This window comes from Ruditapes philippinarum, unplaced genomic scaffold (genome assembly GCF_026571515.1).
Source record: "Ruditapes philippinarum isolate M1 unplaced genomic scaffold, ASM2657151v2 ctg2167_1_1_1_1, whole genome shotgun sequence".
NCBI lineage: Eukaryota > Metazoa > Mollusca > Bivalvia > Venerida > Veneridae > Ruditapes > Ruditapes philippinarum.
In genome coordinates, this window is record NW_026852183.1 from 45085 (window position 1) to 185398 (window position 140314).

At 33.5% G+C, this 140314-nt stretch overlaps 3 protein-coding genes and 1 long non-coding RNA gene across 4 annotated transcripts; all 4 read right to left on the reverse strand.

Annotated features, from left to right (window-relative positions):
* Positions 1-33804: 33804 nt before the first annotated feature.
* LOC132751872 (uncharacterized) lies at positions 33805-41564 on the reverse strand. The gene is made up of 5 exons (XM_060742083.1): positions 41444-41564; positions 37157-37279; positions 36475-36552; positions 34340-35060; positions 33805-33896 (listed from the first exon to the last, which is right to left on the reverse strand). The coding sequence occupies exons 1-4, from the start codon at positions 41535-41537 to the stop codon at positions 34933-34935; spliced, it is 423 nt and encodes a 140-aa protein (XP_060598066.1). The 5' UTR covers positions 41538-41564; the 3' UTR covers positions 33805-33896; positions 34340-34932.
* An 855-nt stretch (positions 41565-42419) lies between these two features.
* LOC132751881 (uncharacterized) lies at positions 42420-67896 on the reverse strand. The gene is made up of 3 exons (XR_009628736.1): positions 67764-67896; positions 44850-45036; positions 42420-42475 (listed from the first exon to the last, which is right to left on the reverse strand). It is a non-coding gene; the product is annotated as an uncharacterized LOC132751881 (long non-coding RNA).
* Positions 67897-78504: 10608 nt separating this feature from the next.
* Positions 78505-112830, reverse strand: LOC132751861 (rab3 GTPase-activating protein catalytic subunit-like). The gene is made up of 27 exons (XM_060742073.1): positions 112759-112830; positions 111788-111840; positions 110457-110532; positions 109851-110010; positions 109419-109497; positions 108164-108283; positions 106804-106969; positions 105701-105800; positions 105188-105217; positions 99812-99881; positions 99023-99091; positions 97841-97914; positions 97243-97335; positions 96325-96485; positions 95980-96063; positions 94716-94888; positions 93659-93713; positions 92016-92184; positions 91935-91980; positions 91575-91899; positions 91379-91488; positions 89123-89204; positions 85948-86053; positions 82561-82779; positions 80972-81072; positions 80087-80305; positions 78505-79494 (listed from the first exon to the last, which is right to left on the reverse strand). The coding sequence occupies exons 1-27, from the start codon at positions 112771-112773 to the stop codon at positions 79249-79251; spliced, it is 3201 nt and encodes a 1066-aa protein (XP_060598056.1). The 5' UTR covers positions 112774-112830; the 3' UTR covers positions 78505-79248.
* A 3629-nt stretch (positions 112831-116459) lies between these two features.
* On the reverse strand, positions 116460-118629 carry LOC132751888 (uncharacterized). The gene is made up of 2 exons (XM_060742101.1): positions 118593-118629; positions 116460-118029 (listed from the first exon to the last, which is right to left on the reverse strand). The coding sequence occupies exon 2, from the start codon at positions 118004-118006 to the stop codon at positions 117089-117091; it is 918 nt and encodes a 305-aa protein (XP_060598084.1). The 5' UTR covers positions 118007-118029; positions 118593-118629; the 3' UTR covers positions 116460-117088.
* Between the last annotated feature and the right edge of the window lie 21685 nt (positions 118630-140314).

Sequence of the window (140314 nt, forward strand, 5' to 3'; positions counted from 1 at the left end):
TCAACTCCCAGTAAAAAAAACATATAAAATACGCAAATAGAGACAGAAGTTGCAGTTATTTCTGATATATCTGCATAAGAATTGTGTCAGGAGAATGACTGCCATGATGTTATTTAATCTAAGGAAAGATTTAGTAATAAATACTAGAACCAATTTCCAAGATATTAGGGCTTGGCAGCACCACCTGACATAAAATTGAAATATTCTCAGTTGGAAAAAACTAGCATGTAATTTTTTAGTTAACACTATTATTTTAGATATTTCTTTTATCTCAAATCCATATATACATTTAAACAACAAACTCACTTATTATTTACACCCAAAACAAAGAACGCTGGTCATTATTTACACCCAAAACAAACACACGTCATTTATCAACCACTTATACGAAATATCTTTTCACGTATACGTCTTTTATACGTAACAATACTAGACACCTGGCGAGCCCAAGCTCTTAGCAAAACAATTTATGATCAAACAAAACAATAAAATCACTACAAAATGAAGAACACAGAAATGACAACTCTAAGATACACTATAAACCAAAAACATTCAACCAACAAAATTAACTTCACCAAATCTAATCAGCATCAGGAAAGCCAACTAAGCACCCAATATTTACATATATCCTCAAAACAAAGCATCGACTAATATAATCTTGACAAGACAAAACATTCAACCAATATCAACCAATTATATCCTCACAAGCAGATATAACTCAACAACCAAAACAACTAATTACAACCAGTAAACCCTGATAAATTAAGATCACCACAATTGTATTCAACCAACTTCAACAAATCAACACAACTCCCTTCAAAACAACAAATTATCTTCTCAACAAAAAAATGAACGCTACACACTATCAGTGTGTCTCTCCTAAACTAATGTAAAACCTCTCTCTAAACTCGCATATTTTCTGTTTTTAACGATTTTGACATGAATATGTATATAGAGTTTAATATACGCACAGCAACAGGTTTACATTGAAATATGATACACTTCAGTGTATCGCTGTAGGAAAACATTAACTCTTTGTAAAAAGAAATATCTACAGTGAAACTGTATGATTATTCTGACAGCCCCCTACTCAAGAAAACACTCCAGTGTTTTCAAACAATTTGAATAATCTACAATTTCCCATTTCAGGTATCGAGTCTACTTAGGTTATCTGCACACACGTTGTCCTTTCGTTTTACAGCTACTATTCTAAACTTAGAGTTCCGTAGAAATAATGCCCATCTCATTATGCGGCCACTTTCAACTTTACACTTCTGAATATATGTTAAAGGAGCATGGTCTGTATGCAGCTCAAATTCTTTCCCGTACAAATATTTGTTAACTTTCTTTATTCCAAGTACCATTGCAAGACATTCCCTTTCGATAACCAAGTAGTTTCTTTCTCTAATTAGCAATCTCTTACTTGCGTAAGCCATTTAAAGTAGACTATCATCAAACTGTTGAAGAAGTGCAGCCCTAACTCCAGTTTCTGAAGCATCACATTGCAAAACAAATGACTTTGAAAAGTCTGGAAGTCGTAGTATTGGTGATCGTGTCAATATTTGCTTCAATGTCGTAAAGGCTTTTTCATGTTCTGGTTTCCATATTATTTTATTTGGCTGTCCTTTCTTTGTAAGATCTGTCAAGGGTGAAGCAATTTCTGCAAATGAAGCAATGAATTCTTCTGTAGTTTCCAGCTAAACTAAGAATTGATCTCAGTTGCTTCTTTGACTCAGGTCGCATAGCGTCTCTTGTTTTACTCAATTTGTCATCTTCCGTTTGCATTTGACCTTTGTCAACAACATGACCAGTAAATGGTATACTTTCAAATCCAATCATACATTTAGAAGGTCTAACTGTGATCTTTGCTTCTCGTATTCTTTCGAACAACTGTCTCAACATTTTCATATGTCTCTCCCATGTCACTGTATGTCCAAGCGCATCGTCATCAGTATCATTCACTCCGGAAAGCAACTTCCGCATCATTCTATTAATTGTTGCACCAGAATTAACCATTCGAAATGGCATCTTTCTGAATTGGTAACTACCTTCTGTTGTAGAAAATGCTGTAAGATGTCTTGATTTTGCTTAAATTGGTATTTGCCAAAAACCTTTAGATAAATCAATTTTTGTGAAGAACTTATCTTCTTTTAGTTTCGCCATCACATCCTCAACATTACCCATTAATTCTGTATCACACTTTGTTACAGTGTTGAGTCGTCTGAAGTCAATACAAAAGCGGTTTGTATTAACCTTTTTCTTCACCAAAACAGTTGAAGAATTATGATCAGAATTTTTTTGATTCGATGATACCACATTCAAGCATTTTCTTAATTTCATCCTCTACCGCGGTCCTTTTTGCATATGGTATCGTATATTGTCTAACACGAATTGGTCAATCGTGTGAGATTCAAGATCTGTAGTTCCAGGAACATCAGTAACAAGATTGCATTTGAGAAAAATGCTATGCAACCGCATTAATACAGCACTAAATAGTAGTGTAGGAACAGATTTTTGTTGTTTCTATACAATTGAAGATTGTCATAATGCATAGATTCCTGACCTATCTAATTCTTATTATGAGATTAGTGGTTAAATCTATTGTTAATCCAATAAAAGATCAGAGTAGGAATATATCAATGCACTTGAGTCTAATGCATTTGGTGGTGAAGGTCATATTTCACACAGCCTAAATCAAAGGCTACATGAAAGGACAAGACAGTAAGACACTTTGTCAAAATCAAGGTTAGCTGACACCAAAGTTCACTTTACATCTTAATCTGTGTACATGGTTCAAATTTCATAGCTGTACATCAAAGGACAAGAAAGTAGGTCACATCATCAAAATCTAGATCACCTGATATCAAAGTTCACTTTACAACTAAAACTGTGCACATGGTCAAAATTTCATTGCTGTACATCAAAGGACAAGAAAGTAGGTCACTGTTCCCTTGGGCAAGGCAAAATATTGACCCAAATGTTAAATTCAAAACAATCTTGATACAGGTCAACCAAACAACATTTCAAGTAAAATATCTAAGCTGTAGCTTTCTCCCATTCAGAACACATTTCTTTTATTTTCTGTTTTTACTATGTGCACATAATGAGAATCACTGCCCGGGCAGGGCCAATTTTGACACCAGGGGACAATTTGAACAACTTTGGTAGAGGACCTATAGATGATATTATATAGCAAACATCAAAGCTCTGTACCTTGTACCTTCAGACAAAAATATTTTTTATTTTTTTTTTAACTTTATGTACATAATGAAAATCAATGACCCCCAAGGCTATAATTTGAACAATCTTAGTAGAAGTTCACTTCGCAAAGTCTCATGCCATATATTTAACCTCTAGCCTTTGTAAATTCAGAGAAGAAGATTTTTCAAGTTTTTACTTTATACATATAAGGAAAACTATCGCCTCTGGGGCAGGGCAATTTTAACACTAGGGGCATAATTAAAAACAACTTTAGTAGAGGACCCATAGATGATATTATATACCAAATATCAAAGCTCTAAGCCTTGTACCTCCAGACAAGAAGATGTTTTAATTTTTCACTATATGTACATATTGAAAATCAATGACCCCTGAGGGTGGGACCAATTTTGACCCCAGGGCTATAATTTGTACAATCTACACAATGTTTCATGCAAAATATCTTAACTCTAGCCTTTGTAAATTTAGAGAAGATAATTTTTTAAGTTTTTACTATATACATAGAAGGAAAACCTACGGCCATCGGGGCGGGGCTAATTTTGACACTATAGGCAAAATTTGAACAACTTTGGTAGAGTACCTATAGATGATATCATTTAACAAATATTAAAGCTCTAAGCCTTGTACCTTCAGACAATAAGATTTTTGATTTTTTACTATATGTATACATTGAAAATCAATGACCCCCAGGGCTATACTTTGAACAATATTGCTAGAGGTTCATTACACAATGTTTCATGCAAAATATCTAACCTCTAGCATTTGTCAATTGCTAGAAGAATTGTTTTCAAGTTTTAATATAAGTTTTTACTATATAAATATAAGGAAAACCAATGACCCCCGGGACGGGGCCGATTTTGACCCCAGGGCTATAATTTGAACAATATTGGTAGAAGTCTACCAGACAATGCCTTATGCAAAATATCTAAGCTCTAGGCCTTTTGAATCGTTACAAGAAGGTATTTTAAGTTTTTTCTATATGTACATATAATGAAAATCAATGACCGCCGGGGCGGGGCCGATTTTGTCACCAGGGCTATAATTGGAACAATGTTGATATAGTCTACCAGACAATGCCTTATGCAAAATATCTAAGCTCTAGGCATTTTGGGTCTTTATAAGAAGATTTTTTAAAATTATTCTTATAATTCCTTTTGGTTACCATGACAACCAGATTTCTGCATGGAATGAAATTCTTTGAACAAGTTTGGAAGCCCTTTACCCAAGGATCAATCCTGCCAAGTATGGTTGAAATTGGACTAGTGGTTTTTCACAAGAAGATTTTTAAGTTCACTATATAATCTATAGAACACACACACAAACAAACACACACACAAACACGCACACAGGTGAATCGCTATATGCCACCGCATCGCAGATGCTGCGGTGGCATAAAAATATCCTCAAATTTTTGAAGCAACGTATTAACTTCTGATATTTGTTTAATTGATAATTGATCATTAACATTAACATCTCTGTACGTCTTTTCACCATGTGTTCCTACTAGTTCTAAAAGATTTTCATCATCAACTACCCCAGTATCATTATTATTTTCGGCTTCTATTACAGCTACACTCGCACAAATGCTATCTTCTCGTTCTTCGTATTTCTTTAAAAGATTTATGTGGTACATCCTAATTCTATCACCTACTTTAACTTTGTAGTCAAACTTGTTAACTGCTTCACTTACAACTAGACTGTATCCTGTCTAAAGTCTTGCGTTCAGACAAATGCCCACCCACTATAGATTCATGAGCTAATGACATAACTCTTTTGTGGTATTTACTAGGAACAACTATTTGTCTTGTTTCAGACTTCAAATCACCTTTCACCGTTTCAAATATTCTAGTATACAACACATCTTTTCCTACTTCATATCTAAATTTGTTACCACTTTTTGTTTTCATGATCTTATTTTCCTTCGCATACTGCCACAAACGCCGTAACGTATTGTCATTTGATTGTTCTTTCTTAAGAACATCTACCGTAATTTCGTTATTTTCGACCTTTGGAACTTAAAAAGGTTTCATTGCTTACTTCTCTTTGTCTGCCTGTGCTCTAGTAACAACAGCAGCTATGTTTGTTTCTTTTCGGCTAACCCACTTCCCATTTGGCTTATCAAGTTCACCCTGAAAACTGCCTAAGGCCAAGTCACAAATTGCTGACTCTAAAATAGAGAAAATAAGAATCCCTAAAGAAAGCCCAACACGTCAAAATTGAAAATGTTGCAGGCTCGGTTTGAAACTAAAACCATAGCTTCTATTTCACCCTTATAATAAGGTGTGTCAATGCCTATTTTTGCCATGGGCCCCACCTTGTATTGCTATCATCACACAATTTTTTTCAACATTTGATCTTCTTCGACAAACTTCTTTTTTACTACTGCTAACTCGCAACCAGTGTCTCTAAGAACTTTCATCTCTTGATTACCAACATATCCTAGTTTCAGATCCAATTGACGTTCACCTTCTAATGATTCAATTGTACAGCTACTTGTAATGACATGCACATATTTACTAACTTTCCCCTCTTCAATACAACCATCATAAGAACTTGTTGGAGAAATTGACATTCATAACCCCGATATTTTCTTATCATCTGATCTACCATCACGTCTATTTTCTCCAGGCCTACTACGCCAGTTTCTTGGTGAAGAATCCCGATTTGATTTAAATTAATTTCTATTTTGCTCTCCATAAGACATTGCAGCAGCCCCATATCTTTTCTTAGTCTGATCTCGACAATCTCTGGCCACATAACCCTCACTATTACAAATGAAGCATGTAACTTTTCTATTTTCTCTGTGATAGTGCTGTATTGATTTCAATAGATTACCTTGATTAAGGCGTATTGGTGATTTATTTGAACAATTGGCAACTTTTGAGTTTTACTATTTGTAATTGTACCGCCATGAGCCTCTAAGTAATGTTCGGTCAAAGAGATGACATCTCTACGATCCTTTGGCTTTCGATCCTTAAGAAAAAGAGCAAGCTCTGTTGAACAAACTTTGACAAAGCTCTCTTATAATAAGATCTTTCAATTTATCTACTGTATCAGCAGCGTCGGCCATTTCTGTCCATCTGCTAAAGTACCTATCTAAGCGAGCCATTAATTGGTTAACAGTCTCCCCTTGTTCCAGCTTACTCTCTCTTAATTTATTTCTGAAACTGTCTTCTGTTAATTGTATCTTTTCGAAACTGCTGTTTTTAATTCTTGATAATCTGATGCTTGCTCAGGGGGCATACTAGTGTAAACTTCAAGACCTTCCCCCGTTAATGTTAGGGATGTTGCACGTATTCATTATCCCTCATGTACAGACTCAATCAAACCGAGTCTGCAATTCTCTTGTAATTTTGTTGTGATTACTGCTTCCGAGGGATCACTTTGTTTTCAGATTTTTAAGCTTATTGTCCATGTATCTTCTTTCCATCCTTGACTAATTGAGAATCTTTCAAAACGCTCTATATAAGCATCTATGTCATCTTTTGACTCTTCGAATTTTGGCAATCTTGGCCTCAAACCGTTGCTAGGTGCGGTATCAAGGCGATACTCAGCCTCGATTTTTAACTTCATCAATTCTATTTCTTGCTCTTTTATTTTCAACTCTACTTCAGCATGAAATAAACGTTTCTTTTCCTCACGTTCAGCTTCTTTTTCTAAACGCTCGGCCTCACTTTTAGCTTCTTTTGCTTTAGCCTCGGCCTCAAATCGCCGTTTATCTTCCTCACGTCTAATATTTCTTTCTTCTCTATCAAGATATTCTGATTCTTTCTTTTGAACATAATCACTTAAATCCCCGTCCTTCAACCCAAGCCTCTCACCCTATGATATCCATTTCTCATAATCCATAATTGCATAAAACCCGTTAAGTAAACACTTTTTACTCACCAAAATGGTGTATCTCTGTAGCACCGACAAGTGCTTACCTAAATCTAATCTCTATATAACAATTCCACCTACCGTGCACCGGCAATGAACTGTATTAACAGTTACAGCCAGGACATCGACAATAAATTCTTGTAGTGTTTAACAACTATGTAAACTTTATGATAACAACCAACTGAGCACCGGCAGCAAAAACTATTTATCCAACTATTACATACACTTTTATGAATAATCACCCACTGGATACCGGTTATAAACTTTAATCAATTACAGATGTCTAACAAATTATAAGCTATATCTTTATCATTGATATAAACTTATAAACACAATGATTCAAACAATCACAACAAATGCCTTCCCAAAACCACTTAAAATCAAATCTATCACCTATACACAGTATTCAACAAAAGGTGCTCTCCTGTTAAAAGTGCAATTAACTTTTCAGTATACATAAAATTTAAACACAGTCCGTCACCGCTTCTCTACATATAAACCTCTATTTAAACTCTATTGTACAGAGAGTTTACTTGTATATAAAACTACATGCAGGTTTATCGATTTTCGCCTAATAGTCCAGTCAATTTGTGAAAAAAATACTTCAGAAAATGGGAAAAGCACCAACCTTGGTACAAATGAACTTTGATATATATAAGAAAAATTGAGCATGGGACCCATTTTTTAAAATCCAATATGGCGGGAAAAATCCAAAATGGCCGCCATACTAGTTTAAAAATTTCAAAAAAGCTTTTTTTTACTAAGAGAACTTGATAGATAGCTATTGGGGTATTGTTATCAGAAAAATAGTCGTTTTTAGTATTTTAACATTGCTTTGTCTTTTTAAAGCTATTTCACTTAACACATTTTATTATTTCTGTTTGTCATTTGTTTTCACGACTCAGATGAAATAAAATATTGTAGATGTCTGTCATCGCTGTCTTCTAAAGATGTTAAGACATCATTTTTTTCAACAGTCTTTTTTGTTAACATTGTTAATTTATCACAAGGAAATACTTATCAAACAGATTAAAAAAAAAAAGTATTTAAAAATTCTAGCATAACTCAAGCAAACGGATATTAAATATCTGCCCGTCAAGTCAGGTGTACGCCTTGCAATTTTATCTTGTTGATGGCTGTGAAAGGGATTAAGCATAACAGAATTATAAGCTAACATGTGTTAAATTTTAACAGTCAGTTAGTATTTGAATTGTCATTTCATGAAAATATGAAACTTTATAAAAGTGCATTTTTTAGAATATGTGAAATAACACAAGAGGGCCATGATGGCCCTGAGTCGCTCACCAGAAACAACGGCTTTACAGTGTTGGAAATTATTTTTTAAAAGAATTTGCTGAAAGGCAAGTCCAGCTCAACTTTAACTTGCCCCTCTAGTAATATGCTTTCACAACACTGATTGGTTCAGCTTTTTTTCTTCATAATAAAAAATAGGGCCACTAAGATGGCCCTAGATCACTCATCTAACCCATCATTTCATTATTCACAATATAAATTGAAATATTTTGCCCTAATATTTTGGAAAGGCTTTGGTAAAAATATGTATATTGCAAGTGTGTTCCTATGAGACTATGTAGAATAAATGCAGAATAAATGACCACTGGAGCAGGATTAATTTTGACTAAACATTTTTTTTATAACTTTTTTGAATGAAAACACAAAATGTCACATGCAAAACATGTAAGGTGTAGATGTTTGAGGACAACAAATTTTTAATACATTCTGTATGGTAACATAACTGTACCTAAAAAAAGACAATAGGTCAAACATTGTAAAAAATATGTAAAGTAGGCCAGTTGATATCAAAATTCAATTCAGCATCATAAATTACACCCCTAGTCCAGATTTCAAGTCTGTATGTCAAAAAACACAAGAATTAAGGTCAAATTATATCAAAAATATCAAAAGTAGGTCAGTTGATATCAAAATTCATTTCGGCATCAGAATTTACAAACCTGGTCCAAATTTAAAATCTGAATGTCAAAATACAAGAAAGTAGGTCAGCTGGTATCAAAATTAAATTCAACATCAAAAATTACACAAATTACACCCCTGGTTCAAATTTCAAGTTTGTACATAAAAGACAAAAAAAGTAGGTAAAGCGATATCAAATATATCAAAAGTAGGCCAGTTCATATCAAAATTCAATTCAGGATCAGAAATTAAACCCCTTGTCCAAATTGGCAGCAGGCACATCAAAAAACGACAAACTAGGTCAAACAATATCAAATAACAATATCAAAAGTAGTCAGTTGATACCTTAATTCATTTCGCATCAGAAATTACATTCCTGGTCCAAATTTCAAGTCTCTGTACATCATTCCAAATTTCAAGTCTCTGTACATCAAAAACAAGAAGGTATGTGCAATGGTTTCAAAAATATCAAAAACGTTCCACTGATACCAAATTCAATTATGCAAATGAAACTCAGGTTCAACAGTCTGTCCCAAAATTTATTGAAATGTGCTTTTTCCAAGTTTAAATCCAATTCAAGAAAAAAAAAATGAAAAAGAATACAATTTTTAACAAAATTCAATAACAAAATTGAGCATACAAACTCATCTTTGTTAGTCAGGTACAGAAGAAACAAATTTAATGTTTCTTTAGGCCTATTTTCTTCTGGTTAATGACCTACAACTGACCTTACAATGATGCAATATGATGTCCGATTTCTAGTGTTGAATCATAAACAGGTCATGACATTAAGACTTTCTCCAAGCCATTGAACCTCTTTTGGAAAAGTATTTTTAATGACACATATAATCATTATATTTATATTGTGACCTCCTATAGTGTGAAAGAGTTTAAAACATAACATATCTTCTTTGTGTGAAGTCAAAACACGTTTATTTTATATTCATAAAAAGACTGTGTATCCATTGTCAATATTTTTTAATATTAAATTTGAGCATAGAATATCTTTAAACTATAATTTGAAGAAATGCCATGACCTGGGCAATTAAAGCTTTAGCTTAAACAGGGTCAATCAAATTAATATGACTCATGAGCAAACTTGATATAAGACTACCTAAGAATGCTACAGACAAAGTTTGGTGATCATCCATCAAATATTTCAGTAGGAGATGATGTTCAAAGGTTTTTCTATATTTAGCTTTAGCAGCCCCTTAAATGGGCCCATCAAATTAATATGAACACACTTGATAAAAGACTACCTAAGAATGCTACAGACAAAATTTGGTGATCATCCATCCATTACTTCTGTAGAAGGAGATGTTAAAAGGTATTTCTATTTTCAACTTTAGCTGCCCCTAAAAGGGGCCAATCAAATAAATATGAACAAACTTGATAAAAGACTACCTAAGATTGCTACAGACAAACATTTAATGGTGATTTCAGTAGGAAATGATGTACAAAGGTTTTTTTCTATTTTTAGCTTTGGAGGCCCCTAAAAGGGGCCAATCAAATTAATATGAGCAAAACATGATAAAAGAATACCTAAGAATGCTACAGACAAAGTTTGGTGATCATCCATCTATAAGTTCTGTAGAAGAAGATGTCTAAAGGTTTTTTTTTAGCCCTAGAGACCCTTAAAAGGGGCCAATCAAATTAATATGAGCAAACTTGATAAAAGACTACCTAAGAATGCTACAGACAATTTCACAAAGTTTGGTGATCATCCACCAATTAGTGCTGTAGAAGAAGACATTTAAAGATATTTCTATTTTTAGCTTTGGAGGCCCCTAAAAGGGGCCAATCAAATTAATATGAGCAAAACATGATAAAAGAATACCTAAGAATTCTACAGACAAAGTTTGGTGATCATCCATCAATTAGTTCTATAGAAACAGACATTTAAATGTATTAAAAATTTTATATTTTCAGCTATAGCGGCCCCTAAAAGGGGCCAATCAAATTAATATGAGAAAACTTGATAAAAGACTACCTAAGAATGCTACAGACAAAGTTTAGTGATCATCCATCTATTAGTACTGTAGAAGAAGATGTCTAAAGGTTTTTCTATTTTTAGCCCTAGAGACCCCTAAAAGAGGCCAATCAAATTAATATGAGCAAACTTGATAAAAGACTATCAAAGAATGTTACAGACAAAGTTTGGTGATCATCCATCATTTAGTTCTATAGAAACAGACGTTTTAAGGTATTTCTATTTTTAGCTATAGCGGCCCCTAAAAGGGGCCAATCAAATTCATATGAGCAAACTTGATAAAAGACTACTCAAGAATGCTACAGACAAGGTTTGGTGATCATCCATCCATTAGTTCTGTAGAAGAAGGTGTTTAAAGGTTTTTTCTATTTTTAGCCCTAGAGACTCCTAAAAGGGACCAATCGAATTAATATGAGCAAACTTGATAAAAGACTACCCAAGAATGCTACAGACAAAGTTTGGTGATCATCCATCCATTAGTTCTGTAGAAGAAGATGTTTAAAGGTTTTTCTATTTATAGCTCTGCTGACCCCAAAAGGGGCCAATTGGAATGACATGAGCAAATCAAGTGTGACTGTCACAAGGATGCTACAGACCAAATTTGAAGTAAATCTGCCCAGTAGTTTCAGAGAAGAAGACGATTGTTGACGCATGACGACGGACGACGGAGCATCCCCCTTTGATACTAATAGCTCACCCTGAGCCTTCGGCTCTGGTGAGCTAAAAACGAAAACCTGGCAGACATATATAATGTAAATTTGGTCAAAGCAGAGATGTAGATGTTACCTGGTCAAAGTATGCCTTACAGAAAATAAATTCATTCTAAACTATCCCTTTTCTTCATGTGAAAAAGTACATGACTGTACATTTGTTGTATAAAAATGGAATGATAATTTTGTAGAAAATTGCAGTTTACAGACTCAGATTTTGACACACCTTTGATGAAATAACTGCTTTTAAACATTACACATTAGTTTAGATTGATTAACTGCATACTTGACACCAACTTTCAAGACTAATCTAGTTAGAAGTTATACTGACTCATTATTGTAAATAACATTAACCTTTCTTTACCTTCGGGATGTATCAAAATTGATATAATACCCCTCTGTCTTCTTTTATGCCATCACCACCCTTAATTATAAGTCATCCTATTTTGGTGTCCCTAATGTGCCACAAAATATCATATTTAGTTGCTGGGGCCTCCGTTTGCAATCATGTTTTCTCATATTTTTAAATAAAATTCCAAAAGGCATGCTCTTAAAAGTTTTTATTTTAGACATTACAAAGTCAACAGCCCTTTATATGAAGACTCGGCATTTCCGCGCTATAATGAGATCAGGGAAAACAATGGACAAACGTGCTAGATAATTTGCCATATCTTGGCAAATGTTTGTAAAATTCAAGATACGTTACCAAGTCTTAGGTTTAGAACGAATGGGACATTGAAAATAATATAAGTACGCCTTGCTACCCATAAAACATCAAATACCTAGGGTATTTCTCTTTTAATTCTGACAGCTCTTGATCATGATAATGAGAACAGACTTTGTGATGAATGTGTTTGTTATTATTGAGAGTCTCAGTCAGTATTTCGTGCTTGGTTTTGATGTTATAGCTCAGCAGTTTCCAGACTTGACAACAAATTCCAAATTTTCGTTGACATGCTTAAACAAGATCACGATCAAGAACGTAAATTCCAAAATAGGCTATAAAAACAGGTTTTGTTCCTTTGGGACAGATTTGATATGATATGTGCAATTCTTTTTATGATATGTGACGTAATTACGAACAATTCAATAGAATGAGAATGATTGTTGAGATTCAGTACAGTTTCGAAGCTCAAATACGATCAAGATAATGGTTATCTTGTTTGCAGTTAAAAGGTCCCAAAGAGCAACTTTACAAAGATAAAGAGCAAATATTCTAACTAAGGCTCTGTGCTACCAATCCCAGTTTTGTAATTTTGTTCTAGAACAAACAAAAAAGTGACATTGACCTAAATACCTAAATAGCAAATACAAAGCTGCATCTAAATTTAAGCTACCCTCACAGCCAGGTTAGAGTCAAAAGGTGAAAGCAAACTCAAATTATTACGTGAATTTACGTGGGTTTCTTTTTTAAGCAAAAGTGATCTTGACCTTGTGAACACACACCTTGGTAGCAATACAAAGTTGCATCTTGATATAAGTTACCCACATATTAAATGTGATGTCAAAGCAAACTCAAGTGATTGAGCAGAAACTGAATTTCTATTTTTGTGCAACAGTGACCTTGACCTTAGTCACATGCACCAAGGTAGCAACCCTAAGATTGATCTTGATAAAGCTACCAATACACCAAGTTTGTTGTCAATAGGCCAAAGCAAACTCGAACTATTGAGCGAAAACTGAATTTCTTTTTATAGCAGCGGTGACCTTGATCAGTCCCAAGCTGCCTCTTGATATAATCTACCCACACACACAAACTTTGGTGTCTATAGGCAAAAGTAAACTCCAGTTTAGCGGAAACCAAAAGTTGACGTCCGCTTACCTGCCCGCCTGCCGACTTCGGCATATAACAATTAGCGGTTTTCGTTGAAACCTGATAAACAAATTTATATGACTTTTATGAACGTTGGTCTCTGTGGTATTCATATTTTGTGATTCTTGTGATTGATTAAGCATGTTAAGTCAAGGTTGTTATTGTTATGTAGTCTAAGGCTGTCAATCCTTTCAGGACCATGTTTAACATAAACTTTAAATGAAAGTCTTACCTCAGATAGACTTCCGTCAACTAAAGAGATACTTGATATCATTAAAATACATGAAATAGGACACTTAGCATCACCCATAGAATTTCAATATGCACAGAGCTTGTAAAGCGCAAAACTACACAGTCACTCTTTAAATATCCTCGTAACTAAGTTTATTATTGAACGTAAATGATGAAATTTAAAAAAAAACTTTAAAGAAATACGCAGGCAAATTAATGACAATACCAAAATGAACTTATGTACTCAAATCACGCTAAAATGACATTTGTAAAAGTGTGAATTTTGGTATAAATTTTATTAAATTTGAGTTTTAAGAGTAAATATAAACGAAATTTAGCCGCCGACAGAATCTCCGATGACTGTCAAGTGCATATATTTTGGGGATTTACAGATAAATGAATGAAAAATTCAAAACGGAGAAATGAAAATGTTACCTGTGTCTCCCTTTAATAACATGAAAATAAATATTTGGGTTATATCTTTCAGGTTGCAATCACTCTCAAATTGAATCATGAAAGTGGTGTTACATATATTAGATCTGAGAGCTCAATGCCTACAGGACCGTGTGTGTATTCTATGCCTAATGAGGGTCAATCCACCCTTTCAGGCACTATATAGTATCTTTGATACATACACTTTTGTTCTTTCATTTTCATAGTATCATAAGATTTGTTTAACATGGAATTTAGGTAATATTTGGTGCTAGCAAAATATTGTTAATTAAGCTGAAGGAAATATAAAACTTCCAGCTTTCTTTGCATTTACAGGAATGGAATATGTTAAGACATTCTATTCTGTTTGTAAATTATGTAAAATCAGACATTACAATTTGAATACTTCTTAAATTATATGGTAAATTGCTCACAATCTACGCATAAAGCATTTTAACCCTTTCACTGCCATAGGGACGGCTTATGCCGTCCCTGTTATTTTCGGCGTATTTGCCATATGGACGGTTTACCCTTTTTATTTTAAAAATAAAAGTAATATAATAAATTAAAAAATAAAAAAACAAAATTAAAAATAAATATAAAGAAATTAACCTGACAATTTATTTACACAACAATTTTTAAAAATTAATTATTTTTTTACAAAACAAATAAAATTATATTAATTAAAAAAAGTAAACTTTTAAACCCCCTGGCAAAAAAGGGGCCCAATAAAAAAAAACCCCGGCAGCGAAAGGGGTTAAAAGGGATTATCCAAGTTTTTTGACTGTATCTACTTAATACCCCCAAAATAATTGAAAATGAGAAAAAAAACAAAAATTTTCAAAGTATGAAATAGACTGTTTTGTAATTTCAGTAACTTGTAACCATAGAAACAGGAACAATTAATAGCATTATAATTGTAAACTAGTATCTTTGATTATAAGGTAATGCAAATCTCTAATGTAAAGTGTAAACTGGGGTAATTTCCAGTATAATTGTAACTATAAATAGCCTCTACTGGAAAAGAAAGGTGATAATTTCATGTAATGGCGGCCATTTAAAAAAATTGCTGGTATGGCAACCATTTTGGCATATATAAAATGGGTCCCATGCCCAAAATGTTTCTTTTGTCTTTATTAACATCTGTGCCAAGTTTCATGTTTTTCCCATTTCCTGAAGTATTTTTCGCATATTTTGTTACAAATTGACTGGACTATAACAGCTTTTACCCTGCTCTTTTTTACCAACAGATTGAAAATGATCTAAGATTTAACAAAAAAATTCATCAAAGTTTAACAAACAATGTTGTGCCAGAAAACATTCCAACGTAAAGGGAATATCCCGGACGAGCCTCCAAATTGTCAGGAGAATGACTGCCTTGATGTTTTTTAATCTTAGGAAAGATTTAGTAATAAATACTAGAACCAATTTCCAAGATATGAGGGCTGGGCAGCACCGCCTGACATAAAATTGAAATATTCTCAGTTGGAAAAAACTAGCATGTAATTGTTTAGTAACCACTATTTTTAGGTATTTTATCTTTTTCTATCTCAAATCCATATATACATTTAAACAACAAACTCTGCTTATTATTTAAACCCAAAACAAATAACTCTGATCATTATTTACACTCAGAACAAACACACGTCATTTATCAACCACTTAAACGAAATATCTTTTCACGTATACGTCTTTTATATGAAGCAATACTAGACACCTGGCGAGCCCAAGCTCTAAACAACTTATGATCAAACAAAGCAATAAAATCACCACAAAATGAAGAACACAGATAACTATTTTTACAACTTTTAGATACACTATAAACCACAAACAATCAAAACCTAATCAGCATCAGAAAAGCAAACTAAAGCACCCAATATTTACATATATCCTCAAAACAAAGCATCAACTAATATTATCTTGACAAAACCAATTATTCAACCATTATCAACCAATTATATCTTCACAAACAGATACAACTCAACAATTAAAACAACTAATTACAACCAATTAAGATCACCACAATTATATTCAACCAAGTTTAACAAATTAACAAAACTCCCTTCAAAACAACAAATTCTTAACAAAAAAATAAACGCTACACACTATCAGTGTGTCTCCCTTAAACTGATGTAAAATTTCTCTCTAAACTCGCATATTTTCAGGTTTTAACGATGTTGACATGTACATGTATTCAGAGTTTAATATACGCAAAGCAACAGGTTTACATTGAAATATGATACACTTCAGTGTATTGCTGTAGGAAAACATTTACTCTTTGTAAAAAAAATATCTACAGTGAAACTTATTATTAAGGAGGATCAATTACTAAAATCAATAAAAAGTTCAAGTCGAATAAGTTAAAAGAAACTATCTGATATATCTGCTTAAGAATTGCAAGGGTAAATTTTTAAAATCGTTACATAAAGAAACTGCATAAAAAAAATTGAAAAATGTTCAAGTCGAATAAGTAACAAGGAACCAGTTCCTTATTTCTTATTCAACTTCGGATATGGAACAGAAGAAAATATGGAAAAGCAGAACGCAATTGTAATTATTTTTGATAAATCTGCATAAAAATTGCAAGTAACAATCATAAGAATCATTGCATAAAGCATAAGCATACAACTTTTTGGAAAAACTGTTCAAGTCGAATAATGAACAGAAGAAGATACCCAAAGAATGACACCAGTTTCCATTATTTCTGATAAATCTGCATTACACTTGCAAGGATCACTTAATAAAATCATTGCATAAAGCATCTTCATAAAAAAATGAGAGAAATGTCAAATGGAATAAGGAAAAAGGAACCAGTTCCGTATTCCTTATTCGACTCCGAATAAGAAGATACGATACGAAAGACACCAGTTACATTGTTTTTTAACTCTGCATTAGAATGGCAAAGAAAACAAAAGTTGCAATTATTTCTGATACATTTGCGAATGAAGAGCAAGGAGCCGGTTCCTTATTTCTTATTCAACTCCGAAAAAGGAACAGAAGAAGATACCAAAAAGAAAGAAATCTGTTGTAATTATTTATGATAAATGTGCATAAGACATGCAATGATCAGTCGTTAAAATCATTGCATAAAGCATCAGCATAATACTTTTCTTTTAAAATGTTGAAGTCGAATAAGAAAATAAGGAACCAATGATGGTTTTAATGATTGATCCTTGCAAGTGTAATGCAGATTTGTAAGAAATAATTGCAACAGGTTTCTTTTCTTGGCTATATTCTTCTGTTCCTTATTCGGAGTTGAATAAAGAATAAGGAACTGATTCCTTATTCGACTTTGAAATTTCTTTCAAAATATTGTATGTAGATGTTTTATGCAATGATTTAAATCATTTATCCTTGCAGATTTATTAAAAAATAAACGCAGCTGATGTCTTTCTTAAAGTATCTTATTTTGTTCCTTATTGAGTTAAATAAGGAATAAGGAACTGGTTCCCTATTCCTTTTTAGACTTTAACATCTCTTTCAATATTTTATGCAAATGCTTTATTTAATAATTTTCATGATTTTTCCTTAGAGAATTTATCCAATTATTCTTATGCATATATATCATATATAACTGCAACCGCCGTCTCTATTTGCTTATCTTCTTCCGTTTCTTATTCAGAGTTGAATAAGGATTGTTTAATGGGTTCCTTGTTCCTTATTCGACTTTAACATTTTTTCAAAATATTTTTATGCAGATGCTTTATGCAATTATTTAAATCAGGTATAAAGAACGGGTTCGTTATTCCTTGTTCGACTTGAATATTGTTTAAAAATATGTAGATGCGAGTGCTGTATTCTTTGATTTGGATGATTGATTTGTGCAATTTTTAAGCAGATTTTTTTTTAAAAAAAAAGGTTGAAGTTTGCTGATCAACCATAATTTTATTTCATATAGATACTAATTCTGCTGTTTCTTATTTAGATTTGAATAAGGAATCAGGAACTAGTTCCCTATTCCTTATTCAAAAAAGTATTACGAAACTGATTCTTATTCTTATTCCTTATTCTTTAATCTGCTCAAAGCTTGTCCCTTACATGTTTTCTGCCGACGAAAAACTGAATATTCTTCAGCTTAAATTTCGCCATTACTGACGGGTTCCTGTGAGGCCCGAGCTCAATTCTGCAGAACTCAATAAAACGGAATTTTGAAAGGGGATCAAAGGTTATGAAGCCTGCGGATCCAAATCAACGCAACCAAAAATAGTTGCATGATTAGGGGTCCGACACTTTTGAAGCTTGTATAAATGTGTCTGTCGGGAATACTCTTATATTCTGCCGGCGTTAGTCAGAAAGTTGAACTATAAACGGTTTTTTAGCTCATCCCGCCATTTCATGCTAATTCCTGTGAGCTCCATGTTCAATCCTCTGAACCACATATGGTACATGGTTAGGGGGCATGATCATGTGTCCGCTTGTTCAAGTGTATTTTGCCGTCATAAAGCTAAAAAGCGAACTCTGAATGGTCTTTTTTGCTTAAATCTCGCCATTTCCGCCTGACCATTGTGTGTCAAAAGCTCTTTGCCTCATAAGGTGGCATGGTTATGGAGTCTAACCCTGCGTCTTTTCGTTTTAGTGTGTCTGTCAGGAATACGGAAATGGCAACATTTGAGTTATACTGACGATTTATATTTCGATTTTTTTGCAAACTACCGAAGTTTCCCCGATGGAGCGCCGACCAAGCGACCATATTGGATTCTACAGAATTATGCCTTGATTTTACAGGTGACAATCCAAAATGGTAATATTTTAGCTGAAATTACTATTTTCGGCTGAATGTCGGCAAAATACCAGAGCTTTTCTGACGGACACACATTAACTGGCACACGGACACATAATACACGACACACAAATTAAGAAATGTCCCTTTAGATTTTTCTTTATCAGTAGTATCCATTGTTCTGGGTGTTCTGGGTAAATGGAATAGCAGGAGATCGACGTAATACCTATTATGAAATTGCATAATACAAGATACCGATGATCTTTTTCACAGGTTTTACCGTTTCATCTCTCTGGCTGGCCCGAGAGGCGGGAACATCCGGACTCAGAAAACAATTTTCGGCTGCTCAGACTGTCTGGATTATTTAACGACAGTTATTTCCCCTCTTTGATCCCGATACCTTGACCTTTTGCATAATGACTATTTATGGTTGTTATATGTAACAACAAGAGCACCGCTAGGCGGAACATTATATGCCCGAAAATGTTTTTCTTTAGTAAGGATGAAGCATTTGTAAGACATTGAAATTAATTACAGTATTACCTCCTTCAAAAACCAATCCTCTTTTATAGCAGAAGAACCTTATATATACAGTTGCTGTTTTCAAAGCACCACCATCAGGTTGTTTTCTTGTAAGTACAAATACTACGACGGATGAACGGAAAGACGCCATGGGTATAAAGCTTTTCATTCCATAGAATTTTACAGCTGTTGGTTGAATAATACTTAAGTTATTGAGCGGAACTTTTCAGTTTTAAGGTAATAGTAAGGTTGACCTTTGACATTGTAACCCCAAAATCAATACGGGTCTTCTACCTAATATAGACAGTCATCCTATGAAGTTTGAATACTGTAGGTCAAATGGAACTTAAGTTATGCTCCGAAAAACATTTTCAGTTTCAAGGTAATAGTGACCTTGACCTTTCACTTGTGACCCCAAAATAAATGGGGTCTTCTACCAAAATGGACAATCATCCTTTGAAGTTTGAATACTGTGGGCCAAATGAAACTAAGGTTATATTCCGGAAACCACTTTCAGTTTTAGGGTAATAGTGATCTTGACATTATGACCCCAAAATCAATAGGGGAATTCTACCCAATACGGGCAATCATCCTATGAAGTTTGAATACTGCGGGCCATATGGTACTTAAGTTATGGTCATTTTTCAGTTTGAAGGTAATAGTGACCTTGACCTTTGAACTTGTGACCCAAAAAATCAATAGGGGTCTTCTACTCAATATGGACACTCATCCTATGAAGTTTGAATACTGTTGGCCAAACGGAAATAAAGTTATGCACCGGAAACCATTTTCACTTTTAAGGTTATAGTGACCTTGACCTTTCGTGTCTTTTTCTCCATATGGACAATCATTCTAGGAAGTTTGAATACTGTGGGCCAAATGGAACTTAAGTTTTGCTCCGGAAACCAAAGTGCTAACGGGCGGAAGGACGCCAGGGGTTAAAACATTTTATTCTTTCGGGTATAATAATAAAACGTGAAATCAAAACATGAGGATAGAAGTAATGGACCACAAATATGCACATAGAAATAAATCGTTTAAGACATAAAAATAAGTTCAATCCCCTGCTGTGACATTAATTGTTCACCTGGACCTGGTACTGGTACGCTACATGTCAACTATTTAGGTGATCATATTAACTTCTTTGAACACCTGTCATGCCCGTCCATCATATATGACAGGTGCTTTAGATGAATGTCATTGTATAGAGAACAACATTCCGGAGTTAGCATTTTTTACCTCAATATACACATGAGAAGTTTAAAACTCAGCATCCTTGAAGAATGTTGGAATATTTAATTAAGAAGGTTAAACAAAGCAATCAAACCTTATGACTGTCTTTTCTGTCAGTTGTAACATCTATGCTTGTACTGTCTACACTGACTACGGCATCGAGTGTTGAAGCCTGAAAAACGAGTCATTCTTCTATAAAATATATTACTTAGTAACAACCAATTGAAATGATTCAACGTAAACATGTAATTTTTCTAAGTCAATACACGTAAAAGTATGTACTATAGATTTTTTAATAGTGAATCTTTGTGTTTTGGTTTTTTGTACTTTCATACAACCGTCATCGTCGGATACCCACGGTTGATTAACATGTAACATAAAATGAAATCAACCGTCGGTGAAATGAACCAAATTTTGTCACAAATACATCAACAGATGTAAAAATTCGACCAATTTTGCAATTTATATTAATCGACAGCAAAGGTAAACAACTATCAGAAACAAAATAGCAGCGTTCACGGTATAAACCTGTTTCACGTGTCTTGCCAATATAAATGGCAAAACTATCCCCAAATTAAATTATTCCACAAGCTGAAACTAAAATAATAATATTTTTCTAGAATTATCTTTTCATCAAACATCGTATAATACAAGCGTTTTGATTGGTTCAAATCGCCTCAAGAAATCGTGAGGCAACCAATGAAAAAGCTGTCTTTGACGACTGGAAATCGGCTCATAACGGCTGATAAATGTTAACGGTTCGGCCGTGGCTATCCGATGATGACGAATAATCAGACTTTGTAAGCTATGTCTCTTAGTCAGTAGTTGTTGCTGACATGTAGCCCTATCATATATTTTCCAATGTTCCTTATATAAGCTAAATGAAACAAATAAACTCTACAATATGCTAAAATTGTAACCGACAGAAAATACTTAAACAAATATGAACAAAATATACCAACATCAGCACAATTACTGTTAGTAGAGATGCAATCTACTATTAATCTTGTTCCAATATACTACTTTGACAGCTGTTCTCTTAAAAAAAACTTGCAATGTAGTACAAGGGAAGTCAATCAGTGTTTGCATAGAAATGTCCGCGATAAAGAAAGCACAATGGACTGATATAGTGATTGTAAAGAGTATTTACCCATGACGCACTAAAATGTTTGACGACATCTTTGCATTCTCCTAATAAACCCTCGATCCCCGACATCTGAACCTGAAAGAAGTAACTTGTATCTTTTTTATTTTTTAAACATTATTGCATCAGGGTTGTTAAGATTTGCTCTTTTAAATATTGTATTTTGTGTTTTGATGAATAGGAGATTACCTCTGATAACATTACTTGACTTGGTACTAATTCTGAAACTGTTGTGAGATAATAATTAAAGCGATCGTTTCTTTGCATAATGGATGGCGGTTATTCATGCCGAAATTGAAACTATTTTCCGACATGTACAGGACCAAAACTTCCTGCTTGGTTTTAAACATGTCAGAAAGCATACGGACTGATTTTCAGAAATATCTTACACTGTCCTGCTTGAACGCACCTTTGTCATTTATTGTCTTTAATATGAATGCATATGTGTTGTTCTGTACAGACTTAATTTTGTCTGTGTCATGAATCTACCTAGGACTGACCCTGTCACTGCAAAACAATGCCTTGTCTCATAGGCATAGTTCTGCATTATAGTGTTTTAAACTACAATGACCATAATTAACCTTTCATTTAAAACACTTATTCGCTAACCGAACAACTAAGTCAAATTAAAGATACCAAAGAAATAAGTATAAAATAATGATTGGGGCGAAATCCTTGTTTTTGAAACACATGCAAAAACATCCTTCTGTTAGTGATGATGCAATTTGTGGGCACTCCTGACGTTGAACATGTGCAAGTTATTACCCTTGTAATGACAATTCCAATATAAAACCAAATGCAGATTAAGTGTTGAAAAGAAAGCATAGTATCCGATCGAACACTTACTACGCACTGTCAGGGATGACGCACGTACGTTATGGATAAAAAAAACATGCGTATACGTACAAAAAATCCTCGACGTACCTTAACACACACAACACTGCGTCGACCTAGAAGGTCGCATAAAGCGTTGTTTCAATAATGCAGTACAAATAATAGACTCATATGTGAAGAAGGATGACCGCATGCATCTCCCATGAACGCAATGCAGACATTAGTCAACTATTCAAACAAAAATAAAAAAAACAGTTGTCAGTGATAACCATTTTCTAAGCAGTCTTGCGAGTTAGACTTAGAACTTGTCAGCCGAGTACCTGGTAAAAGTCCCACGACACAGGTATTTAAATATGTGTTGGAAACATTGACGTACGACTGTCCTGCGTTCACGTGAGATGTATTCCAAGACAACATATCAAACCCTTTCACATAAGAGTCTTTACAAATTCTGCTTTTCTGTTAAAAATAAAGCAAAGGAAAATACACATTACGGTTCTCGCGACATTTCCTATCTCTCTGGCTTCATTTACATAAATATAAAATAATAAATGTTTGAAGTTTAAAAATGGATTTTTATTAACAGAAATACCAGAAAATAATTTTTTATGGAACAGAATTAATGTATATATTTTATCTTTTTTGATGACATTGGAACTTGGATTATGCCTGATTTCATTTTGCTTTACGATATTTAAACATGCATTATACTTGATCTCATTTTGCATTATTTCTTTCAAACTTACGCAGTGACTTATTCGTTCATTGAGTGGTAACTATTGAGTTTCCATAAGTCATTTACCGTACTGTTTTAGAATATTGAAAATTTGATCACGAGAGAACACGTTTTTCCAGAAACTTAGTTAGTTTTGTATTACTTTTTTTATAGAACTCATTCAAAATCAATTATTTTTATTCCTTACTTTCTTTTGTACACCGTAAATTACACGAAATTTACTAGAGAACAGTTTAGCCACCGCATCGTTCCTGCGCAGGCTGTCGAGCAGTTTACCAGTTCTTTTGCAAGGAACTGATTTCTTCTGTACACACAAGAGCAGAGGTACAGTACGAATGACCGTAGAAATGATTTCATGATCAAACACAACGAAAGTTAAGTGTGCCGTTTATGAATCGAACCCGAGTCGCCCCATTCACAGTCTAATGTTCTACCTATTGTACTTTATTATACATCCACGCGAAAAAATTGCGGGACCAGACGGGATCAAACAGGATGTTTTATTTGTGATCAGTGAATATATTGAAGAACAGTTCTGTCAAAAAACGTCTAATTCGCCGGCAAGTTCTGATCAAAATTAATAATTTATGGTGAAATCGTATCGACAAAGAAAACGGCTGATCTGTAGCAAATTAAAGAAATATGCAATTAACCATAAAGCATATTAAACATGCCAGTTTGATGGTTCAGAAAAGAACACATGTATAAGTAATGCCATGATACTGTATTCATTACATGCATGATGTAATTCAGAAAAAGGTAGGGTTTCCATTTTCAAAAGGAGGTACGGTGCAAGCAAAATCATCAGGTAGTTTGATAAATCCACAAATCCTGTTCCATAGTTTTTATATCAGTTTCAAATCTAATTAATATTTTTTTTAGACAAAGTGTTTACAAATCTGGGTCAAAAAGAAGCGCCTACACTTATAACTAATAAATAAATTCACTAATAAATAAATTCACTAAGTAATTGGTAAACACCATCAACGAATACAAATCTTGAAACACTAAGAATATCATACATCCTAAACAAAACATAACAAATTGTATGAACAGTTATCACAAACTTTAACCAAGAATGCATTTGTGAAAAAATGCTATGTCACCGCATTATTTTAACAGAAGATTTTTTGTTACAATACAATTATAAGCTTTGCCATAATGCAGTAGTGTCTGGTGAATTTTGGGGTCAAGGTCATATTTCAGAATGTCAAACCATAAGACACATGTGCAGATGTGTCTAATGTTAAGATACAAAGGCCATAGTGCAAAAAATAGGTATTAACTGTATAACATAGCTGTATTAAACTTTGAAATGCAGGTACAGTAACTTTTCTTAAATACCATCTTTCAAATTAAGCATTACCAATTTAAAAAAAAAAACATAACCACTATTATAAACATGGTGTGAATCATAATGTTCTTATGATGTGCTCAGATTGTTTCATTTAATATCTCTACAAAGCTCACAAATGTCTTGCTAGAGTTCATGACCTGAATCATTTCATAAATACCTCTGAAAATCTTGACTTTTAAGCTTACTCCCAGCTATTTAATATTTTACATAAAAATTGCATAACATGTATTAGGCCTCCCAATGTAAGTTGTTTCCTTTCACACATAAATATTTTTAAGTATTTTACAGTATGTGCATAATGAAAATCGATGACCCCGGGGAGGGGCCAATTTTGTCCACATGGCTATAATTTCAACAATCTCGGTAGAAGTCCACTACACAATCACGACAATGTTTCATGACAAATATCTAACCTCTAGCCTTTGTCAATTTGGAGAAGAAAATTTTTAACGATTGTGTTATATACACAAAAGGAAAACCTATGACCCCATGGCCGGGCCATTTTTCACACTAGCGGCAAAATTTGAGCAACTTTGGTAAAGGACATATAGATGATATCATATACCAAATATCAAAGCTCTAAGCCCTGTTCCTTCAGACAAGAACACTTTTAAAGTTTTTACTATATGTACATACGGAAAATAAATGACCCCTATGGTGGGGCCGATTTTGACCAAAGGACTATAATTTGAATATTCTCGGTAGAGGCCTACTACACAATGTTCTATGCCAAGTATATAACCTCTAGATTTGTTAAGATTTTACTATATACATATATGGAAAATCTATGACCCCTCCCCTCGAGTGAGGCCAATTTTGACACTAGAGGCAAAATTTAAACAACCTTGGTGGAGGACCTTTATGTGATATTATATACCAAATATTAAAACTCTAAGCCGTGTACCTTCAGACAAGAACACATTTCAAGTTTTTACTACATGTCAGAACATAGAAAAAATCAACGACACCGGGGCGGGGCCAATTTTGACCCCATGGCAAATTAAAAAAAATGTAGAGGTCGATGCCTTTTGCAAAATATCTAAGCTTTGGCCGTGTGGTTCTTTACAATAAGCGGTTCTAAATTTATTGTTATTTATTTTTTGGTTCTTTTGTATGGAATCACATTCTATGGACAACTTTGGAAGCCCTTCACCCAAAGAACAATCCTGCCGAGTTTGGTTGAAATTGGACAAGCGGTTTTTCACAAGAAGATTATTTAAGTTCAGTATAAAATCTATAACACACACGTACGCACGCACGCTCGCGCGCACACACACACACACACACACACGCATACACACACAGAGACAAATGAATCGCTATATGCCATCGCAGATGCTGTGGTGGCATAAAAATTATCGAAATACAGATTGTAAGTAATAATGTGAAGGAACCAAAAATGAGAAAGTCAAAAGGAGCGGAGACGGGTAGAAACTATCTGAGAGGTCGCCATTTAGGGAAAATTTAAAACAAACATTTCTATTGGCTAAATTTACATAAATTGGTATAAGCTGATCCAAATAAGGATGTTGAATCTAACTATTAGTAACGAAAAGATAATAAAAAGGGGAGAGAAAGCTTAATTTGTGAAAAGATTATGTTAAGTATTAGGGTCCAACAACATTACTTATTCGGCTGAGAGTCTTTTATTAGTTTGAAAAAGTCGCATAATTTACTGCGGAAAGATTAATTTTGCAAGTATCAAAAATTATGGCAAAGTAAATAAAAACATTCACATGCATATGCTAAACAATTTGGTACCCATTTTCTTTTCTTTTTCAATTAATTGCAAAAACATTGGTTATTTCGTTTTTTGTTCATTCCACGAATAATATTTTCTTATCTCCGTAAACAAATAATGGACTGCTCATCTGTTTGATGTCTTATTATGAAGTAGCTTTTTCAGACTTCATAATATGGAACAAGTGAAAAAAAGCAAATGATGACGTATCGAATTCAGCTTAAAACACGTTGTCCATCTATTAACAGGGGTACTATTTTGCATTGGACAAAATGCATTAGCATAAGGACCGTATATGGTTCCAGTATATTCCAGATCGTTTTAATTTCAATTGATTTACTTTAGTGTTTATAGTAAAGGAACAACTAAATTTTACGCTAATGATACACGTAAAAGTCAATCATTAACAATTATAGTAATGGAAATCATAGAACATTAAACAAGATTTTTTCTCTTATTAGTTTATACATGTATCAATGGTAGTAAAGATAGCTGAATATAACTACCTGGGAAGGTGTGATTTACTTGGCAGTTTAGCAGATAATTAAATGTATAGATTGATAAAGTAAAATAAGACTCGTTTTGTTTTGAGAGTCACAATATCGAATTTAATAATGATTTTCAGACCATTCTCGTTAATAACAAGTACATATCAAGTCATAATCATTGTGTCAATAGCCTGTGCTCTGTATGAACTCAGCTTGGGGATAATGTCCTTTTTATAGATACCAACTATGTGAAATGGTATTAGCAAATACTTTGGACATTTGCGTGACAATTACCTTTGGTATCAAGAGAAAACCACAAATGACACCGACCGGAGGCCATCAATAGCAGGCGGCGGTTGTCCTAAATTTTGAGCAACTACAATTCCTTTGTCGGTCAATGAAGCAAAAACAGTTTGCTAACGTTGGCAAGAGTGCCCAACGATTGAATGTTTAACATTACCTTACCTGTGGTTCTCTGTATATCGGGTCACGATGAACCATCTTGTCCGCGGTTACATTTTACATTTAACATAAATGTAAACATAAAGATCTTGTGAAAAATAAAAGAATCTGACTTTCCTAACTACTTTAAATATTTAATACTAAAGAAATTATAAATGCAGGTTCCAATATTTATTCAATTTATGTACATTGCAAATCTTTCCTTACAACCTAATTTTTCAGTACCTTCCTTTACGAAAATCATGGTTTGTGCAAGTGTATGACATCTCGACCCCTTGACATCTCGACCCCATGACACTTAGACCCCTAAGACACTTAGACCCCTTAAATTTACTGGACATTTCGACCCCTTATTCTATAATGTACTTGAACACGATAACTTAGACAAAAAATATGCATAAAGACGTAAATATAGTAAAAAATAATTTTGATTAAAAGTTTGATTATTATATATATAATCTAATAGATAAACTGAATAATAAGTGAAATCATATTAAACCGTTATTTGTTATACACAATAATTCATCAAGTCAAGTATTTTATGTAAAGTAATAGAAACACACGCACTACATTTAAACAGAAAGTATATATACATGTGTTATGTATGTATGTATACATAATATCATAAATAATAGTAATTGCAATAGAAATAGTGAATGTTATTTGTTATGATAAAAATATCTATCAGTCGTTTGGTAATTCACCTTTTTCTGAGCAAATATTGTCATTATTTCCATGTGCATTTTTTGCTAATTTCTGTAAATCGGACTACTAATATCAGAAAATCTAAGGCTTTTTGGTTCTTTAAATACTATATTTTAATAAAAAAAACATGTACGTGTGTTGTTATACATGAAATAAAAATATTTTTTGAGGACGTTAGTATGGAATTAATTTAATATCAACAACGTTTTAATCATTAATAATAAGAGGATATTTTTTCGTTTGAGTGAAATATGGAATATATTTTCATGAAACATGATAAAATGCCACATATTTTCACGAGCCGGGACGGCGAGTGAAAATATGTGCCATTTTACATGTTGAGTGAAAATATAAACCATATTTCACAACGAAAAAGTAACCTTTTTATTTAATTTCATTATCAAAGAAAAATAGTTACGAACCCCATTTGCTACGCAACTGCAATTGGATTACGCGCAGTAATATAATTATTGCCTTGTTTTGCACGCGATATTTAGCGATCCAAATAAGGATGTTGAATCCAACTATTATAGTACATGTAATTCTCGAAATACGTTTAAAATTAAAATTAATTGAATTTTCAAATTACAAGCATTTATTGATTGATTGGTATTTTGTTTTTTGAATTCATAATGTCAATACCATAAAAAATGAGATCATCGCTACTTTGTCAAGTCAATTCAATATATAACATAAATTAAGTAGACATGTGAAATAATTTATTGCCAATATAACATGCATGTGTTTGTCGCACGAAAAATAAACTAAATCTTTACAAACTTGTAGCAATTGTAGATATGAATTAATACGCAATACATAAATCGCGCATTTTCATAATTATCATTATCATAATTCCTTCACTTTTAGTCTGGGGGTCTTATTTGATACATCATGCCTATCTGTTATTCTGAAGTGCAAAAATTGAGATAAGGGTCGAAATGTCTTACCCACTAGGGGTCGAAAAGTCATGTTAAAAGGGATCTAAGTGTTTAGGGGTCTAGACGTCATCTTAATATCGTAAGGGCTCGAGAAGTCAAGGGGTCTAAATGTCTTACTTGCGTTTCCCGACACCAATCCTGATACAAGTATTTTATTATTAAATCTAAATCATCGCCGACCAAGGTAATTCGCTGGCGAAAAGTTAAATCTGACCCAGCTTTGGCAAAACTGCTATTTTCAGTTTGAGCAATTGTTGAATTAACCTGATACGTTTTCCATTGTAGGCCCAATGGCTTCATGATTACGTCTTTTTATTTGCACTTTATGGCACAATTATCTCACGATTATGTGTTTTTGTGTACACACATTAGACCGAAGAGTTCAAGCTAATTGTCTTATTATCATCTTTGGCGCAATGAGGGGGTAATCAGATCCTTAGTGATAAATACAGGCCATCGATGAAATTCAAAACCTGTTTTGTCCCAATACAAATATGCGCATTCTTTATTTAAATGCATGAATGAGTCAAATCATACATTCAGTCAAACGCTATTTTAATTCTAAATGATTGAAAAAAAAGTATTTATTTACGTGAGATAAAGTCATTCGAATTAATATTTGTAGTATATATTTGTTTTATGCATTAATTGAACAAAGAGAAGAAAGTACGTAATAATCCTTGGAAAATATTCAACTTCAAGTAAAAGTATTAATGCCTGTTTTATCTTAAATTACTAACATATTACATATTTTCTATTTTCCATTGTTTCAAATGTATTCGGTAAGCAACATTGCCATTTATGAAGCAACAGTAAAAATATTTGCAACAGGCAACATTTCAAAATGATTTCTTTCTTTTGTCTTCTTTTATGTAACCATACTGTGAAAATGTTTTTATCAAACCTAGTTTTTAGTCTGATCATTCAATTATTATAATGCAATTAAAATTTAATGATTTTAAGCATGGTAAAGGGCTCTGGAAACACAACAGTTCTCTACTTAGAGATATTCAATATGTTAATGAAATGAATAAAAAAAAATGCAGACGTTAAAAAACAATATGCCATACCTGTTTATAATTTCGAAACAATTGAAAGTGTTCCAAACGAGGATATACAATTTGTAATAAACGCTCAGTTATATTTAGAAACTTTATTAATGGAAATAAGAGGTAAATCTATATCCTACGGTTCTTATAAGAAAAAAGCAAGTAATGAAAGGGAAATACAGATAAAAAAAGTTGTTGAAATGAACTATTCAAAATATTGAAAAACTCGAACAGCTGCGTAACGAATTCAAGAAATTACAAGAAAATAAGTTTCAAGGTTACATTTTGAGATCAAAAGTGGACTGGGTAATTGATGGAAAGAAACCAAGTAAATTGTTAAGTAATCTTGAAAAAAGCAATTATGTTAATAAATCTATCACAAAAATCATGAAAAACGATGGTACTTTAATAACAAAACAAGAAGAAATCTTAAACAAAACCGCATTTGTTTATGAAACATTATATACGTGTACCTCACATGGCTTAGAGGATAATATGTTATTAAACTTTGTTAAAGATATAAACATTCCAACATTATCAAATACAGAGTCAAAATCGCTCGAGGGTAAAATCAGACTAGAAGCATCTACCGTTTTAAAGAATATGAAAAATAATAAAAGTCCAGACTCATCTGGATTTTCAGCAGAATGTTATAAATGTTTTTGGAACAGAATTGGCGTATTTGTTTGTAGGGCTCTAAACCATGCTTTTATATCCGGAAACTTATCTGTAACACAAACACAGGGTATAATAACATGTATCCCTAAAGGTGATAAGCCAAAACAATTTTTAAAAACTTTGCGACCGATAACACTGCTTAATACAATTTATAAAATTGGTCCTGGATGCATGGCGAATAGAATAAAAATATACTTAGACAAACTTATTAACAATGACCAAACAGGATTTATAAAGGGCAGATTTAAAGGAAAAAATGTAAGACTAATTTATGATATAATGCAAGATACAGAGGAGAATAACATTTCTGGGCTTTTACTCCTTATTAATTTCGAAAAGGCTTTTGATTCTTTGTCTTGTGTTTTTTGTAGATAAAACGTTGTCACTTTTTAATTTTGGAGAAGACATCAAAAGATGGTTTAGCATTTTCTATAAAGATGGGATTTCAGCAATATGTCAAAATGGATTTTTATCAAAGTTCTTTAGCATTCCAGCGTTGGTGCCGGCAAGGTGATTCGTTAAGTTGTTATATTTTTATTTTATGTGCTGAAATACGTTCGCAGAAAATTAGGTCAAATAACAATATTAAAGGAATTAAAATGAATATGGTAGAACATAAACAATTATTCTAGGTGGATCGGCCTCTTCTTTAAATGAAACCTTAGACACATTGTCCACTTTTACTTTTATTTCTGGTTTGAAAGTTAATTTTGACAAAACAAAAGTCGTCTGGATTGAAAAAGAAAAATCTAGTACAAATAGTATAAAAACAAAATGGAAATTATCTTGGAGTCAGCAAACTTTTGACATGCTTGGCTTCAAGTTTCATGTAGATTTGTCAAAAATGCTAGAGTTAAACTACAAATCTAAAATTGCAAAGCAGAAAATATTTTAAAACTGTGAAAGAGAAGAATAATTACACCAATTGGAAAAATAGTTGTCATTTAAACTCTTGTACTGTCACTCTTAAATCACTTGTTTGTTTCTTTGCGTAATCCTCTAAAATCTTATACTCAACAAATAGAAACTTTATTCTTTGATTTTATATGGCAAGGCCCATGCAAATATAAAAAAAAGACGTTTTGATAAAAAATAAAAAAGATGGAGGTCTTGACATGATAGATTAAAATGCGTTTATATCTGCCTTAAAAACTACTTGGATTAGACGAATCATTACGAGCTACGGAAAATGGTTAGATATTGTTTCTAAACTAATAGATATAAATAAATTATTAAATTGTGGCTCTCATTACCCAGAAACCATAGCGAAATCATGTAAAAATTTATTTTGGAAAGATACTTTAAATGCTTTTGTTCAATTATGTGAAAAAAATATCCCATGTTCCAATAAAGTGTTGGAATATCCATTATTTTATAACCCAAATATATTGATTGGTAAAAAAAGTATATTTTTAAAGTCAGGGTTTAATGCTGGTGTCCAGTGTATAAGTGACTTGTTTAACATGAATGGGGATTTATATGAGATCCATGAATTCAATAAAATTTATAATTTTGAGTGCTAATTTTTTTGCATTTTCAAGGCATATGTAACGCAGTAGTTATATATCTTAAAAGTGTTGGTTATTCTATTAGTAGTTTAAAATATGTTTCAAGACCTTATATTCCACCAATACTCTCTCAGATTTTAAAAAATGAAAAGGGTGCACAACCTATGCATAATATATTAAAATTAAATAACCGTACAGCTGTTTGTAAACTTAAATGGGAACAAAAACTTAATACTAAATTTGAAGATAAAGAATGGAATAAATTTTTTTCACTTATTTTTGACACCACTAAAAACACGAATTTACAATGGTTTCAATACAGAAATGTACACAAAATACTTGGCACAAACTAACTTTTGTATAAGATACAATACAAAGATAATCCAAACTGCAGTTTTTGCAACAAATTTTCTGAAAGCTTGGAACAACTTTTTTGGGACTGTGCAGTTGTTTTCAATATGTTTCGTGGTCTTTTTGAAAATACTCATTTGCATTTGATAAGAATATAATTTTTTTAGGCATACAAATGTTGATTATGAAACCAATCTTTTGCTTTTGTTTGAAAGAAGTATATATATTTTTGTAAAATGAATTTTAAAAGGCCATCTATAGAGGCTGCTAAGCATTATATTAAGTACCAATACCAAATCGAGAGAGAAACACAAAAAATTAGTAACAAGGTAGATATTTTTGACAAACAGTGGGACAGTTTGAAATATATTTTCATTTCTTCATATCAAGATTAGTATGTGATAGGGACATTGTATTATTGATTATGATGATTATTAATTTTAAATACAATATGACTAGAAACAGTTTTCATTCATTAGACTACAGGTTACAAAACTATATATTGAAAAGTTAAGTGAGATTTTACATTAATCACAGGCTTCTATTTTTTTTAAAATGTACCTTGTGTGTGTTTGTTTGTTTGTTTATATGTATATGTGTGTGTGTGTGTCTTTGTATGTATGTATGTTTGTATATATGTATTTATCTATGTTCAAAATAAACGGGGTTACCCTTTAAGGGCCTCAAAAAAACATTTCAAAATTATTTCAATAGCGCTTTCAATGCTTGTTGTGCTTGTCACGAGCAGAATGTTTTAATCATCAAGCAAACATATCAAATGACGTGTCGTCATGTATAATGAACGTTAAATGACAACTTTTTCGTGGCAAAACACAAAAGTTATTTTGATTGTTTAAACCGTAATATAATATCACGGACATTTAGCATTATTGCATTATTTTAAATTCTGCAAGTGATAAAACGATACCCATAAAAGGGATGTTATTATGTTAACACGAATATTATCATTTGACCACAAATACTCGTACATGCAATATATTCACGGATGTTCATGAAGTTAGAGGATTAATGTGTGTTCGATTGATGCATATGTAGTACAATTGTATTGATACACGATTCTAATTGATTATAATAGGGATAGTGAATCAAGAGAATATTGAAAGCAACAAATACCTTAACTGTTATGTCTTTTGCCATTGTGCGACCTGAAGTATGCTTGTCCAGCTCTCTGCCATTGATGTCGCGGAGTTGCTCTAACAATTTCTATCAAATGAAAAAGAGAATAAACATTCAATTTGCAGAAGGATCATTTTAAAAATATTCAAGAAACAAACAAAAACTTCCCCAACTATGTATGTTTGTTTGTTTGGTTGATTGGGTTTCAGGTCACATCGACAATGTATAGGTCATGGCGACGTTCAAGCTTTACTGGTGGAGGAAGACCTTAGATGCCCTACCGTGCATTATATCCGACTCAAAACGGGTACCTAAGTAATAAGTAGAACCACCGACGTTCAGTAAGCTAGCTTGATAGCTTCATTACATGAAAGAATCCAAAGTCCCTGTCGGGACGAACCTACAGCGGTAATGGGCAAGTGGTTCGAGTCAACGATCTTAACCATTCGGTCACGGACACCCGTGTATGTATTCGTGCACGCAACGTTTATTCGTTTTTGAAAATTATTAGAAACTTAAAATGTACTAACTTTATCCGGATCTCCAACATAAACAAATTGTATTTCGACACCTTTCTCTCGAATATCAGCCACTTCTTCTTTTTCACGACTGAAATACTGGACAAGAGGGTTGCAAATGCGGGACAATAAACGCCCAAATGTAGATTTGTTTGAGTATAAAAAGTAAATATTTCAATTTCGGAATAGACCCAATCAAAAAGTTTTATCTTCAATATTCTAATGATACAAAATAATTAAGGTACATGATTCATAAAACTTTCATAGAGGCAGGCAACATTATATTCGACAAATAAAAGCTTCTTATGTAAGTCAAACCTGCACTGTGCATATCGTTTTATTATGATCACATGTTCACATTTCTGCGAAGTAAATTGTATTCCCTTCAATCGGTTCAAAAGATGCAAACCGGACACGAAATTGGTAACAGACGTACGGATTGTATTACGAGAATATAAGAAGGTTTACATATGTATGAGGTAAATGTGTTTTATATTTGCATTTGTGTAATTATTGAATTTGAAGTATGTTATGATACTGTTTCCGGTGTTTTTCTTACACTTTTTTATCGAAAACTTTACAGCAAGTCTTGCAACAAATGGGTATTAGCAAAGTTGTTTTACTTCTCTTTTGTTTCCATTATGTTTACGTTTAGCATCGAAATCAGTTGCTCTGCCATCAGTTATAACAATAATCTCACGTAATAATGTGTTGTTCGTAGTTGTAACATAATCTACAAATTAAAGGAAATAATTGGGAGATTCAATTTCAAAATAAATCTTGTTCCATTAGAAGACTGGTTTTGTCCATAGCGTGATCATGTTTGTAAAACAAGTAGAGTTATTACATTTTTAAACCTATTCATCAAGGGCATTATTAAATGATCTAAAATAGTTGTATCTATATGAAAACATTTCCAAATGTCATCCCTGATACCTTATGACAACAGTTTTGACTGTTACAAATACCAATGAAATAACTGTATACTATCAATGATGGTTTAATTACCATCAACTAATGTTTGTATATATATTGTCATGTGTAACTCATTTCAAAAGAAAACAGTTTGTACAAAAATCAACAAATGTTTGGTAGTCCTCATCAAGTTTCAAATCACACTTCGTCATTGACATGCCCTCTTTGAGGGTCTATTTAGAAGTATGAATTAAATTTGTAATATGTTAACCTAAATGCCTTAATATTTCAGAGTATGTTGATATAAAAATTCAAAGTGGTAAGAAAAGCTGAGAGGACTTACAATAACAAGAGAGCTGCTGATAGAAATAAAAATCATTTTAACTCTTGCAAAACCTGACTGCATCATCTATATCTTATTTTTACCCCTCACTTAATAATATATCAGAGTATGTTAATATAAAAATTCAAAGTGGTAAGAAAAGCTGAGAGGACTTACAATAACAAGAGAGCTGCTGATAGGAAAAAAAATCATTATAACTCTTGCAAATCCTGACTGCATCATCTATATCTTATTTTTACACCTCACTTTATCAAGTGCTTTAATATTGGTCATTCCTGATATCCCAATCACTGTTTTTTAACCATAAGACAAAATAACATAATTGTGATAACAGAACTACTTAAATTGGTTTAGAAGAAAGATAGAAATATTTAATTAGGAAACTGATACTTAGTACATTATTTGTGAATTCTGATTCTACTTTCTTCCAAACCAGTTCCGACATTATTAAAATATAATGAACAAACTATTTTTAACTGTAAACCTGTTGTTGAATACTGGCGTATTCTTATTTCATGAACATTTAAAAAAGTTGCATATTGAAAAGGCATCATCATGAACCACCTAAATTCTGACAAAGGTCAAAAGTTCATGAATTATCTAATTGAAAACCATCTTATTAAAGTTTAGATCTTCGAGTTTTTACATAAGTTTAGAGCTTCGCGTTTCTACATATAAAAGGTAGTATTAATATTAAATTTAGATTTTAATCTGATGTTATTGTATTAAAGACACGATCAAGATTAAATCCTTTATTTTAAATCACATATTTTTATCTACAGCCGAAATATCAAGTCGTTAACTCTTTCGCATGCTCTCGAGATACGTGCGAGAAAACTTTTTTGGAGAAAATATTGAAACCTTGTTATTCGTGAATAAAATTACTTACTGCATGGGCTTAATGCGGCATTCTTTGAATATTCAAGTCCAGTTGCCAAATCACCATGACCAGAAAGTGGTAAGTTTTCTGCAAGGATAACGTTTCATAATTTGATTCGATATAGATCTGTCCAACATTTAATTATCATTTCAATATAGGAATACATATTAAATGATAGTAAAAGAAAGAGCTATCGTTCCATCATTTTAGAAAGATAATTGTTCAATCAGGTAATATAAGCCAGTTCCACATTAACTTATGTCACACTATGCCTCAGAAACCACTTTTTTTAAAAAATTCAGTAGGAATTTCAAACATGTGCATAATAATGTATTGATAATTTATGAAGAACATGTAAGATGTTTAACAATTTAGAAAGTAGCGCTGAAAGTGACTTATATGTCCTAAAGGTAGCAAGGTGTAAGCAAAGTAGTAGTTTAACTTCCATACAAGATACAAATTCACTATTATTATACCAATTGCTAAGTTAACATAGTAACAGAAGTAAACGATAGTTCATATTCATAGCAAAAACATATTGTTTAGGAAAACTGTGACTAGATACCAAGATTAAAAAAATGTTTTGAGAAATAGAAAAGATTGCAAATGGGCCGTTGATTAATTTTGTTAAACGCCACTTGCAATATAATGCTAGAAGAAAATAGGTTTTGATATAAAATTTATTTCTTACCAATCGATTCCAAAAGTGTATTAACATCTTTGGTCCATTGCTGAAGCAATTTCGTTTCTTCCCCAAATGTTACTAATGATGTAAAGTAGCACCTGCTTTTTCTTTCAAAATCGTCCATTAAAGCTTGAAATGAGTTATGTGATATTAGGGAGGATCAATTTTGTTTTCATACATTTTATACACTGTCAAATTATAAAAGGATATGTTAGGTATATTTACAATCCGCGCAACAAATTTTTCATTTAAGTACCAATTTCGGTGTGTATAAGAATAGTTCGACCCCAATGAATTAAAATGCCGAATGATACTTTATTTTAGACCCTACAATGTTGCTTAAACATAGTGTTGTTTTTATCAAAACATTACAAAAAGTAGCAAACTAAGTATTGTCATGAATAGTCTAAACCACTTCTTCTTATTGCACTATTTCATTGACCTCTACCCAACCTGTAATTCAGACATTAGCCAATAATGGGCACAGCTTATAGTGTGCAAATGTCATAGGGTAGTAATTATCAATAAATAGAAAACGAATGAATACTAATTTTAATCTTTAATCAATTGTTATGTATGCAACATATTATATGTATATAGTATTATCACTGTTCTATTTTTAGAACATAAACTACATGTATGTACTAGAACTTGCTTAACTGTTGTAGAAAATTCTAGATTATGATTCGTGCATTATATTTAGATAGAAATTTCCAGATTATTCTTTGTTGTTGAAAGTGCTAGATTATGATTACTCTAGAACATAATAGACTATTCTGGAATGTTCTTAGTTTTTATATATATATATATATGGGATATTTTTCATTACCTTTATCTTTTAAGTCATCAGTTACTTTTTAAGTCATCAATACATTTGTAGTATTATTCAACTTGGATATTAAGTGATTTATTGGAGCTTGGATTATTTTTAAAATAGTTTAAATTATTCTTGTGGATTTTATTGTGGGGATTTATTCTAAAGTGTTCTTGAATTTAACTTGGATTTAACTGTGCTATTCAAAAGGGGATCATTCCAGGATCAGATAAGACATTTGAAATTTATATTTTTATTTGGACTTCAGGTATTTGTAAAAATAAATTCTTTAATATTTTTTCTGTAATAAATTTGTTATTGTAACAAGTTTGTTGCTGGCTTTTCTTTCTCGTTACGCCTGGCTCGTAATACAATAAACTCATTGTTTTCACTATTTGTAGACATATATAAATTATATATGATAATATTATATATTTCAATTTCTTACGCCAATTAGAATCCAAAAAAAAACAATAAAATATTTGCACGAGCTAGCCAATGACCGACAAAGTTGTGTAGGAGCATATTTGTCTCGGAGCACATTTGTCTTACATGAGACAGATGGGATCTCAAAATGTATACCCCCATAAATAACTCATTTGTGTGGCAAATGTGCTCCGATTAAGTTTTTTAAGGGACAAGAAAACACATTTGTCTCATTTCATTGTTTTATTGATTATGTGTCACATATTGCCCCACGGGAGTTTTTTTTTAAGAAATTGAGGTTAGCCGTTTAATCTCATGTCAAATGTGATCATTAATAGGTTTGTGTGTGTTTTTATGCAATTTTAAACCTAAAACCTACAATGGAACGATTTATTCTGATATCTGAAAATCAAGAAGTTGGATTGGCTGAACCTAAAGGCGTACAATGAAACATACGGAATCATGTTCACGATCGTACAATGGTGAAAGTGCGGTGTCACAATGATACGATGATGGTACGATGGTGAAATACGGTGGTACGAACGCGAAACCACCATAGTACGATTACTTGTTTACCATTTCGCCGGAATCTAGTGTCTCACTTCGCATCTAGTATGTCGACTTGAGATAGGAAAATCCTTTGAGGCCATATACCGCTTAATGATATTTCCTTTATATTCTATATAAAACTGACATTCTTCAAAGAGCTACAAAACATAGCTAGACCAATTTTAGAGTCTCATTTAAAATGCCTTTTGAGTTATGACAATACCGATATAAAATGAAAAGTAAAGGTCATGTATCTTCAAAAAAAAATTCTAGCGTCACATTTCTTACTGTAAAATCAATTAAAAATCACACTGCTGTGACGTGGAAGAACCATCAAAACTAAAATTAAAATTCACTTTATCAAATACAACCTTTGCTCGCACTTTGTCCTACCACAATGTCAAACTATATCTATGATGAAATTTAAACAGAAAACAGCTTAAATTAAGACATCTATGGCCATGCAGTGTGACAAAAAATAGTGTCCAATTACCAGTCCGCCATTACGCGACAAGGCCAGATGGCTACCGAGCTGGTTCCTTTACCATAGTAAGGCCTTTGAGAACCACAGACATGAAACGATCCGCGATAATTTGTCGATAGACACGCAAAGCGATATCCCGGCACAACATAAAGCGATGTAAGATATCATTGCAAGATCTCATGTTACAATATCGTGCCTCGCTAAGTGACTCATCGGAATGTCGCGTCTCGTCCGATTCTGCGATACCCTGCATTCTATAATTATGGCATTACACGGATTCTTTTTGGGACTCATGCACGTTGTAAGTGCTTTTTCAATGGCGGATCTGAAATGCAACAATAATCGGAAAATGGCGATATTTTTATATATATTTCTGATGATCATTTAGCTGTCTCTGTGGCCGGGTCATTTCAAAAAGACCTCTTGCATCTAACCGCTGTAGGTTCGACACTCACTCGGGGAGACGAACTATTCATGCGAGAAAGATCGTACAGAGTCAAGATGCGGATTAACTATCCGCGTGCGCTCGTAATAGTTATAGCATGCGCACGCAATGAACAATAGCTTTCGCGTGCGCACATAATAGTATCGCGTGCGCACGTAAAAGAATCGTGTGCACACCTATTAAATAAAAATATTCTATGTCCCCTTTATGCAAACGTATATACTACCTTGTTGTTGCTTAAAAATTTTTTTGAAGCCTCGACAATTAATAACGATAAAAATGGACTCGCTGCATATGTGTTTGGGTGCTGGATACCTCAAAAACGGTGTTTACAAATACAGAAAACCAGAGCAATGGGTAGTAGCCAGTATACGGACGGGTATAATTATTACCTTTTTGGAATTGTTTTAGAGAATATGAGACAAATCTGCTTTGAGTGTCCTTTCTTTTGTGTGTCGAACACATCTGTCTCATTGCCAATTTATCGCAAAATTAATTGTTTACGAGCACATTGGTCGTACCTCTTGAAACAAATGTGCTCCGAGACAATTTTGCTCCTACAAATCTGTCCTGCGTCGTAAACACAAACCAGGCATTCCCAAAAGAAGACATCATTATGAAAATATTAGACTTATCAAAGACAAGATATTAAACATGTTCATTAAAATGGACACACAATTGCTATATGAAATTGAACGAATATCAATGATTGAAGTAGAAAACTGTACAAAAAATGTAATTAAATGTGACTTTTTGAAAAAAAATGTATTTTATCATTATTATTAATATCATTATCATTTCTTATCTTTATTTATTTTAAATTATTTGATTATTAGATCTTTGATTTTGTTCCTGTTTTTGCTTTAATTTGTATTCCGTGAACATTTAATCTCATATTATTGCAGTTTTGTTATCAATCATATACTCTTAACATCTAAGATTGCTTAATTTCTGACTAAAAAGATAAATCAAATCGATGTATGTTTTACAATATCACATATTGCTACTAGGCTCTTATTGATCAGTTCATTTGTCTCAATACTGGTACACCATAAAAATGCAAATAATGGTTTTAAATTTCTTCTTTGTTAAAAACCTAGCTCAAGCTATGTAAGTGCTGAAAAAACTAAAGGAAATCATAAAAACGGTTCTTTGAGTTCAAAAAGCTTTGCTTAGTTTTCTTTTGCACTTTTAAGTACATTGTTTTTCAGACCATTAAGATAATATGGCTATGTAAACATTTCCAAACGTTATAAACACTTTGAAACAATGGTCACTGATGTTGGGTCACCTAAGGTGTGTTTGAACGAACATTGTTATGTAATTATAAGGGTTTTAAGTATCAAAACGGTTTGTGTCACTTGGCATTTAACTCTTTGTTAACCATCATGGTTTTGAATTTACAATCGCGACAAACATACTGATAAATAATAAATACTGCATTTTAGGATAACTCATAACAAGTGATGTGGTAGAAATAAGTGAAAGTGTTAATAAGATTATTATTGAAAACTCTCTGAGATTTTGTTCTGCATGCTCATATATATATAGTCTCCTTGCAAAATAAAGTCTTACCTGATATGTAATCGTAGACAAACGTCCTTGCATCGATCAAAGCATTATTTAATTTCATACTACAAGAAGTATCGATGCAAAAGACTGTGTGCATGCCATCAATAGAACGGAGTTCTGTCTGTTTTTCTGAAAAGAAACGTGATTAAAATCCCAGACAACTCTAATATGTCACACGCAAAACATTAATAATACAACGAATATACAAAATCTAATATAATTTCGTTAATACATACATATTGTCTTTTTCTGATTATAATACTTTAAGAAACGATAATTAGCTGTTAACGTTGCTGCAACCAACATATGATACAATGCGATACGCAATATGGCTCTCAGTTGACCTTTGTTAAATTTCCGATATTCAAGAGCTGAAACACGAGTCCTACATACACAGGTAGCCTTTCAAATTTCTTAAATAAAAGCAACATTTAACAAAATAGTTTAACGCTCAATAAATAGGTGTATACTGACTGTATACATGTATATGAAAATGGGAAAAATAAACTTTCGCACAGTGCTTATGTAAAAAATACTCAAGTTCTTTCAAGCCAGGAATAGCACTAAATATTGAATTTTATTCTGAGTGTATCTTTATCGTCGTTTTTCATAATTTTATGTTGTAAGTACATAAAGTTGATCCATGTTACATTTTTAAATTTTATACTTTTAAACGCCAGTAGAGCAATAGGTTTCAAATATATAAATATGAATATCACATGTTATGTGATCTTTTTTCTGAATCTCAAAACATGCAACTATATATCTCTGGCCTCTGCAATATTTTGAGTCTCGTAAAAGCAATCACCTTTTTAAATGTATTTTCAAAAGAAAAAAGAAAATAATATACACAAGTTACATTTTGCCGCCTATCTCTTTTCTTAGATTCATGAAAATATTCCATGTGCTTTTTTTATCGCATATTCAGTGTTAGTCGATTTCAAGTGTATTTGTATCTTCACATTTTTAATGTACTTACCGACACTCGTGTCATCTTCCTTCTTCCATACTTGCAGCTCCCTATCAGTAGAAGGCCTGACAATTACAAAATATTGTTTATCTTACTTTTATTGCGGTTGAAACAACCTGATTCAATCCAATCGTACAATATATATATCAATCTGAGAGTACTCGTATATATTTATTTAACATTGGTCATTACTATTACGATTTTTCAGTCACTGTGGACAGCGCAGCTGTATTTCAGCTGTTAACTAAGTGTACCGATGCGTTAGACTGGTCAATATATATAAGGTGTATGTACACGGGTGTTTTACCATTATAAGGTGTATGTACACGGGTGTTTCACCATTCAAGGTACTATAGGTTCACTATACACCGACGGACTGATACGGTTATAACGGAAGATAATAGAAACTGAGTACCGTGGCAGTAAGCACGTTGTACTCAGAAGTAGAGAAAGTTTAACTCTTGACAGGAAACAAGCTTTTGATTTATTAGAGGTTATTTTGATTCACGTTTGTCTGACTTGAAGAACGATATTACGAAGTCTAAAGACTTTGAATAACGAATCGCATAAAATTTAGTACTTATTTAACCTTGGCGCTCTGGAAGGATTGGAGTTAATTTTGATGAAGTTGTCTAAATCAAATTTGAAGGATGGTGTTAAAGGATTGATAAGCAAGAATAAACTGATACAAATAGCAGATAGTCCGAGAATATGAGAAGCCTTCGCGCCCGCTAGCGATAGCGATGATGAGCCGAAACTCAGACAGACCAAATCTAAAGATATTAAAGAGTGCACTATTACTACTTCAAAACAGGCTCGTTTTCATCCTTATAAGAGTGTGATTCTCTCTCTTTCATTGGGTACAAATCAGCCACACAAAGGGCAGATGATCCAAAATATTGGTAACCACTACGTTCCAACGTTAGTAACGTTAATCAGTTGTTTTTTTTTGTCAAAGGCAGGCAACAACAAATGACGTCTGCTACGCTTTAGGAATGGAAATTTGGACTTTAGTATTTTACACATGATGCGTATATGTTACCTAAGGGCTACCATTATTTAGACATTTTTTCCAGTCCATCAAACGTATTTAGGTTTTTCAGTAAAGTTGAAAAACTACTGTTTTACTGTTTTATCCTTTTGCATCAGTAGCGCTCCTTAATGTTTGCAAAAGTATTGAGGGAAATGGTTAAATACTGGAGATTGAAGGGAATAAAAATTGGGATGATTTAAGATGATGGCTGGGGAAGCAACAAAGCATTTTAACAGACTAAAGCTGATTCTTACCTTGCTAAGAACAGTATTGAGATGGCAGGTTTTTTAATTAATGAAGAAAAATCAATATGATTCCCAGTTAAAGAATAAAAGAGGATTGGTATATTTTGGAACAAATTTTGCAAGTCATCTGTCATGTGCCTCTTGTATAATCGACTGCAGAAACTGTGTGTTCCATAGGGTTTGGAACAATGGAGAACACATTATCTTGCTTTACGAGTTTATGGAAGTTTGCTAGTAATATTTAAAGTAAAGTGGATTTCTGATGCGCAGTCATTTGTACAAATTGCTTGGTCGGGTAACACAAAGTTAGATTTGCAACTTGAGTCGCTTAATACCTTAAAATTATGTTTAAAATGGGACATAGATTCAAGCATTCAGTGGGTTCCACGTGAGCATTATCAGATTGCAGACGACATTTGTAAATTTATATTTCAGATGAATGGGAGGTTTCTACCGAATTGTTCAATTTATTTATCAATTGTTGGGTCCTCATGAGGTAGATAGGTTTGTCTGCCTGCTTCAATTATCGCAAACTAACTCGGCTTAACTCTTTAATTTATGAATATAATTCCGAGGCATCAACACCTTTACACAGTCTTGGTCAGACTGCAAAGACTGGCTTGTACCACCTATATATCTATTTTTTTAGAGTAGACAACTTTTTATTGTCTTTTGATAACTCTTGCAAGGATGGATACTAAGTTTGTGTGAGTTTTGGGGTTCTGACTTTGAGGTTATACATATATTTGTGTGAAGACATTATTTCATACAGTGCCTTGAAATGGCACAGAACCACAATTTTTGGAATGTTCGGATCGACGACATGGGACTTTTTATATGATCATGTGCTGATATTATTGTTAAGCGCAGAGACACTTCTTACTAGTTTAAAGTGATTTTCCGAGTGTCGTCGATGTGTATGAATGTATATTTATGTAATAATAAATTAAAGTGAACCTGTAGCATAATTTGTCTTATTTATCCTTTATCTTCGTAGGATATTAATTAAGTAGTTAAATGATAAATTATTGCGTGCGTGCGTGTGTGGGTATGTTATATAAGTTTCCTAATTGATAACTTGACCCTCGAAAAGCCATTCTTTTAAATATGTAAAGTTGGCGTAATAAACATATAAAATACATTTATAAAACTGTTACTGACTCTGTTTTAGTAGGAGGTTGAAACATATTTGAGAAATTCCCATCTTGTAACCGTTTTAGCATCTCTTCACCAAAAAACTTCAAAAGCGATTCAGAACTTTGATTCTGGTTTTCCTCACTTGGACAGGGTCCGACAGACTCTTTTGGTCCAGACTCAAATTCATCCTTGTGCGACATTACTTCTTAACCTGCAATTGGAGAAAACATACACCAATTAATGTGTTAAAGAACGTTATCACGCAAGTGTTTCGTTCCTGTCGGAAATTTCGATAACAATTTTGCTAAGACATTGTTTTTTGTTTTTTTTTTTCAAATGAACAAACCAATTTAATAAAGTGCTGACTACTAGTTTTTTGAAATATATACCGCATCCATGCAGCCTCACTTGCCTACGTCGTGGAATATCCATGTTATTTAACAATAAGGCAGAAAGCTTTCGGTCTTCGTGAAAAAATACTCGAGTAGCACTCTACAAGCTCATATAATTGTAGCATGTTACCCTGTGTGCCTATTAATATGACTCATATTCTACTTTATGGGCCCCACAGATTACCGACGCTGTCAAAACACACCAGCTTGGTCATAACGAAGCTTCAATTTCACCAGTGCGGTCATTCAAATTTAAGTTATTTTATACATTCGTGGGGGGTGGGGGTAGATTTATCCTTGTCCATCCGTCCGTCCGTTCTCTTTTGTGTCGCACGTAGCTCAAAAAGTATTTGACCGAGAGTCATAAAACTTTTCAGGAATGTTAATCAGCATACACCATTCTTAATATTCTACAGCTCTTTAGAAAATGAACCAGAACGAGGCTTAACTGGCAAGCTGATAAGCCAGTATAGGCTGTTAAGCTGTTAGCAACATGAGTGCATACAGTGACATTGACTTATCTTTGGTTCCTGACATTAATTTCTCATTTGTAGAGATAAATATTACAAAACAAAGGTTCATCGGGACAGAAATCCCTCTAGAAAGAATTCAACTATCCATTTATGATTTAGAGAAGAGATATTTTTTTACTTTCGGTTTCAATTTTGCTTTCATAAACATATTTCCTAACATAATATAAGATTTATGTATATAAAACTGCGGTGTCTTGTTTTATATAATCTTATTTTTTCTATTTTTCGGATTATTGATGCTAACATAAAGGAAATTGCAAATTTAATCTTAAGCCCCTGATGACCTGTGGAAAATCTTTATCAGATGTGTATTGACAGATTTCTCCTTCAAGTGATATATAATTCATTTGTTTTTATTAATAACTCTCACGACAATACCTGCAGTGCACGAATTTTTTGGACAACCCTCGTATTTGAGATAAGCTTATGCCTAGCCAAACTCTGCGTATACATGTACTTTATGAATTTTAATTTGTACTTCCAGTACTACCAGCACATAATAGTTGCGCAATATATGGAAAATGTCATAGATAACAGAGAAAGAATGAATTTTCGTATTTATTTCAAAATTTAATAAAGACTAAACTTTAATACTTCTTTATAATATTGTTTTTGTTATCCTTTTATTTATTAAGATACAATACCAATATATATACATAATAAGAAAAATATAATACATAAGACAGACTATTACATTTTGTCCATGATTGTACAATGGATCCATTAAAATTAGCAAGTATACATGCTACTGTCCATAACTGAATGACAGAACCAACAAGAGATAATAAAAAAGGTGTCAAACAGATGATACTCTTTAATTCTTGGGTTAATTCTTTTCGTTTGGCTACTAACTCATCCTCTCGCCACTGCTCCTAGTGTAAATTTGCTTTTTTTACAGATGCTGGAATATTCAATGGCACTTCCCTTTCTGAAAGTATCTTACATAATGTAAATCAGCCATCATGTCATCACCATTTTCAATAAGTTCAAAGAGAACACAACATCTGACAGGCATCCAGTATATAACGGTGACACAAATGTGATAATATCATGGGGTGCTATACTAAGCAAACGTGGGCATGTTCCTTTGTAATTTCAATAAAAACTCAGCTGAGTTGCAGGGTCTTTACATTTTTTTAGTCTTGTCCAATTCACACAATAGCCTTTAAATATATTTTTCTCCCTGTGTTTCTGTAGACCCATAAGATATAGATGGTTGGCAATTAGTACTTGTTGCACTATCTTCTTCATCTTCATTATAGACAATGCTGAAATATATATATCATACCAAAACATATTATTCATTCAATATCAGTGAGAATTTAAAAGATTTTGCAAGTACATTTATTAAACATAAATATTATTAAGCATTATATTTTATGTATTTAAATGAAATGATGAATATAGGAGTTAAATCAATGAGTTAAATCCGTGAATTACCTATCATTGAGCATTTTCTTTGGTGAAAGAGTTGTTCTCATAAGTGACCTTCTTGGAGTTGTGTGTTCATGGAGTAGAATAGAATGGAATAGAAGCATTTTACAGTCTCTTTCTAAGTGGAGTCCAGTTGCATTCCTCTGTTTTAAAATGTTTGGAACACACCACAGTAGATGCAGTACCCTAAAATATACAACATACATTTATAATTAGGAATGATAGTGTAACTATTATTCAGCTTTAATCCTCTATGTGTAAAATTCATTTGAACTGATAAAAAGTTACAGTAAAGTTTCAATTGCTATAACTGTTAGATTAAAATCAAGCAGTTCTCCCAATATTTTATTCTCAAATTACAAAATCTGTATTTTAACAAAAATATTATTCTGTTCATATATTGGTCAGTTTACAAATATTATCTTTAGATGCTTACCTTAAACAATGACCCTTTATCCCTCCTTATCTTAGAAAGTTAGTTATCCATTGTTGTTGTTGGTTTCTAATCTTTATCCTTTGGAATATGGTAAATCATACTTGCCATCATAATTGCACATAGGCACACAAATATGATAATTAGAGCTTTTTTTAATAACACCCGACATTGTGTCTATATAGCGAGATAAGAGTGGTCAGTGTGTTTACATTCATGCCATTAAAGCCTCCTTCTGGTTCTGGAATTCCAGTTATGCATATAATTTGAGAAGGGTCTATGTGAAGTTGTGCACCTGGGCATTTTTGTGTGGATTCATGAAGTATTTTTAGAGTTATTGCCCTTGACTTAGTAAAAATTGCAATTTTCAATTTGTGTCGCATGCAACTCATAAAGTATTTGATTTCGAGTTATGAAATTTTACAAGAATGTTGATCAGCATGTGTAGTTGTGCACCTTTATATCTTCATGTGGATTTATGTAGTATTTTTCGAGTTTTTGCCCTTGACTTAGTAAAAATGTGCAATTTTCAACTTGTGTCGCATGTAACTCAAAAAAATATGTGACCTAGAGCCATGCAATTTTACAGGAATGTGGATTAGCATGTGTAGTTGTGCACCCGGGTATTTACATGTGGATTTATTTAGTATTTATAGAGTCATGTAAAAATTTGCAATTTTCAACTTGTGTCCCACTTAAGTCAAAAAGTATTTGACCTAGAGTCATTAAACTCTACAGGAATATTGCTCAGCATTTAATATTGTGCACCTAGGAATTCATTGTGGATTTATTCTGTTTTGTTAAAGTTATTGCCCTTGACTTAGTAAAAATTTGCATTTTTCAACTTGTGTTGCACGTAACTCAAACAGTATTTGGCCTAGGGCCATGAAACTTTACAGGAATGTTTATCAGCATGTGTAGTTGTGCATCTACAGACCTTTTGGATTTAATTTGGACCGGTCAGCGATAGTATTATAGCTGTCTTTTCTGTTTAAACTGTTTGCATGCACTATCATCATGTGTTTATTATTAAAAAAAGATCTATGTATGTTCAAAATCGTTTCCTTACGGCTCGGTCAAGCGATGTCCGACCTATACAAAAGTGCATTTTTGCTATAAAATTCCATCTTATGTCGTACCAACAGGTCTAATACTGTACATTTTTCGAAAGAGAAATCATTTCTGCGTGGATTGCACTTTATTAAGTGAAAATTGGTTGACATCATAGTAAAATGACCATTTCTGTTATATGATTCACTTAATATCAATTGCCAGAAACCTGTACGATGGTCATTTTTCTGTTTTCAATCTTCATTTAAATACCATAAAGTATTTTAAGAGTATTTTAAGTCTTTTGGAAGTTGTTCTTTTTCGCCAAAATTGACAGTGTTGCTAATAAATGAAGTCAAGGTAAACAGTGAACGTGCTTACAGTTTGGTTACGTCACAAATAGATCAAACGTAAATAATTTCAAGGGGTGATTGAAAAGTGGTTGTGATTGCAAGTATGTGGATACACACAATGCAATTAACGGTATTTTCAAAAATATCCAACTGTCGGTCATACGTTTAGAATTTTCACAAAATGTATCCAAAGTTTCTTACTTGTTCGACGCCAACCGTAAAAGCTTGATTTTTAAATTTTTCATCTGCAATTCGAGAGTCAAAATATATACAAAACTACCAAAATGCTTAGTATTGGGTAAACCCCCCCCCCCCAAAAAAAAAAAAAATGCTCGTTTCCTACTGGACAAACAAGGAAGAAGTACAATGACAGAAAGTATCAAAAGTTACCAGTACCTCCAAAAATTGACCGAGGCCATCATTTAGATATTTTCCCTACCCTCTAATATTGAACTAGGGGACATAACTAATATGACTTTTATTGAGGTCCAGAAGGTAACGCTACAAGCCGGCAGGGCTACAGATAACATTTTGTATATTTTGGGTAATTACCCCTTGTTTTGTGATCTATTGTTTTTTTTCTATTTTCTTAAGGTTATTTTTGTATTTTACCCTACCCTCTCTAAACCAATTCGGGTTATAAAGCACGAATTCATGTATTTTGCCCAGCATTTCTGAACTTTATTGTAGATTGTTGTAGGTTTTGTATGTTAATAAACTGAAAATTAAAAAAGCTACTTACTACTGTGCTTTATGTTATATTGGCCTAGAAGATTTCCGAGCTCAAAAAGATTACTTGCCTGATATAATTTGAAGGTTAAAACAGTCTAAAACAGTATGATCTGCCAGATCATTCAAAATATTTATTTTTTTTAAAAAAAAGAGTTCAACTGATGTCTTTCAGCACTGTTTAACTTTTTTTCTCAAAATTGACAAACTTTTTGTTTCTTAGCTGCTCTAGGCTTTCTTTCATCAAACAGTCTTGATTTCCTTCTCCTTTTATGCCTTAGCCAGTGAACAATAGATGACGTGGCATCAAACATCTTAAGACTGGGGCCGAGCATACTTATAATCATGAGAACGTTTAACTTTTTGACCCAAGTTAACACCATAACTTACATTTTAACCTGTTTTGTGTGCTAAACGTTCTTTCACACTCCACACTTGTTGGCTGAAGGCACAATGCTATGGTTGCTTATTTCGCCATATTTGGCATCATGTTACCATGTAAAAGATCTCTTACAAAGTGTGTCACTACTTATATCTGAATAACTCCCTTCTACCATTCCCTGGTATCTTGGCCACTCATCCTGGTCAATTAAAGGACCTACTTTTCTAAAAATCTCTTGGGTTCCTTCAGTTAGGTTATTTTCTATAATCTTGACTTTTCATATCCATAGAATGTAGACAATGACTCAACAGCTTCATTCCATTCTTCTTCTGGTAAAGAATTAAATAGAGTAGGTTCAAATACTTTAATGAAGTCATCAAATAAACCACTGTCTTATTTTCGAAACCTGCCACTAATGTTCTTCTTAAGTCTTTTAATGAAATCAGCCCTGATGTTTTCAAACTCACTGTCCAGGTTACATGAAAAGTTAGTTTCTCTCTTGAAAATTATCTCAGACTTCGTTGAGGCTCAGCACTCTCCATCTACTGTCTACAATGATGACAGTTGAAACTGTTGCATCCATCAGTAGCTTTATTTCAATAAAAAGCACAGCCTTTTTCTGTAGTTCAGAACTAAGTACTGCCAACTCATCATGGACATCAAGAATAAACGCAGTGTCAAGGGCAACCTTATATGAACTGAAGTATTTCAGGAGTCCTTTGGCAACATCATGTTTCTCGCCAGCAAATTTTGAGAGTGTTGTCAATACAGAACCATATGATTTGGACACAGCAAGAAAAGTATCTCTTAAGCCAAGCCATCGAATAGAATATGGCTCTTTGATTGTAATATTAGATTCCTCAAGCAAAGTTTGAGTGTTATTAAGAGTCAATGTTCATATACTTGACCCACTGATAAACAAGTACAATGAATTAAATTTCTCTCTGAATTTAATCTTGAAGTCATTTTTCTTGATGAAATCTGTACATGCCAAATTGATTCTGTGAACTGTACAATGTGTCTTCATACAGAATGGAGAGGACTTGCTGACCAACAGCTTCCCAACTCCAGAGTATTTGCCCAACATAACCGATGCCCCATATGTAGCCACTGATGTACAGTTAGTATGATCTATACCAAATTTTTCGAATTCCTAAGCTACACAGTTCATAATTGTATGAGCAGTGCAATTTTCAAGATTAATATTCTCCAGCATTTTAGTATATGGTTCTCCTGCTTTGACATACCTGTCACAGGGTAGAATTAATAATAAACTCCTGGCGTAGGTTCGTAAATTTAATTTTGATATATACGAAGAAAAAGCCTAAAAACATAAATACATGATTATAATACAAGTTAATTAAAACATACATAAAAGACAACAATAGATCTACAACATTTGAACGATGCAAATAAGAATTATTTCAAGTAAATGAATAAAACGAAAATAATCATACCACAGCGTCTAAAAGTAAATAACTTAATAATAAGTTATTTTCCATCGAAATTTCTATTAAATAAACTTATAGAATTAATGTAAGTACAATTGTGTATCTAAACTTGTAAAAGAATAAAGTCAAAGTGAGCTGGAGAAGGAAAGTTCGCGGGAATTTGGAAGAAAGTAAATGTTAAAAACCAATGTAAACCGTTCTCTCAAATCTCTTTCATACAACGTACAACACGATTGGACATACAAAAACATTTCACAAAATTGCACGCGATACAGACATGGTTTAATTGTTTCGGCCTTTTCGTGAATTTCCGCTAATAAGCGTACGTTACAGGAAACAATCGGATACAATACAATAGCAGACGATAACAGACGCCATGAAGACAAACGATAATCGACGCATGAGCGGACATTAAGAATACTTTTCCCGCGACAAAATGACGAACTGTGCACGGCAAAATGAACACTTAACAAAACAATTTAATCGACCCGTGACATGCCTTACACAGATACTTTATCTTTTATCTACTGTCACATCCGTACTTTCACCCAACATAAGTGCAAACACACCAGATGATTTGATATCATTCACCAGTTCTTCACGAATGAGCAATGGAGTTTTGAATGTATGTGATTGAATCCCAGCTCAGATCTGTATATTTCATTTTAAGGCCATTTTTGTCTGTAATTCTAGCAGAGAATTTATCATTAGATGGAATTTCAGACTTTGCTGCATAATAAATGATGTTTTAAACAGTTTCTTGTCCACATCATCAACTAACATTGAAGAATCACTGGCAACGACATACTCTGTGCAGATTTATCCCTCTTTTCCTCTTCACAAGCAGAAACTGAGTTTTGAGTTTTTTATGGTCTGCACTCTGTCTTGTTATGGCAGAATACTGGAAGTTAGGGGAATCTTCTGCTGCCCAAACATTTGTCAGGTTCAGTTGTTTTTCATACTGGTACACACAATGTATTTTAAAGTAGATGTGTTCATATCTCTTTATAACCATAGGTGCTTCCTGTCGCATTCAATCATTGTTTTACACTAACAGCTCCTGCATCATGTGTTTTTTTATTTAACATTATTTACAATGTCCAGCAAAATTCCACACATCGCTTCCGAAGGATCAATGACAACCTTATTCAGTAATTCATCTAACATTTGTACCACAATATTTTCTGCTTCTAATGATTTATCCAAAATAACTGTACAAAGTGTTACTTTGACATTGAATATTCTGGTTTGTACGCTTCTTCCGACCACGAGCCGCCATTTTGTTTTTAAAAAGGAATGGGGACTGGACAACACCCATTCCAAAATTTACCCCAAAAATCGAAAAACACCAAAAAGTCAAATGAATATTTGCCAATAAAAAAATGTTAGGCGGTTAACCAGTCCAATGAAATAAAAACAAATCAAAAACGTACGGCGTTCAGCATAATTTACGTCATTACGCATCAGTTTAAGTGTAGTTTGCGTAAAAAAGAATTTATTTACTTTTTCTTACGCTTGGTTATAATTTCTATTGCGTTTTTTGACATTTTAATTAAAAGAGTAATAACGCAAATACGCACGTTATCTATAGCCCTGTAATAAAGCCACATATCTAAGCTGTGCGCATTGTAGTTTCACACAATAAGATTTTAATGTGTTTTTATAACACAGTTTTTTTATAAATGAAGTAATTCTCCGGGTAAGGAAGCCCAAACCTGAGTTCTACATATCGTCTTGTTGTTAAGTAACATTTCTGCCTAGAGTTTTAATTTCTTCCATTGGTTAAAAAGATAAAGAGAAGACTCGAAATTTTGAAATAATTCATATATAATGACAAAGTGTGACCTTGACCTTGATCTTAGAAAGGTGAAAGAGCGCTTTGCACATTGTCTCATTCCGGTTAACATATCTGTCAAGTTGTTTCTGTTTCCTTCCATTAAAGATACATCGTGATTACAAACTTGCAAAATACATATTCGCAGGCGAACTATACATACTCGAGTTAAGCACCTTGGCAGTCGTCCCGTACTGCCATGATGCTTATCGTGATACATCGTATAACGCCTCGGTATAAATGCTCTCTCTGAATCGTAGTTAAATACACCCCAAATGTAATCCATATATAATGGTCTAAGTGCGAAACTCTCAATGGACACACGACAATGACAAAGGGCATATGTGCTTTTGAACCATTCAGAACCAGAAATAAAATATGGCCCATTCACTGATTAAACAAAATTGAGCTTAAAAACTCCTTAAGCGTCCTTTGTGCCCTGCTTGGGCTGTAAGCATTTAATGGTAAAATATTGCATTTTGAAACATTCGCACGGAATAACATTAGAAAAACTTTTAGCAGCAGTTTCTTCCATAGACAAATTAGACACCGCCTTTAGGGCAAAAGGATCAGAGTAAGAACTGACCATGCTTCATGGCTAAGGCTAAATAATTTCAAGTTTAGCAGTGTTGTAATAGACGCCTGCGATATGTCTGTCCAATATCGCAAAGCAGCCCTACATTCTGACGCAAATGCATTACCGAGAATCTCAGTCAAAAATCAGAATGAAAACAAACTTCCTGTTTAAAGCGTAAACTGGATTGGTCATTTTTTAAATAAAGAGTTGTAAAAATTACAAAATCATGATTCAGATTTTAGAGTCATTCTTAATTTCAACAAGACTTAGTTGAAAAGGCCATCAAAACCTGGAATTGTCCAATATACTAAAATGCAAGAAAACAAGAAAGTATGAAAATAAAGATCAACAAAGGGCACATCATTACTATATACAAATGTAGAGCGAAAAGTCGAGCTGTTTAAGAATAATTTGGCGGGCCGCAAACTACAGCACGCTAATTAGCGTCATATAACTACAGTGTAACTTCTGAAAACCAAACACCAATGGGACTAGCTAAAAAGTTCGGAATTCGGAAGTTTCCGGAATTCAGAAGTTCGGAATTATTCAATTTGAACAAGTAGAAACACTAAACATCACTTATTTAAGAAAGGCATGATGAAGCTGATAAAATTCATAAAATGACAAAATTATAGGACTTTTTACAAAAAAAGTTTATAACTATATTAAATATCCTTGTAGTCTATGACTAAATTTGCTGATACAATAGCATAATATTAATTATCACAATTTATCCCTCAGTATATGTATATTACATGATGTACCAGCTTTAAACCTTTGTTGTCATTCCATTATACTTCGCAGTCTTTTAATTTTCACACATTACCATAATCAAGTGTTTGACATGCTTAAAAGGGTTTTGATTTTAATAGTTGTCAAGAGAAAAGGTTATAATTGCTAATTTGAAGATACTGACATTTTTAAGATTTTACAAGTGTCATATTCCTTCACATCTTATCATTTCCGGATTTTGGAAGTAAATTTGAATTTATATAACCCAACTTTTACCAGAAAATTGTTCGGAATTCAGAATTTATAAGTTCCGTAAATCAGAGCTTTTAATTACAGAGAAAACAGAATGCTAAATTTTGGACCCTGAAAAATGTTCGGATTTTCAGAAGTTTGCGGATTTTAGAAGTTCCGGAATTCGGAAGTTACACTGTATAAATATTTCGCTTTGGGGCCGTATAACAATTAAATCTCGACTCCAACCCCCCCCCCCCCCCCCGCTGATTAGCATGTTTTCGCACCGCTATCCGCCATTTTAACTTGTTAATTCTCGACTTTTCGCTTGGCGGGATCGCGGGTGCCAAAAGTGAGCCAGCATAATAAGTATTGCTTGAAGCGCAAAGATGTGATGATAATTAAAACACGAAATGCCAAAACAATTTTAACGCCATTTTTAAAAAGCAGTGCGTATTGCTTGAAGCGCAAAGATATGAGTATAATAAACAAGAGGGCCATAGTGGCCCTAAATCGCTCACCAGGGTCAGGATACTTGATAATTTTTGGTTGTTGTTTTTTTTAAAAGATATTTTTGTTTTGTTTTTACTATATGCATATAAGGAAAATCAATGCCCCCCATCCGGGTAGGGCCATTTTTGGCCCCATTTCTTTCATTTGAACAAACTTGGTAGACACCCATTAGAAGATATTTCATGCTTTATATCTAACCTCTGGCTATTTGGTTTTTTTTAAAGAAGATTTTTTAGGTTTTTTTTTTACTATATACATATAAGGAAAATCAATGACCCCGGAGGTGGGTCCAATTTGACTCCAGGACTCAGTTTTGAACAAACTTGGCAGACACTTTCATGCCTAATATCTAAGCTCAAGCTTTTGATGTTTAAAACAAGATTGCATTTGTGGAAAATGCTTTGTCACCGCATTATATAATGCAACACTAAATATAAGTGTAGGAAGTGTTTCTATATAATTAAACTTTGCCATAATACAGTTGAGTCTAGTGGATTTAGTGGTCAAGGTCATATTTCACATGGCCTTTATTCATGATGTACAACAAAGGACAAGAAAGTAGGTCACATCATCAAAATCCTGGTCAGCTGATATCAAAGATCAATTTTACATCTAAAACTGTGCACATGGTTCAAATTTCATAGCTGTACATCAAAGGACAAGAAAGTAGGTCACATGTAAAAATCTATGTCAGCAAGAATAATTCCATGGCCGTACATCAAAGGACAAGAAAGTAGGTCACTGTCCCCTTGGGCAGGACAAAATTTAGACACAAGGGTGAAACAATCTTGAAACAGGTCCACTAGACAAAGATTCATGTCAATTATTTAAGCTATTCAAAAAACATTTGTTTTAGTTTCTGGTTTAATAATACACGTATGTACATAACAAAAATCAATGACCCCAGGGCGGGGCCAATTTGACCCCAGGGCTAAGATTTGGGGTCTTGCGGTCCCCTATGCAATTTTTCATGCAAAATATCTAACATCTAGCCTTTGTCAATTCAGAAAAAAAAATGAAACTGTTTACTATACATATAGAAGGAAACCCAATGAACCCCCTGGGCATGGCAACAGACGATAGGATTTAGTTGTACAACAATAATAAGAGTTAAGTACAATTTTCAAAGCAATACAACACTTGCATTCAGATCGTTATTCTGCATTGTAGGAATCATCTGAAGTTTCCCTAAAAAAAAGAAGTTTCCTCCCTATTGATCCCTTACATACTTTGCTCACTAAATTACATGTATTATTTTCTCTATGAGTAATGATTGAAACACCTCCATTATTTAATTATTTATTTATTTATTTTTACTTTTTAATTTGCAGTCTGACCGAGACTCAAACCTGGGAGCCTCGGAAAACCGTATAGAGGCTCTACTGACTGAGCTATCTGGCCGCCTACAAACTACCTCCCTTGATTTGTTAACAGCTCAATACCATGATATAATCATTTTCGGAATAATTTGGGATTTGAACATACCACAACTTTGGGTCTCCTGAAGAGTTTTTCAACATCATTTTTACCCCATCTTACTACTATGTTTTCCTTTAGGCCCTAATTGTTCTGGAATTTCATTGATTACACCCGTTATCAGGAGATAATTTGGCAATCTGTTACTTGTCATTGCGGCAGGTCTGTACGACAAGAATTTCAAAATAGAACATGTCCTATCCCTTACATCTAGTATAAAGGTTTACGAATTCAAGAAAAGCAGCCTTCACACATTACGATTTGCTTGTACATCTTAGTTTTAATTGGTGTTGTACCTCAAAATCCTAAGGTCTGTTGAGGCCGTTATATACAAAAATCAAAGCTCTAAGCATTGTACCTTCAGACAAAAATTTTTTTTTTAAGTTTTTTCTATGTATACATCGTGAAAATCAATGATCCCAGGGGCAGGGCCAATTTTAACCCCAGGGCTATGATTTGAACAATCTAGGTAGAGGTCCACTACACAATGTTTGTTGAAAAATATCTTAAATTTTTTTTAAGTTTTTTTTTAAAGTTTTTACTATATGCATATGAGGAAAACCTATCGAATCCCTCGGGGCGGGGCTAATTTTGACACTAGAGGCAAAAATTTAACAACTTTGTAGATGATAATATATACCAAAAATCAAAGCTCTAAGCTTTATACCTTCAGACAAGATTTTGTACAGTTTTTACTGTATGTACATAGTGAAAATCAATGACCCCCGGGCGGGGCCTATTTTAACCCCAGGGCTATATTTAAACAATCTTGGTAGAGGTCTACCAGACAAAGCCTTATGCAAAATATCTATGCTCTAGGCCTTGTGGGTCTTTTCAAGAAGATTTTTTATATTTATTCTTATAATTCCTTTTGGTTGCTATGACAACCAGATTTCTGCATGAAATTTTGAATTCTTTGAACATCTTTGGAAGCCCTTTACCATCAATCCTGCCAAGTTTGGTTGAAATTGGACTTGTGGGTTTTTCACAAGAAGTATTTAAAGTGAACTATATAATCTATATAACATTACATACATACATACATACATACATACATACATACATACATACATACATACATACATACATACATACATACATACATACATACATACATACATACATACATACATACATACATACATACATACATACATACATACATACATACATACATACATACATACATACATACATATACATACATACATACATACATACATACATACCATACATACATACATTACATACATACATACATACATACATACATACATACATACATACAACTAATACATACATACATACATTACATACATTACATACATACATACATTACATACATACATACATACATACATACATACATACATACATACATACATACATACATACATACATACATACATACATACATACATACATACATACATACATACATACATACATACATACATACATACATACATACATACATACATACATACATACATACATACATACATACATACATACATACATACATACATACATACATACATACATACATACATACATACATACATACATTACATACATACATACATACATACATACATACATACATACATACATACATACATACATACATACATACATACATACATACATACATACATACTACATACATACATACATACATACATACATACATACATACATACATACATACATACATACATACATACATACATACATACATACATACATACATACATACATGAGGAGATGTCGTTTAAAGTAAAAGTTTACGGACGGACGCCAGACGAAAAGCGATCACAAAAGCTCACCATGTCACTTTGTGAAAGGTGAGCTAAAGTGATAGTTTTTTTATGATTTATTTTTAATTAGCCATATTTACACTGGCGTTTGATTTATTTTATTTTATCTGTCTTCTCTCAAGTAAAGTTTTATTTTGGTTAATTAACATAAGTGTCCATCTGCTTAAAAATAGATTACTATATCACATTCCACTATCATTCTTTATGTAGATGACCATCTATAGTATAATTATTTTGTCATAAAATTAACATTTTTTATTTGTGATTTTGTTATTTTAAAAAAATATTTCATACGTTTCTGCCAACATATAGCCAACTGATTAAAGTTTGATAATATTTGTTTACGTGTAGAACATTTTTAATTCACTTCTTTCATAAATTCCTTAAAACCATCACAAGTATTTCTTTGTTTCCTTGCATCTAATAGTTGAGAATCAAGAATAAAAAAGGACATGTGACAACTGCAGCTTCACTTGTGAAATAAGATTGCTGTTGCCCTATTCTAGCACAAGTAGTCACTTGAATAGACCTGCATACATTCTATAAGACAGCTATGTCACTTCTTCGAAAAATATCCTAAATAGACTGTAAATGCAAAATGCCACCCGAGCGAAGCGAAAAAAAAAACAAAAAAAAACTAATGTTTAAGCTCGACTATTCGAAAAATAATGAAAACTATCTTAGACCCCCGAGGGTCAGCGTAACCACTTACAGGAAAGTTTACGTACCACCACAAATATTTTCAAAGTCCATTTACATATAGATTTGAAAATTTATACACTTGTTCAACATTATGTCCTCAACTTGTACACAGGAGTATGCAACTAAATCAAGCATTTTGGAAGATTTATGCTCCTTTGTCAACTGCAAATTTACCACCTCAAAATATTCAAATTCAAGTGACATCTGGCTTTTAAACTTTGCACACTTGTTCACCATCATGCCCCAATAGGATATGGTAACTGTATTAAACATATTGAAACAAATATGAATCTTTTTCAACATCTTTTTCAACTTTAAATATACGTTCTACTAAAGTTTGTGTGCTACCTCATATATTTTCAATGTCCATTAACGTGTGACTTTAAAACTGTGCACACTTGTTCAGCATCATAATGCCAATCTGAGTATAGAAAATGATCACTGTGTTATGCCCCCCTCCCCCCCCCTTGTACTGCTTTTAGCTTACCAGAGCACAACTTGCATATATTGAGCATGTTAATTATGCCCTATGAGACAACATTCGCCCCACCTTAGGAAATAATTTATCTATATAGACTTATATTAGAATTGTGTTCATTGTCACTCATGGCAGTACTAATTAATCGCCGTTAAGTCATGAATATAGAAATAATATTTCTTTTTTTTTTTTTTTTTGCCAATACTTTATTGTATGTGGTCAACACATAAAGCCAACAGAGATACTGGATTTACTCTACCATTCCATTCTTGTCGCGCTCAGTTAGATTCGGCTGGTCAGAATGTAGGAGATACATGGTATTTTTCAGTTATACGAATAAGTTACCCGACAAAACATGGCGGTTGATAAACGTTGATAAATGATCTGGTCACCTCAGTATATGAGAAAAAATAAGTAGATTTTATTCTTTTAGATTTCAGTAAGACTTTCGACAATGTCAGCCATGAGAAAGTTCTGCTGAAAATACATGACTATGGAATCAGAGGTCAAACTTTAAAATAGGTCAAAAGTTTTCTTGTTAACAGGCAGCAGTATGTAGTGCTGAATCGCAGCTGCTCAAACCCCATCCCAGTATCCTCAGGTATCCTCCAAGGCTATGTTCTAGGACCCCTCCTGTTTACCGCCTATATAAATGACCTCCTACATAACATAATGTTTGCAGACGATACTGCAATATACATTGCTCTGACGTCTGCAAACCAATCAGTCACCCTCCAAAATAACATAAATCGGTTAGAAAAGTGGGAGTTGGAGTGGGATATGGAATTTTAACCCCTCCAAGTGTCAAGTTATCCACGTCTCAAAAAGGAAACATCCTATTCCATCACAATACCATCTTCATGGAGTCCAATTAGAATCGGTTACCTTAGCTAAATACCTAGGCGTGAATATATAAGAAAACCTCTCGTGGGATGCCCATATAGACAGGACATCCAAGAAAGCAAACCAAACCCTAGGTAACATTCGCAGACCCCAGCTTGAATATGGTTCCGAAGTATGGTCTCCCCACACCAAAACTCAAATAGATCAAATTGACAATGTCCAAAGAAGAGCAGTACGATGGATTAAGCTAGATTATGGTCAGACCTCTAACGTCACGGACATGCTTCAATCCCTTAACCTTCGAAAACGGGAACGTTTAAATGCTTGGTTATCCCTTTTCTATAGCATTCACCATGGTCTGGTTGCTATCCCTATAAAAAAAATTGACACCCCTGTCCTGAATATCACGCCATGGCCATCCATTATGTTATATGTTTTTCACAGCAACTTCAGACTATTATAAATTCTCATTCTTTTCTAGGACGCTACCACTGAAACCACCTACCCCCTGCAGTTGCCCTACTCCCTACCCCAGAGCAGTTCAGTGCAGCCATATCTTGCATCTCTCCCTAGTTTTCCAGCCCCTGTTTTAACATTTTTATCCTCTTTTAAACAACTCTTTGTAACTGTTTTGCGATTTTAGACGCGAGGGGTTTGACATTAACGATTGATGGATGGATGGACGGGTGGATGGATGGATGGATGGATGGATAGGTGTGTGGGTGGATAGGTTTTTGGATGGATGGATGGATGGGTGGATGGATGGGTGGGTTTTGGGAGAGAGAGAGAGAGGGAGAGAGAGTGAGAGAGAGAGAGAGGGAGAGAGAGAGAGAGAGAGAGAGATCCTCGACGGATAAATCAGTAATCCACTGAAAAGCATTAAATAAACAAATCTAGCAGTAGTTTACTATAAGACCTATTCGCTGTTCAAGTTTCTTTTGCTAAAATTGACCCTGATTTCCCGAATTTTAGCAGTTCTATATTTAGTTTAAACGCAATCGGTTTTATGGTAGTTTGAGAGGAATGTTGATATGCCAAATATTGTGACATTTCAACAACAGAAACTTTCGTCTGCAGTTTTAACATGAGTTGTTTTGGGTTTATTGATAGGAATGTAAACATACTGGTGGGTCAGATGAGGATTTTGAAGCAATTCAACAATACAGTAGATTGACCTCTCAGTAAATCAATTAACAGACTTTGTTCATTTTGACTACTGTTTTGTATGTTGCAAAGAAAATACATTTAATATTCAATCTCTAGCATGCCTACCAAAGTTCATGATGAACAATGTCTTTCGTCCGCCCATTCATAAATAATATACCACACTAGTAAAATCCAAGTAACCATTGAAAAGTTTATAAGAATATCTGGTCATTAAATATCTGTCTAAACTAGTTCATCGTCACATGCTGCATTTCTTGCTTGGACGCCCTTTGATGCTTAGCATCAATGCTTATCTTGTTATATCATGATATACCATTTGCCGCGAAACATGCAACGGACATTTTGAAAAATAAAGTCTGCTTGGGCTTATTTAAATATGAAAATTTCTAACCATGATTAGTTGTTGATATTTGTAGAAAATGAGTAGCATTATAGGTGAAAAAGAAAAAGTACATGCTTTAATATTTTTTAGTTCGTCTAATATTTATTTACTGACTACAGTAGTAACACAATCAGAACAACGTTGCACTACTGTCATGTCACATTACAAGTCTTGTAAGTCTTGTTTGTATTGGAATTAATTTCCTTACCAGGTAGGCATCAGTGAAAGCATTTTTTATAAAATTTAACATCTGACCGCTCTCTAATGGACGGTGCATACGATAAGTATAATTATGCAAATACAAATGATTTACAAAACATCCTGATTAATGTACTTAATCTAAATCAGGGTCTTTCAAATAGAAAATGGCCTGCGTAGGAATGATTTGGTACGGTATCTGTAATGAGCGCATTTTTTGCGCGGAGCTTCTCAATTGCTGTATATTGCAGCAGCATTTGTACTAGTACCTTGTTTGTATTTTGTGGTACTTTAAAGCTACGTATACATTATATAAATATGTAAAATTATTTTGCCGATGGCCTTAAAACCAAGCATTTTACAAAAACAATAATATTGTAAATCTCATCAAATATTATTCATAAATTAGGATTTAAAACGGAAAACTCTACGGTAACACTAAAGTTCGTATGCAAATGAAGATGATAATTAGTTTGTGTATGCGCTACGTCACAGTGTTTAGCTGCTATCCGGAACACAACAAATATGAGATTTTCATGTGCAATCACACTTTAACCGTTTAAGCTTCACTTTGCATTAGGTCTGGGGTTCAGAAAAAAAGTAATCATCTCATAAAAAAAGATTAAATTTATATGAAAACATCCGTTACAATGCGGAAAATTACCGTTAAATTAGGACTGCTACTAATGGACCTTTCCGGTTTTTCGTAGCGGAACATTTAGCCACACCTTTTCCATTCATTGCTAGGTCAACTGCTCACAAACAGTATCACAAACATAAGCACGTGCTCTTTTGTGCAAACCAGGTCAACCAGTGACTATGTATTATCTCAGTGTAGCGATTGGATAACAAGTTAGCCAATTTACATAAAACTGTAAACACAAGAAAGGTCATGTACAGATGATCAGAAGGCGGAGTTTCTCATGCAACTGAAATTGTACTTCCAATTTCGCCACAATGAGGTTGCACCTTGTTTATGCTTATAAAACTCATTTTGGTTGTCAGTACAACAAAGTAAGATCTGGAGTCGATATGAAACCCAATTTGTTAATGAAATGTCGCTATTTCTGTTTTCATGAAATTTATTAAATGTAGCTTTGAAAATGGTTACAATACATATCCATATATGGTGTAACTATTTTTCGTTGCGTACTGGATCAGGTCGTACTCGATCAGATCGGAGAAAAATACATTGCTGAACAAACAAATAATTTTCATATCTTATCATAAAGAATTAGGTAATATATATAATATCATTGTAAAACTTTTTCGCCTCTGTGTAAAATCTTAACCATTGTAAAACTTTTTCGCCTCTGTGTAAAATCTTAACCTGGGTTACCGATTGTTGAATTTACTAACCTTTTTAAATGCTAAAACCGACCGTACCTGTTTAAACGGATAAATATGACATCCATAGAATTAATGACACAATAATTATCTAGTTTTCAGTATCTACTTTCTCTTTCTATAAATGACTTTTACATAGTGTTTACTTTTCTTAACCCATAAAAAGTATGCGAATTTCACAATCTTGTTATATATACCCAGATAAAATTGGGATTACCCCAAGGACGCCAAATAAATAACAGAGGTATGGTGGCTGATTTGTACCATTCGTGTTTTCGCCCCGCGATCCCGCCTCGCGGTTAGTCGAGAAATAACAAGTTTAAAATGCGGGGGTGAAAACACGCTAATAAGCCCCCCCCCCCCCTTCACCTGCTTATTAGCATGTTTTCGCCCCACGACTCCGACAGACGAAAAGTCGAGAATAAACAAGTTAAATGGGGGGAGGTTTGCGGAAACACGCTAATTCAGGGCTGGGAATCAAAACTGCGTCGTATCCTACAAAATGTAAACAAACGCCGCCATCTTGGAACGAAAAACGTATGTTTTTGTTTATAACTTTTATTGTTGGAAATGACTGAAAACAAGATATATGTATTAACACGCTACACTATTTTCAGACAGAGTTTTTATGAAAATGTGTGGATACGACGCAGTTCATATTGCTTTTTCCATCGCTTTTTCCTTCAAATCAATTATATATTTGTTTCAGAGTTCACCATAAACTTCGAAATATAATTTTGCTTTATTTACTAAAATTACATTAAAAAGAGATGTTTATTTTCCAAGAAAATAGTGATTTTTACGAAATGATACGACGCAGTTGAAAATAAAATATGATACGACGCAGTTGTATTTTTGGCAGTCTTTCAACAGGGATAATTTTGACAATATATTTCTATTTTATGGAATAATAACTTGCGCTAGATAAAAACCCCAGATCATTTGCGGTGTATAGCAATGTTCTGTTGCTTTTGATTATTTAGAATACAATGTGTCATGTCAAATATGACATTTAACTTGAAAGTTTACATTGCGGAAGCTACTTTTCAGTTAAACATGAACATGTTACCTTATTGATCATAATATCTGTAGTATTTTCCTGTATGTTCAATACTATCCCTAATTTCTTTCGCAAAAAAAACTGTAGAAATCTATTTACTTTAATTCATTTTGGCTAGCTACGCTCTAAGTTAACTGTGGTTCTGCATGTTCTGGGTAATGACTGCTTTTTTTGTGGTTTCTTTTCAAACTTTCACTCTACACATTAGCTTTACTAGAGGCGAGGACCTCAGGTGCGCCTTTGTGCATCATTTCAGGCAAAATGTTGTACCTGCAGAGAACCATCAACATTTTGAAACTAGCTTGATAGGTTTTCCACACGAAAGAATAAAAAGTCCCTGGTGGGTTTCGAATTCATAGCAGTTCAGTTCAAGTGATTTGAATTCAGTAAACATAAACAGCTCGGCCTCGGTCGGACACATCTGTCTGATTTGTTTTTTCAACAAAATGTGTTAACGTCAGCTGTACAAATAAGCAGCTTTTTTATTAACTTCTGGCGTGAAGTTTTAAGATTATAAATATATAAATTAATTATAAAGAGAATAAAATTTAAATTTCTTATTTCGGTATGACTGGCAGAGAAATTTTCAATGTAAACAGGGGGTAATCCTTTGTGAAGTCATTTTCTGAAAACTCTTGCTTAAGTTTTCAGGCAATTCATTATCAAATAAAAATCACACTTTAGTATGAAGGTATGTTAAGATGTCATGTCTCTTTTCTGTTGAAAATTCGATACGGTAATCTGACCTAAATTTTCTGTTCAATATTGTGAAAACTTAATAATTCTTCAATACTGTTGAAAGATCATGTCTGCCTATATCTGTATCAAATTTATCGGTGCATAGCGTAAAATACCTTTGCAAAACGGACACCTTTTTTACAAAATAATTTGTAGTTGTATCATATGTAACTCGATTTTGAAAATTTAAAGTTTTTTGATGGAGAAGAATGATAATTATAAGTGCAAATATAGAACATACATTCCGTAGACCTTTCCTCATCGGCGATAAAGAAACGCAATACGACAAAATCAGGGGTAAAGTTCCGCGGCGCTGAACATAAAATGACTAAACGGAACGCATAACCTACTTGCAAAAAAAATGTAGCTTAACCATTTATAATATAATTTTAAAATAATAGTTTCAAATAATAAAGCTCATCTGTTCTCATCGATTATTAAGAAAATGAATACAATAAAATAGGCACGTAAAAGACATAAGTAATAACGGAATGGACGGAAATTATTGCTAATTACAAGTAACAAAGGTAGGCATGCAATTTGCGCATTCCCGATAGCGAGAGACCTTTTCAAAATTTGTAATTCTTTTTCTTTTGTTTTTTGTCATTCCTGATTAATACAGGGTCCAGGAGAGGTTACACTGGAATATTTAATTTTGTATCAAAAATAGTAATCACTCCCATTTCGAACTCACGGGAACAAGTTTATAAGCATGCCAAGGCAACACTAGAACACGTTGTCATATGGGTGTGCGATCACGTGTTTCAATGTATATTGCATTTGATACAGCTTTTCGGAATTTGTGGATGCTTATGATTAGTACTAAAATGCGACCGAAAAATTCAGCCTTAATAGAATTGTATTACATTTCCATTTTTATGAAACCAATGAGTGACCTCTGCTTTTGACTTAAGTTGTAAACAAGAAATGTTGTTGGACGTTATTAGCATACCTAGCACATAATTTAAATAGTTTAACCAATATTCAGCCTGCAATGAAAATACAACTGCGTCGTATCATATTTTATATTCAACTTCGTCGTATCATTTCGTAAAAATCATTATTTTCTTGGAAAATAAACATCTCTTTTAAATGAAAGTTTAGTAAATGATGCAAAATTATGTTTTGAAGTTTATGGTGAACTCTGAAAACGAGTATATAATTGATTTGAAGGAAAAAACGATGGATAAAGCAATATGAACTGCGTCGTATCCACACATTTTCATAAAAATTCTGCCCCGCTTCGAGTTGCAAGTTCGCTATACCTTTTGTTTTACAAAATAGTTGTGCAAGCAACATATACCGAACGAAGCGGAAAATAGTGTAGCGTGTTAATACATATATCTTGTTTTCAGACATTTTCAACAAAAACAGTTATAAACAAAAACATACATTTTTCGCTCCAAGATGGCGGCGTTTGTTTACATTTTGTAGGATACGACGCAGTTTTGATTCCCAGCCCTGTAATTAGCGGGACAATTTAATAAATAAAACGTCGACCCGCGAAGGCGCTGGACAAGATTTAAGAAATTCTAAGAAAAGATTTAAGAAATAAAACGGCGGGGCGAGGAGCGAAAACACGTTAACTAGAAGGGGCGCGGGGCGAAAAACTTAGCGATCCCGCTAATTATCTGTTTTTCTGTCCGCGTCCCCGCCATTTTAACTTTCTCGACAGGGTCGCGGAGCGAAATCATGAATGGCACAAATCAGCCACCATAAATAGACTATAGCTATCTCTAGCTCATGAAAATCAATATTGAAATAGTTTAAACATTATCTATGTTGTCTTCTTTTAATCATTATAAAATCAATATATGGTTAATAGTTTTCGCTGCGACATTATTTCCATTTGTTTATTTGATTTCCACAGTCAAATATATATCGGTAGTCAATAAGAAATACCAACATGTATAATAGAAATTGCTCTTTTAATTGGATTTGACTCTATTTTTACCCTCCAAATATAACCTATAGAGGAAAGCTCGTTAAACTTTTAATTTAGCACAGAAATAGTGTATCGTCATGATAGAATAATAAATTATATATCAAATTTGAATTTAAAGAGAAAAAAATAGTCACCTACCGTTGTCAACAAACACGAAGTTTCTAACTACAGCTCAGCCTATATAACACATTTCGCATTTCATTCAACAATTAGGTAATGTTATTTAACAAAATACGTTGTTACAGGTATTGATTGTCCCGTCAAGCTTCGGATAAGGACATCGATACACTATTTCATGTGCACCGTACTAGCAAAATAAACACGTTTCAGGTTTCAAGCTATTATTAAATTTTATTTATCTATAGGCCCTACATCTATAGTATTTAAATACCTTTTAGAGGTTTTCTTATTGAAACCTTTAGAATAATTGTACAGGATATCAACAGAAAGATGTAATTCAATGTATTTGGGTGATCTTTGAGATATATTTTGTAAAGCGATTGGCAATATTCACCTGAGACTCGTGAGTTTTCGGCAAGCTGTTCGTTAGTTTCCGTACTATAGATCTCGATACTTTAGTGGTAGTAGCGACCGAATGGTGGTAACCACGTAGTTGCAAGTTTGAATCTTAAACACGAGCTGATAAATTGTGTGTTTCATTTCTAGCATTGTTTTTCAATTTCATCATTTTGATAAAATACATATTTTATCATTTCATTAATTACAATATGTAAAGTCGCACAATGAGTAACTCACATGCATAAATCATAGTGGTCAAATTTTGCAATATAATTCTAAAATATCATTCACGAAAACATAAAAAGGTTTCACTTGAGTCTGACTTTGAAACTAGGTGACAGTCTTATTACATCTTGTCACCGAGGCTAGGATTTAAGTAAATTGTTAGGCTGATAAATCTTATTTATACATATACAGTTGTACAATACGTTGAAATTCGTATGACTTACTTCGGAATCCGATAATTACCGAGAAAATGTCATTAAATATTCACACATCAATATTGCTAAACAATATCTACAATTTTGTACATGTACATAGGCATTATAAAACGTATTTATGAGTTTAAGTCAGGGGACAGCTTTGAAAGTGTTGCGCATGAGAGATTCATTAAGGAAGAAGAAATCGTCTGATTGTCACTTTTTCCTGAAAGTTTACAAGGATGTTTATGGACGAAAAGCCATGTATGTTACATATTCGTGACATTAGGTGAAAAGTTTATCAAGCTAAAAATAACTTCTTATATTGGTCAAATGCAAATGTATCCCCGATAGAAAAATATCCTGTGCTTATATAAAAAAAATGGTGATTACTCAGTTTTCCTATTTTAAATTTGATCTTTAATTACGATGTCTATTTAAGGTAATTCATAACTTATTTTGCGATTGTTTGCGTTTTTTTTTTGCGCCCACATGCTCGACTTGCTCGATCAAGTAGCGTAGAGTTGCGTACTAGTGCATCTCGGTCGCATCTTCTTTGTCATCCTGTCAAGCAGCTTTCTTTTCTGCTGTTAATCACGTACATTTATGATTCTTTATGATAGAATTCATTCATCCTATTTATATCCATCCAAAGCAGATTCTTTTTTTAAATTTTCAGTGAAGCAGAAAGGTATAATATATTGAATATTACTGAAAATCTTTGTCATCGTCTTCCTGTATCTTTCTTTGTATGAAATATATTGATAAATTTCTATTCAAGTTGTTTTCGAGCATTGCTTTGTTTCTTTGTGGTTTTACAGACAGTTTACACGGGGTTGGAACCATGGCACATATATGAGTCTAAAATTGAGCATCGGTAAAAAAATGTGTCAATTTTCGCTGATTCAGATGTGCGCCATAACACGAAATGTGAAGGAGAAAACAGGTCAATCACAGATTTTTTTTGATTTTTTTACCGATGCTCAAGTTTGAGATCCATAGGGGGTTCCACCCCGTGGTTTAAGAACGCGTGCCGTTGCAATCCTAATTCAACCAGATGAAGTTTATTCTTGCGCATGCGCAATGTGCACACGACAAAAGATCGTTCCTTGTTAACACAAAAATATTGTAGCAATGCATAAGAAACTTCACATAAATTGACAGTGCAAAGATTCTAATTATATCAAACAGCATATCTTTTAACAAACAAAGGCAAATTTTGGCTTTACAGGGATGTGATCAAGAACAGGTTGCCACATTGCAACCCCGTACGATTTGTAAATCATTGAAGTAATCGTTGAAAAAATGCCGAAATTTATTTATTTGCATATTTGCAATGATGCATGTTAATGAACAATGTTTTAGTTTTCAGTTTGTGTTTATCTGACTTTAATAAATCTGATTAAACAGAGAAATAAAAACAGAATCCCTAAGGAATGCCCTACTATGACCAAAAATGACCAGGCCACGCGGAAATCTCCTGAAAATATTACTTAAGTTAGGGCTTAAGGCCTTTTCATGTGCAAAGAAGACCCTCTCAAGTTGTACAAAATCGAATTTGCATTGAAATTAATTAAATCGCTTTGGAACGGTAGGCTCATAAAATTGATGTTTATTTCAAAAATTTATATAGAGAAAGAACAAATCGAGGGTGCCAAAAATGACCAAGCCACGCGGAAATCTCCTGGACATATAACTTGGGTTATGGCTTAAGGCCTTTTCATGTGCAAAGAAGACCCTCTCAAGTTGTACAAAATCGAATTTGCATTGGAATTGGTCCAATGGCTTCTGAACGGTAGGCTCGTAAAATTGATGTTTTTTTGAAAAATGTATATAGACAAAGAACAAATCGAGGGTGCAAAAAATGACCAAGCAACGCGGAAATCTCCTGGACATATTACTTGGGTTAGGGCTTGCCCAAAAATCGTAGTTGGTTACCACTAAAAAGAGCAGTAACCACGCTAAAATGACATTTTTTAAAACCCCAACATGAATTTACTTCTATGAAGTTTCATTAAAATTCCTCCATGCGTGTAGGATATAATGTAATACCCTGGTCCATAGTAACTTTAATAGAGACAGATATAACCTAACTTTAAAGCTTTATTTGTATTTTTATTTCTTGTATAATATGTTTATATCATGGTGGATAACAAGTTTATATTCAGGACTTTATAATTGCTAGGTATTTAACTTAACTTGTAAATGCAGGATATTAATATAACTTACTTCCTGGTTTAAGCAGCCATGTTTGTATCACAGGTGAACGTCGCGTGGCCATGACTTACACTATACCCCCGTTCCCCCTATACAACCCAAAACCCTTAAACATCATCCAAACATCATAAGTATTGACAAAAATAAATTTTATGAAAACAAAAAATTATGACTCTAAAAAATTATAAGGACTCTACTTTCATTTTGCATAGAAATATCAGTAGCATCTCAATTATCATCAATTTTTCACCGATCTTAACAATCCTGGTGTCAAATCTTAGATAAATAAATACTTTTTAAGGAAACAACAGTGACACTTTCGCTGATTATACGTAGCAAGTAATATTCAAGCCAAAACAGTCAACAAAAGAAACTCGGAAGAGTTCTGATTGCACTGTTTCGGTATAACTCTCACGAGTGAAACACACTAAATTCTTGGTGAATGAATATTTCTTTGTATTGCGTATTTAAATATGATAAAATTAAATTATTATTTGTTATAATTGTTCAATCAAAGCATCATATGAAACTAAAACGCACCTTTTTCCTATATGTCAAATTCTCAGTAAAATGGCACAGCTCAGATTTGTTTCCCTTTGCTTTTATATGGAGTATTTTCATTGGTCCGAGGTTTTCATGTGACCAATGAAAATACGGCTGTGACTAAAAAAAGGATTGGAGCACCACACTAAATACCGTATTCCGGTATATACCGGACAAGGCGCTTGAATGATAAAATGCTAAAATCTTGTCTTTTTACCCAACGGAATGAACTTTAACAGGTCTAATTCATCTTTTCACACCGAATCAAGTACGATAATCAAGGAAAAATGTAAAATTCGGCGAAAAAAACGATATTTGTCTATTTTGTGATCATGATTTCTGCAAGCGTCTAGAGGTACTGCTCCAATCCTGTATTGAGCTAAATCCTGAAAATCTGAAAATACTCAATTTTAAAACAATCTGCTGCGCCATTTTACTTTCAGTTTGGATTGAACAGAATAAAATGTTCGGATACCAATGTCCAATGTTATAAAGAATTGTTCGAAGTTCAAACTCAGACCTCAAGTATTTGATTGGTCACAAAGAAGCACAAAAGCACAATATGTATAATGTAAAATTAAAAATCCCGAGATTGGAGCCAAACTCAGAGAAGTTTTAAAACCTGGGTACTTGATCTTATGATTTTGGTATGGAAAAACAGAATGCACTTTTGAAACCCATTGCAAAAGCTACACAAATTTTGGCTTGAACAAAATTACTGAATTTTGTCAGTTTAGGTATATAACTTTAAAATTCCAAGAAATTTGGTGGTCTGATGTATGAAAAGCTTAAGTTGAAATAACTAGAACTCCGCTAGTCGGATGTGTCGCCTTGTGAACAATGTAGTTTAGGAGAAATGGCCAGGACAAAAATGAAAAATGAAAAATAACAAAGGGCAATAACTAAAAAAATAATAAGTGCAGAGCAGCAGTTTCTGTGCACTGCACTTCTTATCAATAAGATCTATCATTCTATGATGTTTCAAGTCCATAGCTTTCATACTTGAGGAGAAATGACCAGGACAAAAATAAAGTAAGAAAATCAACAAAGGGCAATAACTCAAAAAATAAGAAATGCAGAGTATCAGTTCTTATGCACTGCACTTTTTCTTAATGAGATCTATCATCCTATGAAGTTTCAAGTCCATAACTTTTATACTTTCGGAGAAATGGCCTGGACAAAAATTAAGTATGAAAATTATCAAAGGGCCATTACTCAAAAATTAAGAAATGCAGAGTACCGATTCTTGTGCACTGCACTTCTTCTTAATGAGATCTATCATCCTATGAAGTTTCAAGTCCATAGCTTTTATACTTAAGGAGAAATGGCCCGGACAAAATTAAAGTATGAAAATAAACAAAGGGCAATAACTCAAAAAATAAGAAATGCAGAGTACCGATTCTTGTGCACTGCACTTCTTCTTAATTAGACCTATCATCCTATGAAGTTTCAAGTCCATGGCCTTTATACATTAGGAGAAATGGCCCGGACAAAATTAAAGTATGAAAGGGCAATAACTCAAAAATTAGGAAGTGCAGAGTACTGGTTCTTGTGCACTGCACTTCTTCTTAATGAGATCTATCATCCTATGAAGTTTCAAGTCCATAGCTTTTTTAGTTGAAGAGAAATGGCCTGGACAAAATTAAAGTATGAAAATTAACAAAGGGCAATAACTCAAAAAATAAGAACTGCAGAGTACCGGTCCTTGTGCACTGCACTTCGGGTTTTTGAAAGAAGCATGCATACCAAGTTTGAAGTCAATCAGACTTATAGTGACTGAGTTATGCTCCGGACAAGCTTTAGAGGACGCCGACAATGACAACGACACAGACGCCGCCGCCGACAAAAGTAACCCCTACATGTCACCTTTTCAAGGCGACACAAAAATGAAAATTAACAAAGGGCAATAACTCAAAAAATAAGAAATGCAGAGCAGCAGTTTCTGTGCATTGCACTTCTTATCAATAAGATCTATCATCCTATGAAGTTTCAAGTCTATAGCTTTCATAATTTATGAGAAATGACCAGGATAAAAATAAAGTATGAACATTAGCAAAGGGCAATAACTCAAAAAATAAGAAATGCAGAGTACCAGTTCTTGAGCACTGCACTTCTTCTTAATGAGATCTATCATCCTATGAAGTTTCATGTCAATAGCTTTTATACTTAAGGAGAAATGGCCTGGACAATAAAGTATGAAAATTAACAAAGGGCAATAACTCAAAAAATAAGAAATGCAGAGTAGCGGTTCTTGTGCATTGCACTTCTTCTTAATGAGATCTATCATCCTATGAAGTTTCATGTCCATAGCTTTTATACTTTAGGAGAAATAGCCTGGACAAAAATAAAGTATTAAAATTAACAAAGGGCAATAACTCAAAAAATAAGAAATGCAGAGTACCAGTTGTTGTGCACTGCACTTCTTCTTAATGAGATCTATCATCCTATGAAGTTTTCAAGTCCATAGCTTTTTACTTTAGGAGAAATGGCCCGGACAAAAGTAAAGTATGAAAATTAACAAAGGGCAATAACTCAAAAATTAACAAGTGCAGAGTACTGGTTCTTGTGCACTGCACTTCAGGTCATTATAAGAAGCATGCATACCAAGTTTGAAGTCAATCCGACTTATCATGACTGATTTATGCTCCGGACAAGCTTAACCGACACCAACGACGCTGACACCGCTGACAAAAGTAACCCTTTTACGTCGCCTTTTTCAAGGCGACACAAAAAAATGATTAAATACAAGAAACATGGCAATGCCATGAAACCAGGTTTTCAATTATCACCATTGTAGATAAATATGTTGTATTTGAAATACAAATACAAGCAACAAACACATGTAAAACCTATGTGCCCAAATGTGAAAATCTAATTATATAATATGTAAAGTAGAAATGCAACACATGTCAGCTAGTGAAAAGAATTTCCACCCTTAACTATAATATTCCTTGTTGCCTAGCGTAGAAAAACCCAGGGGCAAGGGCCAACTCGGAGCATATTCACGGGTGGAGAGGCGCAGGCTGGGGGGGGGGGGGGCGGGGGGGGGGGCGGGGGCGGGGCGGGGCCCAACCCAACCCCCCGCCGCGCGCACCTACCTCTTATAACAATTATTCATTCAAACGTTGGTAACTCACGCACATCATAGGCAACTTCCAATTAATCCATACAGCCATTGCATTTTGTTGTGCATTCTTCGAATTAATAAACTCATCGCCACACTCAATCCACCTAACAAATTCCGACAAACTATAATCAGGTCAAAAAATTATCCAATCACAAAAACCCCGACAATATGTGCCAGGGCACTTGATGACAAAGCTTCTGTGAAAGTTTGAACAAAATCCATTGAGAAATGTAGACGAGTTCAGCACAGAAGAATTTGTTCACTATATATTGATAATTCTGTATAAGGAAAAAAAAACAAAGGGCCATAATTAGGTCAAATAATATCCAATCACAAAACCCCGACAATATGCGCCAGGGCACTTGATAACAAAGCTTCTGTAAAAGTTTGGTCAAAATCCGTTGAGAAATGTAGGAGAAGTTGCACACGATAGAAATTGTTCACAATATATTCTGTATAAGGAAAAAAAACAAAGGGCAATAATTAAGTCAAATATTATCCAATCACAAAACCCCAACAATATGCCCCAGGGCACTTGGTGACAAAGGTTCTGTAAAAGTTTGGTCAAAATCCGTGGAGAAATGTAGGAGGAGTTGTGCACAGAAGTAATTGTTCACTATATATTCTTTATAAGGAAATAAAACAAAGGGCCATAATTAGTTCAAATATTATCCAATCGCAAAACCCAGACAATATGCCCCAGGGCACTTGATGACAAAACTTCTGTGAAAGTTTGGTCAAAATCCGTTGAGAAATGTAGGAGGAGCTGTGCACAGAAGAAATTGTTTACTATATATTCTTTATAAGGAAAAAAAACAAAGGGCCATAATTAGGTCAAATATTATCCAATCGCAAAACCCCTACAATATGCCCCAGGGCACTTGATGACAAAGCTTCTGTGAAAGTTTAGTCAAAATCCGTTGAAGAAATGTAGGAGGAGTTGTGCACAGAAGAAATTGTTCACTATATATTCTATATAAGGAAAAAAAACAAAGGGCCATAATTAGGTCAAATATTATCCAATCGCAAAACCCCGACAATATGCGCCAGGGCACTTGATGACAAAGCTTCTGTGAAAGTTTGGTCAAAATCCGTTGAGAAATGTAGAAGGAGTTGCGCACAGAAGAAATTGTTTACGCCCACCCGCCCGTCCGCCCATCCGCCCGCCGACATACCTCAATCTAATAACCAGTTTTTTCCTTCGGAAAACCTGGTTAATAAACTCTAAAAAGAGTCAACAAGATGCTCCCCCACATTCCACTGGTTCGTCAGTCTGCAAAATCACTAAGAATGTAGTAAGCAATTAAACAAGAGGGCCATGATGGCCCTGAGGTCGCTCACCTGTATATAGGCCCCCCCAACCCCCACCAACGTTGCAGAGCCAATTTAACCCAAGGGCTTTTATTTGCACAAACTTGGTAGACACCCATAAGAAGATGTTTCATGCTAAACATTTAATTAAGTTCTAGCTCATTGGGCTTTTTAAAAGAAGATTTTTTTTAAGTTTTTACTATACACATATAGTTAAAAACAATGAGACCCCTGGGGCCGGGCCAGTTTTGACCCCAGGGCTTTTATTTGAACAAACTTTGTAGACACTTACTAGAAGATGTTTCATGCTTAATATCTTAACTCTAGCTATTTGGGTTTTTTCAAAGAAGATTTAAAGTTTTTGCTAAACACATATAAAGAAAATCAATGACCCCCGGGGCGGGGCCAATTTTGACCCCTGGGCTTGTATTTGAACAAACTTGGTAGACACCTATTAGAACATGTTTGATGCTCAATATTTTAGCCATAGCTCTTTGAGTTCTTTAAAAGAATGATTTTTAAAGTTTTTACTATATGCATAAAGGGAAAATCAATGACCCCCCGGGGCGGGGCCAATTTTCACCCCAGGGCTTTTATTTGAACAAACTTGGTAGACATCAATTAGAAAATGTTTTCTGCTAAATATCTTAGCTCTAGCTCTTTTGGTTCTTTAAAAGAAGATTTTTTAAGTTTTTAATATATGCATATAGGGAAAATCAATGACCCCCCGGGGCGGGGCCAATTTTGACCCCAGGGCTTTTATTTGAACAAACTTGGTAGACACACACTAGAAGATGTTTCATGCCATATATCTAAGCTCTAGCTCTTTGAGTTCTTTAAAAGAAGATTTTTAAGTTTTTACTATATGCATATAGGGAAAGTCAATGACCCCCGGGGCGGGGCCAATTTTCACCCCAGGGCTTTTATTTGAACAAACTTGGTAGACACCCATTAGAACATGCTTCATGCTAAATATCTTAGCTCTAGCTCTTTGGGTTCTTTAAAAGAAGATTTTTTAAGTTTTTACTATATGCATATAGGGAAAATCAATGACCCCCTGGGGCGGGGCCAATTTTGACCCCAGGGCTTTTATTTGAACAAACTTGGTAAACCACTCACTAGAAGATGTTTCATGCCAAATATCTAAGCTCTAGCTCTTTGAGTTCTTTAAAAGAAGATTTTTTAAGTTTTTAATATATGCATATAGGGAAAATCAATGACCCCCGGGGCGGGGCCAATTTTCACCCCAGGGCTTTATTTGAACAAACTTGGTAGACACCCATTAGAACATGTTTCATGCTAAATATCTTAGCTCTAGCTCTTTGGGTTCTTTAAAAGAAGATTTTTTAAGTTTTTACTATATGCATATAGGGAAAATCAATGACCCCCCGGGCGGGGCCAATTTTGACCCCAGGGCTTTTATTTGAACAAACTTGGTAGACACTCACTAGAAGATGTTTCATGCCAAATATCTAAGCTCTAGCTCTTTGAGTTCTTTAAAAGAAGATTTTTTAAGTTTTTAATATATGCATATAGGGAAAATCAATGACCCCCGGGGCGGGGCCAATTTTGACCCCAGGGCTTTTATTTGAACAAACTTGGTAGACACCCATTAGAACATGTTACATGCTAAATATCTTAGCTCTAGCTCTTCGGGTTCTTTAAAAGAAGATTTTTAAGTTTTTACTATATGCATATAGGGAAAGTCAATGACCCCCGGGGCGGGGCCAATTTTCACCCCAGGGCTTTTATTTGAACAAACTTGGTAGACACCCATTAGAACATGCTTCATGCTAAATATCTTAGCTCTAGCTCTTTGGGTTCTTTAAAAGAAGATTTTTTAAGTTTTTACTATATGCATATAGGGAAAATCAATGACCCCCCGGGGCGGGGCCAATTTTGACCTCAGGGCTTTTATTTGAACAAACTTGGTAGACACACACTAGAAGATGTTTCATGCCAAATATCTAAGCTCTAGATCTTTGAGTTCTTTAAATGAAGATTTTTAAGTTTTTACTATATGCATATAGGGAAAGTCAATGACCCTCGGGGCGGGGCCAATTTTCACCCCAGGGCTTTTATTTGAACAAACTTGGTAGACACTCACTAGAAGATGTTTCATGCCAAATATCTAAGCTCTAGCTCTTTGAGTTCTTTAAAAGAAGATTTTTTAAGTTTTTAATATATGCATATAGGGAAAAATCAATGACCCCCGGGGCGGGGCCAATTTTCACCCCAGGGCTTTTATTTGAACAAACTTGGTAGACACCCATTAGAACATGTTTCATGCTAAATATCTTAGCTCTAGCTCTTTGGGTTCTTTAAAAGAAGATTTTTTAAGTTTTTACTATATGCATATAGGGAAAATCAATGACCCCCCGGGGCGGGGCCATTTTTGACCCCAGGGCTTTTATTTGAACAAACTTGGTCGACACTCACTAGAAGATGTTTCATGCCAAATATCTAAGCTCTAGCTCTTATGGTTTTGTAAAAGAAGATATTTAAAGTTTTTTCTTTCGGTTGCCATGGCAACCAGAGTTTTGCATGGAATTAAAGTCTTTGAACAATTTTTAAAGGTGACCACCAAAGGAACATTCCTGTGAAGTTTGGATGAAATTGGCTTAGTGGTTTATGAGGAGATGTCATTTAAAGTAAAAGTTTACGGACGGACGGACGCCGGACGAAAAGCGATCACAAAAGCTCACCCTGTCACTTTGTGACAGGTGAGCTAAAAAAAATAAAGTTTGCCAGTGTATCATGTTTAATAGCATTTAAAATTGCAAATGTTAACAAACAAAAACAATAAATAACATGTACATGTATATGACACAAATACACAATACTTAGCAATCACAATCCACAATAGCTAATACATTTTACATGTATCCAAATTAACAATTATTGGGGTTAAACATAATTATTTCCTTTAATAAGACTGACTATATGATATCCAATGAAGCAAGCTATGATCAATAGTTTTGGTTACTAGTCAGGGAGGCTTTTTTGTGGCCAATGCCAAGATGATCTTGACATTTGGACAACGCAACACAATTGAGTTCAACCAATTTCCACACAAGATTTTAGGTCTGCAGGCTAAAATATTTCTTAACTATTAGTCGAGCAAGGTTTAAGTTGTCATGTAATTGTGGCCCATGTTTTAACAAGCACAAAGATAAGCGACATGTATTTCTAAATCTTCTTGATTAATGCCCAGATGAACATTTTTGTAAATCATGTAAACAACTGTTGCCCATCAGCCAGAAGATCAGCCAAACAACTGATAGTTATTCAAGGGATTGTGGTCCTTTCTATAAAAAAAAACAATTCTATTTTTAGAAAGGATTATCCCTCTCAGAAGTATAATTATTTTTTTATTATGTTTAAGTAAAACCTATTCCAAAAAGAAAAGTAAAAATTTAAATAACTAAGGACATAACACAGCACAGCGTGTAATAATTTATCAATATAAAGACCTAAATTCTTAAAACTATTGAAACACTGAGTCACTAAAAAACGCCCCAGCAATTCTAAACTCCTCCTCCTCAATACAACAGAATAATCTATGTGGTAACTGTTTAGAATAAGGGGCTGGTCTTGGCACAAATGTCCGCAGTATGTACTCTCTTGCTGAAGGCCGGGGGAAATTCGGCACTGAACTATTAAGTCTTGCATCATCATCATCTTCCATCCTAGCCTCGCCCACATCTTCTTCATCCAGTATCATGTATGAAGCCTTAAATTAATCAAAATATTTATATCTTTCAACATTGATTATAAAATTGCTTAAAGATATGTTATGCTCAAAATTGATATTTGAAAAAAAACCTGATAAATACTATAATATCTTTTGAAATGTACAATAAACATCTTTTGAACACACACACAGAGTAAATATGTAGCATTTTAACCTCTACACTCTACAGGTTATCACAGTATGCTTACATATTGTCAATATAAAAAACTGGCAGTTTTTATGCAAAAAGACCAAATTAAGTTGACCAGTACTAGGGAATGCAGCTTCCCAAACATGATTTATACATTCACTTATTCAAATTAGACATATTCTGGAAGAATTTACTAGATTTCAGTACATTTCTGCAGCAAAAGTATTTTACCCAAATATGAGCATAGTATATATCTTTAATATAACTTCATGTATCAATATAAGTATTTTGTTCGTAAAATTATATATTTAACTTCAATGCTGCAGGGTAAGGAATGAAAGTGTAAGAATTGGCCATAATATGTAACAATATATATTTCACAAATACATACCAGTAATATATATTAAGTTTGTGATATATATAAAAAATGGGACAACTTACTCTTTGAGCAGCTTGGAACAATTTGCTGATGATGTTCCCTGCTGGACCCATTGGTCCTCCTCTAACTGGTACCTCTGAGTTCTGTAAAATTGTTGCCACAAAATGTTCGAGTTCCTCTTTGGCGTCAGGTCGTTCAAGAAGCTCCGATGTGAACTTGGACTGCAAGGAGATGTTTCTTGCGATGATAATTTCTGCCTGCATTACCATTCTTATAAGTTCCTGTAAAATAAAAATATAAAAGAAAATTTATTTCTATTAAAATTGTGTAAGTTTCCTAATCTATATCCATTATGACCAAATGTCCTGGCCTACAAAATTTTAGGCATATGCAAATTATCATAAGGTTATCAATTAAAATGCACAAAAACATATCTTAATGATCAGAAATAAAGTGTACATGGACATGTTTTAATCAAACAGAGTGCCTATGGAATATTCCCATGATCAGAAATAAAGTACAAATGGACATATTTTTATTATCAAAAATGAAAAGCATATGGAATATTTCTGTCATTTAACTTGCATAAGAACATATTTTTATCAGATAAAGTGCACATGAATATACATGTATATTTATCAAATAAAAAGAATAAAGTGAATATGGACAAATAAAATCAAACAAAAGGAAAGGGATTTTCGGCTGTTTACACATTCGCATACTTAACTTTTAATTTAAATTGATGTGTACTTTGAACTATTTTGCTTATTTGGCCAAATATGAATGTAAAAGTTCACCAAGTTTACCTGTTTGTTTAAGAACAGTAAGAACAGAATTCAAGCCAAGCTGTCCAAAAAAAGCTGACTTATAAAGGTTTCTCTACCAAAAGAATAGTTATTACTTCTTTAAAGCAGAATCAAAGTGAAAAAGATCAAGGAAAAAATTACCTCATAACGTTTAGCATCTTGATTTGGAGACCTGGTCACTTGTGATGCTTTAACACACGCTTGTTCTATTACCTGCTTCAATACAGGTATTTTAGGATCATCTGAAATATTGAAGAGTGCACATGAGTAACTACAAATATTTCCATATGTATGCCTTAAATCAACTAATACAAGTTTTATAATTCTGCAAAAAAGATGAAATGAGAAAATTATATGATTATTTGTATTTCATTACATCAAAAGTATGTCACTAGACATCAAATGCAAATCATTTAGCTTTATTAACACCGCATTTATTCATTACCCTTTCATCATTTTGTGTCCTTGCATACTTTGATATGGAAATCTGGCCATGACCCCTAATTGCCTGCCGGACAATTTGAACATATTCTATACAGATTTCAGAATTTTAAAGCTAAAGATATGAAAATTTGACACAGTACATCTGTGGCTGTCTGGGTCTGATAATTTCTGGTTTTGGTGGCCCCCGACTAGTAATAGTTATGACATACTAGAACTCCGCGAGTCGGATGTGTCGCCTATATACTGTGAACAATATAGTTTAAGAGAAATGGCAAAGACAAAAATGAAAATCCACAAAGGGCAATAACTCAAAAAATAAGAAATGCAGATCAGCAGTTTCTGTGCACTGCACTTCTTATCAATAAGATCTATCATCCTATTAAGTTTCAAGTCTAAAGCTTTTATAATTTATGAGAAATGGCCTGGACAAAAATAAAGTATGAAAATTAACAAAGGGCAATAACTCAAAAAATAAGAAATGCAGAGTACCAGTTCTTGGGCACTGCACTTCTTCTTAATTTGATCTATCATCCTATGAATAGCTTTTATACTTTAGGAGAAAAGGCCTGGACAAAAATAAAGTATGAAAATTAACAAAGGGCAATAACTCAAAAATAAGAAATGCAGAGTACCAGTTCTTGTGCACTGCACTTCTTCTTAATGAAATCTATCATCCTATGAAGTTTAAAATCTTGACAGGTAATATATCCACATATATCACTCCAAAACCAAAATAACATATATTGTATTTCAATAGCTAGTCAGGTTCGCAGGTAAGATTTTACTGATTTTACAAGGCAATATCATATCATCCTTCCTGCTAGTTAGCATATAACTGCTTAGTAGCCATTATGGGAATGCCATGGTATTTCAGGATGATTTTATATAGTCATAAGTGTAAAAGAATGATTTCTTTATTGTTTCCATTTGTCACAAAATCTTTGGCTAACCATTTGCCATACTATCTTTGGCTAAAATTTTGTTTTTTATGTAATGCACCTACCATAGATACACATAGAGGCTTTAAATATTAGTCCATGACAGACAAAATTTCTTTATACAAGCAGGGGCGACAAAATCAATAGTTCTTATTGTCCAGGTTGTCCCACAGCCTCGATGGACAAGTGGTAATTTTTTAATAATTTAATATATAAAAATCGTAGGGTCAAGGTCAAAATTGCTCATTTATAAGATAAAAATGCACAGGTAAGTCAAAATCAGATTTTGCCAGCCTTGGACAAGTATTTGTTTCTTTTTTCCATGGAAATTCAAGAAACATATTTTACCATTCTCCATGGCTTTTAGGAGGGCAGCATGTATCAACATGGGCATCAGATGAACTACAACGTCTGCTGGTTTTAATGATGACAGAAAATGTAGGACCTTTTCTGCCTCTTTCGTATCATCAAACAACCGTTTCTGACGTCTAGCAGGAACCGGTCTGGCTGTCTGCCAAACCTCAACCCATACATTGCCAGGAATCTGCATACGCTGGCTCAAATGACCTGAAACAAGTTATTATATTTCAGTTAAATACATCATTCCATATGCCATAAAAGACATTACATGTACAAATGTTAGATCACAATACTACAGGATTGTTTAGAAAAGTGATACTTAGGTATGTTTCAGTTATCATATAACCACAATGATAACCATTAAACTGCAAAGATAAACATATGACCACATTGTTTACCATATAATCACAATGATGATCATATAGCTGCAAAGATAATAAAAAACCACAATGATTACCATATAAATGCAATGATAACCATATAACCACAATGATTAACATATACAATGTAATCACAATGACAACCATATAACTGCAATGATTACAATTTAATCACAATGATTACGTTATAACTGAAAAAATAACCATATAACCCCAATATCTACCATATAGTAACAATGATGACTATATAACTGCAAAGATAATCATGTAACCACAATGATAACCATATAGTCATAATGATAACAATATTACCATATAACTGTAATGATATAGAGGATATTTGTTTAGTTCAGTGTAAGATCGGAATACATTTCACCGAGTGAGCACCAAAAGGTATATTTCACGAGTGGCGCAGCCACGAGTGAAATATGAACTTTTGGTGTTCACGCAGTGAAATATATTTCGATCTTACATTAAACTAAACAAATTTTCTTTTTATTATATGCAAAAAAACGTTTAAAAAGACATTTTAACTTAGTACTATGACAATGACAATGACAATGACAATTTATTTATTGATATTGGCCACCGGCCCATTACAACAATATATACATTTACATATAATTTCTTGACTGGTGTCAGTACAGATCAATGTAATTCCTAATAATGTTTATATTGAAACACACAGAACTATTGTTGAATAATTTACCAAAATGCGTGTCGATCTTAACGAAAAACAAAACATAAGATCTTCACTTATGGCTATTCATTGCAAAATAAGGAAAACATACTATAGCCTTAACATAAAAGGCAATAGTGTTTTGATCAGTCTTAAGCTTTGTACAACATTGCCCGAAATGAAAAGTAAATCCATATATCTCATCACTGTACAAACGTATTCAAAATTGAAAACAACAAACTAAACAATACCTAAAAGTAACATTCATGATATTATAAGCATATTCTCAAATATTTTATAATAATAATTTCAAATTTAAGTATCTGTGTTATAACATAGAAAATGATTCCAAGAATGTGATCTCAACAATATAGTAAGTATATCCTAATGATTTCTAACTGTCAGTATCTGTATTACTTAATATATCATTTCTCTCTTTGAATGCATAATATGCATACATAGCTAAATTTGTTATAACATTATCAGAGCGAGAGCACATTAGAACATTAAATTTATGATTATTAGGATTATTAAAGAATTTTTTGTCAATGTATTTTTCTCTAATCAAAGACAATTTTTTACAAACTAAAACAAAATGATATTCATTTCCAATTGCTTCGTGACATAATTTACATATCCTTTGTTCTCTTAAAATATTCTGGTATCTACCTTTTTTCAATTTCTTAAATCATGGGAGGACAACCGAAGTTTGGCAAGAGCATTTCTGAATTTTCTAATTGTCACTACGGTTAAGTAATATTCATGTTCGATATTGCATTTAAACTGTCTATACGCATACAATTTAGAACTATCATTTATAATTGTTTGCCATTCTTGTAGATATTGGTCCTTTAATTTTTGTACAAAAGAATTTATGAAATAGTCTTCATTATTGACTGTTTGATTATACCAAATGTAGCCAAAACCATTTTTACATAATAAATTACGAATACCAGTACACCAGTTAGTTTGCCCCGTACTATCCAAAAACAACTGCATAAAATAGCATTTTTTAACTAATCTGTGTTCACCCATTTTAAGTATTTTACACCAATATCTTACAGCTCTTTTAGCAGAATTTATAAACATAGGAAATCTCCCACAGTCACCTAGGACACCTGCATTAATTGTTTTTTCTTTCACACATAAATATCTTTTACATGCATAGTTATGCACTAACTCTGGCTGTACTAACTTGTGTATACCCCATATTTCTGATCCATAAAGTAAAATAGGGCTAATTTTTGTGTCAAAAATATTAAAAAATACTTTTGGGGGTAACTGTCCGTAGTCATATAATTGCGTAAGTATAGAAATAAGTACTCTTTAGTACTAAATGAAAAGGGCGCCAAATATAATATAACTTGACGTCATTTACGACGTCAGGTCATTAAGTTGGTTTCCAGTACTGTGAACGCTTGTATTTCACTGAAACAACGTACTGGGCTCAAATATTCAAAACAGTGAAATTATCAAATCGATAACTTCACTGTTTCAAACAGTGAAATTACCAGTTTTTAACTCACTGATATATTTCTATAAACCACCGAAAAGCATGTAATAAAACATTTTCACTGCAATGATTACCATACAACCACAATGAATGAACAAAGCATATCTATGTTTACTCAATTTAAATCAAGTAATTTACACAATTTAAAAGATCCTGTAACACACATTTTTTATGCTGTAATATCATAGATATGATGCTCAAATTAAGATTTACCAATTTTGTAAGCTTCAAAAAGCATTATTTATAAAGATATTACTGAATTTAACATTTCATGTAAATAAAGGGAGGTAATAAAAACTTTATTTTCTATAAAGTCTAAGTCAAATGTTTCAATAAGAAATGAATGCATATATCTTAATAGTTACATATAATATGTACAAATATTTGCAGTACATATTTTACATATTCTTCGATGTTTGAAAATTGATTTCTAGGCATAATTATATACATATATATAAAATCAATTACAACATTCAGGATCTTTGACTATTTTTTCAACAATGACTCAAACATATTGCAGTTTACCCAAATTTAGATAACAGCCCTGATTCACTAATTAACCTTGATATTTTATTGGGGGGGGGGGGGGCAATCAATGAGTTTTACTATGAATCTTACGATTCATAAATTTTATCACATGCAAGTCATATTGAATTAATTGAATTAAAAAAAAAACAATTTGAACCTTATACATAATTATACACCATATCAGAAGGAGCATTTATAAAGACTTCTCTGAAAAGGCAGATTTGAGTTCTCATCTATATGACGTGACCATGTTGGTGATGTTGAAATACATGTACCTTCAATTGTGACATCACCATTGTCATCTTCAACTGCCTCTTCTATCCAATCTCTAGGTGAATACCATCTTACAAAGTCATCTAACACACATCCTGGGTTAGCAGCCTGAAAATATTTACCACAAAGTTTTACATAACAGACACTATAAACAAGATATGTTTGTAAAACATGTATGCCCCCTATCAGCAGCCAATTAGTCATGTGATAAGGTTATTATGCATGACTTCTGACCCAGTGATCAAACAATTAATAAGGGTTATAAAGTATCTACTGGTCATGACCTTGACCTTTGACCCCTTGACCCAAAACTCAATAGGGGTCATCTGCTGGTCACGACCAATCATCATACAAAGTTTGAAGTTCCTAGGCCTAGGCGTTTTTAGTAAATTGATCAGAAACCGTTTTTACCTACAAGGTCAATGTGACCTTGACCTTTGACCCCTTGACCCCAAAATCAATAGGGGTCATCTGCTGGTCATGACCAATCACCATGCCTAGGTTGAAGTTCCTAGGCCTAAGGGTTCTCTTATTATTGATCGGAAACCGTTTTAACATACAAGGTCAATGTGACCTTGACCTTTGACCCCAAAATCAATAGGGGTCATCTGCTGGTCATGACCAATCACCATGCCAAGTTTGAAGTTCCTAGGCCGAATCGTTCTTTAGTTATTGATCAGAAACCGTTTTTACTTACAAGGTCATTGTGACCTTGACCTTTGACCCCTTAATCCCAAAATCAATAGGAGTAATCTGCTGGTCATGACAAATCACCATACCAAGTTTGAAGTTCCTAGGCCTAAGTGTTCTTGAGTTATTGATCAGAAACCGTTTTTACTTACAAGGTCAATGTGACCTTGACCTTTGACCCCTTCACCTAAAACTCAATAGGGGTCATCTGCTGGTCATGACCAATCATCACACAAAGGTTGAAGTTCCTAGGCCTAAGCGTTTTTAGTTAATTGATCGGAAACCGTTTTTACCTACAAGGTCAATGTGACCTTGACCTTTGACCCCTTGACCCCAAAATCAATAGGTCATCTGCTGGTCATGACCAATCACCATACCAAGTTTGAAGTTCCTAGGCATAAGGGTTCTTAAGTTATTGATCGGAAAGCATATTTACCTACAAGGTCAATGTGACCTTGCCCTTTAACCCCTTAACCCCAAAATCAATAGGGGTCATCTGCTGGTCATGACCAATCACCATACCAAGTTTGAAGTTCCTAGGCCTAAGGGTTCTTAAGTTATTGATCGGAAACCGTTTTTACCTAAGAGGTCAATGTGACCTTGACCTTTGACCCCTTGACCCTAAAATCAATAGGGGTCATCTACTGATCATGACCAATCACCATCTCAAGTTTGAAGTCCCTAGGCCTAAGGGTTCTTTCATTATTGATCGGAAACCGTTTTTACCTACAAGGTCAATGTAACCTTGACCTTTGACCCCTTAACCCCAAAATCAATAGGGGTCATCTGATTGGTCATAACCAATCACCATACCAAGTTTGAAGTTCCTAGGCCTTAAGGTTCTTTAGTTATTGATTGGAAACCGTTTTTACCTACAAGGTCAATGTGACCTTGACCTTTGACCCCTTGACCCCAAAATCAATAGGGGTCATCTACTGATCATGACCAATCACCATACCAAGTTTGAAGTTCCTAGGCCTTAAGGTTCTTTAGTTATTGATCGGAAACCGTTTTTGCTTCAAGGTCAATGTGACCTTGACCTTTGACCCCTTGACCCCAAAATCAATAGGGGTCATCTACTGATCATGACCAATCACCATACCAAGTTTGAAGTTCCTAGGCCTTAAGGTTCTTTAGTTATTGATCGGAAACCGTTTTTGCTTACAAGGTCAATGTGACCTTGACCGTTGACCCCTTGACCCCAAAATCAATAGGGGTCATCTACTGATCATGACCAATCACCATACCAAGTTTGAAGTTCCTAGGCCTTAAGGTTCTTTAGTTATTGATCGGAAACCGTTTTTGCTTTCAAGGTCAATGTGACCTTGACCTTTGACCCCTTGACCCCAAAATCAATAGGGGTCATCTACTGGTCATGACCAATCACCATACCAAGTTTGAAGTTCCTAGGCCTTAAGGTTCTTTAGTTATTGATCGGAAACCGTTTTTGCTTTCAAGGTCAATGTGACCTTGACCTTTGACCCCTTGACCCCAAAATCAATAGGGGTCATCTACTGGTCATGACCAATCACCATACCAAGTTTGAAGTTCCTAGGCCTAAGGGTTCTTTAGTTATCACTCGGAAACCATTTGGTCTACGGACCGACGGACCGACGGACCGACAGACCGACGGACCGACGGACCGACAAGTGCAAAGCAATATACCCCCTTTTCTTCGAAATGGGGGCATAAATATATAACTAAATATAAATCCTAATGAATACATTAAAGAAAGAAAATCAAACTTATTGTCACCTTAGTGCAGTAATGGGTTAACTCCTTATATAATTTAATATGAGTTAACCTGTTACTGCACAAGGTGACGTTATTATGAGAATCATTTTCCGAATAAAACACAAAAGGATCTTTCTATTTTTTTGTTGTTTTTTTTGAAATCATTGCAGGAGAGAGGGTCTCGTATGGCCCATTGTAGATTGATAAAATTCTTATGCTTTACATGCTGATAAGTTAAAGGAGACAGGATAAATTCTATTTGAGCCGTGTCATGACAAAACCAACATAATGCGTTTGCAACCAGCATGGATCCAGACCAGCCTGCACATCTGTAGAGAAACTGATAACGAACAGCGTGGATCCTGATCAGACTGCGCGGAAGCGCAGGCTGGTCTGGATCCATGCTGGTCGCAAACCCACTATGTTGGTTTTGTCATGACACGGCTCATTTCTTTTTTTTTATTACATAAGCACTATCAAAGAAATATACATAATATTACCATCATCAAGATCAAACCAGTGATCATTCTCTCCCTATTAAACTTAGTGTGAAGAAAACATGCAAAAAATTATTTCTTGGTAATAATTCTTAAATAATTAGATATAAAACTGCTTTTTTATAATCTGTCTTTTTGTAATAATGAACATTTACTAACAGAAAGTACTACAACAAAACAGTTGATCTTACTATACTGAAAAATTGAGTAAAATGAAGCTATCATATATGTATGATTCGGAAAGAAACAAACTTACTTTAAATGACTCCATGTCTGACAATAGGCAAGCACTCTGCATTCTTGCTCTTAGCTCCGCCCCTTCTGCTGATGTTCCAAGTCTGTTAAAATAATAAAGAAGTGATGGGTGGGTAATGATGTACAATGTAGAAATGTAAAAGTTTAAACTATACATATGATCCTATTCCAAATGAAAATCTTAACTTTTTTATCCTATAATAAAATAGTTTTGACCATCCTCATGCTTACAAAATTGTACTCCTGCCTTCTTACTTTCTAAATCTTATAAATGTATGTACACATACCCCTATACGGCAAAGCTTCTTAGCCTACTTTGTAGCATGTTGCAGCCTTGATCATGGAAGGGCCGGAACTTAGTCAAAAATCATTCTATGTGATATGCACATGTACTTGAGCTACAAAACAATCCTGTAAAGTCTCATTCAAATTTTATCACAGGCAGGGTCTTTCAAATAGAATGGTCTGGAAACGCTCTATGTAAATCCTACTCACTACAATTAAGCATGTCTCGGTATAACTTGGTGTAGTTTGCTATACGCAAATTATATAAGTGTTCAAGAAAAGGGCAAAAAATAAATACAGGATTAAAAATGAAAATTCTAACAACAAACTTGTGAAAAAAAGATAAATATTTCATAAAATAATGTTTTTAAAGCCATGATCTGTTGAAAAAACATAGATTGCTTGTTCATAATATTTGCTGACAAACGGCGCCCACCAATTAAACATCAAATATTTATAAATAACATTGTGAAATATTATAAAATATTTAAATGATATGATTAAATAACAATATTCTTTGTAAAATCAATTTCTATTCTATCATTTAACAATGCATAAATTTAAACAAGATGCCTGAAAAGTGTTTTTTTTTAGTAAGGATGAAGCATTTGTAAGACATGGGAATATTTTTTATGAATCAGGGATTTTTTCCAGGATTTTGGGAACATGACACATACCCATGGAATTGGGAACTTTAGCGGTGTTTTGTTAAAAATTGGGAAAAAATGCATGACTGAAATTTTGCAGTGATTAAATGGATGCAAACAATTACTGTCTATGATGGCATCTTCAAACATTTAAGCACTAATACAGTAAAAAAGCCTTTATTTGCAAAGATGTTAGAATTTTTATTCAATATTTTTATTTTGTAACTTTCAATTGGGAATTTTTTCCTGTGGTTTGGGAAAATAATATACTATTTTTAATTGGGAATATGACCCAATAACGGCTATAAAATAAGCCAAAAAAAATCCCTGTGAATAATTGTGGAAAACGAAGTAGAGATAAAAGATACCATTCAGAATGCTTCTTTTTATACGTGATGAGCATAACTTTGTCATCAGTTGTAATGTATAATGTATAGATGTAAATGGTGTTGGACGGACAGATTCTAAAGGATCTACTGTTTGAGAATGTATTTTGTTCCAGCCAATCCAGCACATCAAGTTGTTATCTTGTAAGTGAAAATGCTACGACGGATGGACAAAAAGACGCCAGGAGTATAACATAATTTAGGCAAATTTTTAGAGCATATAATTAATGTACTCAATATAAGTGATCATCCTATGAAGTTGTAAAACAGTTAACAATATTAAGGTCATTTGATACTGACCTTTGACCTTGTGACCCCCAATATAGATATAGTTCTTTAATTCAATATAGGCAATCATCCTATGAAGTTTGAATACTGTAAGTCAAATGGAACTTGTGGTATGCTCCAGAAAGCACAATTTTCAGTGTTAAGGTCAGTGTGATCCTGACCTTTGACCTTATGACCATAAAATCAATAGGGGACATGTATTGAACATGGCTGTTCATCCTATAAAATTTTACAGCTGTAGGTTGATTAATACTAGTTATTGAGCAAAAACTGTTTTCAGTTTTAAGGTAATAGTAACCTTGACCTTTGACCTTGTGACCCAAAAATTACTAGGGGTCTTCTTCTCAATATTGACAATCATCCTATGAAATTTGAACACTGTGGGCAAAATGGAACTTAAGTTATGCCCAAGAAACCACAATTTTCCGTGTAGAGATCATAGTGACCCTGACCGTTGACCTTATGACCCCAAAATAAATAGGGTCATGTATTGGACATGGCTGTTCATGCCCCTAAAGTGGGGGCACAAAAATCATTCAATAAGCCATAATTCTGACAAAAATCATTGAACTGGGAAATGCCAATGATAGGCACAACAAAACTTGGTAATGATCATTGTTTTTGACAAATATGAGAGAAAAAATGTCTTACTTAGCAAGAACTTCAGCATGCTCCTCTAACATATCTTCAGTCATGGGCGCCGGCTCTTGTGTTATTGGTATATACATTTTTTCTTCACAAAATTCCACCAATTTTAAATCCTGGAATAAAGCAAAGTCTTCCTTCTGGTTTGTGTGAATAACTATCCTTGAACGCTGGTGTCACTTGTCACAGATGCATTGCTTACACTTTGTCTCTGCTCGAACCAGTCAAATTCTCTAATCTGAGAATCAGTCAATGATGTATTTTGAGAACTAGTCTGTGAAATATTGACTGGTTCACAATCCATTTCATTTTCAGACTGGTTATCTTCATTATTTACAGACTGGTTACCCTCATTATCAGATTGATTTTCATCCTGCATCTGCTGCTGGTTTTCAGAAGTCTGGTTCCCAGCAGAAGTATCTTCATCTTTTTCACCAGACTGGTTATTTTCATCATCATTACACTCAAAGAATTCTTCATCATCACTTGATTCACCAGAACTTGTAAGTTTTAGGGATAAACCAGTCCTTGTGTAATTTTTTTTAATTGCACTAGGATTTGCCTTGATTGTTCTGCAGCACTACAGGACATGTTTTCTGATGACTGTGCTTGATTCATGTTTTGGATCATTATTCTGTAGAACATTGTTTCTGTGGTTGGTTAATGAAACTATCGTCATGAGACATTGATCTTGACACCTGGGATGTCGAGGGGCCCCTGTACGGGGAACTTGGAGGGGAATCTGGCTCCCCAGTATAACCTTTATGGAGCTGTTCCCTCTTTTTCTTATGTTCTATACAACAGTTTAACATCTGAAAAATAGATATTTCAAAATAATTATGTATCGAAATAATTAAGTTCATTAACATGAGAAGAGGATATTCATTTAAAATTACATTGTACTTTATCCTTGAATTGAAGTAAAAATAGCTTAAAGGTACAGTGAAAATAACAAATATAAATGGTCAAGATTAAAGGGGGGTCTACAGCTTCATTATCGGAAAAACATAAATTACATATTAATTTAACTTAAATATCCCTCATTTCCTTCTGGTGATCTGAAGGTTGTTATTTTCATCCTTTTTATTCTGTTGAATTCAAAGTCACACCAATATTGTAAAGGTCATACGGTGACTTTCCAGCTTTACTGGTGAATGAGGAATGCATATGCCTCTTTGTGCATTATTTGAGGCATAAACAGGCACTTGAGTAGAAACCATTGACATCCTGTAAGCTTACTCACAGTCTCTTGAAATAATTCAAAGTCGTTGGCAGAATTCCAACCAACATCGGTCACAGCCAGATAATTTAACAGATTCTTTGCAAAACAGTTCTTGGTGAGTTAATGCATGTCAATCAAGTAAAGAACAAACAGATTTAATTGAATATTTTGTAGGTGCAGCAATGATTTTATGCATGAACCACATGCATTATATTGATGATCATATTTCTTTCAATTTAGATACTTTGGTACGAGTTTCATCAGCAACTAACATACATGTATGTTTTACAGTTCCTTATAATATAATACACTTCAAATTATCCTTCCAAACAAAACTTATACAAAATGAGATTCACAGAAAAAGTTTGGCATTAATTTTATCACAAATTATTAGATATAAATAAGAATGTAAGACCTATTATAGTCACTGAAAACCAAAGCAAAAAGGAAAGGGGCGGTGACCTAACTGACCTTGTAGTTAAGGTATCTGCCTCTTTACTCTCCTAATATGTGTGCAGAATTTCAAATCATTTGCTCACTCTGTCCCAGCCAGAATAAATTTAATAATTATTTTAAAGTGACATTATGCTCATTTTTTCATTGTCAAGTTGAGCTGTATTGACTGTTTATTTCAAAAGATTGACTGTTATAATAATGATTGACAGACTGTTAATTTTGGAAAATATTGCAGATGAAATATAATCTGCCTAAAATATACAAATACTGACCCATTTTTTTTTTATAAAATGAACATTAATGGTTCATTCAGATGGATATTTACAACAATTTCCATGTTATTTATCATTCATGGGAAGTTAATTATTAAATTGAATGGAATTATGGCAAAATGTTAACTAATTTGAGTTTCACCTGATCACTCATTATATATCCTTGAGTGGGCATGTCACTTAAAATTTTTCATGATGGCCTAAAATGAAAAAGTATTCAAACACTATAAATTAAAACATGAGTTAGATTAACAAATTTTAGGTTTTTTAGACTTTCTTCTCAGCAGGCTTCCTTTAAATTTGGAAACACAAGATTTAATATACTGTTTAAATTACCTGTAATTTCTGTTGGAGTAAGCAAGACCCTAAATTAGGTGGTCCTTTTTCTATCCTGAAACAAAAAAGATCATTTGAAACATGTGTAAAAAGGTGATGCACTCTAGTTTTGTTTCAACTCAAAAATACAATCAAGTTTACACAAGCGGAAATTAATTCAGCAATCCCAGAGTTGACAAGTATTATTCTGTGTTTTCTTTTTTAAGTTAACAAGAATATTGATCAACATCAAAAGGTACTCCCAAATTTCCCCTAGACAAGGTTAAAACTAAAGCCCTTCTTTGATGACATGTAGGAAAATGTATTTTTAGCCAACAGACTTTGACCATGACTATATTAATCTATTTTTTGTCAATACCCCTTAAAGGAACTTCACAAAGGTATTAGCTTCTTGATATCCAAAACCAATTATCAACAAAATATGGTTTCAAACTTTAAACAAGTTAAAGATCCAGAAACTCATTTTTTTATGGTTTTATATCATAAATATAATGCTCAAATGAAGATTTATCCATATTGTAAGTTCCAAAAAAACATTATTTCTAAAGTTATTACCAAAGTTACATTTCAAGTAAATAAAGGGAGGTAATTAGAAATATTTTTTCGAAAAAGTCTATGCCAAATTTTTCAATAAGAAATGAATGCATATATTTTAATGATTACTTACAATGCATATAAACATTTGCAGTACATAATTATTCCACATATTCTTGGATGTTTGGAAATTGTTTTAGAAGACTAATTATATAGATATAATCGCGGAGGGCGCAAGTCACATTCTTTGTGATTGATCATGAAATCTTTTCTATGGTCTTTCGCACTGTATATCTGCTCTGGTATGTACAGAAGTTTCAGTTCCTTGCATAAGTGAAGGCAACTAGTACTGATAAACTGCTTGACAGCCTGCCCAGGAACGATGCAGTGGCTGGGACTGTGCTCTGTTAAAGTCAATGTAGCCTACTTTCATGAACGGAAGTGAAAACTACCAACACCACCACCATTGTTACTTAAGTATATCTAGCAAATGAAGCACTACAAAATTAAATACAGCACTAACCCCTCAATAAAGAAGTTATTTTCCCATCTATATCTCATTTCTAAGATAAATTCCTGCCAGATCTGGGCCACTGCACACACACCGCCATGGTTATGGTTCAATACACACAAGCATATAGCCAATTTATGTAACAGACCATCAACCTGTGATGACTTTAATTGCTTGGGAAGTTCCTGAAATACAAGAAATTACAAAACTATCTATTAACAAGAGCATTGTGTGCTTGTCTAATTTAAAATCTAAGTTAAAAGGGGCATGTCTCTAAGATTATTACTTTTAGAATTATGCCCCTTGTCTAACAACTGCACCTTGTCATGATAAGCAAGTATTCCAAGTTTTGTGTTGATATTTTTTAAAATGTATGAATAATGGGCTAAATAAAAGTTTTTGTACAACCAGGACAAAGATGCTACTACTACATGTAGCTTGACATTTTCTTATGAAATAGACAAGGTAAAAATGAGATGACTTGAAATATGTTTTTGTTTGTTTGTTTTGGGTTTTACGTCACATGGACACAGTATAGGTCATATCGAGACATTCCAGCTTTACTGGTGGAGGAAGACCTCAGGTGCCATTCTGTGCATTATTTCAAGCACGAACGGATACCTGAATAGAACCTTGGAAGTTCCATAAGCTACCTGATAGTTGAAATATGTTTCGGTGAAAAATCCGATACGTCTACCCCGATACAATTTACTGACTCTTTGACTGACAAGTTCAGCACTATCTATGCTAATCCTTTATGCTAAATGTAAATGATGAATTTTAATGTTATAAATAGAGGATATTCAATGAGTGTAAGTTTAATACTGAATTTATTGAAAAAGTTTAATAAAATTATAAAATGCAAGCCTCTGGCGAGCATAATATTATTTTATTCAACAAGTTCAATAAATTCAGTGATGAACTTACACAAATTTAATATTTCTATTACTCATATACCAAACATAAGGACCATTTGAAGTGAAAAAGAACCATTTTTGTTGATGCGCCTATAGTGTAACACTAACATTTTGCTCGTCTTAACGTTATGTTTATATATATGCAAATAATGTCACGTCAAATATGCACGGTTGTGCAATACCATATTTACAGAGTTGCAAAAACAGCATGGATATGTGATAAAACTTAATACTAAACTTTAAGGCTAAACCTTTATACTGACAATTACCCTTATCATTAAACCTTACAGGTAACCTTAATATTAAACCTGAATACTAATCATTAACACTAATGATATAGGTGGGTTATTATTACTAACCTTTGGTGGTTGTGGCGTGGTCTCCCTCATATATTCTTCTTCATTATCTGCAGATATTGGCTTAGCTGCATCAGGGAACAAGAACTGAAAAATATAAAAGATGAATAAAAGAATTAAATTTTTTATACAGTCATATTGAAACTAAAGCTGTCACAGGAGTGACGAATACCCTCACCATCTCTTTAACATAGGATTTTATGAAATCATTATTTTTGAAGGTGAATCATTGAGTATTAAGTATGTTAAAATGTCCAAGTAATATATGAATTTGCAGTCATGATATAAAATTGTTTGAACCAAGATTTTAACCAAGAGCAAACAGGGTTTATTGATTTAAAGTCGTACTTGTACAATTTGGTCCAAAAGTTCCCCTTGTATCGGAGCATCTTTAGCCTTGCCAGCTTGTTTCTGTGGTTGAGAGACATATGACGTTAGAGATGGGATGTTATACCCTACTGATGGCTCAGTTAACTTCTGTAATGCATTACTAATTTCTCCAGTAGAGTCTGAAATATAAACAACAAAATCTCTCCATGCCATAAAAAATCTGTCTTTCATAATGACACAATCACATTTCACCTGTAACTGTATAGTTTATGATTAATACATACAGAAAACATTTAATTAAATCTTTTTCAAAAAAAAAAAAAAATCCTAACTTCCATTATAGGACCAGGTCAGCAAATGCAAAATTCAAGTAATCTTACTGGACACAAAATAGTTATCTAATAACATTAAGCAATTTGATATCACTGTCAATGATGTTAGCAAAAGACAGTTCAAAATCAGAGCTGGATGTTAAAGGGACTCAACATAATTTTTGACATGAGGGGACTGGAAATGATTTTTCAAGATAAATGTCCAGACCAACAACTTGTATGAAAAATTTCAGGTCATTTTCTAACTCTGTTTTTCCAGATTAATTATTCCAATTGTGGAAAAAACACCAACAAAAATTTCACTCCAATTTGACTGAGAATAGCAAAAAACAAAAAAAAAAAAACTATTTTCAATGTATTTCTGATTATATTTCTTAACCATCTGTCGTTCCAAATGCCCCAGCTGGTCTATGTAAGGAATTAAAATTGTATGTTTTTAGGTTTTTGAACCTTAGTGGAGTTCCTTTAAGAGTTAAACTTACAAATAAGTTTTTCTTCAAATTTGAGAAAGCAAATATATATTTGAGCTGATTTAGGGGTAAGGACTAGAACATAAACTGAAATGACTGAACATGAATATTTCAATACTGTAATGGAATCTTACCACTTTCTCTCATTTCTGAACCAAACCCACCTATCAGCTGATCTAAAGTCTCTTTTCTATGACAAAGTGCCAAGAAATTTATCAGATACTCTCCTGAAAAAGAGGAAAAGAAAAGAAAAACTTTGACAATCAAACCAACAGAAATTTCTTGGTACATTTCCCTTACATTGATATACCATTCAATAAAGTCATTAGATTTTGTATTTCAACATAGTGTATACATGAAGATATTCCAAAGAAGTTGTTTCCAAGAAGTTATTTCCAAGAAGTAGTTTCCAAGAAGTTATTTCCAAGAAATAGTTTCCAAGAAGATGTTTCCATGAAGTAAATACACATTTCATTCAACTGCATGCAAATTGTACCTGTACAAGAAATTAATCAAGGGTAAAACTAATGATCTTTCCCACAAAACAATTTGCCACGATAATTTGAAATTTACACCCATAGATGACCAGTTAGATTGAAGTCATTTTGCTTTGAGGCCCATTTTCTAATGAGTGTTGTTTGTTTTTCCTGTAAAATGTACGTAAAAACAGACATGCTTGTTCTGCTACATTTTACAATGTAAACAGACTTATTAAAATATTACAAAAATTACCCAGCAAGCATTGTGGATCCTCTGTCATCTGTATTCTAACTGACCAATGAGGAGCTTGGAGAGGGTCAAGGTCACTGAAAGGTCATTGAAACAAAGTTCAGAATTTTTGGGACAAAAATATATCCTTTCATATACAATTAAAACTCTACCATTCGAAAATTTGAAAATACAGTCCGACCCCGGTTATTCAACAACCCTTTATTCGAATACCTGGCATTATCCGAAATAGATCGGCGGTCCCGTTTTTATCTCTATATAAATCAATATAAATACCAGCGCATTATTCGAAAGGCATTATCCAAATACCTCCTATTTTTCGAAGTAAAATTTCGGTCCCGATTATACAATTATGAAAGAATCGCACACCTATTATTCGAAACAAGCCTAATTATTATTCGAAGTCGGACTAATTGGCGCAGATCCACTCGCTGACTGGTCGACTTGTGAAATACATCAATAGTCATGCATGTATTTAGACAATCGTGATAATAGCTCTTTTTGTGTTCTTTAATCAACTTTAATTACCGAAAATGAAAAGCGATGTACCGTGTCCGATTTTGTTACTGTTATTGCTTGGAGATGACAGCAATATTTTTCATACATACCGAATATGTAAATTTGTCAAAACATCCAAAACGCTACATAAGAGCCTTTTTTCCTAATCGAAAATACCAGAGTTTAGCTGTAAATACCGTAGTAACAACACGGCCATTATCAAGGTTTTGCGCGAAACGAAACGTGTTGTAAACGGTAGTTTTGCTACGATTTGTCAAAGTGGAGTAGTATTCGTCTATCACAATATTCGGATTCCGATTATTCGAACCCATCGATTATTCAGAGTAAATATTCAGTCCCAGGCACTTCGAATAAACGGGGTTGGACTGTATTTGATTCATTTATGTTGTTTTTTTTTTTAATGTTATCAGAAAATGAAAATATTTGTTAATCATGAGCTTTTTTCTTTATTTTACTTTTCTTTGTCCTTTCTAGGCCTTTTACGTTTTTATCTGAGAAAATGAGTCACTGCTGAGCGGGAACCAATTTCTTCAAAAAGGGCACATTTACATTGAATTTAAAACATTTTTAAATGTCAGCACTTTTTAATTATGCTTAAATTGTACAAAAAGTTCTTGATTCTTTCTGAAAGTTTCACCTTCATTAAAGTTGTAACACTCTACTTACGAATAAACTTGATTTTCTACAATCATATCCTCAGATAGACTTGGCCATGTGCAGTATAAACTTAAGGCACTGAAAGCAAATAAAAATAATAAACTAGGAATGTGTCTGAATGATGCCCTCACTTTATAATTATTACTATGTAAGGACATGCACGGGTCGTTTTTACCATGAGGTTTGAAAATATGCAAGTCGAAAGTTCCCACTATGTCCTTATGTTGTGTCCTTATGACTGTGGTGACGATTGACTTGCATTTAAAATTTAATACTGTATAATTGCTTTTGCATTTTATTCCATATATTTTATGAATACAAAGTGTGACCCTTGAGCTTCATTAACAATTTGATCTGTACTTTACGCATTATCTGGTAAAGATAGTCTATTTAATTTTATTTATACTTGTCACCAATTGCCCACATGAGCCAGTCCTCCAGAAGAGCATTAACCACTTTATATTTTGGAGGATAGAAAGATGCTCAAACTCCAGAAGCTTCTTTTGGTTCTTTAATGTGCCAAATGATTAAGCATTCATAAATGGTATCTCCATTTAAAGTCTCATCCAAAAGACTGATAAGTAATTTTAGTTGGCCAGCCTTGAAAATCGAACCCACCATGTTGAGATTACAAGTCTCTCGCTCTAACTGACTGAGCTTTGTGGGCTGGCATATTGTCTTGTATAAACACAAACTTTCTTTTGGCATAAAAAAAGAAATTACAACATTTGTGACAGAAATCTAAATCCACAGCTGTCAAACATGGTAATGTATCATTTTAAAATTTTAAGCATATACCTGACAGGGTCCTCACATGCACCGAACGGCAGCTGCTCAAACCCAGAACATCCAACTTCATCATCAAAGTCTGAATATATAATAACACAATTTATTTTTGTAAATTTTTTATCAAATGACCATCATGAGCTTTGCCAAACTTTGACACAATTTTTCAGATTTTGTTTGATAGGAAAGTTCCAAGATATGAAAAAGACTAATCAAGGTAAAAAAAGAACAACAACAACAAAAATGTAAGAGATGTAAGAGATGCAGAGTGACTATTGCTAAATGTACTGTTTGAGTGTTAAATGGAGCAATATCTTTTATATAATAAGTAATAATATATGTACGAGGGCTGTCCGGAAATTTCATAGACAAGGCTATAAAATCATTATAATATAAGCAGTCATATTAATATGATGATTAAATATTTTGCTAAAGTATTTATTCTGCTACAAATATCTAAATTAGAAAAACATGATAAAAGTTGTATTCGCAAATTGCCAATCACCATGGCAATATGATCAACGAATCACGGAGCACTTTGATTTCATGACAATAGCTACACGAATAAAAAGTTGCTAAATCTAACGCAAACTCTTGTTTAAATGTTGTGACATCAAAAGGTACTATTGCTTGATATTTGGTGAAAATAAAGACGTCATACGCAAAGAAACAACTTGTTAACGAGGATTATATGCAATGAAGTTGCGTTAGTTTTGTGTAAAAAAAATGATGTCAAATTCAAGGACGGAGCAACGTAATGTTATTTAACTTCAAAGCAACGCTAATAATGATTATAATTTTTACTTTTAAAACAAAATCAACCACAAATTGTTATGGGCAACTTGAGTTTAATTGTCAAACAGGATAAAGAAGCGGTGATGACAGTATTTTGTATAAGAAACGTATCAGATGACCAAAAGTAGAATGGCCAAAATGTCGTTACAACAATCCTTGAAAAAGACAGACATCTCACACACTGTATTGGAATCAGTGACACCTTTGTTGTTGTTTTTTAAATGTAGTATATGAAATTCATTAAGTAATAGCAAGGGAACATAACATGTATAAAGTATACGCCAGACAAGTTCCATGGCTGTTTTAATCGAAAGAAATTGAATAGTGGATAAACATGAAGTTAAATTGACGCTGTTGACGTTGTCAAAGTGCTCCATGACGGTGTATATAATGTTGTATGTTAATACTGTAAAATACAAACGTAAGTCACAATTTAGTAATTTTTGATAAATGTGCTCGCTAGATATGTATATTTTTGCTGACAAAATTTGTACAACGTATGTATTGTTATACAATAAACAAGAGGGCCATGATGGCCCTGAGGTCGCTCACCTGTATATAGCCCCCCCCCCCAATGTTGCAGGGCCAATTTAACCCAAGGGCTTTTATTTGCACAAACTTGGTAGACACCCATAAGAAGATGTTTCATGCTAAACATCTAAGCTCTAGCTCATTGGGCTTTTTAAAAGAAGATTTTTTTAACGTTTTTACTATACACATATAGTTAAAAACAATGACACCCCTGGGGCCGGGCCAGTTTTGACCCCAGGGCTTTTATTTGAACAAACTTTGTAGACACTTACTAGAAGATGTGTTTCATGCTTAATATCTAAACTCTAGCTATTTGAGTTTTTTCAAAGAAGATTTTAAGTTTTTGCTATACACATATAAAGAAAATCAATGACCCCGGGGCGGGGCCAATTTTGACCCCAGGTCTTTTATTTAAACAAACTTTGTAGACACTCACTAAAAGATGTTTCATGCTTAATATCTTAACTCTAGCTATTTGGGTTTTTTCAAAGAAGATTTTTTTAAGTTTTTGCTATACACATATAAGGAAAATCAATGACCCCCGGGCGGTGCCAATTTTGACCCCAGGGCTTTTATTTGAACAAACTTGGTAGACACCTATTAGAACATGTTTGATGCTAAATATCTTAGCCATAGCTCCTTGAGTTCTTTAAAAAAAGATTTTTTAAGTTTTTACTATATGCATATTGGGAAAATCAATGACCCCCCGGGGCGGGGCCAATTTTGACCCCAGGGCTTTTATTTGAACAAACTTGGTAGACACTTATTAGAACATGTTTCATGCTAAATATCTTAGCTCTAGCTCTTTGGGTTCTTTAAAAGAAGATTTTTTAAGTTTTTACTATATGCATATAGGGAAAATCAATGACCCCCTGGGGCGGTGCCAATTTTGACCCCAGGGCTTTTATTTGAACAAACTTGGTAGACACCTATTAGAACATGTTTGATGCTCAATATCTTAGCCATAGCTCTTTGAGTTCTTTAAAAGAAGATTTTTTAAGTTTTTACTATATGCATATAGGGAAAATCAATGACCCCCCGGGGTGGGGCCAATTTTGACCCCAGGGCTTTTATTTGAACAAACTTGGTAGACACCCATGAGAACATGTTTCATGCTAAATATCTTAGCTCTAGCTCTTTGGGTTCTTTAAAAGAAGATTTTTTAAGTTTTTACTATATGCATATAGGGAAAATCAATGACCCCCTGGGGCGGTGCCAATTTTGACCCCAGGGCTTTTATTTGAACAAACTTGGTAGACACCTATTAGAACATGTTTGATGCTCAATATCTTAGCCATAGCTCTTTGAGTTCTTTAAAAGAAGATTTTTTAAGTTTTTACTATATGCATATAGGGAAAATCAATGACCCCCCGGGGTGGGGCCAATTTTGACCCCAGGGCTTTTATTTGAACAAACTTGGTAGACACCCATGAGAACATGTTTCATGCTAAATATCTTAGCTCTAGCTCTTTGGGTTCTTTAAAAGAAGATTTTTTAAGTTTTTACTATATGCATATAGGGAAAATCAATGACCCCCCGGGGCGGGGCCAATTTTGACCCCAGGGCTTTTATTTGAACAAACTTGGTAGACACTCACTAGAAGATGTTTCATGCCAAATATCTAAGCTCTAGCTCTTATGGTTTTTTAAAAGAAGATATTTTAAGTTTTTTCTTTCGGTTGCCATGGCAACCAGAGTTCTGCATGGAATAAAATTCTTTGAACAATTTTTAAAGGTGACCACCAAAGGAACATTCCTGTGAAGTTTGGATGAAATTGGCTTAGTGGTTTATGAGGAGATGTCATTTAAAGAAAAAGTCTACGGACGACGGACGGACGACGGACGGACGGACGGACGGACGCCGGACGAAAAGCGATCACAAAAGCTCACCCTGTCACTTTGTGACAGGTGAGCTAAAAATGAAAAAGTATATGAACTTTCCGGACATCCCTCGTACACCGGGAATGATGTTAAAAGTAGTGCAATGGTGCTGCCTGGGTGTAAAAAGTCCATGCTTTTCCAGTGATTTCCATTGAAAATAAAGAGGCTGGAGTATTAGGACAAAATTTTAAAGCCCTTTCCTGGCTCAGACTGGAAAAAATGGGCTGGAAAAACAAGGAAATAACATGAAACATTATCCATGCTACATGGAATATTTTCCATGTTTTCCATGAAGAAGCATGGACTTAATATTCCGTGCTTTCCCATATACATTACATTTCTAAAGTTTTCTAATGTTTTTTTTACAATATATATATATATATATATATATATTGTATAATATATTGTGATAGTTATATAGAAACCATAATAATAAAATAATTTACAACAAAACTTCATATTTAACAATCCATAAGGCAGCCTTTAGCTTTTACCTTCAGTTGAAAAAACAATTCTGTGTTGTTTCATACTAAGTATTTCACTAATTTTATCTTGAAATAGTGCATCTCATCATTGTTAAACCTTCTTTAAAACAACAACCTGTGTGCTATTTATAACATATCAGTGACATATGTTTCTAAAAATAGAAGATCGGGAAACAAATCATCCATTTAACTAACTTAGTATAGGGAGCGGACTGGTAGATTTGAGGTATCAAGGGGTTTCGTTTCTTTTTTTTTAAATTTTTTTGCCAGAAAAATTTCATTTACCACCTTAATGTTTTTTATTTGACAATAATTATGAGGCGATTTATCTAAAAATAAAGAATTTTCTGTTTAGAAAGCTCAAGGCTGCTTTAACCCTCTGAATATCTTAAATTGAAATGTCCATTCTCTATTTTTGAAAAGTCCATTTAATTTAACTATTTTGAGTATTTGGGATGTAAATATAGCGTTGATCAGCCAAGGGGAGCAGTGCAGGCCTAGTGATTAAGGTGTCTGCCTCTCAACCCAGAGATTATGGGTTCAAGCCCTACACGTCACAACCATGTTTCTTCATATAACACCAGTTCTAGAAAGCTTACTGGAAAGTGATTAATATAAGTTGCAAGAACTTGTTTTGCAATCAAGCTTAATTAAATAAATAAAAATGTTTAAACCAATTGTATAGAACCAGGTTAGTCTACACCTATATAATGCTGGTTTGCCTAACACTATACCTGGTTTCAAAGGCTTATCAATTCCAGCAGGATAAGGGTTAGAAAATATCTAATTGCATAACATTAAAAAAAACACTCACAATCATACAATAAATACTTGCAAAACTGTTAATAATTGTTAACAAATAAATGCATTCCATTTTACCTTAAAGTATAAAACAAAAATCAATCAAGTGCTCGAGCAAAGAGACAAAATATGCAACTTAATCTTTTTTAAATAAATGATGAGCAGCTTGTATGTGTCATATAAAGAACAATTTAGCCATGTCGCAATTACTTTGGTGCTAATTCCCTCTTTCTCTTATAGAAGAATTAAATGTACATCTTTTTTTTTTCTTTTAACTATGACCCTATTTGCATCATGCAGTCTTCCTCAGAAAAATAAATGACGTTTATAAAACAACAAATGGCAAATACTATTTTTTTGTTGGTGCAAACTTTACAATGTTGTGTTGTTGTTTTTAGCATAGTACTTTTAAATCAAGACAAAGTAAATCCTTATAAGAGTTTTTTTTATCTGTACTCCAAGACTTAAGCTTAACTGGTGAAAAAACCCACGTACTCCTCATGTGCCCTTTATGTGCCCCTCTGTGCATTACTTCAGGTACCAGCTAGCACCTGAGTATAACAAATGAAATTCAATAAACTAGCAGGATAGCTTCGGCACATGAACAAATCAAAGTCTCAGGCAGGATTTAAACCCACTACGATGAGGGGCAAGTGGTTTTGAAGTCAACAGCCTAAATTACTTTAGCTTAGGTACAAACAATCCTAAAGAAATCACTCAGGCACGGACAACCCTAAAAATCAATTGTACAGTCATAGGTAGAACGGCTTACTGATAAATAAACGATTCATGCTGAAATGCTAGGGAAAAAAGCACATATCTTAAGCAAATTTTAGTATTATAGAAACCAAAGAAAAAAGACATGCAGCAGCAGCTGTTCTACAAATCTCCCTTACCATTTAACTTTCTCACTTTGCTGCTATGAACTACAATATATATTGTACAAATATTTAACAAACATGCAATATGAAGGTTACATAGTTAAGGCACATTCTGCCTCAAAAATGAATTCTAAAAATAACATATATTTACTTTGTGTGAAGTGAAAACATGTTTATTTCATATTTACTAAGGAACTGTACAGCAATTATCGATATTTCTAATATCAAATTTGAGCATAGTTTATCTGAAGCTTGTTTGTTTGTTTGTCTGGAATTTTTCCCCATTTTAACACATTTATTGGTCATATCATAGGTCAACTATCTCACATGATTTCTAAATCAGCAATGAGAGACAAATGACCATTAGACACAATTCCAAGATCAATTCATGGAAAAATTGTGCATCGCCCTATGATTGAACAAGATAAAAGACAGTAAAACAAGAATCTCTTCTCACAGATATATTAAAACTACCAGCACCTTTTTATCTGAGAATTTTTTAGTTGCTCAATAATATAGATAATATACCTGGCAGAGGCTGTGTCCATGGGGAGTTGACCCAGTCATACAGCATATACATGAACCGGACCGCAACCGACACGGGTGGTCTTGGATCAGCTACAGAACCCTGTGTATAGATTCAAAAAGATAAAATCATTTCTAGGCTGTGATTTGTTCTTTGATGTTCCTTAGCTTTTATATCCATGCAACATGATCTATTGGTAATAATCACACATAGTGCGTAACACATTGTGCGATATCTAAGATAAAGCCTGTTTCTCCCACAAAAAAAGTGTGCATTTTTTCAAATAAAGCATATTTGTAAGTTCAAATGGTTCATGTACAGTAACCCTTTCCAATAGACAAAACAACATGGGTCTTTTGACTTTATCATGACACAGGCTGTATATTAAAAAATTTTTCAGATTGAGGATGGGCATTGGTAATAAGGTACTGGGGATTTGGCCAACAGTTTAAGAGCATATTTATCTATAGCATGGATGGACATGCTAATAAACATGTCAATACATGTTAAAATGTGGAATACTTTCTCAAACCATCACAATTTAAAATGTCAAAACAAGTTTTCTTTTACTTAGTTCCATCATTTGAAAAACTAATAACACAGGTAAATCATGTAAATACACAAAATGGTCCTCAACATTTAGAAGCCACACTTAGCCTGGAAAACAAATATTAAACAATAAAATGTTAATAACTCTTTTTATCACACAACCATGCCGATTTTGCGACTCCGTAAATATGGTATTGCACGGCCGTGCATATATTTTGACGTGACGTCATTAGCGTTATACAAACATAGTGTAAAGACGCGCTAAATGTTAGTGTTATACTATAGACGTGTCATTGAAAAATGACTCTCGTTTCACTTTAACCGGTATTTATTTGGGTATGTGATAAATAGAATATTGGATTCGTGTAAGTTCAATACTGAATTTCTTGCACTCGTTGAATAAAAAAATATTATGCTCGCCAGAGGCTCCCATATAATTTTATTCAACTTGTGCAATAAATTCAGTATTGAACTTACACTCATTTAATATCCTCCATATACGATAACTTATTTTGTATGCTATTATAATATCTATCATGTTATTTGATGTACTCACAAGTTTTGATTTAAACACATCTAGAAGTCCAGCAAGATGGTTATACTGTGCTGGTGTCCTTTTTAAATGTACCATAGCAAACTCAATGTTCGAGCCAGGCAACACACAGGTACCCTGGTACAAACGTCTCCATTTCTGATGAATCTGCACAAATACTGGTACACAGCTAGAAGAGAAAAGGGAACCAGTAAACAAAAGATATTGAGCATAGCTTAAAGAAAACCAACAAAAGTATTTGCATGTAAATGATATTATAATAATATGTAAGTTAAAACATATTAAAATGCTTATATTCATTTCTGAAACAACCTGGTCACTTAACAATTAATACAGGAATCGTATACATGTATGTTTGTTTGTTTGGTTTTACGGCACACCAACACAGTATAATTCATATGGCATTGAAATAGGAAAGATGTTTTTTGGCTAACCGCAAGTGTTACAAACTTCAAAGAAACATCAGGGGACTGAAAACCACCTCACCTGTTGGAGCTAAGAAATGCATACACAAACACCAGTAATTCGAAACCCATTAAGTCACATGTTACTTTCACCCAGGGTTAAAAGGTGGCTGCAATTTTTATGCCTCAACCATTACAGACAACCCCTCAGCCACAAGGGGCCAGGAATCATATATTACAATGCACATGCCAAATAAGTTTTCTTGTATTCTGTGATTGATATTATCCCCATTCTTTCAAAGAAACTACAAGATTTCTTCACACTCCAGCAGAAATAAACATATGTACTGTTAAAAGATATACAAGGCTCAAATTTGATATTAGAAAATATTTATAATTGCTGCACACTTTCTTTGTAAATTTAAAAACAACAACACATTTTGACTTCACAAAAAGTAGATCTGTTACGTTTAAATTCTACACACTATTTGTGGTCACAATATTTAGTGTCATTTAAAAAAGTGGCAGTTTTTTTTTTTAAGAAAGGACCAACATGACTTTCCTGTTATAGGAAAGGCAACTTCAAATACACAGTTTATTCATCTTTTTTTCTTCAAATAAGACAAATTCAGTATTTCACAGGCTGCAATACGTATCTGTGATTGAATTATTTAACTAAAAGATGAGCAAAGTATATCGGAGCCCAACGCGACAAAACCAACATAGTGGGTTTGCGACCAGCATGGATCCAGACCAGCCTGCGCAGTCTAATCAGGATCCATGCTGTTCGCTATCAGTTTCTCTACTTGTAATAGGGTTGGTTTAGCGAACACCATGGATCCTGATCAGACTGCGCAGATGGGCAGGCTGGTCTGGATCCATGCTGGTCGCAAACGCACTATGTTGGTTTTGTCGTCACGCAGCTCAATCTTCAAACTAAACCAACAACAATATATTACCATCCAGCATCTGTAAGAGCTATGTTTACAGAGGACAGTAAAAGTTTGGCTCGGCTCTCTCCTAGTACTGCCTCTGTGTTGTTGGTGGGACTCAGTGTCACAAAATCCTGAAGTCCATACCTTGAATAGAAACATATATAAACAATGATTAACCCTTATAATCAACCAATAAACTCACATCCAAATCAGCCCATAAACTTACTAATTTAAATAAGAAATTACAAAAATGCGTTCCACTCAACTGGCATTAATTAATTATACCCAAGTGTCCTGTTATATATTCTATCCAAAACACTGCAAAAGTGGGTTATTCCATGTTAATCTCCCCACCCCATCCCACCCCTTATTTTTTACTGTTCCAGCTTCGTGATGCACTACCATTGACAATAGGGTTTGTTAACCTGTTGTGTTTATTTTCAAGTTAAATTTGTAAAAGTTCATTCATACACCCAGATAAGCTGAGAAAATCACACACAAAAATATTCTGAATTTAGGAGTAACTCTTTTTTAATCCACTTTTATTAATAAAATACCCATTCAAACCCAAAGGGCAATCCATATTTCTTCTATCCATTTTTTCGATAACTTACACACACACAATAAATAAATTGTCATTGTCACACAAAATTTCATGTAAGTATTGCCTTGAGATTTTATTCAAAATTGAAATATAAAATTTCTACAGAAGACAAAGTTATCAGATTGCAAAGAAGTGCCAGATGACCTGGCTAATTGTTCATAAAGAATACATCAAGATGAAATAACTTTATCATAATAATGATCAGTTTTGAATAATTTCAAAGAATTTCCTCACTTAAATTAATTGGGAAGAGGCCTAAAAATAACTGCTATAATTGCTACTTTTGGAAGTATAAAAGGTGGGGAGAGTTCAGATTTTTGGAAAAACTGCAGGAATTTAAAGAAAAATTAAATTGTGAGGATGCCTTGTAAAGGCCTTTGTTATATAAGGAGATAAAATCATTGAACTTTAAACTATTTGAGCCATGTCATGACAAAACCACATAATGGCTTTGCGACCAGCATGGATCCAGACCAGCCTGCCCATCCGCACAGTCTGATCAGGATCCATGCTGTTCGCTATCAGTTTCTCTACTTGTAATAGGTATTGTAAGCGAACAGCATGGATCCTGATCAGACTGTGCAGATGCACAGGCTGGTCTGGATCCATGCTGGTCGCAAACCCATTATGTTGGTTTTGTCATGACGCGGCTCATTTTGAGATGCTAAAACTTACCATCTACATATACAGTGTGCTCTAGATGGGAAATCATTTTCCATGTTCATCAAATCTCCATGTACAGTCGGAGTTATCTCTGAAATATAATTTACGAAAAGCTGAAAACTTAGTATTACATCAAATTTAGACAGATCTCTGTTCAAAATATGAAATGTTAAGAATGTAAAGACAACTGGTACTCGTAAACTACTTGACAGCCTTCCCAGGAGAGACATGTGGCTGAACTGTGGTAAATTCAATGTGGCTTACTGCTATCATCCAAAGTGTTCACTAACAACACCATCCCACCACCACATTCTCTTATACTATTGACTGATTTACAAATAAATTTTTCATCCTGATATACCCGAAATAGATAATGGACAGCTCCGACAACTGAAGCTGGACAAGTCCATTTAAAGAAGTTAAGGGGTTATTTTCTACACATACCTCTGTCACTATCATCCTCTTCCTCGCCACTTTCTTTCTCCGCAGATTTTTCTGTTTTCTCATCTTTTGACTTAAGCCAGCAATGCGTGAGAGAGAACTTGAAATCTGCAAATGCTAGGGTCTCAGTCCTTTCCTCCCAGCTTCCATTTGTATATAGACCCTAGTAAAATATTTGATGAGTGACTTAGATAACAGTTCATAATTTTAGTATTATTTTACAGTTCAGGCATACTATAATTATTATAGGGTAGCCACAATAAGATCAAACATAAACATAGTGTCATGCACTTAGCAACTAGTATTTCAATATCATTGTAACATGAATTGTTTTGAAAAAAAAAACATATTAAAGAAAAGCTATCATTTATTTTCACATTACACTAAATGCGGTCATAATTACATTTTGCTGAATCAGCTAATGTAGTTTGGATTTTCAGTTTTTGTATAAATCTACAAATTTCTTACATCAGAACAAAATACCTGTTATGTGTATTAATAGCTCAATGATGTAAAAAACATATACTCATGAATATCTGTTCCAAATTTAAAATATAGCCCAATAAACTTACAGTATCATGTTTTTATGCAATCATGTTTAAAACTTACCTTAGGAGCAGGTGGTTTAGGTGGTGTGCTGACAAGTTTCCATTCATGTAAGATTTCCTCGACCCGAGATATAAACCTAAAATTGTTACATAAAAACAGTAAAGAAAGTATTCTAAATTTTTATTCTTTGTAATGCCACATTGGACTGTTACCATATATATTATATGTCTAAGAAATCTTTTATGAGAACATTCTTCCTTTAAAAAGAACATTAACTTTAATATAGGTTTATTATTTTTGTATCACAACACTGCTTGTTTTTAATAAGACTTTGTGTTTTGTTATTTTCATATAAATGAAATACTGAGAAATACCGTAGAAACCTTACTTAAGACAAAGCCAAAATTAAGACCATCCCACTATTAAGACTTAAATCTTTAAAAGAACCAAATTTTCTGATCTTTATATCAAGATCTAGAATTCTGACCACCTGGCTTATCCACTATTGAGAACACCAGTTTCAGTCGTTTCTTTATTATAACTGACCCCACTATGGCCACTAATGAGACCACTTGTACTAACGTCAACACCTATCTAAATCACAAATTCAGTGTTTTTTTCTATATATAACTACTACCCTAAAATGGTACTGTTCCCAATAGAAAATAGACATTAAAATTCCAAATTTCTAATGTTTTATTTCCAAAAATGGCTGTTCAAAATTCCCACAAGGCCAAGTGATTTCTCTGAAATCATTTAAATTCAACATATTTATATAAATCACCACTCAATAGTTCTACCTGGACAATGGAAGCTTTTAGCTATCTTTATTCATGATTTGTAGCTGAAAAAAATGCATTTTTTACCAAATTTAAGTCAAAATAACACATTTTTTCCCAATCAATCTGGTACCGACACCATTCCCAAAGTAGAAAAAAAAAGCTGAAATTTGTTGTTATGATTCTGCTTAAAATGGCAGTGGCACCATCAAAAACAAGCTAATTAGTGAGGGCGCGAGACGAAGTTTAATAAATAAGACATCGCCGGGAGTGATATTTAAGAAATAAAATGGCGGATACACAGAGCGAAAACACAGTAATTAGCGGGCGCAGGTGGAAGTTTAATAAATAAAAGTTCAACCCACATCCATGCAAATAAGCGTGTTTTTGCCCCATGAACCCGCCAAGCGAAAAGTCAAGAATTAAGTTAAAATGGCAGGAGCACAGAGCCAAAACACGCTTCACCCTAATTAGCGTGTATTTGCTCTGCACCCCAGCTGTTTTATTTCTTGAATCTCATTCACTCCCCGCAGGGCAAAGTTTTATTTATACCTAAAAACTAATTTGTACATAAAACCATTGCCCAAACTGAAAGAGCTGACTTAAGCTTACCTTTCCCATTCTGATGCAGTTGTGAAATCTGTTATCTCGAATACTTCAGCATCCTAAAAATGTGTGATAGAAGTATTAGAACACTGATTTTCCTCCTTATATAACAGTAGCCTAAAAAAGGCCTCTTACCAATTGCAATTTTTTTTGAAATTTGAACTTTAATACACCAGCTTTTTACTTCCAAAATTAGCAATCATAATGATAACTTTTCCAAAAATAAAGAAGTGTTGGCCCCTTCCAATTTAAGTGAGGAATACCACAAGGGATTTAAAATTCCACTTGTCAGCTTGTAAATACACATATATAAAGATCAATGCAGGATGAGTAGAAAATGGTAGAATGCTAGTCTAGCAGAAGTAGCGGAATTTGCCAATATGATAGCAAGCTAGAATTTTCAAAATCAGTGTGTTTACTTTGGAACAATGGAAAAACGCAAAAAGACTTGTGTTTTAAGTTTAATATAAACTACACACTTTATGGTTAATTGGACAAGGGTGTGACTGAAACTAGCCCAAGGCAACAATGCCCTACAGTTGTTTAGGCAGTAGCAGATTTAAGCGTAGAGCAGAATAATAGCTTGTCAGTTAAACTGCTCCATTTTATTTTTTTTTATCCCTGACCTCTCTAAACATATTTGGACTTTAATCTACAAGATGTTATAGCTCTAGTTTGAATGTAAACATATACAATGTATATATGATTTTATTTGATACCTTTCCGTGTTATAAAAAAAACAGTTTATCTAAATATCAATAATTTTTGACAGGTGTTTGTACAAAATTACCTCCCTTTTATCATGTTTATATATTAAATAATCTTCCAAACATTAAACATGATATATCATAAATAGCTTGCATTGCACTAAAAAACAAAAGTTAAATATACATCCCATACAATATCAAATAAGTTTAACAAAATTTATCAATAAAATAAAAATGAAAGCAGTAAATTATGTGTAAGTTTTTTTTTACATCATCAGCTGCCATTTTCAAATATATCTTACAACGTGGTATTCTTACAGTTCACCTAGCCAATTATTAAGGTAACACTACACTAAAATATAAAAATACTTTGTATTTAGGTTAAACGCTACTAAATTTTTTTCCCTCGAATTTAATTGCATATAGTACATGTTATCAGTACAGAAAAGTACAGTACAGTACAGAAAAGTTCAGTACAGTACAGTACAGTACAGTACAGTACAGCACAGCACAGCACAGTACATCACAGCACAGCACAGCTCAGCACAGTACAGTACAGTACAGTATGCATATAATATCTCATCTTTTGAGTGGTAATATACATTGTACATCGCTTATAAAAGTGTACACTATTTTTTTGTAAATACTTAGTTGATATGGAAATAAGAAAATATATGTAATTGGGGTGGGCATGGGAGGGGTGTCCCCTCCCAAAGACTGAGAAATTTTGAAATGTGAGGTTGAAAATGGTGTTATTTCCTTGACTTTCTAGTGCTGTTTATGGTACCTTTTGGACGGTTTAACACCACATTGTATTTTTTATAGGTGAGTGCAGGGTCTTTTTAAACAGAATTGTCCTGGTGTTTAATAGTGAGCATTTACAAAATAACAGCACACAGTTGATAAAAATAATTTCAAACACTCAATCAATTTACTCATCTTAATAATAGACGATTTTCCTTAATAAAAGTGTTATTAAAATACTGTCTTTCTATTGTACAAAAAAAAATAATTTCAAACATTAATATTCAATAAGAATTTTTTCCATCAATGAATCCATGGCATTTTAGATTATGACTAAAGAGGTCAGTATATACAATCTGAATTTTATTTAAAAAATATAACTGCTCTAAACAGTTAATAAAAGCAATAACCAGTCATTTCATTTTCATAAAAATATTAGTAAAACTAGTTATTAAAACGTGATTCCTTTAATACTATCTTTATAAAACTGGCCACTTTTTTAATTTAAAAAATCATAATTTTCAGTTTCTTAATTATAAGGCTTTCCCAAAAGAAAATGGAAAAACAAAGAAAGTAAAATATTGTGAACTATGTAACACATATTTTTGCCACTATCTGTGACTATTTATTTCATTAAACCTTAGGACAGTAATAAACCAATTAATTATTTAGTTTAACATTGAAATCATGCAAGCATGTTGATAGATAAAGATCTCTGCTAAACCCCCGGGCAGGAGATTAACAACTGGATGACAGCAATTAATGTTTTGATAAGGGAGTACACTACAGCCAATAAAGTTTAAAACTGAAAAAATATATTCCAGCCCAGCTGGTAAACGTATCTTTGGGCCCAGCGGGGGGGGGGGGGGGCTGCAGCCCTGAAGCCCGGGCCTGAATCCGCCACTGATATTAAAAAGTCATTTAATTGCAGATGACTTCATTGAATAAGTACTACTTTTTAATTTAAGATTTTTAATATTTTTTAAACAGAAAAGGGTTTGCTACTCAAATACTCGTTATTTGTCCTTAAATAGTACAAGAATGGTACTAGCATAATTAGTTTTAGAGAAAGGTTGCACGGAACATCACTATCTTGCGTATATATTCATTCTGAAAGTCTCTCTTAAGCGCTAGGCAGTTTTCTGTTTGCATTGGTTTAAACATATTTATTTAAGCTCGATTGCGAAACAAGTTCTTGCAACATAAATTAATTTCGAGTCCGCTTCCTGGAACCAAACAACATCAGCGTCATATGAAGAAAGAGGGCCGTCACCTGAAGATATGCATGTTCCCTTGGCTGAGAGGCTAACACCTTAACCACTAGGCCACCGCTATTCCACCTGGGGAAGTGCATCACTATTATTCTGAAATAATTCGTACGATTTTCTTTCATATACAACATAATTATGTAAATTGCTCCGATATGTATGCCACGTTACCAACTTTCTGTAACGCATTGTTTAAATCATCGATTTGCAAGGGGTTTTGCGTTCTTTTTTGTTATTATTGTTTATTATCTTTATTTGTACATTTATTTTGTAATCCTAGACTCATGCGACACACCATGTTGGCCACCTTGGAATTTGGAACTGAGTCACTTCTTTTCATCACTAAGAGCGTTGATATTTTTTGCCCGTCTGACGCTAGTTTTTATCCCAGACACTTGATATTGCATTTTAGTCTAAACGGTGCTGAATCGACCATCAATTATCGTGCACGTGCAAGAGATCCCGACTACTGCATAGTGGCGGTGTATCGTTGTAAATTAAGTGACCACAATAGACCTCTGGTCATTATCTTATATAAAATAGTGACACCCTTCTATAAAATACTGAGCCCCTTTATAAATAAAATACTGACCCATATTTTATCTATAATAAAATATTGACCCCACCTAACATACTCTATAAAGTCAACGTCATAATTACTATTGCGTATACTTGTTGTTGTTGTGTCTGATGCTGCTTCTGGTACTGCTGCTGCTAGTGCCGCGACAACAGCTGACAACACAACGGTAAAATTTAGAGGTTCCGCTAAGAATAAGTGAACATCTTATTAACATTGAATTTTAAATATAAAATGCGTAATGAAAATTCTCTTATCTGAAAGACTGTTCATTTTGAGTAAGAACGCAGTTTCGTTAAGATGTTAGTTCAAAGTCCGGTGGAGGCAATCTTTTTTTGGCTGCATTTATGCAATTCAGTTATATATTAAAAGCCATCAACTTGTATAGGTAATTATGTATTTTGACTTAGAGAAAAACATCAGTACTTTATCACTTTATTTTTAGTACTAAAAGTAACAAGTACCGTGCATATAAAGCATACATTTATCACCTGAATTTTCTACGAGCTGCACCCTTTCTCAATTATATATACTAATTACGTACTAGCGTCCGTTTTGTAAATGTAAATTTGAATCCCGGAAAAATCGTTTGATCAAATATTTAGTTGTTGTTCTTTAGTTATTTTTTAATGTAACGAAATTTATATTTCACTAACACACCGCTACTTGAGAACATGAATTTTTACACTGATTTGTATTCAGCATAATTCAAGTTTAAAGCGATTGATCATTAGCAATGACAGAAATACATTAACTAAAGGTACACTGAACCTACTTGTCTACCGTTGTGTATTTAGAGATAACATAGATATTTTAATGTTTAATTTAATATTAAATTATTTTATTATTATTAAATAAGTAATTATTGTAACGCTGATTTGGTATAAATCTGAAAACGCCATGTTACATTATTATGTACATATATTTCATAAATACTGTGAAATAATACGATGCTTGTCACTATATGGATTATCTTATTTTCCGTCGCCATTGAGTATTTGTCATTTTAAACATTAACAGATTATAAAATTAATATATTTTAAAACCATGTTGTGAATTCGAAATGCTTTATTCTGTAATGAGGTTATGTCTAATATGTTTTAATGAAACATATAAATACGATATTTTAAGACTATAAAGGTACAAGGTAGCATGTTTTTAAACCAATTCTTTGCACTGTGTTTGACAGGGATTTGGAAATATTTCATCATCTCAAATGGAGCAGAAGATGACAGTGTATGGAACTTTCATTGCTTTGATAATGATTTGGCAAGTAAGCAAGAGTGGTCGATATCGATGCGAAAAGTAGAAAGGTAAACAAATGGCTAATGTATCTTAAATCTTTACATCACATGGCGTAAACTGATAGAAAAAATTCAAAGTATTTGATATATTTATTCTGTATAACAAACAACATTTAAAATATGTTAAAATTTGATCAATATCCATTCTTCAAATTAGACATAATTATATAACCTGCATAAAATTGCTAAAATATATTAACGTTGCCGGTACTAAAATTTCATTTCTCTCATCGGACGCCATCAGTTAGGAAAATTAATAGACAATTATTAATTAAAAACATTTTTTATGAGAGGAGTTACTAGTAAATATATATAGGTCTATGTAAATTGTTTGAATCCAGAAAACGTCAGCGTTGGGATAGAAAACAGTTGTCGTGACGAACCTCTATAATTATGCTACATGTATATTCAGCCAAAAAGGCATAACTATCTCCCAGATTACACTAGTAATACACGTTTCCTTTCTTTCGGATAAAAATTGTGCACGTGGAACAGGAAGCAGTAAAAAGAGATGAATATGTACCGATAAGAAGAAATACATATAAATGCATATAACAGATAATTGGTGGTTACATTATTATATAACACAAACAAAAGTTACTTTCGGTTTATACATGAGTAGTTATTTTCTTTAAGTAAAATCAGACTGATTTGAATTAATCCTTCTTGGTTAATTTTTAGACCATTGTAACGAAATATAATTATATTCATAAAATCACTTCGCACATAAATGACTGTTTATTAGAACATCCGTAATCTTGTATATAATATTTTCTTGAACTTCCTGATCCAGAATGTATCAAAAGCAAACATAGGTCATTTTGAGGTCTACCGGGATACCAGTGATTAAAGGAGTGATGTTTTGGTTGCGTTGTAAACTCCCATTTACTGTGTGATGAAGCTCTACGACCATCTATCCAGAAAATAGGATATATACTTCTTTCCGTTACAAAATTGGTCACATCTTTAAACTTCATCTCAGAATTTATATTGACCAGATTTCCTCCATAAGCCTGGCAACTTTTTGCCGCTGTGCTTTGAGTAGTTTTAGTGCTCACGAATTTGATACAGTGTCCATGTTCAGTTACAGTATAGTCTTCCTTGCACGTGTTACAAGTGCGAAATTCAACTTCTATGTTTTGATATGCACTAAACCGTTTACAAAGAGTTGTATTAAAGCCACAGTTTCTGGTACGATTCTGCCTTCCGAAATTGCCGTATCCTTTAACGTAAGTAAAACCACAATGATTCCATTTACTCCATTCAGTACAGGGATGTAGGCGGCATATTTCTTTTGCTACATCGGCCATTTCTGAACGGAGATCTTTTGCGACATTGCCAATTTGGGACTCCAAGTCTTTTTTCACATTGCCCATTTGAGACGTTACATTGCCGATTTGAGACTCCATGCCTTTATCCACATTACCGATATCATCACTAAATTTACGCGCCAAATTATTGATAACTTCCCCAGCAAGAACAAGATAAGGTTTGTTGAGAAATGCCCCCACATCAGTCAATGGTTTTCCGGGAAGCGTTTCGTTTGTAGATGGGGCTGTCATTACTTCAGTCGTAATCACTAAGGCTAACAGGGTGACACGTGCAGCGTTCTTCAATACCAACATCTTTTATTATAGCTCAGACAGATCTATTTAAAAAAGTAAAGAATGAAAATAAGTAATATTTTGACATATCTTAAAAATGAGTCACTGTTAACATACATTAGTGTTTGAAATTATTATTTGTTCAATACGATTGCAATATTTCAAATGAATCGTAACACATTTACATTGTACTTTGGTAATATGGCAAACTGTTAATCAGTCTAGTAAATCGACTGTTTATAAAAAAATTTAAAACACTAAGCTGGTTAAAATTTATTAGTAATTTGTTAATACGTAATAACAATTCAATAAACAGTAATTACGTAATAATAATCATTATTCAAAATTTGTAAATACGTACTAATAAACTTTAACCTATACTGATATTACGTAGAAAATATGGTTGTTAATTATTTCATAATTTGAGTTGCTGTTGTAATCTTAAATGACTTTAAACACTTTTCACAAATTATATATCAAAAATGAGGAGACAAACGCGTATTTTTTAAAATGAAATTATAAATAAATAGATAGATAAATAAATAAACAAATAAATTAATATCCTTTTTTTCTATCTTACAACAGTTGCATTAAACATAATACTTACATTCTGACAAAATCAATATACTGCTGTCGACATGGACCCACACTCAAACTGATATAAAAAATTGCTTTTATGTTTACCTTTGCCTAAACGAAATTCAACGAAATAATTTCCTCATTTCAAAACAAAGGGGTATTATGTAATGATTCGGTACATATAACGACATTTAGGGTGAAACACTATTTGCCGCCCAATGAAATTGCTCTAATTGAAAAAAACGCCCTTCTTAATCGTATCGACACGCAAATTTTTTAAGAGTTTAGAACGATGTGCGCGTATGTAATCTGAATGTAGTAGCCCTGCCTTATTGGTTCGACCTGACATTAGAAAAAACTATGTCAACGTATCTTCAAAATACTGCTTTTTTGGCGGGGTCATTTTGTGTATAATTCCATGGAGAAAAAAAACAAAAACAAAAAACAACATTTGAGCCATTTTAACTAACATGTGTATATCACGCAACGGTGATGATTGTCATTCAAAACATTTATCAATTAATGCACATAGGCACAAGAAAGGCAAAATGGAATAAGCCACGCAAGCATAATTATGCCGATCGCGGCTATTATAATCCGCGATATTTTGTTTTGATGCATACATTTTTGAGCATTATAAGCCTCAATTATTTTGTGCCGGGAAATGTCTCTGCGCCAAATATCGCAGCTATTATTGAGATCGTTGATGAGGAACAAAAAGCCGCGGCCTATAATTTTTCCCTTCGACTTTTTGTAGAATTTCTACAACACTTGCAAAAATATTTCGGGTTTCCTCTTGTTTGTTACCCGACTTTTTATAGACAAACGAGGGATGAATTGTATAGTCAACCCATGGACGCTACCGGCCACATGCTGTTTCAAACAACTGCTGCGACATTTTGTACGATTTCGGCAGAGAATCTCGCAGGGTTGTATGTTGCTATGTTATTTTATGATAAAAATTCCTCTCGGGTTTAAAAAGACCGTAATCGGCCACCATACATAACAACTTTCTGTAGGCCGGAAGCGTTCCAGCGGGGTCAAATGTGGTTAAACACTTAGTAAGTTTGTGAACATTTTACAATAAAGAAACCACTGTCGCTCCTTTCTTTTGGGTTCCTACTTGTTAAAAGTTCACTAAAAAAAAGCTAACATAAATTATATTAAAACGAACAACGTATGCTTCTCATTTCATTTGTAAAGTTGACATTCCTCTAAATCATACGAATTATAGGTCATATATGGATACTTTCCAGCTTTACTGGTGGAGGGAGACTTGTTTATTGTTTTGATTGGGTTTTACGTCGATCCGACAGAATGTAGGTCTTATGCCGACTTTTCTGCTTTACTGGTGAAAGGAGACTTTAGTAGAACGTCCGACATTCCGTAAGCTAGCTGTACAGCTTCCCCACATGAAAGAATCAAAAGTATATGTTTGGATTTGAACCCACAGCGTTGAGGGGCAAGGGGTTTGAAGTCAACGGCCTTAAACACTCGGGTACGGACACCCCTGGATTAATACATGGCCGTCCAGAATATTTGCTTTATTAAATTAAACAGAATGCCAATAGGAATGACAAAAATCTTCCTCGTGTCTTTTGCTTATGGCCATATTCAGATGAGAATGTATTGTAGATATAACCTGCTCAAGGTATTCATGAACCGAAATAATGTATTTTCTTGAATTTTGTCTATATCTTTTATAACATGCATAGAATTAAAGAAAATGTCTACCACTGTCGATACGTCTGCTTGCTTGACTATTCTCAGGGCTTGATAGTTTAAAACGAGCCTGTATAATGTAGAAGTTTCCGAAAAAGTTCCAAAAGGACCATTATTTTATCAACATCCACGTTATAGAGTTCTGGGCCTTGGACAGTGGTCTCCTACTATTCTCTCAATTGTGTGAAGTTTTAAGCCATTCCCTTTATCACTGCGGAGGATCCCGTGACCAAATTCGTACAATGGGCTCAAAAATGGCGGCCTGAACGCTCGTTAAAGCAGTGAATTTGTGGTAAGCTTACAGTTAACGTTTAATATAATTATGTAAAACTAGGCCGCACAGAACATCTGTATAAAAACCACGTTATATTCTGTTATTTACGGTGTCCTTATCGTGCCATTTAGAATGTCGTCCGTCGCGTCTAAGGGTAGACACACGACAATGCGAAGTGACATCGCGACAATGCGAAGCGACGCTCGACAACGCGAAGCGATATGCGACAATGCGAAGCGACGCTCGGCAGTGTCAAACGATATGTCGCACTGTCGCCTATAAATGTCGCGGTAAAAAAGGGCGACATTTAAGAAATGTCGCTTCGCGTTGTCGAGTGTCGCTTCGCATTGTCGAGCGTCGCTTCGCGTTGTCGCGATGTCACTTCGCGTTGTCGCGATGTCACTTCGCGTTGTCGCATTGTCACTTCGCATTGTCGAGTGTCGAGGTTGGTAGAAGTGCATACCACGACACTCGACAATGCGAAAAGACAACGCGACAATGCGATACGACGCTCGACAATGCGAAGTGACACTCGACATCGCAAAGCGACATTTTTAAAATGTCGAGTAAATGTCGCGTTATTTTTATGATTTTACACCGCGACGCTCAACATTGCGAAGCGACACTCGACAATGCGAAGCGACACTCGACAACGCGAAGCGATACTCGACAACGCGAAGCGACACTCGACAATGCGAAGCGACATTTGGAATAATATCGTATCGCATTGTCGTGCGTCTACCGGTGCTTGGTCAGAATTTACTTACTCACCGACAAACGGTGCGATCATGGAAGGGGTCGCACTAAACTGCTGACGAATTAGCTGACGATATAGATATATAGGAAACTGCTGACCAGTTAAATAAAGAAGGATTATCGGAAAATGCTGACCAGTTACACAAAGAAGGGAAACATTGAAGGTGTGAAGTTATATAAACACGCCGTAGGGGGTAATAAAAAGATGGGAAATTACTTTTATTCTTTTAATTATATTTTTAATTTTTGCATTTATATGACTATGTTTATAAACTAAATTAATATATACATTTAAAGTACCATAATATCATACATTTTAACACGGATTTACATTACTACATGTAATATAAATCCGTGATTTTAAAAGGATATATTAAACAGCTTTTTATACCTCTAAAGATATGCAAAAATTTGAATTAATGTTTTATAAAGAATTATGATGTTATGAGTTTTATCAAAATCTCTTGTTAGTGATATTTCAATAGAAAAATCTTGTAACGGAAAAAAAATGTATTTTCAAAAGCAATAATTGCAATTTGAATTAATATTAAATAAGTCAGCAGTGTTTTAACTTAATTAAATGTCGACAAAATTTTATACAATATATTGAATTTCGTACTTTATAAAATGAATTAAAATTCCACGACAAAATATATTTTTTTCTATATTTCTAACTGGTCAGCAGTTTCCCTATATATCTAACTGGTCAGCAGATTCTACTACATGTGTATATGTTTAACTGGTCAGCATTTTCTCGCCTGAATGTAAAGAGCGTTAAATTTGCTAACCATATAGAATAAGAAGAGTTTTACGGCTTAAATCAATTTGAAATAACATTAAATTGGTCAGCAGTGTTTTTACTTAATTAAATGTCGACATAATTTTATAAAATAAATTGAATTTGCATACATAATAAAAATGAATTACAATTTCACGGCAAAATATATTTTTCTCTATATATCTAACTGGTCAGCAGTTTCCCTATATATCTAACTGGTCAGCAGATTCTACTATATATGTTTAACTGGTCAGCATTTTCTCGCCTGAATGTAAAGAGCGTTAAATTTGCTGACCATATAGAATAAGAGAGTTTTACGGCTTAAATCAATTTGAATTAACATTAAATTGGTCAGCAGTGTTTTTACTTAATTAAATGTCGACATTATTTTATAAAATATATTAAATTTGCATAATGAGTAACAATTTCGTAGCATTTAAATATATTTTTCTCTATATATCTAACTTTTCAGCAGATTCTACAATATGGTCAGCATATTTTTGACTGTTTATTGTATTTTGTCATAGATAAATCAAGAATGACACGTCGCGTGTGAAATCGATTTTAATATGACCTTGGGGCATATCGATCTCGATAAATTATCAGTTTAATGGATATCTGTGGAAACATGTTGTTTATAATGTAATAAAAGCTTATTAACTATAACAATTAGCACATTATTAATTTTTGTTCAATATTACTTATACAATTATACGAACAACAAATAAGGAAACAGAAATCACTTTATTTCATATTTGCACTATTTATTTTTTTTATTACACTTTATTTCCCATTTTCATAGATTTTAACATAATAGAAGAAAAAAAACATATATATATATAAATGTACAATCACAATCATTACAAGTTATACAATAATTCAACATAGAAAATATAGGTCATGGTGTAAACATAGGTTAAGCACATAAATTTATATGCATCATAATATAATTTATACATATTTACATTTGTAACAAAAGATGCTGCATGTGATAAATATATATATTTATATATATAATTTATTGTCTAGAATTCCATTTAAAATTAGTGCTTTAACGAAACGAAAACAAAAACACTAAAAAATGGATTAACATCTAGGTACGCTTATTGTTTGATATGACACAATTTGTGAAATATATTTCAGTTAGTTTCTCTGACAGTAAACTTGTTGCCTACAACAAGTTTTATATAAGCAAACGACTGGAATAAAAAGGAGTGGTACTCGTTTGGGTTTATTGCACATGTGTTTAAAAGAAGAGATCCCATCATAGCGTCAAGTTTTAAAGGATTTGAAAGATTATGTATGTCTTGTATAATATTGATATTTACAATGGAATTGAGTTGATCAAAAAAGTGTGATCTTTCATTGTTGTTAGATGGACATTCTAAACATAAATGTGTCAATATATCACTTGTTTGAACGTTACATTTTAAACACATCTGGATTTTTAAGTATGATACACTTGCCCATAATTTTGCAATGTACATACACAAAGTCAACTCCTGAGCATTACGTGGTATTTCGTAAATTATAGCAGGTTTAAGGTCCAGATGTAATCTTCTGAAACGAATAAAGTCTTCATCTTCAAAGATATTTTTTCTCCATTCAAAAACTGTAAACGATTTAACAGCTTTTTTGACAATTATTTTCCACATCCATTTAGATGCAAAACGACCACTTTTGGCATAGTTGTATAAGTAATCTGTTAAATTATATTTTCTTAGAATTCTAAATATATCTGGTATGAATCCTTTCTGAATAGTGAAATTTCCATTTATAAACAGCTGTAATCTAAGATCGAAAATTTGTCTTGCCAGTAGATATGTTGGTGTTGTGCATAGTTTTTCGAGAAAAAGTAATTTTCTTTTGTCAATATTTGACTCCATTGATGACCAACCAAGCATACTTAGTGCGATGTCCGTTCTTGTTCTTTGACTGAAATTTTGTATACGTTTGGCACAGAATCTAACAAACTTTTCTACGATATTTGAATCATTCAATGTCATGTTATTCCATAGTTCACAGCCGTAAAGAGTCGTAGGGAAAACTATTTTTTCAGTCATATTTGCTAGAATCATTGGATTTATTTCAGAGTCTTCATTTCTTAAGTCCAATATTGAAAATAAGGAACCTCGGCCTTTTGAGCACCTAGTTTCGATTGAATTAGTACATTTTAGTGATGGCACAACATCAATACCGACGTGGCGAGCACTATATACACGTTGTAGATTCGTTGATGCTATCCGAATCATCGGTGGTATATGTGGGTTTCTTTTAAAGCTGCATATCAAAAATTTGCTTTTTTCTCGATTAAAAAGGAACCTCCATTTACATGAGTATGAATATGCAATATTAAGAGATGACTGTAGAGAATTTGCATCCGGGCAAATAAGAGTAATATCGTCTGCCATTGTAGGCGCGGAGCAGTTTAATTTTCCCACAAAACAACCTATTTTATTGTTTTCTAGTTCATTCAGAAGATCATTTATGTAGATTAAGTAGTAAAAACTTGACAACACTCCTCCCTGTCTTGTTCCTTGGTGCAATAAAAACGCATCTGTGACAGTTCCATTCACATATATCATACTCGTCATTCCGCTGTAGCATTTCATTATTATTCGTAGAGTTTTTGATGGTATGCCGATTTGTTTGAGTTTGTAAAATAGTCCATTGTGCCAGACTGTGTCAAAGGCTGACGAGGTGTCTAAAAGACCAACATATGGTTCTGAACCATTTTCGCAATAATATGACACGGTTTCTCTCAGGACGAATGAAGTTGTTAATGAACCAAGATACTTTTGATAGCCATTTTGTAATTTATTCGGAAATTGCATTTGTGTCTCACATAACCATTTTTGTATTCTGTTCATTTTAACTTTTTCAAACAGTTTATAAATAACTGGTAAAAGTGACACTGGTCTATAACTCGTAACTTTCTTAGAGCACTTTCCTTCTTTCAATACAGGAATGATTATACCTTTTTTAAGATCGCTCGGTATGTATTCGTGCTGTATCATTAGGTTAAAGAACTCCAATAATAGCTTGCATACACCACTCCCTGCATATTTTATATGTTCATTTACAATTTTATCGTGACCTCCACTTTTATTGATTTTCAAAGAATCTATCGCAGTTTGAAGTTCACTCTCTTGCACAGAATTCCCAAATATACTGTCAAATTCAGAGAAACTATTCGAATTGATGAATTCTCTCATTTCAGCATCCACTTTATCTTTAAAATCCTCATCGAATGAATTACCTTCTGTGGGAAGAAATATGTGTTGATAGTGTTTTTTAAAGGATTCTGCGATATCAATGGGGTTGTCTTGAACGCTATTGTCATCAGATATAAATTCTCGAACTATGTTTTGCTTCTTTTTACGTCTTCGATTAACAGTGCGCCAAAAAAGCTTAGAGTCACATTCAGCATGTTTTTCGAGATTTTCATAAAATTGACGATCCACGTCTGAGATAGCTTTTACTTGATCTTGTTTAAATTTCCTTTTAGCATTTTTATAGTTTGTAAAGGAAACACATTTACCACGTGGTTTGCCCTCAGATATCCAAATACGTCTAAGACGTCTCTGTTCACTATGCGCAAACTTAACTTCCGTAGTCCAATATGGCTTTGAGTGTTTGTTAAATTTAAATTTTGGAAGTGTTTTATCAGCTGCACAAAGTAATAGATTAACAAGATAAAGGTACATATTGTCTATCAAATTTATAGGGTCACTTCTCACGGCGTTTTCAAGGTAGTCATTGACATCAATATTTGTTATATTTTCGAATTCCCGCTTTTCGTTTTCCGAACATTTGGACCAGTTTGTATTCGGATAAGAACTTTCTTGAAAGCTATACTTAGAAAATTTGATGTTTAATATAGCGTGTATAGGATTATGATCTGAAACATGACAAAGATCATTGTCTATTACTTCACACTTTGCTATCATGTTGTCATTAAACTGATTGAATACAACGTAATCAAGTGTCTTTAAGGTAGGTCTAAACGTATGATTACAACCTGCAGTCTTTGCATAAGACATGTTATTTCTGTTAAGAAACTGCTTGAAATATTTATCTCTTTTGTCAGGCTTGTCAATAAATACATCAACATTGAAATCTCCAAAAAACATAACATTTCCATCTTTGGAATATTTTTCTGAAATAGTTTCCAAAATGTCAATACAGTCTTTGAATTCATCAAAATCATAATTTACAGATGGTAAGTATACAGAAAATAAGAATGAGGATATTTCATTTGAGTGACATATTTCAATACCAACAATGCGATCACTAAAATTATGCTCTATTTCTTTAATATTAAAGGATAACTGTTTTCTATATAAAATAGAGACGCCTCCTTTCCCCAATTTAGTACTTTTCATAGTAGAGTTATCAAATCTACTAACAGATAAATAGTCTGTATGAATGCTATTGAAAAAGTCTTTACAGTGAGGTTTTAATTTATGTTCAGATATAAAGGCTATATCAACATCAAAGATGTCTAACAATTTGCTTAAACTAGCAGAAGAGGACATAGCGCCTCGAACATTCCAAGTTAACGTGTTTATATTTAATTGTTCAGTACTTGAACACATGTCATTAAAAGGTGTTAACAGCAGTACACAAATGATATAGAATGCAAATTTAAACATTTTCATTGTAATAATTTGCCCATTCATTTATTCCATACCACCGACGGCAGTACATTTTTTTCAGCCAAAAGCTTTTATTTTCAATTATACAACCATCTTCTTTATATACAGTAACTTTAGCACTGAGACATTTGCGTTTGCTTTGAAACAAATTAACACTAACTGGTGTTATCCCTCGTTCAGTTAGATATTCTACTAATCCAGCTCTGTTAGAGTCACTACTTATACCACCTACATAATATCTTGATGTTTTTCGTTTAACAACGCTTTCGAATTTCGGTTCACTGTCATAAGCATTCCACGACTTTTCTCGAACATTTTCTTTTGGGTGATAGACGGCTGCTTTTGCATATTGTGTTCCGTTGAATTTATGCTCTGATCTTTCTCTTATAATTGTTTCAATTTTCATGTTTTCATTTGTTTGTGATTTTGAACTGTGTGCTTCAATACTTCCCATGTTGTTGTTAGCAGTGGCACATTGACTGTTTGAATTAATGATAGTATGAAGATTGATATTTGTCTCTTCTTTTCGACTAATATTTTCATTTGGGCTGCTATCAGGATGAGTCACCGTGCTTATATTTTCTTTGACAGCTGCTGAGTATGACTTTACTTTTTGCTTATTGCTACTTGGTGAAGTTATTATTATTGTACTTTGGTTGGCTTTGGAGTTAATCTTTTTGGACTCATGTTTTTCATCATTTGACAATTTGGTTTCTAGAGTATGTACTTTACGGATTAAATCTGTATTTACACGTGCTTGTACTTCTATGTCTCTTTTACAATTGTTGAGCTCCATCTCTAGACAACCGATTCGAACATCATACGTAGTTACAGTTTTTGTTAATTTGATATTTTCAGTCTTGATATTGAATATCTCACACCGTAAATGCCTAAGTTCTACTTGCAAATCTGCAAGCATTAACTGTGAAGATTTGGAAGTGCTACCGAGGGAAAATGAGGAGTCACATTCTGCTGCAAATGATGAACTTAAGTCTATTTCCTCTTGTTTTTGTTTTCTCAATACAAACAGCGCATATATTGCTTTTGGATCTCCATTACCTATAAACTCTTGTAGTAAGTAACAATCTCTTGCATATTTTAATGCACTTGATGACGTGTTCGTTGTCTTTCTTCGTATAAGATCTCCAACAGGACAGTTTTTAAGATCGCTACTACGCTTTGCTAGGACATCTCTATATGTTGAAAGTGTGATTTCAGATGATTTGGTCAATTCAAGAATCTTATCTATATACAACTCTTTTGGTAAGTGTAATAATTTGCTATCAAGAAGTTCAAAGAAGGCTTGATTACATACAGGTTGTGTGCTTGAAAATTCATAATGCTCTTCTTCTTTCTGAGATTCATTTGCATACATTAAGTCAAATACATCTGTTGTTAAGTTGTGGTCACGTTGTGATTGAATGGAAAGCAGGTACTTTAATCTCAGTTTGGTCATTTAAGCATTACCGGTTTTAATTCGGTGTATGTTTTTTCTACTTGTACATTCTCCATAAGGGTGACTGTCAATGTCTCCAGGGTAAACACAATGTACGTATAGTTGAAAAATTTATAATATTTCAGATAGTGAGCGAAATTCAGCAAAGGTGTCAAAGTCTATTGTTCTTAAGAAAAATGTTGTTTTCTTCTCTAATGAGCACTCAATATCAATCAGTGATACATATTTATGTGTAGATAAACATATTCTACCTTTTGATATAAAAATCCATCAATTTGATTCACTTGAAATATCCAAAAAATCACTTTTTGTGAGAGTTACAGAAAACACGTCTTTTTTAAGTTTTTACTATATGCATACTCCATAATAATTATAATTATATTTTGTTAAAATATACATTACGTATATGTACATGTATATATTTTAACCTATGATGCATAGTTTTATACATACTTGAAACAAATTATGATTTTTCGTACATCATATTTTGACGACATTTTTAAAATTTTAACCAATATATAACACATAGAAGAAAATTCATTAAGATACTTAAAAAAATATTATATCAAAATAAATTGAGAAATATACAGTATATATCAATTGAATTTTTTATAATTAATATGTATCATTTGTAATATTGACATCTTGAAAAAACATTTTATCAAGTATTTCTCGACCTCGCCTGTAATATCACCAACGGCAATTTGACACCTTCATTGTTTTCCCTTCTTTATCTAACTGGTCAGCAGTTTTCGATAATCCTTCTTTGTTTAACTGGTCAGCAGTTTCCTATATATTCTATATCGTCAGCTAATTCGTCAGCAGTTTAGTGCGACCCCTTCCATGATCGCACCGTTTGTCGGTGAGTTAGTAAATTCTGACCAAGCACCGGTAACGCACGACAATGCGATACGATATTATCCAAATGTCGCTTCGCATTGTCGAGTGTCGCTTCGCATTGTCGAGTATCGCTTCGCGTTGTCGAGTGTCGCTTCGCATTGTCGAGTGTCGCTTCGCAATGTTGAGCGTCGCGGTGTAAAAATCATAAAAATAACGCGACATTTACTCGACATTTTAAAAATGTCGCTTCGCGATGTCGAGTGTCACTTCGCATTGTCGAGCGTCGTATCGCATTGTCGCGTTGTCGTTTTGCATTGTCGAGTGTCGTGGTATGCACTTCTACCAACCTCGACACTCGACATCGCGACAACGCGAAGTGACATCGCGACAACGCGAAGCGACGCTCGACAATGCGAAGCGACACTCGACAACGCGAAGCGACATTTCTTAAATGTCGCCCTTTTTTACCGCGACATTTCTAGGCGACAGTGCGACATATCGTTTGACACTGTCGAGCGTCGCTTCGCATTGTCGCATATCGCTTCGCGTTGTCGAGCGTCGCTTCGCATTGTCGCGATGTCACTTCGCATTGTCGTGTGTCTACCCTTAGACGCGACGGACGACATTCTAAATGGCACGATAAGGACACCGTAGTTATTGGTTACTGTGTAGCTCTCTCTGTTTAGACCTGAAAGTCGAAAAAGTTTTTTTGGGTGATGAGTACAATTGCCGAACAGGTACTAAAATGCGCTGTTTTCATTAACAGAAATGCATTTTGAGCAAAATTAGCAATGATATCTTGTTCACAATTGCAAGTTTGCCGTCAAGAACAATTTCAATTCTTTGTAAAGTTGTATAACGAAGTTGTGCATCTTTTTAAAAAACGAGTACAATGGTCGAATCAAATTTAACGAGTACAATGGCCGAGCGATTTCATTAGCTGTCCTATTTCGCAATTTTTTTGAATTATGCTTGTTGCTCGCTTCATGTCTTTGAAATCGTACAAATATGATATTTGAAAGTGAAAAGTAAGTAGAAGTATTAAATTAAACGAATTCAGCATGCTTGCTATAAATTCTCATCTTAATAGTACATTTAAACGTGCACATCAGCGTAAAAGTATTTGCAATACAAAACTAAATTACAAACATGTACATGTTATTTTGGAAATTAAAGTCAGTTTTTTGTTTTGTTTTTTGTTGTTGTTATTGTTTTTTTTTTGGTATTTCAGACGCAGAAAAAGTGGTTCATTTGTTTCAACATTCAGTCCTCAGGCAGAGTCAATCTCGCTTCAGACTTCTAATAGAGAAGGTGTTTTCTTGCACTATTGAATAATTTTGTGCACTAAATTTGATGGTGGCTGAGTTGGTAATGGGACATTCCGGACAATGGACATTTCCTACTAGACACTGGGACACTTCGGAACAGATTATTGGACATTCAAAACGAGATATTTGGACACTTAGACCAAACTTTTAGACACTTTATACTTTTGTATGGGATGTATCGGACCAGATTAGAATATCAATTTTTGTTATATACATGAATATCGTTAGTTTTACGAAGACATGAAAAAACAACAAAGTGCAAGCGTCGCCAAGCAACAATACAACAAAACTTTTAAGTCGTATTTTCAAGCTTTCGCATGGTGCCTAGCGAAGCATAAGTACAACATGGCACACATTAGCCACTATAGAATTTTCTTATCTAGAAAAAAGGCTAGTTATTTTTATTTGTACAAAAATTTAGAAATAGTACAATGTTTTAGTAAAGGTTTTACTATACATTTATAAATAATGAAACTATCAAAAAATGTCTTATCCCATTTAAGTAAAAAATGATTATAATACTCGTAATATAATTTTTGTTATTGTACTGTTTGTCAAAAGAATGTGTGCATGTGTTTTTTTTTTCAATTGGCGTTTATTTAGATTTTATTACCTGTTTTTAAACTATCTAACCGTTCTTGTCACGTTTTAGAGTGTTCACTATTAAGCACATAAAATGTGTAAGCGACGGGCAGCTCAGTCGGTAGAGCCGCGGTACGGTATTCTGAGGGTCACGGGTTCAAGTCCCTGTCAAGTGGCACATTTTTCTCTCCCCCCCCCCCCCCCCTGTGATTGACAGTTACTACATGAATTCACATTGATCTGTTACCGTTGTAAATTAGAAGAAATATTTCCATATACAGTATGTTTATAACTATTAAAATGTGTAAGCGGCCGAATAGCTCAGAGGGAAGAGCCGCGGAATGGTTTTCCGAGTGTCAGGGGTTCGAGTCCCTACCACGCTGTTAAAATATCAATATAAATCTGGTAATTATAAAAAAAGAAAAATGAGAAAGAACTGTCTAAATTAAAATATTACCCAAAATAGGATTCGGGCAGTCTTTCAAGAAACGTCAGAACATGAACTTTTAAAGAAAGGGTGTGTGTGTGTGTGTCTAATTACCATTCCATGATGTCTGACGAACCTTATATCGGATATATGGATACGTATATAAACACCTGTTTGCTGAACTGAGTATCAAAAATATTTCAATTAAATAGTAATTTTAAGTCCTAAGCGTATGTAAAATAGGATTAAACTAATATTCGACGTAAAGCACGGAGAAATCTGGTATTCATCATGAGGTCACAAATTTTAATGTAAATATCACAATAATATTTTTTATATAGTATTTCTATTCTCAGTAAAAAGGCACTTATAATAACATCTTTTACATGTTTAAGAAAAATTCAAAAGATATATCTAGCTAACTTCTCAACAAACGCAAAACGTACACAACGTACGCGATACTTAAACGTTTAGACGAACGCAGAAACACGCAAAAACGTTTCTGGATAACGAACACTTTCAAACGCACGATAAACGAAAAACGATACACAAAAAATGTAAACGTTAAACGCTTGTAAACAATGCACGCTCGAAAAAGCTTTTTATCAAACACGTTGCACGACATACGCACGCACGGTAAATGAAAAACGCACGCACGAAAAACGCTATTTTAGACAACCGAAACGTTCACCCTACTGTATATACTTTTAGCTTTGACATCTTTTGTTGTACATATTTATGGTCTTAAATTAAATTTATTTTCATGCAAGGTGTTGCTGTGATGATTAAGCAATTTTTGTTGCAAACATACCGGTTTCTTAGCATAAGAAGCGAAAATAATAGACTATGGACTAATTGGTCTCTGAACAAATGTAAATTTTGTAATATCTCTCAGATAAGGGACATATAAGGCAATTTTGACGTTGATTATTTTTGACAAATTTTCAAAGAAGTTGAAAATAGAAATCGATACTTTAATAGTACTCTGTATAGTTGTCAATTTTTTATTGTGTAAATTCATGCAAGCTTCTGAAAATGACTCAAATTTACTTACTGCATATAACTGAAGCATTGGTTTGGATATCTTATTTTTCCGTCGCCATTGAGTATTTGTCATCTTAAACATTAAAATACTATAACATCCATCTATTTTGAAACCACGCTGTGAATTCTAAATACATTATACAGTGTTATATTGTAATAACGTAAATTCTAATATGTTTTAATGAAACATATAAATACGACATTTAAATACTATAACGGTACAAGGTAACACGTTTTCAAACCCATTCTTTGCACTGTGTTTGACAGGGATTTAGAAATATTTCATCAAGTGTAAATGCCAGTTTCGTAACTTAATTCTTGCACTGCACAGCAATTTCTATGCCTAAACACACATGACACACCTCGTTGGAAACCTTGAAACCTGTAGAAACTAATTTCATGCATCAGAGTATAGCAAAAACAGTTCAATTCACTTTAAAATGACCCGACAACTGCAAAGTTCCTGCTTTGAACCCACAAGGTTGCAGCGCCTATTTAAATGTACGAAAAAAGATAGAAACTATTCAAAATATATGATATCTTTATTCCGTATAACAATCAGTATTTAAGATATATCAAGATTTTACCAAAGTTACAATTTCAACAATTTATCCATTCTTCAAATCAGACATAATTATAACTCATTTGCAAAATATATAAACGTTGCCAGTACTAAAATTGCATTTCTCTTATCGAACGTCATCAGCGAGGGAAATTAATAGACATATATTTATTAAAATATTTTTTATGAGAGGAGTTATATAAAAGTCTATGCGAATTGTTTGAATATGTTGGGATGAAAAAAATCTTGGTGAACCTATATAATTAAGCTATATATTCAGCAAAAATGACATAACTACCTCCCAGATTACACCCGTACAAATACACGTACGTTTCCTTTCATTCGGTTATATAGTGTGCACGTGGAACAAAAAGCAGTTAATAGAGAAGAACGTGCATCGAGTAAGAATAAAAACATATAAAAAATAAGTGGTGGTTACATTATTTTATAACACAAACAAAAATAACCATCGGTTTATGTGAATAGTTACTTTAAGTAAAATCAGATAGACATGAATTTATCATTCTTGATTAGATTTTAGACAAATGTAACAAAATATCTATGAATACACTTCGCACATAAATGTCCTTGTTTCACTACATTCAAGATCATATAGATAATATTTTCTTGAACCGCTTGAATCCGTGTTTGTAAACTCCAAGCAAAGTTCGTTGAAAGGTCTACCAGGAAACCAGTGATTGAAATAGGGATCCTCTGGTTGTTTTGTAAATTCCCATTTACTGTTCGCTGTAGCTCTAACACCATCAATCCAGAAAACAGGATGTATGTTTCTTTCCTTTACATAAGTGATCACATCTTGAAACTTCATCTTAGAATCTATATGGATCAGATTTCCTCCATCTGTCTGACAACGATTTGCAGCTATGCTTCGAGTATATTTGATATTCACGAATTTTAAACAGTGTCCAAGTTTAGTTAAAGTATAGTCTTCTCTGCACTTATTACAAGTGCGAGATTCAACTTCTATGTTTTGATCTGTACTAAACTGTTTGCAAAGAGTTGTATTAAAGCCGCAGTTTCTGATACGATTCTGCTTTCCGAAATAGCCATATCCTTTTAGGAAGGTATAACTACAATTATGCCGGCTCGCCACGGCGAGCCGGTATTACGTTAGGATTTTACTGAGAAACAACCTAAAACTCCGAAGCCATCCAAAAATTTAATCGAAGCTTGGCTTCCAGCTTTCTACAAAATTTATCTATCAGGGCTAGGATCCAAAATTATTTAGCCAATCAAATTTAATCTTACATAGCGTCAAAAAACCTTCAATTTTCACGCCATTTTTAAAAATCAGCAAGTATTGTTTTGAGCGCAAAGATATAATGATGATTAAAATGTTTGTCTTTATGAATTCTTTTCAATAAATCATATTTACACTGACTTTTGATTTAGCGATTTCACCTGTTTTCTCTGTAGTAAGTTTAACATAAGTGTACATCTGGTTCTGTGCATTTTTTATTTTTCCTTTTTTCCGGTCATTTTATCCTTTCCGGTATTCAGTGTATGTATTTACTGGCCGGGATACGGGACGCCCGGGATCCGGGATCGTATAAGATATTGAGGAAAAACCTAATGAACTATATTTGTGTTGATTGTTGTCGTAATGAAAGGCCATTAAACGTTAGTTTTTTTTATTGTATATAATGAACGTTAAATTAATTTAACTTAGAATATAGATATATTTAGAGCTATTTATTAACAAACTTAAAATGCGGAAATCACAATACTTATAATTATATGCCTAATTAATTGGAAAAATCAAAGACTATATTCTTGAATTGGTCAAATCCCGGGATCCCTATATGTTTTAATACGATCCCAGCTTTTCTGAAAACTATAAACTTGAACTGGCCAATCCGTACGTGAGATCTAATTACATTTTAATACGATCCCGGCTTTTCTGAAAACTATATTCTTGAACTGGTCAATTCCCGGGATCCCTATATGTTTTAATAGGATCCCGGCTTATCTGAAAAACATTTTCTTAGACTGGTCAATTTCCGGGATCCCTATATTTTTTAATAGGATCCCGGCTTTTCTGGCTGAATTGATTGACAACTTGTGTTTACTTTAGGACTTGTGCCTCTCATTCCAATACTAAATAACATATTACAACTTAATTTTGTATAAAGAGACATCTTTATGAAATCTACCTATCTAAAATTTTGTGGTCAAGGTCAACAGGCCATATGGTAAATGTGCATAGACATAGGGCTGTTTACATGCATCTTCATATATACTCATACTCATCTTGGTTAAACTGAGAGAACTTTATATGTCACTTTCAGTCAATGAGTTTAAGATTTTGAATTTACCGGCCCGAATTCCAGTTTTGAATTTATTCTACTAAATAATTAACAAAATTTTCTTAAATTTACACTGGCCTGAACTTATTTACACTGGCCATCGGGCACCGGGCCAGTGTTGACTGCATTTTTATTTTGATGTTCGCTGAAGTCTCTTCAGCTAACAGAACTGTCATTTTTACATTTAAACACACCCCTTTTAAAAAATTACGAAGCGAGTCGCTACTAGCTTTTTTAAAAGCTAACCTTGTTCCATTTACCCCATTCTGTACAGGGATGCAGGCGACATATCTCCTTTGCTACATCAGTCATTTCTGAACGGAAATCTTTTTTGACATTGTCGATTCGGGACTCTAAGTCTTTATATCCACGTTGCCAATTTGAGACTTCAAATCTTTATCTACATTGCCAATGCGGGATTCAAAGTCATCACTTAACTTACGCGCCAAATTATTGATAACATTGCCAGCAAGTACAACATGCGGTTTATTGAGAAATACCCCTAAATCAGTCAATGGTTTTCCGGGAAGCGTTTCGTTTCTAGATGGGGCTGCCATGACTTGAGTAGTTATGACGAATATTTACAGGGCGACACGTGCAGCGTTCTTCAATACCACCATCTTTTATTATAGCTCTCCTGCACTTTTGCCAAAGACAGATCTATTAGAAATAGTAAAGAATGAAAATAAGTAATATTTTTTATACATATTAAAAAAATCACCGTTAACATACATTAGTGTTTGAAATTATTTTTGCCCAATAGGATTGTAGTATTTTAAATCAATCTTAACACTTTTACTTTGGTATATCGGCAAACTGTTTATCAGTCTAGTAAATTGACTGTTTATAAAAAATAGCTTAAATCACTAAGCTTGTAAAAATTTATTATTAGTTATTTTCTAATTTTGTAAATAGTAATAATAATAATCTTTATTGATATTACGTAGAACAAATTAATGGTTGTTATTTATTTCATTGTATTTCATTATTTGAATCGCTGTTGTAATCTTAAATGATTTTAAACATTTTTCACAAATTGATATATTAAAAATGAGAAGACAAACGTGTACTTTTTCAAATGAAATTATAAATAAATAAATAATGAAATAAATAACGAAATAAATAAGCAATATATAAATAAGTAAATACATAAATTAATAAGTATCTTCTTTCTATTTTACAACAGTTGCATTAAACAAAATACTTACATTCTGACAAAATAAATATACTGCTGTCGACTTGGACCCACACTCAAACTGATATGAAAATTGCTTGTATATTTACTTTTGTCTAAATGACGAAAATCAAAGAAATGATTTCCTCATTTCAAAACAAAGGGATATTATGTAATGATTCGGTACAAATAAGGACATTTAGTGTTCCACACCATTTGCCGACCAATGAAATCGCTCCAATTACAAAAAACGCACTTCTTAAACGTAACGACAGGCAAATTTTCTTTCAAACACTTTATAATTTATGAGTTTCGAACGCGAAGTGCGCGTGTGCAACCCAGCCTTATTAATTTGACGAGACATTGGTAAAATTCTAAGTGAAATTAAGTCATAAAACCGCGTTTTTGGCTAAGTCATTTTGTGTATACATCCACGGAGAAAATATCGAAAAAACCCAAACATTTGAGCCATTTTGAAATAACATGTATAAATCACGCAGCGGTGATGATTTTCATTTAAAACATTTATCAGTTAATGCACACAGACAGAAGGAGGGTAAAGTGGAATAAGCCACGCAAGCATAATTATGCTGAGCGCGGCTATTATAATCCGCGATATTTTGTTTTGATGCATACAATTGTAAAAAGTCGAGGTTGAGCATTAAGTCTCACCTTTTTGTGCCGGGAAATGTCTCTGCGCAAGATGTCTCAGCTGAAAACTACTATAACTCGCCGCGATATTTTAGGAGACCGTTGATGAGGAACAAAAAGTCGCGGTCTATAATTTTCCCTTCCACTTTGTATAGAATTTCTACAACACCTGCAAAAATATTTCGGATTTCTACCTGTTTGTTACTCTACTTTTTATAGACAAACGAGGGATAAAATGTGTATTAAAACCATGGACGTTACCGGCCGCCTGCTGTTACAAAAACCCCTACAAGATATCGAGATTATATGTTCCCCGCGACATTTTGTACGATTTCGGCAGAAAATCTCGCAGGTTTGTATGTTATTCAATGATAAGAATTTCTCTCGGGTTTAAAATATAGTCACCATAGTAGCAACTTTCTGTAGGCTGGAGGCGTTCCAGCGTAAACAAATGAGGTTAAAAACTAAGTAAAGTAAACATTGCAACAACAAAGAAACCTCGGTCGCTCCCTACTCTTGGGTTCTTATTGTTAAAATTTCACTGAAAAAACGCAAACATATACCCAAAAAAAAACAACGTACATAGAGGATATTGAATGAGTGTAGGTTTAATACTAAATTTATTGAACGAGTTGAATAAAATCATATTATGCGAGCCTTTGGCGAGCATAATATTGTTTTATTCAACGAGTTCAATAAATTTAGTATTGAATCTACACGAATATAATATTCTATTTATCACATATATATCACATATATAAAATAAAAACGGTAAACGGTTAACAAGAGTCATTTTTCTTTGACGCGCCTATAGTGTAACGCTAACATTAGCGCGTTTTAACGCTATGTTTATAGTGCAAATGACGTGACGTCAAAGTGTTATTACACTAGTGTAATATCGTCTAGTGTAATATCGTTTTTATAAAATGGCTTTATTACACTCCTGCGCCGCGGTTTATGTGACTATTTATTTATTATTTCATTTATAAAGTTGTTTTTATTCAACATCTTACGGATTATGGGTCATATATCGATACTTTCCAGCTTTTCTGGTCGATAATGACTTTTTTATTGTTTTGATTTGGTTTTACGTCTATCCGACACAATATAGGTCATATGCTGACATACCTGCTTTACTGGTGGAGGGAGATATCAGGTGTCTTTTCGTGCATAATTTCAAGCACGAGCGGGCATCTAAGTAGAACCACAGACGTGCCGTAAGCTGACTGGATAGTTTACTCACATAAAAGAAACAAAAGTCTCTGTCTGGATTCGAACCCACAGCGTTGAGGGGCAAGTGGTTTGAAGTCAACGACATTAACCAGTCGTATACGGAAACTCCTGGATTAATACATGGCCGCATATTATATTTGCTATGTCAAACAGTATGCCAATAGTAATGACAAAAATCTTCCTCGTGTCTTTTGCTAATGGCCATTTTCAGATGAGAGTGTATTGTAGACATCAACTGCAAGTGCTCAACGTATTCATGAACCGAAATTATGTATTCTCTTGATCTTTATCTATATCTTTTATAACATGCATAGAATTAAAACAAAATGTCTGTCACTGCTTGCTCGACTATTCTCAGTGCTTGGACAGTGGTCTCCAATTAGTCTCTCAATTATGTGTAGTTTTAAGCCATCCCCTTTATAGTAGTTATATAGAGATACCAGTTTACATGCAAAAACTAGAACCAAACTATTTCTCATTTATAAAAGGGTCATACGTACAATGTATGCAGACAATCAAACAAAAGTAATGGGGCTTGCGCCAGTAATTTTAGAAACTCACAGGGAACAAGCGTATAATTTTTCAAACCAATTCCTTCGGTAGTTATGATGATACGCAAAATCTTAACCAAAATTTCTTAGTGTCGAAAAAGGGATGAGAGTTATGGGAGTTATGCCAATTTTGTAAAATAATCACTTACAGCGAGCGCGTAAAGTCGAAATCAAATTCCATGAGTTATACGAGTACATGTGGTACCAGCGTACTCGGAAAAACTTCAACAAGAATTTTATAAGAGTTATAAAACTTGTGCCAGTCATATAAGACAATCACAGAGAAAAAGTGTGTGAAATTTCAAGTCATTACCTTTAGTAGTTACGGAGATACCAGATTACACGCGAAAAAGAAAGAAATAAAACTTTGTCAAAAATGGAAATCAGCATTATGGGACTTGTGCCAATCAATTTACTATAATCACTGACAGCAAACATGTAAAGTATCTGTGCATGTCTCCTTGATAGTTATGGAAATACAAGCTTACACCCAAAAACTCAACAAAGCTTTGCTAAGTCATAAAGAGGTCATTATGTACCTTACTAGTGTGCAAAATGTAGAGACAACAACTTGCATGCAAAACTTATGCGTACATTATGAAGTTTCAAGTTGATACATTTTGAAAACCTTTTCAGTTGTCCGTCTTTGTATATCATTGACCAGACAAGCTGAAAACCTTTAAATTTTGGTCACAAATTACATGCACTGATAGTGTAGAAAAATGACATTGAGCCGAAGTTTAACACGGTATTGTTTACCTCGTCTTTGCAAGATAAAATCTGTACCTCACGAAACCAGTATAGTATGGCCTGAAAAATAACAAAATCATGTTTGAAAACAGGAAAATAATAAAATGTTATGTTTTTTTTAAAAAGTTACATGTACTTTTATTTAAAACAAATCTGAGTTGGGTTATACTCCAAAAACCTTACAATAAACAAAAAGAATAAAACAAAAGCTGTTGGTTGCTTGATAGTACAGCAAAACCCTTGATAATGTACAAGTTCAAAATCGTTGTTAGAGTCATTGGCCTTATACGGTAACCTCCTCCTATTTTGCTCTCAAATAAATGTGTGAAACTTCAGTAGTTTTTGTGATATCAACTAGCACGCAAAAAACCTAACCAAAGTGACAGTAACGGCACGACAGGGTTGAGATCTATCAATCTATTAAGTTTCATGTTGATACCCACAATTTTTTTCATGCTCCAGACAAAAAATAAGATGTATGAAAAATGACAAAGGACGATAACTCTTAAAGCATGCCAAGGAAAATTTTTTTTTTAACCTTTATACATGGAATCATTTTAAATATCGCATTGGTTACTTCCCTTGATTTATGCCGAAATAAGAAGGGGAGATCACTGCGTGGAGAGATTGCCATTTT

What these genes read in the sequence shown, in the direction of transcription:
- LOC132751872 (XM_060742083.1), bottom strand. Translation starts at nt 41,537, where the DNA reads ATGCACACAGTCTTTTGCATCGATACTTCTTGTAGTATGAAATTAAAT. An exon ending in TGTCTACGATTACATATCAG is followed by an intron (nt 37,280 to 41,443) that starts GTAAGACTTTAT and finishes ACTCATTTCAAG; the next exon opens with CTTTAATGGACGATTTTGAA. An exon ending in TACACTTTTGGAATCGATTG is followed by an intron (nt 36,553 to 37,156) that starts GTAAGAAATAAA and finishes TTATCCTTGCAG; the next exon opens with AAAACTTACCACTTTCTGGT.
- LOC132751861 (XM_060742073.1), bottom strand. An exon ending in TTCAGAAATGAGAGAAAGTG is followed by an intron (nt 96,486 to 97,242) that starts GTAAGATTCCAT and finishes TTTATATTTCAG; the next exon opens with ACTCTACTGGAGAAATTAGT. An exon ending in GGTTCGAGCAGAGACAAAGT is followed by an intron (nt 91,489 to 91,574) that starts GTAAGCAATGCA and finishes GCTTTATTCCAG; the next exon opens with GATTTAAAATTGGTGGAATT.
- LOC132751888 (XM_060742101.1), bottom strand. Translation starts at nt 118,006, where the DNA reads ATGTTGGTATTGAAGAACGCTGCACGTGTCACCCTGTTAGCCTTAGTG.